General features: G+C 36.8%; 2 protein-coding genes across 2 annotated transcripts; one reads left to right on the top strand and one right to left on the bottom strand.

The window, feature by feature from the left end:
* Window positions 1-25,884: 25,884 nt before the first annotated feature.
* Window positions 25,885-119,838, bottom strand: syn3 (synapsin III). Its single transcript, XM_066724347.1, has 14 exons — window positions 119,758-119,838; window positions 109,052-109,388; window positions 103,259-103,316; window positions 89,124-89,215; window positions 81,571-81,727; window positions 80,835-80,924; window positions 42,407-42,469; window positions 39,569-39,711; window positions 37,120-37,194; window positions 36,439-36,541; window positions 28,006-28,143; window positions 27,830-27,887; window positions 27,282-27,471; window positions 25,885-26,336 (listed from the first exon to the last, which is right to left on the bottom strand). Exons 2-14 carry the CDS (start codon window positions 109,348-109,350, stop codon window positions 26,204-26,206), a joined length of 1,599 nt encoding a protein of 532 aa, XP_066580444.1. The 5' UTR covers window positions 109,351-109,388; window positions 119,758-119,838; the 3' UTR covers window positions 25,885-26,203.
* Window positions 60,993-78,786, top strand: LOC136771350 (metalloproteinase inhibitor 3). Its single transcript, XM_066723613.1, has 5 exons — window positions 60,993-61,265; window positions 71,215-71,297; window positions 71,902-72,013; window positions 72,961-73,082; window positions 75,649-78,786. Exons 1-5 carry the CDS (start codon window positions 61,136-61,138, stop codon window positions 75,844-75,846), a joined length of 645 nt encoding a protein of 214 aa, XP_066579710.1. The 5' UTR covers window positions 60,993-61,135; the 3' UTR covers window positions 75,847-78,786.
* Window positions 119,839-122,945: the final 3,107 nt, after the last annotated feature.

Genomic DNA, 122,945 nt, shown 5'->3' with positions numbered 1-122,945 from the left:
AGAAATTCACAATAACATTCAAGTTCTCCAAATTGGGCCAACTAACATTAAAAACACATACAGTATAACATATTCACATATTAAAATCTGCAGATAACTCAAGAGGATCACTTAAGAAAAATCTGCTTTATTTCCTTGTTTGGGATATCAAAGGAACAAAGTTTGATAAACATTAAAGGCACTGTTCTCAAACATTTCACAGGGGCATTTCAGGAGAATAAACGTGTGTTTTTGTTCTTTTGCATTTTAAAATAAATCCTCTGATTCATAATCCTGAAGAGAGAGACAGAAGTGCAAATGTTTAATTTACGAACCAATACTGGGAATGGCCAGTGTTGGAATGGTTCCAGGACAGAGCTGATGGAATATAAAATCTTACAGCATAATTTCATAAATGTCCTATAGTGAAGGCATCAGGTAACCTTGCAGTACTATACATCCTCAGGAATTCTTTGTTCCCCAATCCTTTCCTTACTTTTTCAGTAAGAAGAAAAGCCCTAGTTAATGTTTTTTTTTCATTAAAATAAATACTTTTACAGTCATAAACCCAAAGAGAGAAGATATCTTCCTTTCATTTTATTTGATGAAAGTATGAAAGCCTGTAAAGCTGCTCTTCCTTTCAATCCTCCATAAGGCATTCTTGTTTCCATGGTGACCAAGGTCTTTCCAAATTTAAACCTGATGTAACTCTTTCTCAGTGACCACAACAATATCCAGGCTTGTACGGTTTGTGTTTAAAAAGCAGCATTTTGTAAATGTTCTTGTAGGAGGATGACAAAACAAAGAAGAAAGGTTCCATTGATGTACAGGAAGTTATGACTGAAATAAATGTGGCTCATTCATGGGAATAGCTATAGCAACATTCACAAGGAAGGTTTGACACACAGCAGGGGTTTAACACATTGCACTCAACTGAAGTATTTAATTGATCGCTCCAAGACAAATATGAAAATACCGGCACTGAACAATATTTTTAATGTTGATCAAAACAGTAACATAAGGCCACAGTAACTTGTAGTAATTCAGTTGGATAATATTCTAACTAATATAGATATTGATGATTTGAATAGTCCTCCAGATTTCCTCAAGCATTATTTATTACTTTAGCTTTATACCTTGAATTGATCCTGCTATAAATATATTTATTTTGCTATAGAATAATAGGAAGCTAAGTTCATTTTAAGTGCAGGGCATAAACTAACCAGATTTAATTACTCACAACCACTTAAAATAGTCTTCTTGTGAGGAGCATATGGTGATCGTGATTATACACATTCCATTACTCACAAAACCCTGCTGATATATGGATCAGACCCTTGTGACTCAGATCTCTTTTCATTGAAAACACTCCCCCTGAACATACTTTCCCTTCACAACACAGCCATCTTTACACAACTCATTAAAAACAATAACCAGGCAAATATTGGCAGCAACATATGGTTAAATACTTCTCTACTCATAGAGCATAACATCACTTGGTAAAGTACATGTCTTTGATTTAAATTAAAAAAATAACAGAATACAGACAAGAATGAACTTTTTAAGCAAGTTACCACACTATGCTACAGTTTCACAAATTGAAACAGGACCAAGGATCTGCAAAGGAAATTATCTGTTGTTTTTTCCTTTGCCTTAAACCCTGTTTTTTAAATGAGTTTTTCTTTCCTCCAAAACCCCAGAACTCTGTATGAACGCTAACTCAGACATATAAAAAACTTGCATGACCAACATAATGAACCCTTGAATCGTGGGCCCTACATTTGCTGTTTTAAAAACCTATTCTTGTTTTCACAACTAAGACCGTTACAACTTTGTTTCCCAGATCTAAATGCCATTTACTATTTGTGGAATACTTTTGGAAAAGGATATTGTATTACAATAACAACTTCTTGGCCACTTCATAGCTGATCACAGGGAAGAAAACAGAATCCAAAAAGCATATTTTAATTCCTTCAGTTTGAGTATTCCTTTGTGTTGCCTGCTTTGTGCTGCAGCTCATTGTGACAATTTTCTGCAGGGTTCCTATAATTGCTTAGGAAGTAACTCTTTAGTCTGTGTTTCCCCCTTTTCGAGACATACACTTATGATGCCACCAAGAAAACAAACATGTATTATCCATCCACATACTCAATCAACCAATTAGTTTAATTTTAGTTTTACTTATCAGATTGGACACTCATAGTTTTCATGTTCAGATGGAATTTTTAATTGGAATTAAAACCATCACTCTGTCATGATAAAATTCAGGGTGAAAGATGAGATATTGCTAGAAAAATGCAGGTACATGACCACACTGGTCTAACAGGTGATAATTATCACAAATCCCAAGCTTCCCAAGCTTGAAGGAAAGAATGTAAAATTCATCCCTCCCTGCAACCAGGGCCATTGGTTGCTTTAGGCCTTTAATCCACGAGTTTCACTTTGGCCTTATTTTTCACAGCAGGCACATAGTAGTGGTTATTGAATGGTTTATGGGAGTTCCCACAACACTGTTGCAACCTTAAGTGTTAAAGGATTATGAACATTGTATCTTATACAGTCAAAGACAAACAAATGACTATATTTACCTCGTGTGGGTATTTTCAACTCCTTTCTGCTCAAAACACATTGACTAAGACTGACAGCACTACAGTTAGTATTTGTCCCATAGGTAAATTAAATTAATTTTGCAACTGGCATCCTGGAAATTCAAAGAGCATTTACACTGTCAAACAGTCAATTGAATGAACAGCAAAACCCAATTTATCATAATAAACAAAAAATCTGTGCAGTAAGAGTGGAATTAAATTCAACTGTAATCTGTCCATTGTACTCGAACTTCAAATCTTTTCTCAAAATAAATATTGAACACAAAGGAAATGTGTGAAATAAATGCATGCATAATGCATAATAAATATAAACGCAGAGTTTTGGTATGTCCCTTCAGGCATTGTTTTATGGAAGCTTTAACAAAAGGAAATACAAATAGAATATTTTATTTTAGTTTTGCAAGTGAAATTAAGGACAGCACTTCTTTTTATTGGTTTTACATTTTATTATGTACCTTTGATTTAAGTAGTGCAGACAGCAAGTGAAAAATATAAAAAATATTATACTTTGGAATCTGATATTTCTTCCAAGGTATCTAGATAAAACAAATGATTGCCAGCATGGTTCACAGGGATAAAAATTAAAAGTAGTTTTGAAAATTTAATTCGGTTCACAATCTCCTTTCCAAGGGTTTATATAAAATATATCCATATTCTGCATCTTTAATAGTATCTATTATTGGATTGGCTTAAATCCCTTGTTGTTTTGCCCTATTTGAAAGTCATGCTTCTTGTTTATTTTTTATATTGTAGGCACTGTGACATTAAAACATTGAAGAGAACTACCAAATAAGGCAATGGTTTAAACATGGTTATTAAAAACGGGAAATTATTGGAGAAAAATATTTCACTTCAAAATGGGTGATTGAGTATGTGCTGTGATATATATACTACATATATATTTAATTATAATGAAGAAACTAGGTCAATAAAACTCAGACGTTAAGCAAAATGAAGAAGCATTACTTCAGAAGAAGAATGGAAGCAAATCGAAATAAGACATATTTCCAGAGTTAGCTAATGGCAAAGTTAATGATGTTTCAAATTCTGTAAATATACACTATGCTCTATATCCCCTTTAAAAATAAAATAATATCTGGGAGAGGTGCTGAGAGCCTTCCCTGACATTGTGGGCTTTACTATGAAGGTGGAGGCTGCTGTACAGTGACTTGACAAATGTTTATGTAAAAGGAAAGGAAGGTAAACTATAATATAACTCAAAAGCGTTTAATATACAGAGATGGAGCTCTAATCACATTGTTAAAAACCCTGTACATTGCAGGTTTTCAATGCTATACAGTATGTATATTATACTTCTAACTTCCCACATTGCAAATTTTGCTTTCAAATCAATCTCTCCATCTAGCTGTTTCAGGTCTGGCAGCTGATGGCCACTGTAGGTGAGAAGCATTCAAGCAGTACTTTCCTGAACTGGTGATTTTAAACCTGTCCCAGATCCCTCGATGCAGGGCGGGCTGTGTCCTGAGCCGAACAGATGAATGATTGTTTGCCATTCTTCTTCACTCAACCATGACAGGTAGGAGTCTCTCCGAATGGGCAATACATATGGGCAATGGAAAAGTGCAATCCATTTAGAAGCGAATTAATGAAAAGATTAATTCGGACTTCAGCAGATATCTGATACGTATTCACTGACATTCTTCCCCTAATCAAATGTTCAGCCAAAACCTCAGCATAGTTTTCTTGTTTGCTGGTGGTTACAAATATTTTGTTTATATACTAACATGAGGCTAAAACTAGTTTAGCTTTGCAACAATAGCTCTCAGAAGAATGCACGTTTGTGCTGTGTATGGAATGAAAGTGTCAGGAAAACCAGTAAATAAATACACTGTTTAATTACAGCAATTACAATTTAATAAATATTCTGCCACAAGTATCAGCTTTAGATGAACGGTGGTGTCCAGATTAATTAATTACTTATGTAAACGATATGTCTGAGAAAGAAACTGCTGCTGCTGTTTACAAGAATTTGCTCTTTTTCAATTTGTTTGTAGCACCACTACAGGTGTACAGAGGTCATTCCCATTCACTTATTTCCCATACCTGTGTGTAGTGAAGGTGGAATGATGTTGTAGTATGTTCTTTAATTTATTTCAATCTGCATTATTATTATTATTAATAATTTCCTAACATTCTGGTTGTGTTTATTTTGTTATTATAATAATAATAATAATAATAATAATAATAATAATAATAATAATAATAACAAAATAAACACAACCAGAATGTGAAGACCTACCCCTGGTTGTGTTATTGGCTTTAACTGTGATTCCAGTGTAAGTTACCCTTTTAGAAATGTTGGTGACATCAGAAGTAAAGAGATCTTGGAAACACAAGCATGTTGTAAAACCCAGCTGCATGCCTCGTAAATTAGAATGTTGTCAACAGCACTTATTACAATAAGAAAAAAACCCATTTGATTTACTTTTATCCCTCCGAGAGATAGGAAATGTCTTAATTAGAATCTCTGCCTGTCTTTTGTTTCTTTTCATTACCCCACATTAGTATTTACATGGTAAATACATTCTGTACATTATTGCACAGGATTGGCATAGCCAGCCTATCAGGACGAATGATCTGTATCTATTAATGCTTTAGAACGAAGGGGTTGTTACTCAAACACAAAGGCATAGATTGTGTCTAAAGTGGATTTATTTTTGTCTTCAAATAGTGGGAGTTTGGGATTTTAGTCCACTGTTGCTTCCTGCGTCACTAACAGAATTAGTCTGTGAAAGCTTTTAGTGTTGAATACAAAGGTTCTCAGACGGAGAGGTAGTTTTCAACTAGGTGCAGAGGCAGCGTACTCAAGACCTTTGTGCTTTCTGCTTTTCAGACTCCTACATGTACCACTGAGGAGGTCAACTGATGCACCTGGAATTCTTGCTGTTAAATCTGCACATTTTTAGCTGAATGCCAGGACTATAACGTATTGTATTTGACTGATAATTGTGTTACATTTCTGCCTTGACCTGCAAAAAAGGAAAATACCACACACTAATCTGCTTCCATTATACAGTATCTTTTAGAGTAAGGTTAGAAATTGTATATGGGCAAAATAGTCATTCTGAAATTAAATGATTTTTTAAGTGACATGCTGACACAAAAAGGAAATACACACACACATACACGCACACATACACACACACACACACACACTGGTCATGTTTCTGTTTTTAACTGCCCACCCACATACATTTGTAAACCTGTAAAAGTGCTTCAAACGTCTTATGCTTCTTAGCTTGTTTAAATGGGTTAACTTTTCTTTCTTAAAAGTCTCTGATAACAGGATAAAGTTTGTCCTTGGAATCTGTCTTAATGAACAAGATTTATTTAACAAAGAATATCGCAGACCACACACAACCTCCTTCGTGCAGAAAGATGAAAGGGACCCGTGTAGGCTATAACTGGAATGTATAATGAAATGTATCACGACTGTCTCAAGACAAGCCTGTTTTTTGAGATTATGATAACAGCACATTTATTCTGAAATCCTTTTACTGATATGTTTCCTGGAATGTTTTCCATGATGTGTATTGATGGACTGGCATTTCTCACTCTTGCCAAAAGTGGTATTACTTTGGCCCTGAATTGAGATTTAAAGATCACACTATGTCTCTTAGCCAAAAGCATATGCTTACTATTACATTTCAGTTTCAGGATTATGGGAATTATTTTTCCCAAGGAATTCATTCCCAGTCCTTTTGAGTGAGGACTAAATTGCATTAGTGATGACATCTTATTGATGTAGAGTCAGCCGGACACACAGAAATGGGTTTTTACTTTGGAAGACTTTGAGAAACTAATAGTTAATAACAATAACAAATCTAACTTTAAGTGACAATACGAGTTAAGACCATTAGTTGGTCACACAAGTCTCTATATATAAACAGTCTACACAATTTCACTGTTAAAACAAAAGGAATATTGCTTCTACAATAAGACTGCCAGGCCAACATAAATGTTCTCAATAGTCTTTTGGTAAATTAGAAATCACAGTAACCCCAGAAAGATGTGCAGATCCCACAATGCACTCTGGTGGCAGGGATCAAGAAGTGCAACATGATTTTGAAGATAAACTGACTAATGTGTGACATGATGACACGTAATTCAGATTGACTAGGCAAACAAAATATACTACCACACTTGATTCCCACCTACTTAAGGTAACACTGAAACCTATTTGGATTCCACCACAAATCTCCTCCAAACCCCTGAACTGTCACGCTTATTTAAAATATAGCCTACATAATTTCCCCATGTCAGTTATATGAATGTACAATGATTAAAAACAAATTAAACGGATCAGAATGTTTTTAATTGTTTTGTTTCACTTTCCAATTGTTTAAATATTAGTAAACTTCGCAACTGTCACTGCCAAATCAGTAAACATTTCAAATTACTTCTCTTCTTAATCTCAGGTATATTTTATGACATTTAAGGTTCAACTGGATTATTTTTTGTATTTTATTTATTAGTTATTCCAAGTATTTTGTTGTTTTGCCCACATAGGCTTTTATTTGTTTCGCTTCTTGACTATTTTCCCCCTGCAATGACAAAAAAAAAAACAGGTATACAACATGAGTAATCAGAAGCATAGTGCTCAACTAGTGCTTCAAAATTGTTATTCTCAGAAAACCTTTGAACCTATCTGAAATTGGTCAGTTTATATAATTCAGTTGGAGTGTTGAGGTTTTTGTTTGTTTGCATGGTTTTATTTGTAACAGAGATTCAATACAAAAATAATGTACATTACTTGCATGTATCTGTTGAGGTTTTTATACTTTTGCTGTTATGTTATTGATAAAAGTTATGGACAGAAGTGTTATATTTATAAATGCTAATGTATGTGTTTCAATAGCCCTTCTTCCAGTGGAGTTGGGTCTGAAGGAGGTGCCAATCATTAGGGGACTATATATAAAGGCTAACAGTCGCAAACCAAAAGAGGACTGCTAGGATGTTAGCTGGGTCAGGGCTCCTGTCACGCTGCTGTGATTGGGACCTTGTTAATTATAGGAAACACATATAGACATGCACTGAAGCATATATATTGTCATTAATTTATATATATATATTTTTTTTTTTGGTATACTTTTTAGTGGCAGTTTTTTGTTTTTTGGTTGTTGGTTGCAATTAATATTTTATTTTTTGGCACTGCACCTCTTATTGACACCATATAACTGCCCACACTACATGACCTATCAACACAATGACCTCCCCACACAATGGCTTAACCACACAATGACCACCATGCAATGAGGCCAAACTGAGGTATAGTGTAAGGTTTTCATTGGCCTGAAAAAGTGGTGACGTATAGAACATGAAACAATGTTGCTCACAATAGGTTAGTAAATCAGGAAAAAATAAAATGCAGACACTAGAATATGGCAATACATATTTGGAGGACTTATGACAGTGTGTCTTTAAAGGCATGGTAAAATACCCTATTGCCTAAATTATAAGAAAAAGGAAAACAGCCCTCACAAGAAGCCAGATAGTGAGTTCATAGCATGTAACTCAACAAGTGCACCGTGTGAATAGAAATAGTTAAAATATCTCAGTGGTCTGAACTAACACTTGAAATATATCTGCTTTTTGTCTGAATATTCAGAGCTTTATGTCATAACTTTACTTAATCCCAATGAGCCCCTAATCTACCACCAGCTTTACATTAAGATCTGTCCTCAATTATTTCTTGGATTTCATTAAAAATATTATGCCAATAAAAGTACATAAATCTTTAAATGGTATTTATGGATATATTTAATAGATATAAAATAGCTATTTCTTATGTAGGCCTCTGTTTCTGTTCTTAAATTTTAGAGAGTTTTTTGTTTATTTAATGTTGATGAGATATTTTGTTATTTAGGTTAAGGGAAACCTCATCACAACCATGGTTTCATTAATATATTTTCATGATGCCAAAATACACTTTTCAAATAAACATACAAATATGTTGACACAGAAAATAGTTATAACAAATACATAAAAAATGTATCAATGATAGGGAATTCAGTAATACAGCCTTGCATGTTTTTGTGAAGATGTATTATTCCCTAGTCTCCTTTTTTTTCTCTTTAACTTACTTTCGCTCTGTTTTGTCAAAGTATCTGCTTTCTTGAGTTAGGCTTCAGGTTTAATACATCGTAAAAATTGAAATAAGCGTGTTCTGTCCCATTTGAGTTCATATACAATCTCTCTTTCTCTATCTATGTAATAGGCAGATGTTTTTTTCTCAGTAGTATAGTGTGGCTTATTACTTCGCAATTCATTCTTTAATGAATGTTTAATGAACATTGGTTACAGATACAGTAGTAGTTTCTCCGTGTTAATAACTGGTGTATGCGTACAATACATGGATTGGATAGTTTGAATATTTACAATACTAGTTTGACTATTAATTTGTATTGATCTTGTGTAGTTTGCAGTGTATTCTGATAACATGTATTGGATTATGAATAAATCAGTATATTTTGTTTATTCATTATAGGGTGAATCAATTACATATTGATATTTTTATTAGTAATGCATCTTAGCTAAAATGTTTACTTTATTTGTATGTTTGATTTCGCTATAATTGTTTATGTTTAGTACATGAAAGAATATTATTTTGCTTTCCTTGCAATAATCCTGTAGTGTGTTATTCACATTTGGTCTGAGCCTAGGTTTCTTGTTAAGTCTGTAAAAAATTGGAAAAAAATGTCCCTATATTGTTTTTCCCAGTGCACCTTACTAGAGTGAAGTCCACATTGAAAAAAAAACACAATTAGGATAATCATGTGACATGTCCTTTTATGGGGGTAGCATCACAATGTTGTAGATATACAATGAGGGAAAAAAGTATTTGATCCTCTGCTGATTTTGTACATTTGCCCACTGAGAAAGAAATTATCAGTCTATAATTTTAATGGTAGGTGAGAGACAGAATAACAACAAAAAAATCCAGAAAAACACATTTCAAAAAGTTATAAATTGATTTGCATGTTAATGAGGGAAATAAGTATTTGACCCCTTCGACTTAGTACTTGGTGGCAAAACCCTTGTTGGCAATCACAGAGGTCAGACGTTTCTTGTAGTTGGCCACCAGGTTTGCACACATCTCAGGAGGGATTTTGTCCCACTCCTCTTTGCACATCCTCTCCAAGTCATTAAGGTTTCGAGGCTGACGTTTGGCAACTCGAACCTTCAGCTCCCTCCACAGATTTTCTATGGGATTAAGGTCTGGAGACTGGCTAGGCCACTCCAGGACCTTAATGTGCTTCTTCTTGAGCCACTCCTTTGTTGCCTTGGCTGTGTGTTTTGGGTCATTGTCATGCTGGAATACCCATCCACGACCCATTTTCAATGCCCTGGCTGAGGGAAGGAGGTTCTCACCCAAGATTTGATGGCACATGGCCCCGTCCATCGTCCCTTTGATGCAGTTGTCCTGTTCCCTTAGCAGAAAAACACCCCCAGAGCATAATGTTTCCACCTCCATGTTTGACGATGGGGATGGTGTTCTTGGGGTCATTCCTCCTCCTCCAAACACGGCGAGTTGAATTGATGCCAAAGAGCTCGATTTTGGTCTCATCTGACCACAACACTTTCACCCAGTTCTCCTCTGAATCATTCAGATGTTCAGTGGCAAACTTCAGACGGGCCTGTACATGTGCTTTCTTGAGCAGGGGGACCTTGCGGGCGCTGCAGGATTTCAGTCCTTCACGGCGTAGTGTGTTACCAATTTTTTTCTTGGTGACTATGGTCCCAGCTGCCTTGAGATCATTAACAAGATCCTCCCGTGTAGTTCTGGGCTGATTCCTCACCGTTCTCATGATCATTGAAACTCCACGAGGTGAGATCTTTCATGGAGCCCCAGACCGAGGGAGACTGACAGTTATTTTGTGTTTCTTCCATTTGCGAATAATCGCACCAACTGTTGTCACCTTCTCACCAAGCTGCTTGGCGATGGTCTTGTAGCCCATTCCAGCCTTGTGTAGGTCTACAATCTTGTCCCTGACATCCTTGGACAGCTCTTTGGTCTTGGCCATGGTGGAGAGTTTGGAATCTGATTGATTGATTGCTTCTGTGGACAGGTGTCTTTTATACAGGTAACGAGCTGAGATTAGGAGCACTCCCTTTAAGAGAGTGCCCCTAATCTCAGCTCGTTACCTGTATAAAAGACACCTGGGAGCCAGAAATCTTGCTGATTGATAGGGGATCAAATACTTTTTTCCCTCATTAACATGCAAATCAATTTATAACTTTTTGAAATGCGTTTTTTCTGGATTTTTGTTGTTATTCTGTTTCTCACACCTACACCTAAAATACACCTACCATTAAAATTATAGACTGATCATTTCTTTGTCAGTGGGCAAACGTACAAAATCAGCAGGGGATCAAATACTTTTTTCCCTCACTGTAGTATGTCAACAAACTGAAACATTATAAAGTTCAGTAGAAAGTCACCAATTTATTTTAATCTAACACTTTATTTGAGATTGTAACAAAAAAACTGAGCTAAACCACACAACAACGGCATTATGCAGTCCCAGAAAAATACCTCATACATCAAACATAGTTATCCAATTTAAATTCAGTCACTGTATATAAATTCTACATATTATACTATTCAGTATTACAAATCACAATTTGTGTACTTTACCATTTCATTAAACTAATTTAGAATGGATTCTCAGCCTTTACCATGAACTCAAGACTAGAGGCAATACAACTAAAATTAGATTTGCAGTTTCAGCCAAGCACACTTAGAGACATGAGCCACAGTGATGTGGATTCAAAATAATCCTTGAAGATAAAGCCTGATGTGTTTTTTTTTTTTAATCAATACTATTGAATAGCAACTGAGAAGACAACATAGGCTAAATAGCCTGTATTATATTTATCATGTTCTTAGTCTCAAACTGCAGTCTCAGGTCACTGTACAATGTATAACCAGTACAGTGTCATTGAAAAATTTTAACTATTAAATATACTCTTATCATCCCTTTTCTTTAATGCTGACACTTACTATGCTATAATAGACATTTCCTCCTAACAAACAGCCCTTTACGAGAATGCTTCCAAACCCTTATTGGCTGACTGTTTTTCAACTCAGCGTAATGAATACTGACCTTTATATGACAACTCAATGAAATCCATGTGGGAAAGGATAATTAAAAAATTCGGGTCTTGGTTGGAATCCAAGGATTAAACCTGTACTTTTGAAGATTAAAGGATTTAAACTGGATGAGAAGAAAGACAAAGAGAAAGGACAGATTTCCCCCTTTCCTAATAACACTTGACAGCTTAACTCCATCAGTACATTGCTCTGACCAAGTGAGTTCCATGTTTGTATTAATATTATCAGAGAGAAGATATTATTCAACATGTACACATTAGATTCATTAGATGCCAGGGTTAATCTGTGGCCAAACAGATGCTACACTTAACAAATTGCTATAGAGTGTAAAAAAGAGCAACCTTTGAAATCCTGTGAGTAAAAATTCTCACTTGACAGAATACACCTGGAAGGAAAATTCCTTGAAAATGTTCTAAGGAATGAAACCGATATTCTAAATTTAGGATAGGTAGATATAGCTGGAATAATTTGGTGTATGCTTTTCACTGTCACCTGTTGACATCAGAAAGACACCTGTCAACTCACTGAATGAATTTAATGAATGCTGCAATTTTTAATTAAATGTCTAATTGGAAGCATGCACTACACACCAGGACGCCCAAAAGAGCTTTGAACCCCAACAGGCTGTCGGCACTGCAGATGCTATTTCTTTAAGATTACATCTTTGTAAGAACTGATAATGCAATGCAGATGTTATGTAAATCCCATTAATGGAATACATTTATCAAGTGCTTCAAGACATTTTCAATTATTCACTTCAGTTCTTCCAATTCAAAGTTAATTATGCGTCTTTGTGTTTTGTGTATACCTAAGATGCATTTCACTCTTCCAGATCGAGTCAATCACATGAGCAACTTTGTAAAATTTAAAATAAAATTTACTAAATAATAGCGAATGTCAAACTCCATGACCCTCTCCCTCTTGGGGTTTACATGGTTTAGTTCATAGCACTCAGGATGAGCTGCTGTTTACCCCACGCCATACAAATTAAGGGCAAAAAGAGTGAATTAATATGTAAATTAGGTATACGTACAGCTCTCGTGCAGTTTTTGCAAGAAAATCCCAGAAAGGGTGGTTTACATGCGAGAGATTAAATGAAATTATATTGCATCTAGTTGTTTAATACTGTAATGAATTCGGGCTCTCTTCGCATAACAGAAAATAATGGAGAGGACGCAGGATTCAACAAACAGGAACTTTATTTGGCACAGTGCTTATTCAGGCTGGAGCGACACTCCTCAAACACGCAATGGTCGCACGCCTGCCCTCACTTGCAAAATTAAGTTATCGTTCAAGTTAGATGCACTGCCCAAGGGGGAGGGTTTTTCAGCATGCATCGCTGGAACGTATTGAAGACATTTGTCATTTGCCATTGGCCCTTGTGCCCATCACTCAGACAGGACCCTTCCGCTTCCTGTTTGTATAAAAGGTGATGTCTGCACAAAGACTTCCTCTTTTTGCCCTTCACCTTGGTCCGTCAAGACTGGTGAGAGCCTCTGTGTTTGTCAATAAAAAACAGAAATTGCATTTTTCAGCTGGCTGGTAGTACAAATAGTACCATCCACCCACTGATTTGCTACAGTTGTGTGTGATTGCTATTTAAATGTATTTAAATTATCCATGCTGGTTTGTTCCGTCCACGCCATGGAAGTCTGTTGGCACCTCGGTTCATTTCGGCTTTTCACATACTTTTCATACAGTTTTTCAATAGTCGTTTAATATTATTATTATGTTGACTTTTTCCTCCACATCGCAGTGCACACACGCGGCACTGACGGGATGGAGAGACCCCATTCCTCCTCCTCCTGCTGCCGCGGCTGTACCATTTGTGGCCACCGCACGTTACCCGCTTGGAGCGGTGACGTGGTCTGAGGGGCAATCGCTGCATCATCAGGCGGTCCTCCTTTCCAAGCGGGGGCGAGGCTTCTGTGGATTCTTCCACCTGGCCCTCAGCACCCCTGTCTCCTCTGTCAGGCCAGTGACTGCTGAGGCACCTGCCCCATCGCAGGCCGTGACAATTAGAGGACAGAGATCGAGGCCTGCACAGAGGTGTCCTCGGGCCCCCTCCCCTCCTCTTCCTCACAGTCATCACTCCCATCTCCGCCGAGACCCTGGCGCAGGGGTCCAAGCTCTGGGGGAGAGATGCTGCCATCCTGGCTCTCAACACCAGGATCAGATCTGCGCACTACTTGCTGCACAGGCGGCCTGAGTCCCGGACGCAGACAGGACCCGGCTGATGGATGCTCCATCTTGCCCAGGTTCACATTTGGACTGTCCGTGGAGGGCATACTCCAGTAGAGGGAGCAGTCGCAACAGCTCGTCAGGGTGTACCCCCAAGCAGCACCTCTGGGCCAGGCCCACAGTCAACCTGCAGGGCCTAGAAGGCCAGCCCCCAGGCAGCAGCAGCCCCGCCCTCCTGCTGACCTTCGCCAGCGGCTCACCGGCAGGTAGGCGCCTACCCAGGCCTGCCGCGGCCAAATGCCAGGAACCACGGCAAGAGGATGGGCTGCGGACCCCCACCCCCACCTCCCGACCCGCAGCCCTGCAGCATTCCAGCAGCCTCTGGCCCACCCATACACCCCCCAGCAACTCTCCATTTCTTGGGTGCTCCAAATTATAACACTTGGCTACTGCCTACAGTTCCAGACCCATCCACCCCCTTCAGAGGCATGGTGTGGATATGAGTGAGGGGCCCATTGCAGTGTGTGGCACTTTGCGTTGAAATCACCATTCTCTTGGAGAAACGCGCTATCCACGAAGTGCCCCCTCCGGGGCTGCATGAGGCATTCTATTCCCCATACTTCCTAGAGCCCAAGAAAGATAGCGGTTTCCGCCCCATCTTGGATCTGAGGCACCTGAACCGCCACCTCAAGGTCCTGCGTTTCAAGATGCTAGCCCTGCGCGCCAGGTCTCAGGCTATCAAGCCTGGAGACTGGTTCACCTTAGTGGATTTGAAAGATGCCTACTTTTACATCTCCATTGCGCAGGTACACAGGAATTTTCTCTGCTTCACCTTTGAAGGCTGATCGTACGAGTTTGCTGTTCTCCCATTCGGCCTGTCTCTAACTCCTCGCACTTTCTCCACGTGCATGGACACAGTGTCTTCGTCCTCAATTATCTAGACGACTGGCTGGTCTTTTCAAACTCCAGGGAGCAGGTTCAGAGCCACACGAGCCTGATCCTCAACCGCCTCTCTGAGTTGGGACTTCGGGTCAACGGAGAGAAGAGATGTTTTGTGCCAACTAAGCAGGCGGACCAGTTCCTCGGACTGCGCCTCAATTTCATCGCCATACAGTCCACACTAGTGCCAGAGAGATTTGCCTCCATAAACGCATCTCTCCCTTTTCCGGTTGAGAGCCCCCGTCAGGGTGTCCCTTTGCCAGAGGCTGCTGGGCCTTCTAGCGGCTGCATCCCAAACCCTCCCCTTTGGCTTCCTTCATCTAAGGCCTCTGCAGTGGTGGTTCGGGTCCCATGGGGTGCATCCTCGCCGTGACAGAGCACGTCAAGTGACAGTCATTCAGACATGCTGGAAGGTGCTCCGTTGGTGGCGGGGCCCTTCGAATTTAACCCTCGGTGTGCCCTTGGGGCCAATCTGCCACCAAGTTGTTTTGACAACAGGCACCTGCAAGCAGGGTTGGGGAGCTGTCTGCAATGGACAGGGAGTCTGGGGCAGATGGATGGTGCCCATCAGGGCCTTCCATATCAACACCCTGGAATCACAAGCTGTGCTCCTTGGTCTCCGTCACTTCATGCTGGCCCTTCGGGGCAGTCATGTTCTAGTGCGGACAGACAACACAGCGGTGGTTCCCTATATCAACAGGCAGGGAGGTCTCCGGTCGCACACTATATCGGCTGGTGCGTCATCTGCTTCTATGGACACAGCCTCAGCTGCGCTACATCAGAGCAGCCCACCTCCCAGGCATCTCCAACACGGCGGTGGACCTCTTCTCTATGAGAGACCCCCCGGTGCTGGAATGACGCCTCCACCCGCTGGTGATTCAACAGCTTTGGAGCCACTATGGCAGGGCAGAGGTAGACCTCATTGCTTCAGCGAACTTTTCAAATTTGGTGTTTGAAGAAGTCTCATGACCCAGTTAATTGCCATATCTATAAAGGTTTATTTGGCCGCCAACTCCTCATGTCTTGTTAGGAATGATGACGAGCCTTCGGGCTTTCATTGTTTGGCGTTGCAATTTCTGAAAGGGCCTTCCCTCCCCGCGTGGTGCCTAGATGTAGTGCTAGACACGCTTTCCAAGGCCCCTTTTGAGCCCTTGCAATTAGTTGACCTCAGATTAGCAACACTGAAGATGGCGTTTTTGTTGATAATCACGTCTGCAAAACACGTGAGCGAGTTAGTCTGTTCACCCTGAGTGTGTCTATTTTGTGGGAGATGGTTCCAGGTTTATGCTTTGGCCTAATCCTGCATTCCTCCTGAAAGTGCTGTCTCCTTTCCATATCAACAGACCTATTGAGTTGATGGCTTTCCATCCTCCTCCCTTCTCTTCAGAGGAGGAGAGTAGGCTACTGTTGTGCACGGTGCGGGCTCTTAGGTGCTATTTGGAGTGCATTAAGGACATTCGGCACTCGGACCAATTGTTTGTGTCCTACGGAGCACTGACGTGGGGCCAGGTGCTTTCAAAGAATCGCCTCTCGCACTGGACTGTGGACACCATTACCATAGCCTACAAGTTGGCAGGAGCCTGGTGCCTGAACACCTGGCAGACATCTGTGCGGCTGCGAGTTGGGTCTCTCCACATACCTTTGTTTGGTTCTACAGGCTGGACTTGACGGGCCTGGATTCTTTTATTGGGAATCCGGTGTTGGCTTCAGTTGAGCCTTAGTTGCCACGTACTGGCTCCTGGCTTTTCTATCCCTGTCTGCCCCTGTTGAGCATGCTTGGGAAAACCAACACAGAACCGGTTTCCCTTCCTACCCGACTGTGACTTATGTATAGTTCATTCTGTGGGTGGGAGTGCATGTGTTTTTACACCTGTACCCCCCCAATGTACATAGTTCCTTTGTCAGCAGGTCTGTGGCCTCGCCCTAGCTATGCTAGCTGTGCAGTGGGCCGCTGCTGCTGTATTCAGCGGAAGGCCTTTGAGTTTCTCTTGTGCCCCGCTGTGTATATAGTTCATTTATTATCAACATCAGTAGAGCGTCTGTTGCCACTAGCTGCTGGTCGGCAGTGTGTAACTTGCTCCTGTGTCCTGTGTGTGGTTCATGAGCTGGCTCCTGCACCCCGCAGTGTATACAGTTCTTTGGAATAGACAGTTGAGCTTGTCCGCTCCTTATTTAAGTTGAGCATGGACGCCCGCTTCTGTTGTTAGCGAAGGCACGTTGTGCCTCGCTATGTATATAGCAGAGTTGTAGACTTGAGTCAAGTGACTTGGGACTTGAGTTAACTCGAGTCAGAATTTATGAGACTTGGGACTTGACTTGAAAAAAGCTGAAATGACCTGTAGGTACTATCATATGCAAATTAACTTCTGGTTCCTAACGCAAAAATCCCAAGTTACCCTCTTTCAATACATTCAACCATTGTAAGTCTTGAAGCACAAACTCACCGACAGCAAGGAAAAGCTCACAAAATGCTAACATTTGGAAGAGTGGGACTACAGCACAGGTGTATGCCTGTGATGTCTCCTCCACTAGCTAACGTGTATTCGCTGTCCCAAGCACGATCACCTAGCTAGTGTTCATTTTAGTCACTTAAAATATGTATCAAAATGTATCCCCTGCCCTCTCAGCTCAGCCAGTACCTCACAATGTGTGAAGGACAAAACAGCCTCCTGTTCTGGGCTTTGAATAGGAAAACTCTGCAATCACTCTTTAGTGTGGCAGTGAGGGCATTAGCTGTACCCGCAACAAGTGCACCTATTTGAGCGCATTTTCAGCCATGGTGGACTAATTCTATGACCACATCGTGCACAGGTGAGTGACAGGGTTCTGTCCAACTTGATATTTTGCAGGTGCAATCCTCTGTAGTACAAATACAATACTTAATTTATGCATGAAGACATCAAGCAACATGGTTGATGTTCTTCTATTTATGTTTGAAGTAAGGCTCAGTAGTAGGAGTGTGCATTTTCTGCTTTGGACCAAAAAGAAAACCCGTATTCATATTTTTCCCTTGGATTCCTTGGATTTCCTCCCATAATTCACCAATATATATAAGGAACCTAGTGTATATATATATATATATATATATATATATATATATATATATATATATATATATATATATATATATATGTATTTTATACTATCGCACATTATTTCGGTGATATATGGACAATACAAATGTTTTTTAAAATCTGATGAGCTATGTATTGTATTACTTAAAATATAAGTAATTAATTATAAAAGAGACTTGAAGACTCGAAGCTCAAAATTGAAGACTTGAGACTTGACTTGTAGCTCAATGACTTGGGACTTACTTGAGACTTGCTTAATACTGACTTGGGACTTAGTTGGACTTGAAGCAAAAAGACTTGGGACTTACTTGGACTTGCAAAAGAATGACTTGTTGACACCACTATTATATAGTTCCTTTGCCAGCAGTTTGTGGTCCTACCCTAGCTATGCTAGTTGTGCTGGGGGCCGCTGCTGCTGTGTCCAGCGGAAGGCAATTGAGTTGGCTCTTCTTGCCCCGCTGTTTATATAGTTCCATTATTATTAATTGAATTTTCCATCAGTGGCTATCCAGTTGGTTAGCCTGCTGTATGTTGAGCACAGGGTGTGAGACTGCACCCTGTGCTTATATGGTGTGGTCTTGGTATTGGCCCCATCTTGGCCCTGCAAGTAGAACAGGAGGTCTCTATTACTAGGCTTCACGGTAGGCATAAGGATGCTTGTTGCTCCATGGATACACCATTAATTATTTCTTCCCAGTTTAGCATGACTGCAGTCTTCATGTCTGGGCAGCCCGGATGTGGCCCCAAGGGGCCCCTGTGGCTTCTATCATAGTTATTATGGCTCCTAGTAGGTACGCCTCAGGGCAAGCTCTCTTACCAGCTCGCTGCCTCCTCCCTTGCAGCCATCACCTTTTATACAAACAGGAAGTGAAGGGTCCTGTTTGAGTGACGGGCAGAAGGACAAGGGCCAATGGCAGCTTTGATAGACAAATGTGTTCGATATGTTCCAGCGATGCGCGCTGAAACCCCCTCATTTACAACTGACTATTGGAGGAAAATACAAATATATATATATATATATATATATATGCTAAGAAAACTGAAATCAATTTGTTTATTTTTGAGAACTATATCTGGTCCTACTTGTTTCCTTCATCATAACATCTGACTCTGGGTCCGCAAAACACTATCTCAATGTGTACATGACCTCGTTGTGGTGACATCATCAATCTGTGAAATCAGTAGGGTGTATAACCTCCTCCCGCGTTGCAGTTTTATCCTCTAGTAGGTGGAGCTGTGTGGTGTGTGGGGCTCTGACCAGCACATGCTACAACTGCAAAATAATGTTTGCCTTATCATTTCAGGCCTTTGTCCTGATTTACATCATGTTCTTAATGTCATAACTCTCATTCAGTTTTATAACACATGTAATAGACATGTAGCAGCAGAAAATAATGAACAGTTTAGGATGGAACTCAACCAGTTGATTACGATTTCCTTAATCTGCAGCTGGGTTAGCGCCGGCATGATTAAACTACTTTGAGACTGAAGGAATTCAGGGATTACAACTAAATCTCCACTATTGCGAGCCATTGATTGTTTTAAAAAGAAACATAAAAGCCTAAGCTAAGGCCTTAAATGAAGAACTGTTTAATAAGACTTGAATGTCAGTGAGTAGCAGGGCATTCCCAAAAGAGTAAAATCACTTGATGATGATATTCAGTAATATGGTGCTGTTGATCTTGTTCCAACTGCGTGTCGAGGAGGGATACATTCTGGAGATTTGTTGGCCTTCAGTACTGGAAACGCTCCATTTTTAATATCCAATAAAGTGCCCTTTCCCATCTACCATATTTGTCAAATTGATCTCTTAAACCAACACATTTTAGAAGCTACGTCCTGGGTGTTCAGCTGTCCAATCTTTACTGGTTTATTTTATCCTGTCTAGTACGCTCTTTAGTTTTACTGCCCTGTCATCCTGCTGTTATAGATATATATAATAACTGTAATAACACTCACAATGGTTCACAGTATCTTAAACAATATATATTTTTAAAATAATTTAATTCAAAAACAATTCCACGTGAATATTTTCAGATTAACACAAGGGGTAAAACATTTAGCATCCAGTCTTTAAAAATAATATCACAGGCACAATAGGATTCAATATTCATGCCACATTTATATTAACACACACCTTGAAAAGCAATTGCCTACATTCTTTCCACTTCACCATAATTCAGATGCAGCATTTACTTGTGTTTCCCTCAATGCACCAACATTTTTATTTCTCATAGCACAGTTCAGAATGGCCCTACCTCTCTGACAACCCAATGTATTTTTGTTAACAATTTGTAGTAAAATAAAACAAACAAATAAACAAAAACATCCTCCTATGCTTGGTCAGAACAATCCCAGACAGACAGAACAAATGTCAGAGAAGTGATGTTTCAGACATCTAATGGAAGGTCACAGTAACTGAATCATTAGCACTAGCAGCACAGAAAGAAGGAGTACGAGATCAGCAGCTGTTTTTATTCCATATCCTGCAACCTAAACCCTGCTGTTGTCAGAAATAAAAGCAGTTCCCATTCTGCCTTTACAAAACAGACACTGGATGCTTATGTATTTTGCAGGTGTTGACAAGGCTAGTGTCTTCATGGCCCTTACAAATGCAGGATGAATTCAGGAAAGAAAATAGACTGTATTTTGGACAAACAAACCAGAACTAAGGATGGAATTATTGAATCCTGCAAGGACAAGGTTGTCCAAAGTTAGTCTTTGTATAAAAACTATTTTATTATGAGGAAATATAGAGACAGGCTGAGTAGATGGGGGTGCAAGTGTTAGTGCATCAAAAGATAATTATTAACTGCATCTATGGTAAACGCTTGTAAGAGCTTAATTCATTAGTGAAGCAGAAAAATGAACAACAAACATGTAGGCACAGCTAACAAGTAAACCTAACTCTTGCTGCATAACATTAAATAATTTGAAAAGTTTCAAACATAATTTGGTCCATTTCAATACAGGCTCATAAAGACAAATATACACCAAATAGTTGCAATTCATCATTGTAGGACTGTGTCAATACAAAACAAGTAACAAATAAATTGAATGTTTACACATTTAAATTCAAAACCAATGCTTGTGTTTAATAATACAATAACAGACTGAAAATGATATAATTTATTTGATGGCTCCCAAATCAAACAATGTAATTTACCTTGGTTTCAAACTATCCAGAAATAAGCTTATATATTTGAAGTAGTAGATGGATTTTAAGCTTCTGCTTTTCATACAGATTCAGTAAAACAGCAACAACAACAACAACAAATGTACTGAAAAGTTAATAATTTTGTACAGTATATACTAACGGAAGATCTTTTGTAAACATTTCTGTAGATTATTATGCCAGTTTACCACAAGATTAATTAAAATACTAGGAAACATTTCATATCAGTAGCTAAATAAATAAATAAATAAATAAATACATACATAAATATCCAGTGTAAATCCATAAAAACCAGTTACCAACTGCAAACACTACGCAACTTGCATCATATAATATTTTGCAAACTTCAGTATCTTCAAATATGTGACTTTGTCCAGTTTGTAGTCCTACATAGGTCATTCTATGATTAATTCATCTCTCATCCCATACAACAAATGAATACATTACTTTATTAATAAATAATGTATTGTAAATAGATGTCACAGAAATCGTATTTTGTTATGTCATGAAACAGGTGTATAGGGCACTTCATTTTGCTGGTGTGAGGTTAAGAAAAGGCAGACAAACAGCAAAACCGTAATAAAAAGTAGTAGCTGATGTTCTTGTTGGTTTGTTTACCATTTTCTGTTTAGAGCATTACTTCATACAGTGGGGGAAAAAAGTATTTGATCCCCTGCTGATTTTGTACGTTTGCCCACTGACAAAGAAATGATCAGTCTATAATTTTAATGGTAGGTGTATTTTAACAGTGAGAGACAGAATAACAACAAAAAAATCCAGAAAAACGCATTTCAAAAAAGTTATAAATTGATTTGCATGTTAATGAGGGAAATAAGTATTTGACCCCTTCGACTTAGTACTTGGTGGCAAAACCCTTGTTGGCAATCACAGAGGTCAGACGTTTCTTGTAGTTGGCCACCAGGTTTGCACACATCTCAGGAGGGATTTTGTCCCACTCCTCTTTGCAGATCCTCTCCAAGTCATTAAGGTTGCGAGGCTGACGTTTGGCAACTCGAACCTTCAGCTCCCTCCACAGATTTTCTATGGGATTAAGGTCTGGAGACTGGCTAGGCCACTCCAGGACCTTAATGTGCTTCTTCTTGAGTCACTCCTTTGTTGCCTTGGCTGTGTGTTTTGGGTCATTGTCATGCTGGAATACCCATCCACGACCCATTTTCAATGCCCTGGCTGAGGGAAGGAGGTTCTCACCCAAGATTTGACGGTACATGGCCCCGTCCATCGTCCCTTTGATGCGGTGCAGTTGTCCTGTCCCCTTAGCAGAAAAACACCCCCAAAGCATAATGTTTCCACCTCCATGTTTGACGGTGGGGATGGTGTTCTTGGGGTCATTCCTCCTCCTCCAAACACGGCGAGTTGAGTTGATGCCAAAGAGCTCGATTTTGGTCTCATCTGACCACAACACTTTCACCCAGTTCTCCTCTGAATCATTCAGATGTTCATTGGCAAACTTCAGACGGGCCTGTACATGTGCGTTCTTGAGCAGGGGGGCCTTGCGGGCCTTTAAGAGAGTGCTCCTAATCTCAGCTCGTTACCTGTATAAAAGACACCTGGGAGCCAGAAATCTTGCTGATTGATAGGGGATCAAATACTTATTTCCCTCATTAACATGCAAATCAATGTATAACTTTTTTGAAATGCGTTTTTCTGGATTTTTTTGTTGTTATTCTGTCTCTCACTGTTAAAATACACCTACCATTAAAATTATAGACTGATCATTTCTTTGTCAGTGGGCAAACGTACAAAATCAGCAGGGGATCAAATACTTTTTTCCCTCACTGTACCTCCATGTGAATAAAATAAATAATATGTAGAAAACAGGTCTAAGTGTTATTTATGACATAATTCACTGTATTCTACCATGCTTGGACATCTTGGATTTCATGCTAAGGAAGAGAGAGCTCTTGTGGCTCTGTGTATATGTCCCTGCTGTTCTATTTAAAAATGAAATTTATTTAATAGTTTCATTTATTTGCATGATGTAATAATGAATGGCTATATTATCATAGTTTTTATAATTGTGATTATTGTTATTATTAGTAATCATATATTTTTGGTATTATGACCATGTATAACAAAATAAAAGTCAATAATTGCTTAAATTAAATTGTTTATAAGTCACAGCTCATTGCTTAATTGTTCAGATAGTTATTAGCTATATATATATATATATAGCCTGGACTAATATGGTATAAGAATGCAATAATAGTTTTAGTTTTGTCAGGTGGCACTTCTCGAGTAAAACACCACACATGGACAGTCTACCAATGAGAGTGTTATATAGGTTAAGAAAATACTATTGTAAAATGTTATAATAAAAATAAAATAATGGGTAAAACCATTACTTGTGTAGTGAACACAAATATTAAAACTAATAATAATTATAACCAGAAATAATTAATTCAATTAATCTTAATAGACACTCTACTTAATGTTTTGCTAGTAGTTTTTTTAAAATGTTTATTTTGCTACGAAAGGCAGTTGATTGCATTGGAGAAAGTGGGTGAAGTTTGGATAAGATGAGTGAAAAAGTGTTTTCCTTCATGTTTTCAGGAAGGCGAAATATTATCGGAAGATGGTTTTTACTGACTTACTGTATCACAATTGTAAGGAAACCCAAGATTAAAGTGTATTATCCACACCCAACTCTTATGATGTAATCTGTACGATATCACAGACTAACACTTCTGTTACATTTTATTTTGGATATGGTGCTCACTTAATCTAACACATTCTATGATGAATCCCAGGGAAATGTGGAATATATGCTTTTTAAGGCAGCTTGAGGACTACAATAGATCAAACATATGTGGAATTTTAATTTAGTTTGTGTAGTTATACATTCTGCTTCACTAAAGCATGCAAGCTTAGCTCAACGACCACAAACATTAAACTGGTCTAGAAAAATATTTCTCTCTGGATATCATTATACAATTTTCTTAGAAATTAGCAAATAATTAGTGTTTCAGAATGTCAGGATCTACTATGGGGTTACAAAGGTAAACTGTATTGTGAAAAACTTGCCAAAACTAAACTGGCAGATAAAAACAGATTAAATCAGACTGCTTTGGCATTTTCTCATTTTGCTTGGAAGACTTGTCAAAGAAGCCACTATTAATAATTTCCATTACAAAATAAATCAAGCATTTGTGAAACAAAAGGAATTAATTATCTGTAGTAGGAAGCTCACTGTACTATGAGCAAAAGTATTTTACAGGTCTTGATAACAATTTAACATACAAAGTTTTTATGTTGGATTATTCTACAAAAATGCCAAATATAAAGTATTTTTGGACTGATTATTCTGAAAATTGTATTTGTGTTCTTTTAGTTTTATGAACAGAAATGAATGTACCTGTACCTTTCTGTACCCAACTTTTCCTTTGCTACCACTAATAAGTAAACATCAGAAGTAAAATACATCTGTTGCATTTGTTGGAAGAATCTCTCTTTGGTACAATTAAACAATGTTATATTACAATTTTTCTGTCTTGCTCCCAAGTTATTCATGTATCTTATGCCCCCCAAAAAAGGAGGCGGCACAGAAACAAAGTATATTATATATAGCGTACTAAATGCAAAACTGTGTTATTGTTTCTTTATATTAATTAAAATGCTGATCTAAAACTACAAATTACTTATGGAAGACCCTTCATTTCTTTTTCATATTCTTAGAAATAGTTTTTTAGTAGTTATATGGTATAAATACTATACTATAAATACATTAGCATTTATACTTCAAATAAAAAGCTATGCGTTTACATAGTCAGATGTGTTCATTTATTGTAAGCAATACAAGGTCTGAATAAGGTTTAACCACCAGATGTGTCTTTGGACTAAGGACTGTATGATTAGCATAATACCTATTAATACAATATTATTGCAGAATTCTTTTGCATAATATGTAGTTTTTTTTGCAAATCTGGAGGATGGTGCTGTAAGAAAATGGCCTTTACAACCAGAGTATGACTAATACTCCTACCTACCATTTACATTTTCTATGCCCACCTTGTACTGCAGTGCAAAAATAATCTCCTTCTGCTCTTTACAGTTTTAACATTCGAGGGCTCTTCTGAGTGGCGTTTCCGTCTGGAGAGCGAGGGGAATCGGTTCACCTGGACATTCCCAGTACAATTCCAAGTTATAGCAAATTTCCAATCATGGAATCAAATGTTTGGCAGAAATGCAATAAAATATATTGTTGTTATTGTATAATAACAAAACTCCACATAATTTCAATTTTGCATGCCTGAACTGGATTACTTTGATCTTGCCCTCAGTGTGAGCTGAATTATATTATTGACTCCTCTCCTCTGTCAGTGATAAAATCCAGCCTAGGTGTATGCACTGGTAATAGTAGTACTGACAACACTCGATATCTATACATAGCCTAGCCTTCCATGCAAGGCAGTTATGTACTTTCCTTCTCTTACAGCACGATGAACTTGCACTGTTTCCATTTACTCTGCAGCTCATTTGAATCATGGAGAATTACAAGGTGCAAAATTCAGAGATGCACACTTTCCTTAAGTCACGTTGATTCCATTCTAATTTGACATTTCAAGGTCCCTCAAGTTCTATAAAAGGCAGTTACTCCACTCTTCTCTGGGGGGATAGTGAATATTAAATGCTAACCAGAATGTAACAGAAGGCACACAATTGGATTTAATACATATTGAATTATAATGTTTTGAATATTAAATAAAAAAGCATTTTCACCTTTACTTTCTCTAGTGAATTGTCTTCAATAAACGGATTGAGAACACTGAAGAGTTGAACAGAATGGTATCAGGCTATTTATACAGAAATATTACACGTGGGTGTACTTAAATTTCAAGCTACAAATGGAAAAGAAAACAACAGCTAGGTGAAATAAGAAAGGCTCTGTGTTTGAAACCACTTAATAAGAACCATCGCAGTATCTCTTTTTTTCTTCCAATGGCTCGTGAAACTCTCAAAAACTCACCACCCCCCGCGCATCATTATTTGAAAGGCCGCAGAGTACAGAAAGCATCCTCTCCCCCTACCTGAGGAAGTGCGTTACAGGCTCACTATTCTTTTTCAAGGTTTAGCCTGAGAAATTGTTGTCAAATTAATCAGAAAAAAGACTGGCAAAAGATTTCCTCAAACTCCGTATGGTTTCTGCCTTAGCCTCGTCTTCAGTTGCGTTGCCACGCTGTGGGGTTTCGGAAACGCTGAAGGCGTTCGTCAGAGACTGGGATTTGCTGAAAGAACAAGAGAATCGAGAAGAGAGGGGTTTGTCAAGCGCTGGCTGCCTGAGGTGTGTTGTCAAGCTCTGATCAAGATGCAGATGGGAAAACAACATCTATCTACAATCGTGTCTCAGATTGATTTATTTCACCAATGGGGGCTGATCTTGCTTCCAAGGATTTCCTGTGGTGGAAAGCATGGAGTATAATTTAAAAATATGCATTCAGATGTAGTGCCGGTGACATTGACTTTTCTGTTATTTCTGTTATATACGCAAATATATCAAATGTACAGTGTTTGATTCACTGTTATTGATTTAAATTGAGAACAACTGGACATAAGAATGAATCACATAAATAGTTTTTGAAGACCAATCGGCAATAAGTGCAGAAGAAATCCAACAGAACTTTAATAAATAAATACTTAAAAAATAAAACTACAGGTGGAGTTTTGATCTTCCGCTCACACTAATTTGGGTGGCAATCAGGTCGGAGAAGCCCTTTCAAAATTCACTTGAATTGACTGCTTGTGTTAAATCATGAAAAATAAAAAAATAAACTAAATACACAAAGACACAATATATACAGCCGTAACTCACTACTTCTTAAACAAGACTGCTTATCAGACAAACACAGCTGTGAACAAAATGGCATCTCCTCATTGTGAAGTCAAAACTATTTTCAGTTTAGGATTTGTAGCCTATATTTCATCAAGTGGATTATAAATTCTGAAGGAAACATCCGATTCTAGTAGAGCAGGTAAAAGCTGACCCTCCAAGAGCATTCTGGGAAGGCTGAAGAGCTCTGAGCTGAGGACAAAGTTATCTCCACGCAGGCAGGTGTTGACACTCACAGTTGTGCCCTGTCAGCTGGCTTTAACCTGCTCTTCGGGATATTGTCAGCATTCACAGAGCCCTTGATGACATCCAGAATATGGCTTGGTATTGTAGAGAGACTTACTTTAACTGTGGAGGCTGCTTCTGTGCAGTTGTCCCCGTCTGGGAGTTGCCCTCTCCCTGAGACGCAGACTTGGACTGCTGTAACGGGCCGGGCTGGAAGGCCTGGTTTGGAGACGTACTGGCAGACCTGGCGCGCTGTGGGGACCCTTGAGTGGACGGAGCCGGCGAGCTGGACGTTGACCGGGGTCCACCTGCCACACACACACAGTATCACACGTCTGTCGCGTTCGAATGTCTCAAGAATACGACCGACTGAGTCATGATATTATATCAGAATGCAGTGTGGGATACCAATCTTAATTGTAGCGTGTATTTAAATGTTGACTTTGTAAAGAGATTCATATAAATGTCAATCCTGAAAAGAGAAAAACAATAACTTGTACAGAAAAGCTCGGCATCTTCCTGTGCACCTTCTACACGTTTTATCCAACCCTCTGCAAATGAAATGTGGCCCCTAGTATCTTATGTTTAATCAAAATTGGGCTCAAGGCCACTAATTGTATACAGTCAAGTGCTAATCGAGGGCATGCTGCTGGAGAGGGAACGCACCTTGCGTGGCAGGTCTGGGCTGGCTAGTCTGTACTCCGTGCTGAGGCTGTGACTGTGCCTGAAACAGAACATGGATGGGAAACAGATCTTACTGCAGCACAGGTATGATTTGATAGTAATGTTTTTATTCGGTACTCCAGTGTGCTTATTGATGGAGAAGACGACAGGGAACCAACCTGCGCTGAAGCGACTGGCCTCTGAGGCGAGAGTGTGCCTGTCACCATCTGACTCATTTTATTGATAACCAGGTCTGTGATCAGCTGTCTGTCCTCTTCCACATGCTCTCCAATCAAAGGCATCGAGCTGTCCATGACCTGAGGAGGGGGTGAAGTATTGATCAATTAACACTGAACTTATATTATCATACATATGGTAATAATGTAAACAACATTATTTGGATAGGCAGGCATGCATTCCCTGATCATATGAATGAAAAATGATTTATTCAGACTGCCATGTTGCATACTGTCCACTAGAGGGGGGTATAGAACATGTTATCTGCGTTTAAAAGATCTTCAATTGTTTTGTTTTCAGGTGTGAAAGGTGTCACACTTTACACTTTAAAAGCACACTACCATGTACAGTGGAATTAACAGGCAGGTTCATCTTGATAATTCCCATTAGACACTTTACTTATATACAGTATTTAAACATAAACACATCTGCAGGCTTTACACTGTGTAGCTGGCACTATACACTCACCTAAAGGATTATTAGGAACACCATACTAATACTGTGTTTGACCCCCTTTCGCCTTCAGAACTGCCTTAATTCTACGTGGCATTGATTCAACAAGGTGCTGAAAGCATTCTTTAGAAATGTTGGCCCATATTGATAGGATAGCATCTTGCAGTTGATGGAGATTTGTGGGATGCACATCCAGGGCACGAAGCTCCCGTTCCACCACATCCCAAAGATTCTCTATTGGGTTGAGATCTGGTGACTGTGGGGGCCAGTTTAGTACAGTGAAATCATTGTCATGTTCAAAAAACCAATTTGAAATGATTCGACCTTTGTGACATGGTGCATTATCCTGCTGGAAGTAGCCATCAGAGGATGGGTACATGGTGGTCATAAAGGGATGGACATGGTCAGAAACAATGCTCAGGTAGGCCGTGGCATTTAAACGATGCCCAATTGGCACTAAGGGGCCTAAAGTGTGCCAAGAAAACATCCCCCACACCATTACACCACCACCAGCAGCCTGCACAGTGGTAACAAGGCATGATGGATCCATGTTCTCATTCTGTTTACGCCAAATTCTGACTCTACCATCTGAATGTCTCAACAGAAATCGAGACTCATCAGACCAGGCAACATTTTTCCAGTCTTCAACTGTCCAATTTTGGTGAGCTTGTGCAAATTGTAGCCTCTTTTTCCTATTTGTAGTGGAGATGAGTGGTACCCGGTGGGGTCTTCTGCTGTTGTAGCCCATCCGCCTCAAGGTTGTACGTGTTGTGGCTTCACAAATGCTTTGCTGCATACCTCGGTTGTAACGAGTGGTTATTTCAGTCAAAGTTGCTCTTCTATCAGCTTGAATCAGTCGGCCCATTCTCCTCTGACCTCTAGCATCAACAAGGCATTTTCGCCCACAGGACTGCCGCATACTGGATGTTTTTCCCTTTTCAGACCATTCTTTGTAAACCCTAGAAATGGTTGTGTGTGAAAATCCCAGTAACTGAGCAGATTGTGAAATACTCAGACCGGCCCGTCTGGCACCAACAACCATGCCACGCTCAAAATTGCTTAAATCACCTTTCTTTCCCATTCAGACATTCAGTTTGGAGTTCAGGAGATTGTCTTGACCAGGACCACACCCCTAAATGCATTGAAGCAACTGCCATGGTGTTCCTAATAATCCTTTAGGTGAGTGTATATATATACATACACATACAAATAAATAGAGTAATGATTGTTTATTATACTCACAAAAGCATTACATTACAATATAAGGAACTATTCAATCTATTTTATTGAGTTAAAAAAGGAGAAGGGAAATTATATTCCTGTCACTTGGTGGCAGTATCTCACTGTAGTTCTCTTTTACTAGACAATGAAAATAATCTGTATGTGCTTTTACGGCCACACTCAGGTCAGACCTACATTGTATTGGGCCCTTTCAAATCAATCACTCATTTTAGCACTGACTGTAGTTGAATTAGCTACTGGTTTATGAACAATGAATTGCAGAAGACAAAACCTGACATTTTTAGACTTGTTTTGAGCTACTTGTTTCCTTGAACTGAATTTACTGTGGAAAAGGTACATTTAAAAAAATATTAATTTAAATTTTGTTTTTCTCTTTTACATAATTTATTATAAATAAAGCTCTTTTACACCCCAAGGGATCTCATAGTTTTTAACAAAAAAGGTTAAAATCTAAAGTCTTTTAAATCTTGCCTATGGAATTTACAAACTCCACAAACAATCGCACATCTTTCAGAATCTCATGTAAAATTGCAGTATTCGATCATACAGTATAATCTTAGGCAATGTAATGGAAGTGTATTAACTCTGCCTCTAGGCACTTTCCTTGTGGAAATCCCGTAGCAGGTACTGCCAGAGCTACATAAGAAACCTGCTGCAGCAAAATGTAGTGCACTTGTAATTGCAGTATTTTAGTTTCTAATAATTAATTGAATTGCTTAGTTCTCAGAATTACCAAAACTGTATTACCAAATGTATTGTGATAACAAAGCACAGCTGTTCACAATAAATATAGAAGGATGCACGCCAACTCCTAGCCTTAATGACAGCTGCAATCCTTCAAGGGACACGTTCCACCAGTTCTTGGGAGATGGCCAGAGCAATACAGCAGCGTTCATTCATCCCACAGCCTGAGTACTTGTGCAGCGAGATAATTTGCTCTCTGTGATCTCGTCTTAATTCACCTTTCTGTTAATGTCAGAGGTGAGCAATAATACTGAGGTCAGCCCTCTGAGCAGGACATGTTTTCAGCACTGTTTTCTTTTATACACTCCCAGCTTTGGTGCTTTATTAATCAGATGGTAAATGTACAGCGCCTGACCATTCAATTCTATTGATCCTGACAGTGAAAATGTAACCATGCATACTGGTGGCCACAAAAACCCACAACCCTGATCCTGACCACAAGAAACATTCCCACAACATCACACTGCCTCCTCCACAATAAGCTGTCAGAACAGTGCACCAGGCATGGACTGGCTCTCCTGGTGGCTGACACACCCATATTCTCCAGCTGTAAGGTTGCAGTTACTCCACAGGATGTGTCTCCGTTGGTCTGGACTTCTCTTTGCATAGGTTTGGGACCACCGTAGCCATTTCTGTCCATCCACATGTCTGATCATTGGCTTCTGGGTAGCTTTGCCCAAAAAAGCCTATAGCTTTAAGTTATAATGTGTGTACCGACCAGCATACTGTGTTGGTTTAATGTATAAGAATTGCTATAAAGTGGTGATTTTTAACTCTTCTCCCTCTCCAGATCTCTGACCCTTCAGAGTTCTAGCAAGTAATAAAATGCATTAAAGATGTGCTGTGTTGTCTCCACATCCACAGTTTATCAATCACTCAGAAGATGGGACTTCATTGATTCTGTTCTGGAAGGTGTCAATCGCTCCACCGCAACTCGCCATCAAAGACCACATGAGGTTGTAAATCCCCTGACAGATACCCAATGAATAGTCAATCAGCAGGTGATGTATCTATCCCATGTAGGATCCAGCAATGAGGAATGTACCATGAGGGACAGACCGAGGCCCACAGCTGGAAGTAAGCCAATCTGTGCTTGTATTACTTCTTAAAAGGCAGCGCCTGAAATGAATTCGCTGCTCTGCGTGCTGTCACAGAGACACCTGAGCCTGAGCCAAGTACTCATCTCCCTTCAAGATGCTCCCTTCGTGCTGCTTGAATCTCAGAAGCCAGCAGCCCAGTCATTGAACTTGAGTATTAGAAATATTGCAATTTAAATGACTAAGTGTTGCTGATATACAATACAATGTATAGTGACTATCATATAAGAGTGATTATCTAGCATAGATAGATAATATCTGTGTGTATTGAGAGACATTTTGACCATTCTGCCATTAGTTATGTGAGACCAAATTCAATATTAGGTAATAATATAGCTGATTGATATCTAGTCTATATTTAACGCAGTTGTGCCCAATCATACATCCCTATCGGTAACCTATGGGCATGAGCATCTCTCCCAAAACAATGTTTGAGACTGATAAAATAAACTATATAACTATGAAATAACTGATCAATATTAACCTATGAAGTTAGGGTTGGAGTAACAATTTGAATAATAACCTTCCTCTTAAGTAGGATATTGACACTATTATAATGATTATGAAAAGTAACTTTTATCCCTTTGTTGTACAAGTGATCTAGCACAGTCAGTGACCTTTGTTTTATAATAGAGTTGATGTACCTTTTGAACTTTTTTTTGTGTATTCTAATGAATCAAGCTCTACTGGTCAAACATCTTAAAAAGGTTACTTAACTGAGGAAAACCAACTCTAACTATAAAAAGCACTACATGTTCAAGTAAAGCCTTAACTGCCCAGCCATCTGCTTCTCTTCACACATCAAGCTCAGTGGACAAACAGGAAGGCCAGCAGAAGGTGTACAGAACTGACACAGCCATCAGTGTAAAGGTATTGCGTGTATCTGATGGGCAAAGATCCCCCCGTCAGCTTCAACACAACCAGATACAACTAATACGCAATGCATGTCCAGACTCGCAGTTCTTTTACCTTCCAGTGCTTCATGTTGATTGGAAGAACATCAGAGGGAAAAACAAAGGATCAATAAATCAATCAACCAATCAATTAATCAATTAACTGTTTTACTTTATGTAGTGCCCCATATGCTTGCCATATTTCAAAGTGCTTTACTATCAGCTGAAACTAAATTATAAACCTTCCTTAACAACAAAGTTGAACTATAAAGTTCTTGTTTGAACTACAGCATTTTCTTTCCTATTTCCTAGGCAAGAAGAAAATACTCCTGTTGTCTCCAGGGAGAGAGTTCCAAAATATAAGACATAAGCAGTAAAAAGCAAAGGCACTCAATGAAGCCATATGAGGTAGTAAACTAAGTAGGTCGGTGTCAGCGGAATGCAGAGTTCGACTGGCACATGTGAGTCACTTTACATCTGACAAGTGTCATATGCATAGAGGGGTTTCTAATCCTGAGGTTAAAGGTAGAATATAAAATGTGTACCCCGAGCACTTTCACTTTAAGAGACTTCAAAAACCAAGTGCTTTGATATTTAAAGCCACACTTTGAAATTAGAAAAGCAAGCCGGCTTTAAAATAGAAACAAAAATGGCCAATACACAGTTTCTGGTCACAGTTAAATGAATTTGCATCCAAAAGTATATGAGCAGAATGAGATTGGTCAACCATAACTACAGGCATAAAATAAAATGCTTTTTCTATCTGAGCCTCAGCCTTCAGTATTTCGTACAAACAACTTGAAGAACCCCCTCTTGGTAGGAATACTGTAAGACAGGGTGGTGTTACACATTAGTCATAACCAGAGTGACTGAGGTTTGGATACTGGAAACCACAGAGAGCGTGACTGCATATAAATGTGGCCTTGATCAGCCTGGGGGTACACCCTTCTGATTTAGAGGAAAATAAATTAATGTAACAGAAGACACATCTGTGTTGATCTTATACTGAGGAATATAGCTGCTTCTGTAGTTCTGAATGGAGTTTATAGTATTACATGAGAGGTTTGTCTTATTTAGAATAAAGTAAGCCTTTGTGATGCCCCCCTGTATACCACAGAGCTAAATATCACAACAGGAAACCCTTTCAAAACACAGAATAACACAAGTGCGTTTTTATTTTAACCTTAGTACTGACACTCATCCGAGAATGAGTTTCAAAACTTGTGGTTCTCCTTTTATTAATCAGTCTTTCACTTACAAATATGTGTGTGTGTGTGTGTGTGCATACCCCTGAACCTGAACTCCAGTTTTCTTTTTGTGAATTGCATGCACATTGGGCAGTGGTCATCCTGTAAGCAATGTCAGGACAGTGTTATGGTCTGAGAGTTTAAAATTGGTTTTGTCTAACATTCCGGAAACCTCACAGGGATGAGTCAGTGTAGTCCCTGTCTACCACTTACATAAAAAGAATGAGTGTGTCACGATCACTATCTCTTGAGATCAGTGATTTCCTGAGATGGATTTATTTTCAATATGAACGTTTAGGCTATGGGAAAGCCCTGTGGCCCTTCTTTGCAACTATATAAGGAACGTCAGTTTGTCATTCCCAAACTAAATAAGGAAATCTCAGGGCTTCTGCTGCTTATGTTGTAATGTATATCGGGGGAATACATTATTGTAAAAGTGAAAGACAAAAACTATTCATCCTCATGTAGTACAAATTAGGCAACATGTGGAAATATGCAGGATTGAGAAGATCAAAAATTACATTTACAAAGAGAGACCAATATTTCAGGGAAATAACATTAGTTTAGGTTATCAGAAACCCACTGACAGGTCACTGGCATCTCTGTGACCTTTTGATATTTCCAGTGGTGACCATTCACTGTTGTCTGAACCCATCTACTTCCGACAATATGTTCTGGAAAGCCTTTTTCAGGAAAGTCAGGGAAGGATACTATGGGATTAGCACTCATATCTGCACACAGACAGTTATGACGCTCTTATTTAAGAGATAGTTCACAGTTAAAAATAAAGCTGTTTCGTGGGATGAATGAATTGAGTTGCATTGTGTTTTACAACTGAAATCCAAATAGTAAGACTGTTTTAAAAGGAGTCTTAGTTCTAATTCTTAGTAATGAAGTTTATTATTTATTCAGCTTTCCAAATTACATCCTAGTCAATTTAAAGTGAGCTGAGATGACCTGACAGTCAGATTTTTAAGATTATCAGCTACTCTAACATACTTACATGATCATGAGCATTTATTTCATTGTCACAAAATACACATTCACATCATGGGCTGTGATCCCAAATAGCTTCTATGTATGTCAATCTATTGAACTGTTAAAGATGAAAATGACCCAAAAAATTACAAATATTTTACTGATGGGATAGAAAACTATTACGACAAATAAACACCATTGCTCCTATTCCTTATCCTGCATATCCTCATTTTAGCTATTTAGGCCGCCCACATCGAGATAAATCCTGACTGGTCTTGTCTAAAGGAAACAAGAAAGTTTGAACAGAACACAGTGATGAAGGGTTTCTTTATATCTTGTAAAAACAAGAAATTCACAAAGCATGTGTATATTTTTAGCTTATCACTAACTGAACATTTTTGGTTTGAACCACCATATAAACTACCTCATAAGAGCAACAGGAAATGCCTGGTTAACCCTCTTTTTTCTTCCAAACAAAGACTAACAAGTGTACCAAGCCATTATCAAACCCCGCTGGCACACTGTCATGTGAGGTTTGCCATAAAGTGCCCGTAAGAACAGATGCGCCTTTGATATTTAGAGCTCAGTTCTTTAAGTAGCATATTGTATTTTGTTTAGGCTACTTTACAGAGTTACACATGAGAGTTTGTTTTCTGAGCCCCATCAATTTTGTACTTAAACTAATAATAATATTAATTTAATATTAGTACTAATAAACAGCATGCAGACACAACCATCATTGTGTAATGCAATACATTTTACAAGAACAAGAATAATAATAATATAATCTAATAATAATATTATAATAAAAAGTTAAAGAAACTCGAGCATCTTTTGCACTGACTGAACCAAAAAGATTTTGTAAGTCTTATATTTCTTTGTTTCTTGGAAGTTTTCTCTTTCTGCTCTGAAGGGAAAATGTCTTATATAGTCGTGGTGCAGTTTAATGTTTAGTGCTTGTTTACTATTCATTAGGCAGGTTTACTGTCATGATATTTTAATTAAAATGACAGTAGCTGCCCTGTCAAAACAATCCCTTTTCTACATTGGCACAATGGAACCTGTAAATGTGAAGCTAGTTATTTCGAGTTGGGTGTGAGAAAAGACGCAGGGTGTTGACTCGATACACAAGCTTGGTAAAGATCTGGAAGGGGCAGTACAGGGCTAAACCACGTCATTCCAGCGTTGTACCCAAATGTTTACTGTCAGACCACATTGAGTTGTAAACTCCTTTCGAAGCATGCAATCACACACACAAGCATTTATGTTGGAGTTATAGTGTTTGTTTTGAAAGTACCTTGCTATGACTTCCATTTGTATGTTTATCCTGGTGTTTACCAAGAATAATTCTGAACTGTTTGGCCTTTTAGTTTTAAACTGTTTTAATATACAAAACAACTCTCTCTAGCCTCTTCCATCCTGACTTTTCTAAAACAGTTTTACCACTAATAAGAGTATGAATCTCCATCATTAGAGGTTAGCCAGACTTCTATGACATCATAGTTATACACATGATTTCCCATTCTAACATTGTTTTTAATACACTCATAGTTAGTTTTAGGTCTGGAAACACCCACCTTGTGTTTTCCTTTGCATTCCTGTAAAGAGCTCTCCTCATTTCCATTCAGTGTAACAGCTCAAACAGCTTAAATGGCTTTTCTCAGTTGAAACAAAACAAAGAAAGATCAAGTGTAAATGCAGAATTGATGGAAAATTCAAACCTCAATAATGTAGTCTTTTCCATCTTTTCCATGTACTGCTTTCACAGCACAGACATCGAGGCCTCCAAACATTTCAGCACAGGAGTCCACCCACAATCGATATCTAAACATAAATAATTTATAATAGTAAAATAAAAATACAGTTGAATCGCATTGTAAAGAGGCAGAATGTCAGGATCCTTTAAATCATGGTGAAGGCCTTTCTACCCCAATGTCCAGAATGCTAGGCTGAAGTAAGTGATCAGACACATGTAAATATAAATTGCCAATCATTCTATGTTGTCCATAACTAAAAATCTACTGAGCTGTTGCTTTCTGAAGTTTACCCCTTGCTCGTAATTGAGAGAGATATCTACCAAAATAAATTTGTTTGGTTATCACACCCAGTTCGAGGTAACAGAAGAAGATGCTCAAAGTACCAGTTTGGTCTGCTAAATCGGAGCAGTATTTATCCTTATGCATGCAAAGTTTACAAGCCAATGAATGAAACTGACGTCAATTATTTTTTTCAAAGTTTCTTTTGACAAGCTGTTTTTCTTCTTCTTGATGAAAGTCATACTGTTTAGGAAAGTAAATTATTCAGGCTGCATCAACATTTTTGAGCACAATTATTCAAAGTCACATTTAAGGCCAGTAAATGCACTTTATCTTCTTAAATCAATCAGACAACATGTAACATACCGATCTGTCATTGCAATCTGTTCCAGCATTGCTGAACCTGTGTTTGCTTTCCAGTTGCCAGAAATGGACGTTCTCCTGAAAAAGAGACAAATACAATTATGCTATTATTTAAAACTAGTCCTGTAGTCCTAACTACAACAGGTGCACAGTTTGTGGCACACGTGTATAGCATCAAAATCAGTGGTGTGGCAATCACGTTAACACGTCCCCTATCTGAACCCTGGAAGCTTCTCTGTGCTGATTCAGTTATCTACAACGTCTGAAAATGTATTATTGATAGAAAAGTGTAGTTTAGTGAATGATATTTATTACACTAAAGGAAACACTGAATAACATTTTTTTCAAATGAAGGGTGGTCACGCAATCTGCTAGTTCTACTAAGATGAATACTAATCATCCATCCTTCATGCAAATACAGAGCAGCAGAAATAGATGTTGTTTGCCTGTATCAGTTTTTTGGTTATTACCAGCTGTTTGTGCTGTGAATGTGTTCTAAGCAGTCTTAATGTGTCTATGCTGAATGCACATATCAATGTGGTAAAACAGCATCACAAAGGCTCAGGGCACTATATGACAAGCATTCGCCTCCCTATAAATGGTCTCAGCAGCCTTTGGAAAGTCTCGGCATTATCTTTTTTGACAAAATTGTCATTCTGTGAGACCAATACTAAGCAAAAAGGCTTTAAAGTACCACACACCACAGCCAGTAAGAAATTATAAAGAGACAATGCAATAAATATTTAAACATATCCCTTACTATATGGCTCCTCTGTATATATAACCAAATAAGGAAAACTCTATTTAAAAAAAAGAGAGAATTCAACAACCGTTGCAATCTGAACTCTACTCTGTTGCAGATGACTGAGCAAGATGCCAGACTCGCCTTGGCTACTCTTCAGTGGAAATCTAAACTGTCACGTTCAGATTCAGGTTTCTGACCCATAATTAACATTCTGGCATTCAAGGTTTTTCCACAGTTGTATTTTGGGAAAGGTGAGAAGTGGGGAAAAAATTCAGATACACAGCATCATTAATTCAATTTACTGATAGGTAGTTTGATTGGGTTCTTGTTCTATTATTTTCCAAGCCAATTAGGAAAATGAAAGTTTTCACCTTTCTTTATGAAGCAAAAAAAGTAAAGGGCATGTGAGATGGTAAGAGACACTATATGAATAAAACAATGTTCCATTATGCAAATTGTTTGCAGAAGCAACAGTGGTATTAAGTCAAATCATTCTTGTGGTGTTAATGGTATTAAAACAACAAATTGGGTGCAAAACAAGCTTCTTACAGCTTTTGTTTTGCTCACCAATGTCTTGACAATATGGTATGTTTTAAAACTAAAAATAACCAGCATGAAACAACCTGCTAACACTCTTGCAGCACCTGTTCATTTTTGTATACAACAACGTCAAAGCTGTTTCATTGAAGGTAAATAAAGTACTTCAGCACAAAAAGTACATTGAACAATCTAAATAAATGAATAAGAATTGCCATATGTATACTTCAACAGAAATAAACGTATGATTATAGTGTACTGTGAAAAAATGTCAGGCTAAAAACAGGCCCTCTGAAAATAACATGTACACTGTTAAGAAAAGGAAAACAATGTAATTGTGCGATCTTTGGCTCCCCATTTCAAAATTGAACTAAATGTGTGGGGAGGGAAGATTAAAATAGCTTTTTTGGATTCACTGTAAGATTTTTAATCAGATAAGTTGGATAACATTTCATACAATTTTGTGTAAATGACTGGCTAATATCAGTCTTGTAAACTCTCTGTACCTTGGTAAAACAACACATATTTCTTCCCAGATATTTACTTCTATAAACCATGAAATTGAGTATCACATATGTCTGCCAAAATAAACTACAGAGACACATTTATAAACTGTAAAACGCAGACCACTGCAAATATGAATATAGCAACCAGACCCCTTCACTGCAGCTGTACTGGAATAATACATGGACGTCCAGTTTGGACAAGCAGTATGTGAAAATGTAAGGTTCTGGGTGTTACAAGGAATACTACTCTTTACTTTAACACATGCTTAATAAATACTATTTACTTTCTTTGAATGTGTTAAGTTCAACCTATTGTGCAACTTTGATACATATTATCTACAAATGTTTACAAAAATCTGGTATTTATTGTAAGCTTAATGTTACATTTATATTAGAGGAAAATTATTAATAAAAATTACAATATTTCATAGAAGCTAATCATGTGTCCTACTACACCAAAACAAGTGTAAAACTATTTAAAAAAGAAAATGATCCTGGCATGCATTCAGATTAAGTAAAGCATATGTCAAAAGCTCTTTTATGTTCATAAAGTTGGAGTTCAGCAACTGAAAAAATGCATCTTTCATACTAGGAATTTAAAATACTCAAACTAAATTATTCTCCTGAGCAACTGCATTTAGTTCTTAAAATGGTAAACACTTACATGTAGGCCTTGTAATTGCTCCCAATTTTTTGGATCCTGATGTCATACTTGGAGTCAATGTAGGGCTCAGATGTAGCATAGGTTTTTGCCAGAGCAACCACACTGGTTATATCCTGAAAGTCATACTGGTTCTCAACTTTTATCTGGGAGAGAAGGAGCAGATGTACAACATTGAGAAAAATACTACTAAATGTGTCATAGTCCTAATAAAAGATAATTCCTAATTGTGTAATATTGGGGGGGGTAGATCGTTTGGGGATCTGAACCAGCCCTGTTATCGAGGGGAATTGTGGGGGATTCTGGGGGCACAGGTTATCCCCACGCAGGACCAGCGGGGGAGCAGTGATTGGGTATAGAGGCTCATGGGGGCAAAGGGGTATATAGGGGCGCCCCAGTCCCTGCAGCAGGGGTCTAAGAGTGAGTCTGAGAGGAGTGCTGTGTTGCTCTGGAACAGTAGACCTGTTGCACGAACCCCTGACTCACTTGTAGCCTGTGAATCTGGATAGCAAGCACAATATATGTATATTTTTTCTCAGATGGGATTAATAAAAAGAAACAGTACATATAATTTTTTTTTGTACACAATTGTTTACACACAGTAAACAATATATTACCAAAAGCAATTGGACAGCACAGAAAACAATACCAAGCAGAGATAAAGCTATTTGCAATGAATTAATGGGGTGCAGTCTCATCCTTGGCATTAATGACAGTCCCAGTAGGAAAGCTTTCTACCACTTTCTGATAAATGGCCAGAGGAATACTGCATCATTCCTCCAATAATGCTGTTTTTGATCTCTACAGTATTTCCTGTCACACTGCTCCAGGGATATACCAAACTCTTGTGGCCACTTTTTGGATCCTGTAAATGAGAATATTATAATGAATATCAAATGAATGGTGTTAAAGCAGCCAGATAGATGATCGGATGATAATTCCCACAGCTCCGTCTCCATGGGCACATTCATGGAAAAACAACGTGTTTGTCCCAAGGCACAATGGCAGTAGACACAGCCAAAAAAAAATTGAGGATTGGTTTATATTAGAACACAAATTTGAAATTTTAATCTATCCCATAACCTGCAGTCAGAAACATGAATATTAAACAAACAGTAGGCTATATACATAATAGTGCACTGGTGATATAACTGCACACCGTTCTTAAACATACTTATCAATAAATACAATGAAATGTCTCTTCCTCTAACTGACAGCCCAAATCAAAAGTAAAAACATTTACCAACCTGCCATTCATTCATTTATTCATTCCAGCCTTAGTAATGAAAGGATTTTTTCCATTGGATAGAATACAAGGTATTGAGAGTTTGAATGGCATTGCAGTTTTGATTTAATCTGGGCCCAATACTTTTTTTGAGGTTTTGGGGGAACTGTTGGAGATATGGCCATAACATTCATGTAGGATTAGAAAGGAAAGGTTAGTGGGACTAACATGATTAGATTATTATAATTTTTTTAAGTATCTTGAAAAACGTATTCATCCTGCAGTGCTCACTGGACAATGTAACAATGAACCTGACCTTAAATGAACCTGGTCTTGAATGTCAGTAGAATAATAATGCAGTGTAATTAACTAGTGAGATGAAAGAAGGAGGTAACACATTTTGATGCTCTGAAGGATACAATTCTCAGCTGATATAGTGATGTAATGTATTATATAAGGGAACACAATTTTGAGTACAGTTTTCACACACAGCTTCAGGAGAAATGCTCTCTTTTTGACACTGTATTTGCTGTAGCTTGTTACACTTGTCAATTATTGCATGTCATAGTAACAACAAACCTCATCAGTCATTACTATAGTCCCCAGTCCTGTCTCTAGGGTAGTTGGTTTATTGTTCCCTAATTGGACTTGTTTCAACATGAAAACTCTTACTGCAAACTTCAAGTTTCCCGGCAGGCAATTAAAAACAGAAAGGAACTCTTTAATGTTTATAACTTGGTGGTTAAGAACGATCACATGGTATTACTCAGATAGAAACGGCTTGATTCAGAAGCAAAAATAAACAATATATTTTTTCTGATGAGCACTTTGTTTGACAAGCCGAGCCCTCACAGCCCAAATAGAAACAGATTTTTCTGTGTTTTTTAACAACGGATTTATTGGCCAGCATGAGAATTTGATGAATGTTTGGCTGATCAACCAGTAATGAACCCCCTTCAGTTTATTATATCCAATAGGAAAGGCCTGCCAATCCCACTACTTTTAATTCAATTTTAAAAAGTGTGTATATAAACTCCATATGGAGAAATTTGGATAAGCGTGAAAATAAACGTAGGGATCTGGAACATGCCATTTGTTTTTTTGACACTGTGCTTGTTTGTTTAAATGTGGACACTACAGTTACCTCATAAGTCCTGAGGCTGAGAAAAATGCAATAAATAAATAATTTTAGCAGGACCTCAGGCAATGAGCAAGAGGTGAAGTCACAGACAGATAGACAGCTCAACTTTCCTGACCATCACTCCAGAAAACCCTTTTTGAGTCATTATCTTCTTGGCTCACCCTGAGTTCTTCAGGGAGGAGTCGTTTTGTCCCAGCATGCACTGCAGTAGTGAGGGCGTAGACTAACCACTGGAATTCCTCTTGGGCCGGTCACTTAATAACTCCAGTGCACACTGAACCATCCCAGAAAAGGCCACTTTTGTATAATAGCATGGGAAGGTTCAGTCTGTCTGACATTTTTTAAATAAAAACCTTGTTCAAGTGAATATCACCATCCCTTTCAATTATTTAAACTCTTTTATTCTGTTGAAATGATTAACTGTCGATATTGATATGTGATTGATAAAAACCATAATATCAGGAATAATCCTCACCTTTCCCATGCCAGAGTGTGCGTGTCCCATCTTCACCACGACAGGAAAGGTGGGCGATATGAGCTGAAACAGACAAGCAAAGCATGTGAGTGTAACATGAGTGTCTGAAGAGAGGTATAACCAAAATTTACATTAATTCGGTATACGTTTTCATACATTCAACTAGTTATACAGAGGCACAAAAGTGTAACCATATGAGAAGCAGCCAGTGGCAAATGTGGTGCGGGTGCCCGAATAAAGCCTATGGGTCTCAAAATTAAACAGAGATCCCAGGGTCCTGATTTTCCTTGGCTGGCAATGTCATGTATTGCTGATAACCACTGAGGGGCTGCAAAAGCAGTCCTTCTGTTCTTCCACAGGCTTGATGATATAGGCGACTCTTTGTACAAAGGGTCTGTCAGTTCTGACTCATTACCAAAGAATGCTTGGAGCTGTAACAGTACACTGACAATGATTCGAAAGTGAGATAATTGGACGGATGTTATCTGAGGGCCACGATGTAATAAGGCATTACATTAATCTGCTGTGGCTCTTATAAGCAGTACTTAGGTCTTAGAGATACAAGGTATCTAAATTATTGAAAGGACTTCAGGAACACCTGAGTCTCAAGTCTCAGGCCACACAAAAACAGCAGCAGGATTTGAGCTTCCTTCCAGAGTCAAACTACAGGATGAGTACATAGGCACTTGATTGAGCCTTGCAGGACACAGCTCGACTCTATGTTAACTTTTGACTACAGTGCAAGTGTAGGAATGATGCACATTATCAATTGTATTGCAACCACTGCAATTTATTTTCTGTATTTCAATACTTTTGCTCTTTGAAGTTCTTCTACTGCCATTTAAATGTATGTTATTGATTATTATCACTAAGTTATTTTTGCAGTCCCCGTTTATCTAAAGTGGCTCAACAATTGCTAATATACAAAGGCAACAGTCATGTGTAAGTTGGTGCGCTGTTATCAGTTATTGGTCATTCATTATGTGTCACACAAGAATGACCAATGTTGGAAAACACGTGCGATTTGAATGTCAGTTACATTATTTACCCAGGCCAGGTGGCTGTTTCTTGTGGTACTTGAAACCAACTTTTTTCAGGTACTGACTGACTATAGATTAATCTCACTGACTAATTAGAAGTCTAGGTGTCATTATGTCTGTTTCATTGTTTACTGAGTTGTCGTTACTTGTAGCTATATTAATGGTGACATGTTTGTTTAAGCTCAGTTGTCAAAATTCTCATTTTTTGCCATGGGCATGCTGCCAATGTTTAATGTATGACTTCACAATACAGTATACGAAGGTAAATATTAATCTCCATGTTACAGTGGAGATGTTAAATGATGTTAAACAGGGCTTGTGAAATGAATGTGGTTGAAAATGCATATGCCTTTTCCAATTCGGTATTTTATGACCTTAAAGCAGAATAAGCATATTTTAGTTCTCAGATTATATGAGTTCTATTAACATATAATATATATAAATGTCTATAAATTACAGCACACTGAATTGATTATTTTGTCCCTTACGTTGTTTTTGCATTACTAATACTTCTAAGAGGTACTAATTCATGCACTGAAGCACAGCTTAACTCCTCTCAACATAAAAAAGAAAGGTGACACTCTCTCTCTCCTTCACTGTGGAAACACCTACTGTCCTGACCACTAAACATCATTATTAAAGCCTTTAAAACCAGATTTCTGAGCTATCACAAATTGAACACACCCAGTCAAAGTTCTGATTTGGTCTAGTCCTCAGCTGAAAAGGACAGTAAATAAAAGGAAAACTGTAGAACTACTGATTGATAAGGTTTAACATTTCCAAATACAGATTCACAATTGGCTGAATGGCTGATCTTATGTGCAAATCGAAAATAACCAGTGTTATTTATGTAGCTGAATAAATGGCCTAAATATAAATGTTGCTGAATAGAACAGAAATTTTATTTTTTGTGCTCCTCCCCAACTAAAACCTATTCCCCGGATAGGAAAGAAATCACAAGCACAGTACCAACCACCAGGAGTTTTGTTTTGTTTCATCTGCGAGCCACAATTCCAGTCCACCCTTGGAAACAAACAAAGCCTGCATCTGATGCTGCAAGTGGCTGAGAATGTTAAAGGAAGTAAATCACTTGTGGGCCAAATCCATTGCGTTGCAGCCCATCCTCAAAAGCAGACGTTTAGACGTACTGCCCACTCTGTCTGCCAACTTTTCTCACAGGCTTTCATTACACCGCAGGATCACTGCGAACACTGTGTCCCAACAATTTGAAAAACAGCCACATCCCTTATCCTGGGCAGGGCTCGATCAAAATAATAATAATAATAATAATAATAATAATAATAACAATAATAATAATAAATAAATACATAAATAATCAAACAAACAAACAAACAAACCAAGACATTGTGCCAATTGATTTATTTATACACTGGTAGTTAGATAAATGAGCAGTGAAAATTTAGTTTAAAATAATACATATTATAGTCTTAATGTGGTGCTTAAATGGAATTACATGTTCTACACATAATTTAGGTATTATTTGATAGATGAGGTATATCAAAATCTGTTAAAGCCTTGTTCATTTAAGTTGGGAATGTTCTGGTACTAGTAATGGTCATCATTATTAGGGTACCTCCAAAAAGGGATGTAGCTATGTAAATATTATTATTATTAATTTCTAAGCAGACGCCCTTATCTAGGGCGACTTACAAAATATAAGAATAATGTTCTGTTGAGGTGTGATTGTTTTAAAACATAACTGACTAACAAAAAGATGATCTAATATTTCACCACACTTGCCATTTGCTTGCTCAGCTGTGTATGACTAAACTGGTATTTTTGGTGAAGTGGCTAATCAGACAAGAGATCATTTATCATGTGTTACTCTGGAGCCAATAGTGGACAAAGCACCTCTTAAGTGTAAGTGACGCTTAAGAAGTGATGGGAGGTCTCACTATCGCGCACAACTCCAAAAGTGACAAATTGGGAGAAGCACGTTTGACTGTTTAGAAAAAGCAAACAACTGAACTCTCACAATATAAAAAATGGACAAGCATCAGTAGAAAACAAAGAAAAAAAGTGATTTTAAAGTGAGCATTGATGTGGCATTAAGGCCCTTAAAGTAGCACATAGGTTTTCCATTTTCAAAGCTCAGATTTCTTGGTTGATTAAAATACCATGATGACAGTCTCATTCGTGATATTTAACCAGACATTTTAATATTTATTTCATCAAGGCCCCTCAAAACTAATTAACATTCTATTATTTTAATGTTGCTTTCCAATAGCGAGGGACGCATCCAGCTCTCCAGCGTGCATTACAAGCAGATATGGGCCCTGACTAAATGAACTCTGGGTTGGTTTGAGGGATTATTTGAACACTCACACATCGCCTCCTATACATGCCTTGGGGAAGCAGCTGTGAAAAGCTGATAATATCCGTTGTTGTTCTGAGTCCTGATTTCATATTAAAAATGCAGTAGACAATGATACAAATGTTACAGCGTGGCATAACAATTAGGTGAGAAAATAACGTATAAAAAACATTATCCTACAAAGTAATTCAATAAGTACCACAGAACTATAGTACATTGGGAACGATGTAGCTGTAACTGTTTTCAGAATCAATAACACAGAAGGCAAAAATGAAGAAGCCGGTGTGTTGAAATACTGAGTGTTAAATGGACAAATACTATAGAACAGCTACTCCATTAAACCTACCACAACTAGACACACAGATGCGTAGTCATGCAGCACAGAAACAAGGATGTCATTCACACATCAGTCTCACATATGGCGATGACTCAACTCTACTGTATCTCATAAGATGGCAGTGTGAAATTCCAAGTGTCTGAATAAAAGGATTTGGTAGCAGCTGAGAGGCGAAATGCGCATAGGTAAACTATTTTATTCACCAACCAGACATTTGTCTTGGCTTGGAAATATAAAAGGTCTTGCTAAGTCTGAATGCAAAATCTGTGAAGCCTTAACACAATACTTGTGACCAAGACTATTACTGAATAAGAAAGCTCGGTAAAACAAGCTAGATCTTTTTTCTTTGTATGATATGCTTAGTGAATGTTCATAGTTTAAAGTTTAAAAGTGAATAGTTTAGTGTTTCATAAATACTGCATTTAAACAAATCTAAGAGTGACATGAAACCATTGGAGTCCATTGCTTGTTTGGATGCCAGTTTCTTATTGGTCTAAGACAGGGGTTCCCAATGTCTTTTGATGGAGGGCCAATTTCCAGAGGTTGCATGGGATTGGGGGGTCCGTAGCAGAAAATGAATGAGGATATGTACCAAGGCAAACAAATACTGGACAAAGATCTTTCTCCAAACCATGATGCGATAAAAGAGCATAATATTAGGAAAATGTTCATAAAGTAGGTATACAATCTGTCTAGAGTGTTTACTTGTTTTGAAGAATTTTAATGATCTGGTTGAAGATACTTATGTAAGATACACATGTCTGGTATCTTGCAGTGTCTGCATACTTCAAAAGAAATTCTCTGGACTTACACCCAGACAGACTGTTTTGAATTATGCAAAACACTACATTTTTTCCTCCCTGAAGCATTTCCCTCATACCTGTATGCTGAACTGATGAAAGCAGTATTTATGGCAAGAACAAGAACATCTTATCACTTATTTCTAAGCAGGCACGCCCTTGCTTCACATTCATAAAAATATAGAATATGAATATCTCATGTTAATGCTGCACTTCATTAATTTATTAAACTGGTAGCAAGAGAGATCATTGCTTATGAATGAACAGGCAGGAAAGGTCATTTAGAGGCTACTAAAGCAGAATATATTAAATAGATTTTCTTTCCCAGTTCCCCAGGCACTGTAATTAATGATGACTGAATTTAGAAAATGACCATTAATAAAAAAAACTATGAATCATAGAATCAAACCAATTATGCCATATTGTGTTTGTTACATATTACATATTATATGTATCTCTTTACTCAAATTATACATTGAGTACTACAGGTCTAGAAAAATGAATGCCAGATTAAGGCTTACTCACACATAAACATAAGAGTAACATGTAAGAATGATGTAATTAAAACACCTTCTGTTGTGCTACTGAATACAATCTGAAACAGTTCAAGTCAGCAGGATATTGACGTAAATCTTGTTAATTTATTTAGAATTATACTGAGAAGAGTGAAAGTAGAATAAATTGTCCTTTTTATTAAGTCTTATTCACACAATATTCCAATACCCCAGTATACCAAAAATACATTGTAAATGGAGGTACCACATATCTATTAACAAAATAATAAATCTATTTAAAACTACTGGTAAGGATTATGTCCAAATAAATTAAACATGTTCAAATTTGCAAGCATAATTAATAGTGTTACCTGATGATGGTGTGGCATTTGTCAGACCAATAAAATGTCACTTCTACCATGCTGTGAAGTGATTGGTTAAAATCTGAGACAGCGCAATAAAGTTCTGTTGGCCTTTTCTTGAAATTGTCAATCTGTAAAATCCCCAAAAGTGGAAAAATGTGTAAAGTGTGAAAAGGAGTCTCCAATGAAATGGGATTTTTACAACTAACCCACTCATACTACCCAACAATTACAATAATTTGATCTGTTAGTGAAACCTGCATTACACTAAAATCAACACATAGACTGGTTTTACATTCCCCATTCAGAATATAATGAGTGTGAGAAAAGAACTAAAAATATAAGCTTTGCTGTGAGATTAATCAAAAATAATTAGCTATTCTTGCTGGGAAATATAGCCTGATGTGGTGATTTTCACTTGAGCATCAAGAAACATAGTACACTACAAAAACATCAACAGATTGTTGGTTACTTCCCTTTGCCAATCTCTAATGTGTTTTTCATTTAAAAATGCTAATGCTGAGATTAACAAATCGAAGTTTTCATCAGTCAATTTGTCATCCTAAACCACAAGCAGATGGTCGGGGTCCCTCGTTTGCTAGGGATCCGGCTGGCATTATTAGTTTGTTTACAACCACGCATTTTCTGTGATCAACATCTACTCATCCTGTGAGAAAATTAAAGTTGTAGAAAGTTTTCAAACACTCAGATCAAAATAGAGCATTGGAATTCACCCACACACAAAAAAACTCAAATGCAATTTCTCACTGAGCAAGAAACTTGTATTCATTATTTTGTCTCTAGTAATATGGAGTTCATACCTTGTACCTATCCAAGAAGAAATTCATTTCCACTGCTTTCATTTTAAGTGTAATTCAAACTATTTAGTAAATTCTAGAAATTGTCAGGTCAAAACTTTGTAAGATTTACCCCTGTTTGGCCATGTGTGAAACTGAAACAGACTGAATTGTAGTCCAAGCATACAGTCTGTGCTACTTATTCACTAGATGATTGGAAGTTAAAATGACAGCCCTATTTGGATTAATGGTGTAACACACATACCCCCTGGTTAAGCTTCAAGGATGTATGTAGCAGCTGACCATTGCCTTGCCAGGCTGTCCGGGAGTTTTGGCAGTGTGGTAACCATCTTGCTCGCTGTGCTGTTGATCAAGGTTCGGCCCAGACTGTTTTATCGCTCCAGCATTACACTGGAGCAGCATTACAGTGTGAGGAGCCTCGTGTTTGGCTCTGTGTGGTGCAGTGCAGGAAAAGCACTAGACAGACTAAAGGAAAGCAAGCAGCTTTAACATGAGACGAACGAACTAGTCCTTGCCACACAATAACAAATTTGATCTGATTTGAACTAAGCCCTTTTTCGTTTTTCCACCGATGTTTCTCAGAATTTAAAAATCCTCAAAACGCCTAATACAAACAAGAACACACAACAAAGCGATGCACAGAAATGTGGACCTCATTACCTACTAGAAAAATGGAATATAAAACCATCGTGGCTAGACCTTTAATTCAAGCACTCTGACATGAAAGCACAAACGCCACAGGTGAAATCAATTTACACCGGCAAATGGTGAGTTTAACAAGACAACTGCCCACCAGGTTTAAAAGCAAAAACTGGATGAGCTCGTAGACTTTGAAAGAATAAAACAGGTGCTAATTAGCCTGTGGCAAGTTGAACCTTTTCCTAGTTTTCTCACAGCAACAAAACATGAGACGGATCCAGTGAGTAGCGAACACACAAGTTCAGAGTATGCAGCTGATACAAGTCATTTTCTGTTGTAGAAATAGGAGCTCCACTGACATTGAACATATCCCTGCTGTTAATTTACAATGCGGTTATATTCAGAGACTGTCTACTGAAAGGTGGAAAGTTTGTAGTAAGAATCCATGATTAACCACTTACCCAAAATAATGTGCATGGCTGTGGAATTAACTTGTCATTTCCTGTTGTTAGGTTGATTATTATCTCATCTGTACATTCTTCTGATCTTTTCACCTCTTTTCAACGAGATGTAGAAGAAATCTCGAGCCAACATAACATAAACTAAAGAGAAGATATGTCAGCATTCTTGGGAACTAAAACTTAATTATTATGCTTTCAAAGACTTGCATAGGATACTATTAACAAGGGTTGTGAATTCTGCTGAAACAAGATTGATGCATGAAAATACAGTATACCGATTTTTGTAGAACACTTTTAGAACATTAAAAAATATAGGCTTGTTAGGGATGTATCCCCAATTATTGTGGTGTTAGGTCAAGATGACTATAATGAACAAAACAAACAATAAAAGTTGGGACTCTTACAATGCTCGCTGGGGTCACTATAATCAGTCAATGTCCCGTGGTGTCTGAGCCAATTAAAAAAACAATTTCCTCTGCTTCCACTGTGCATTTCACAGTGGAACTGTAATAACATTTTTAATTGGCTGACAACCATGGGAAACGAGGATTTTTTTGTTTGTTTGTTTTAATTAGTGCTGAATTAGTAGGCTTCTATTATGGATAAAACAGCATGAACAGAGTGGAAATCTTGTTTATAAACACAGATTCATATTTGACTTTCAGATGGGTTTTCTTTTTTGCGATGAATTAAATAATGGAATATTGTGTGAGGCAGTCAAATCCTAAACACCTGGCACTGAATTTAAACTTAAAAATTTTACATTATTCATGAGTAAGTCTTGCTCTAGCCTGAATTATATGTCTGTATGTGTAAGACATAGGTCAAACAACATCTAACATCTACTAGAAGTGCTTTGACTTAATTGTTTTCCCTTTTAAAATGCTTCATGTCAAAATGAAATCTTATGTTGCTGAAAGTCCAAGTTGTTAAGAACTTACTGTATAATGAATGAGGATGCCATAATATTTAATATTGCTCCTTTATAATACCATCAATCTCAATATCATCTCTCAATCCTGCAGCAGAAAACCATGTTTTATATATTTTGTTTGAAATCCAGGTCACACTTTATTATAAGGTGCTGTGATTTCTCATGAATTAATATATGAATACCACAGGATTACCACCATCAAGTTGGATGGGGACCTTTGGTGAACATCGATTTTCAACTCTTTCCACATATTCTCAATTGGACTGAGGTCCGGGCTTTGACTGGGCCACTCCAGGACATTGACCTTTTTAAGTTTTTAAGCCACTCCTTTGTGGCTTTGGCTGTATGTTTGGGGTCATTGTCCTACTGGAAGATGAATCTTCTACCAAGTCCCTGGTCTCTTGCAGACTTCAGCAGGTTTTCTTCCAGGATTTCTCTGTGCTTTGCTGCATCCATTTTGCCCTCTATCTTTACAAGGTTTCCAGGTCCTGACGCATAGAAGCATCCTCATAGCATGACACTGCCACCACCATGCTTCACGGTAGGGATGGTGTTCTCAAATGTAGCGCTTAGCATTGAGGCCAAAAAGCTCTATTCTGGTCTCATCAGAACATAGAATCTTCCTCCACTTGGTCTCAGAGTCTCCCACATGCCTTCTGGCAAACTCTAGCTGAGATTTGATGTGAGTTTTTTTTTATCTCCCATAAAGGCTACGTTTGTGAAGCACCCAGGCTATACAGTAGTTGCAGTAGCACAGTGTCTCCCAGCTCAGCCGTGGAAGACTGTAACTCATTTAGAGCTGCCATAGGCCTCTTGGTGGCCTCCCTGACTAGCGCCCTTCTCGCCCGGATACTCAGTTTCTGAGGACCTGCCTGATCTAGACAGATTCACAGTTGTGCCATATTTTCTCCATTTCTTAATAATGGTCTAGTCCTCTGGGGGATATTCAATGCCTTGGAAATGTTCTTATATCCTACCCGATTGGTGCTTTTGAAGAACCTTATTCCGGATTTGCTTTGAATGTTCCTTTGTCTTTATGATGTAGATTTTGTTAGGAATTATACTAACCAACTGTGGGACCTCTCAAGAGACGGGTGTATTTAACCTGAAATAATGTGACACAACTTAATTACACAGAGGTGGACTCCATTCAACTAATTGCGTGACTTCTAAAGACAATTGGTTTCACCACAGCTCAATCAAGTGTGTCACAGCAAAGGGGGTGATTACTTACGCATTCAATTATTTTATTTTGTATTTGTAATTAATTTAGAACAATTTGCAGATTATATTTTTCACTTTGACATGATGGACATTTTCTGTGTTGTTCAGTGGAGAAAACTCCTTATTAAATACATTCTGATTTCATGTTGTAACACATGAAATGTGGAAAAGTCCAAGGGGGGTGAATAATTTTGAGAGCCACTGCATAACAGGGTTAGGGTTAGAGTTCATGTGCTCAACATCAGAACTCAGATGATGTGCATGAGGTATTGATGTTTTAATCCTGTGGTTTTCATATATTCATACATGAGGAATCACAGCACCTGATTTTAAAGTGTTACTGAAATCCTTTCATGTATACCAGTATCTTCAGAATGCTAAAATGTATATAAAGGTCCAAATAGTCAGTTGAGTTTTCTGACAGTACAACATTATGCAATTGGTATAATGGAAAAAATTTACCTGCTTGCAGACAGAAATATTATGGAAGAAATCAAAAGAAGAGTGAAAATGGGATGGCATGCATTTGGAAGTAACAACACGCTGTTGAAAGGAAATCTACCCACTGAGAAGAAGTACTGAGATGTATTTGATCAATGCATACTACCAGTCCTCACTTATGGCTGTGAAACCTGGTCACTCAATTCAAAAATGATACAGAAACTGCGGACGGCACAAAGGAGCATGGAAAGATAGATAACAAGGAGATAGAAAAAGACATGAATGAATCCGAGAACAAGCTAAAATATCTGACATCATTGAAAGAGTGAAAATGTTAAAATGGCAAGGGGCCAGACACATTACAAAAACAAAAATGGGCGAAGGATGCTATTAAATGGATTCCAAGAAAATCCATGATCGTGTATTGTTGAGTGGAGGGAGGAGTGATTGCGTACTTGTTGAGCGTTGGGTGCTTAAGGATGGGGTTTAGCCATTGTGAATAAGAGCGGGGGCGGAGCTTGTGTGCTTGTGCTTTAAAGTTTCTTTTTGTTGTTGTTTTTATTTTGACGTTCACGCATTTGTTTGGCCAGGTAGCATTTTAAAACATATTTTATTTGTAACACTGGTGTTCCATGTCAAAGGCATGCAAACTTTCTCCTTCCCAGAACAATAAAAAGCTGAATGTACACTGACCACGTGAGTCATGATAAATGTGTTTTATCAGAAACCTGTGAAATTCTTTTCTGAGGGGAACCAGTGGTAATAAGGGAACTTGATATTGTGTGACACCCAGAGAATGCAATTGGAGACGAAATTTATAGACAGTATTAGTGCTGTGGAGGCAGGCATATAGCACCCTTGGGCTGAATATATCCCACTGTACGTGTGTTGTTCTGCAGGATTGCTTTCATGTTCCAAAACATACACCCTTTTGCGCTAAAGCCTGACACCAAGATCTGACATTTATTCTTTCCTTATCATCACATATCGGTGCACGTTGCTTTAAAAGTGGTAGGTGGTCTGTTTCTGAAAATGTATATTGGCTGGAACTCCATGATATTAAAATAAATAAACAAAAAAAGAAAAGAAAAAAGGAAAGTCCTTGGAACCTATTATATTTAATCATGTTTACATTATTGCAAGTTATATACTTGAAAGTAACACTTTACCCTTCATTTCCATCCATAATTGAATAGCATCAGTGCTTAAGACCAAACCTCTTGAAAATGTAATTACCCACTTTTGTAATAATATTGGTTACATTCTTTCTAATGATTAACTGACGGGAGACGGGAGGGGCTTCCTTTGGCTCTGATGAATTACAGTGATAGCTGTAATATCACATGCCATGGCTTCGACCAAATTCAAACGTTGACCCACAACCCAATCGCAAATTCCAATTCCAATATTTGATAGCAGCATTGAGTTTGACAGAGGACTTATCCTTCTACCTAAGGACAACTGCCATCAAGCACAGGGTTTTTTGCATGTGAGTGATGGATGTTTTGAGTGTGTCTGAGCCCAAGTTTGTTATACACAAAATGCAACCATAAGTTGTTTGGCAGTTACATGTCATTTTTCATTCTCAATAGAGGTGAAATAGAATCTTACAGTAAAAAACAAATCTGCTCGTACATGTTAGACACAGATAAAACTAAATCCCCTGAATAACATCTAATATCAAATTCACAAACAACATATTCCTGATTCTTTCTTGTTTGTTTGTCTGCCATTGTGTTTGCTTGTGTGAATATTTGGATATTTAATGTAGATTGTATTTCAGAAATCCCGAACAGGCGCAAAGAATAAGTAAATCCAACCATCTGCTAACAGAATAAGAGCACAAACAGAAACAATTTTACAGAGAGGTAGATATGCTTTGTGGTATGAGGTTTTCTGGGGACAGGCACCGTTGACAGCGCAGCACAGAGAAAGTTTATATGCCTAAGCCTTGGTAATTCAGCCTTTTGTGCACTGAAAGGATTGAAGAACTCAGTGCCAGGTTTCTGAGCTCAGTTCAAACTGCAGATATCAATCCTTAAACGTACAAAGAAAGGATTTACAGGCGAGTCATGTCCCTTTTTGAGTCAGGGGTTCTTGTTACTGCTGCAGTAACACTTTGCCTAAGTGTTAGGAGGCCATCTAATACACTGTGTATTCTGAGTAACTTCATTATTTATTATCATTCAAAAGCACTTTCTATGATAATTGTTTAAAAATAAACTTTTATTTCAGAAGGGATTCTTCATTATTTAACACCATGAAAAATAATCAAAAAGTATCAATGTGAAACATAACTGAGGGTGTATAGAAACTAATACTTCTCCATCCTCTTTTCAAAGTAAGATCAACAGGACATAACTCATACCATGCATTCTTTCATTTCATTTACTGAAATAAGGTGTATAATAACTACTCAGATTCTAAAGAACAACCATCCTTTTAAAATTGCACATAAATGAACACTAATATTCCCCCAGGCACAAAGTCAATGTTTTTAAAATCCTCCCTACAGTGCACCACTAAAGAGCCTCCTACAGGAAAATTCTATAAGTACGTCCCAAAAGCCAGGAGGCAGTTGCTGTCCACATGGGGTCACAGAGTTTTTCAAAAGTCATGTTTAATAACCTCTGTAAGAGTCATACTTTAAAGGGAACATTTTGTATCTGCCAAAAAAATTAAACTGTGTTAGTTTAAAAAGAACTGAAAAGTCTATTCTTCTTTGAAGGAGAGGCCTCTCTGTGGGACATGTCAGTTGGCACTGTATTCTGGACTTCACTTTTGTGGTCTAGCAACTTAGATATTCAATTCTGCCTTGCAAGTAACTACTACAATATTTGGTGATTCTGAAGTAAGAGGAAACTTTTGCTGGGCCAAAAAACAACAAAACAAAATTCAAAATATATAATAAATTAATGTTATATATAGAGAGAGACAGACAAATTCCTTTATTTAAATATCCAACACAAATCTGTCACACTTAACTGTTCACCTATGATTTTTTAATTGAATTACTGATTTTATATTTAATTATCAACATCATAAAATGCTAAATTAACAATCTGATATGCCCTAATAAAGCACATTTAATAATAATATTTATATTTTTTTAATATTTATTTTATATGAACTTCAAAAGGTGTAAATAGTATTACTCTCATTGTTTTATGAATTAATTAGTTTGACGTTACAATGATTATCCATCAGTCTAGAAATTAATTGGGAAAAACTAGGAGTTATTGAGAATGTCATGAGGAGTTCAAAGACAACCTTTTTAACAAAATGACAGTTTTTATGGATAGTCTGTAGTTGGTGTTCTTCAGACACATTTTTAAGGTTCTATGATTAGGAATAAATGTGATTTCACTGTTTTTGTGTTGTTGTTTTTTAAACCTAGATCACAGACTACTGGAACTAATTGCATTAGATTAAAGTATTTAATAGCTCCATGAGATGATTCACTACTTCACCTCCCCCTGTCTGTAATCAGTACATCCCAAATAACTTCCTCACACCCGCTCACACAGGACGTCACAGTGGGGACAGTGTACAGCCCACTCACAAGAAGAGAGGAATTCATCTGAGGTCAGACATTCATGCACATTCCCTCTAAACAGACAAAAAATAAACAATTTTTGGGCAGCAAAGATCTTTTAGACAATTGCTGTTGTTTTATTTATTTCTCGTATCCCAACAACCATATCATTAGTTTTCCCCCCATCAAACAGCATACTGCTGATGAAAAAAAGGAGAATGCATCGACTTCACATATTGCCTTTATTAATGTTAACAGGCACTGCAAATTACTAAACAACCTATTACATTAATGAATGTTTATTGCCTGCGGTAAACATTTAACCTATTAACATAATAGATGGGGGTCAAAAGAGTGTCATATGGGATGTTTGTGGAGAGGATTCAGTAGTAATGAGACTCAAAGGTGGTGTCTGAATGTTACGTCTAATTAATCTGGTTCGGCACATTCTACGGATGGACAGGTTTAATAGCTTTCACTTACTCTGCACCTGTAATACATAATATATTTAATCTTAATTGTAATAGTTAAACAATGTGAAAGACCCCATCAAGAAGCACATGGAGAGCAAGAACATATTGCACAACAGTACATAATGGACAGAAGACGTCTTGTTTCTGACACAAAGTTATAATACGTGGTTGACTATTTTAGCCCATCATCCTTGTAGGAAGTAGGTAATTAACCATAATTTAATATTCCCAGAACCTAAGGATCCGAAACACACTTCCAAGAAATACAGAACAATATTTTTAGTTTTGAAATACTGTCATGTAATGTACAAAAATATTTCCTAATTTCTGTAGTAAATGACAAAATATTTTGTGCATTGAAACGAATGAATAAATGGCAATTCATTTTTTTTTTTTTTTTTTGCGCAGTACTGTAATTCCAAATAAGAAAGTTGTGTTAAAATCCTCATGTAACCTGTTTATATTTTGTGTAAACGGTCATAGTAAAACTGGATTGTGATTGGCTGTTGGCATCCATTATTTTAGTACAGAATTATTTTGATAAAAATATTGCTGTTAATTTAATTTCCCAATATCTTTATGGTGGTTAAAAAATAATGAAATAATTTTGGCTGTGGGTGTGTGGGCGAAAATGCCAAGTAGGGGAAGGGGATTTGTTGAGTTTTTCTGAAAAAAGGATTAAATAAATTATGGGATGAGCAAGGTATGCCTTTGCGGTACGCCACATTTGATGCATAGCATTCTTGTGTTCATATCTCATTTTAAGGGTACTTACGATTTACCACAAGAAGAATATTTTTACCAGAACAAATGCACAATAAATTGAGCATGCAGTTCACTGGTGTGTAGGATTTGTTCCAACGAAGACCCTTAACTGAATATATGTATGTATGTGTTGGTTTAATGATCCCAAATGTAATTTTTATGTTTCAATACACAGCTGTCAAAAGCACAATTTGAGCTCTATGAGTCATTTTCCAGCAGGGTCCTTTACAAATCATCTTACTATGGTTATTGGTGAATGTAGAAAATCTTTTGTTTTGCTGTTCCTGTTTCTATTTAACAGGTTGTCATTTTAAGTGGATGAAAGGAATTTCCTCTGAGTCACTTCATTCTCCCTTTTGTCATCAGAGAGCAATGCAGCCTCAGACGACTCTTACTTATAACACAGTGCTATGGGCTGCAGGGATGGGAAGGACACAGTACTTTTGTTTTAATGGATTCCTATATTTAGATTTACATAAAACAATTATACAATTAACCATATACTCATTATATTAAATGTAAAAGTACTTCAGCAGTATTATTTTATATTAAACAATAAATATAACTATTACATATTTTCTATATATTACTTGCCTCATCTGTGTGACATAGTGTCTTTAATCCTTCCAAGGGTTGTTCTTGCAAAGACCTCAATATTTCCCTCACAAGATACTACTCATATGATACTTATGTATATATCGGCAGCAACAGCCTTTGATGATCCTCTGCTGGATTCATTGGATTTTATGTGGCTAAATAAAACATTTTAGAATTTTATACAAAATCACATCATATTCATTAGCCAAATAAGATTCTGCAATCTGTAAAAACTGTAATCCAGCTGTAATTCGAGTTTTAAGGAAACGTGAGTCATCTACCAGAATTATGATAACTTTGAAGGAAACAGAGGAAGTCCACCCTATCCTGTTTAGGAGCTCCTTGCTTGAATATGCTACAGACTAGTGTTATCCATCAGGACCATGATAAACTTGTAGGATACTACAGGCAAGCAAATATGTTTACTGGGATGTAAGCCTATACCATGTAAAACATTTGCCAATCACAAATAGAAAGGAAGTAAGTACTTGATAGTGGATATAGATTATTGAGAATGAAGAATCCTCAGTCAAACAAAATATTGTATCTGTGAATGGATCAATGTTTTCATTTGGTCCAGGCCTGAGTTTCATTTTATGTCATAGTCTAATCCTTGTCCTGTAGCTCACTTGCTTAAGTGCACATTTCTCTGACCTGAACATCCGTGGCATCTCACATGTATACAATTCTACGTACACTAAGCAACAAGTCTTAGATTAACTACTAATCTCCACCTTGTGAGTGTTCAAAACTGTATGCACATCGTATACGTATATAACTGTCTCATTATGAATGATAATTTTCCCAAACACACCTGCAGCCTGTCTTTCAAAGTCCTTCTGAATATACAGGCAAATCTGAAACCTAATAAATTAAAATTAAAAACCTGTTAACTTGCCTGAGATTACTGAAGGTCTGTTATATAACAAGACCAAGCCGAACAGAGCTTCTTAAATCTTACAAGATCAGGCTCCAAGCAGAAATCACTGCAGGATTTTGTACAGTTATATAAAAATGGATTAAGCTTAATTTGGCTTATTAAAGCATATACTAACACAATCACATTCTCAGATGCGTATTTTTTGTTACTTTTGCCTTCAAAATTTCTGCACCAACTTTCTTTATACAAAAATACTGTGCTTTTCTATAGTAGTCCGTTGTTGAGAGAAATGCAGATAACTGTAATAGTAAAAAGTTATATATTTGAAAAAGACTAAAACACTAACTTAGCCACTATAGCCAACAGCTATATATGGCTCTGCTCATTAGTATTCCTGCCATTTTGGGTTGTTAATTCATATCACATGTTTTTGAATGAATAAAAGACAAGAACATGGTGGGAGAACCCATTTTGACATATGGAGAATCTGAACAAAGAGCTGCAGCCATTTTGACATATAGACAGCTTATCACACTTTAACAATTGACGAGTAGGTGGGAGACTATATGTATAACGTAAATCCCAGACTCCCACCACTTCCATTACAGCAACCAATCTGCTTCCGTCAAAGTGTCTTGCATTGAAGACAGCAACAGTAAATACGTATGCACATATTTGCCATAAAAACTGCAAATGCTTCCAATTATGTAGGTCTAATTACACATCATCAGCTCTCCATGTAAAACGTCACTGAACAGATGCACATTCTTGTAGTATTATGGTTTACTGCACAAGATATGCAGTGTTATTCTTACCTGTTAAGTGCCTTTTCCTATCTGACTGCAATCCTTCCAAATGTTCATATAGGCAGCTGTATTATCTAACCCCTTTTACATTCACCAAAACAAACAAAAAAGTACTCAAAGATTAAATTATCCTGTTTTGTATTGGCAAGATTTCCTATTTATCTAAATATCATGGTGCATGTGTCTCACAACTGTCCTTTGCCTGAAACACTTGGGCTCTATAAACAGGTTTAGATATTGCCACGTTGTTTTTCATCATTCACTTTTCTTGCTAGACTAAATTTCAAATTCCTGTTGTGCATGATTGGTAGAGTTCTGAATATGCATACAAATACTTGAGACATAAGAAACCATGTTTGGATTTGATCTGACTGGGTAATCTTACGGCAATCTTTACAAGCAGTTAAGTATTATGGCTAATGGGAAACCTAGTTGTCACAGCTTGCATCGAACAATTGAGATACTGTACATGTATCCAAAGCTACAAAACAAGTTTGTATGCTTTAAAAAAGCAAAAGGACAGATTTAAGAATGTACATAGACTATATGAAAAGTTTTGTCAATGCACAATATGTTTGTGTTATGTAGATTTTTTATATAGTGTATGAAAAATAATATTATATTGTATTATTGTAAAGCAGAACTTTTATTTCAATATAAAACAATAATGTGATATTCATATTCATCTCACATTTCAATTTATTACACATATACATTTCTAAACCTAACAAAGGGACAGATGTCATTCATTTTCTACATGACGACAACAGAAATAATAAAAGGTGAGAAAATAAAGGTAATAACTCAAACAGACTAATATTAACGTTACCCCTAATTTGTTAGACAGTGTTTTACTTATTATGTCCCAAAATGGTAATCCAAAGTAATTAGTGAGACAAAAAGCTTTACTCCCTAGCTTGAACTTTGAGTGCTGTTTAAAATCCAGAAGCATGAATAACTGCATCCTGGTTTCTGGAAGCTTCTTTCCCTACTCACGCTGTGGAGAATAATATAAACTTTGTAACTCACTTTAAGAGTGGAAAACACTTGTAGCACATTTGTTCAGCATGGGTGTGTAAATGAATGTTAATCAATGACTTGGTATAACAATTTTACTCTTTTACTCAACTCAAAGAAATACATAGTTTCTTTACTGGCAATACCACTGCATTGTGTCTCAGACAGAAAGGTGGGCTTTAACTAAAAAAAGAAGACAAATTGGAAATGTTTCTGCATTCATAAAGGCAATGGAAAATTCCACAGCGACTTTTAGACACCACTTAAAAGCACATTCTTTAAAGGTCAACAGCTTTCATTAATGAAAATTTATTTTTGTATCACCTGAGGTTTCCAAGTTTTCCAGAATAATCCACCATAACACACACATTATATCATATCTTATTACCCTTACTGCTTTAACTACCAGGGGCTTCCTAAATTGTTGAGTCATCATGGAGACGATAAAAGTAAAGTTTTCCCGAGGAAAAAAAAAAAAAATGCCAAGCATTGTAAAGTGTTTCCCAGATCCCACACTGCTGTTATTTAAATGGCCTCACTTGTTCTCTCTGATTGGCCACTGCTTGGCTTGGATGGAGTGGGGTGGGTGGTGTTTGTGTCTGGAGCACTATATCTAATTTGTAATTCGCAGTAAGACTAGCAGTAAGACAGACAACGTCCCTGTAACTGTGAGCAGAGAGGAAACTACAGAGCAGGCACAACTTAAGCTCCTGGTTGACTTTTAATTTTGTTTTCCAAAAGGTGGGTTATAAAACCAAAACTTGAGCGAGAATGTCAATGTTTGTGCACCAGCTGCTCAGCCTGCTGTTTGTGCTCAGCAGCTTCCAGATGAATCAGTTTACAGAGGGCTGTTCATGCGCTCTGTCTCATCCACAGGATGCATACTGCAACTCTGATATTGGTAAGAAGCATGAACTTTACATATCTATTGATCTATGTGCATGTATATAGATATGATGTCTGTGTTATGCAATATGACCCTTATTGAGGGGTTTCAATTATGTGCTAATGTGAAGTGGTGTGATTATTTAAGGACTAATTTAATCTGAATAAATCTGCCTCTATGTGCTGGAAAGGGTTATGCATGGTGGTAAAATTGTTGGATCTATCATGCTTAGTCACAGATTGGTTACTTAAAATAAAAAGTAAAAATAAAAGTATTATTTTCAGTTGTTTACAGCATCTGACATATAATGCAAAAATCTTAATATAGCATACTGGGAAAATGAAAAAATATTCTAGAACAGACATAAAGAATCACATTTCTGATTACAATTGGTGTGATTTGTGAATTGTGTATTACACACTTGGTACAGGGTCTTTCTCGCACCCCTGTGAGCGAGTAGAAGAGTTAACAGTTTCCATGGAGACCATTCTCAATGTGTGTAATGTTTTTCAGTACAGATGACTACTTGCTTAGCAATAAAACAGTGCAGACAGAAGCAGTAGCTGGCAAAGTGTTTTACTGATGTTTAACTAGCACAAGTATCACATACATGTGCAGTGGTTAGAGAAGGCAGCCTTATAATGCAGCATAGTGGGAGATTTAAGACCAGTATGGAATACCTGGAAAGCATACAGTATAAGTCCATTCATATTGGAAAGTAAAACGAATTTGAGCTTAATGGGAGATTATTTTTAATGGATAATACTGCAATACGTAGAAGCTCTATTTGGGAGGGAGAGGAGAGAGAGAGAAAAAGAGAGTGTGAGTGAGTGAGTCAAGAGAGAGAGAGAGAGAGCGAGAGAGGAGAGTAAAATAAATCGACAGTAATGTATAACAAATATGTCATTTGGGGATTATTGACAGCCACAATGTCATGGTTCACATGTTATATTAACCACCTCAGTGTCTTTCCTTGAAATTCAGCAGCCTATGCATTGTATTTTTAATAATATTTTATTTTTAGTATTTATTTTTTTAGTACATGTATGGAAGTAACTAGTGCATTATTATATATGTTTTAATTCTATATAGCTACTGTTGATAATATATAGTTAACTCATCATGTACAATGTAGATTTTCTCAAATCATAATGAATGGTCAATAGAAGGCACTTTGTTCAGTTTAAATTTGGTCCAGGAGATTCTAATTTGTAAGACAAAATAAGAATAAATCAAACCACTACTTATCTGTCCTGTGGTTACATATATATTCATACATATATATTTTTTTTAGCTTTTCAAAAGAACAATGTCAGATTAAGACCAGCACTCCATTCAACTGAATTGTCACTGACACCAATGTGGTTATATTTTTCACCTTTTCAAGCATTTTACTGAACTTGAGCTTCTAATACCGGCAGACCCTGCAAATTGATGTACCCCAAACTGTACATATGAGAGAGCTTGGTTTAAATATTGATATGATCTGTAAGTATATTGGCAAGCAGACAAATGATATGGCATTTCAGTAATTAAGACTTGAGCGGAAGATTCTCAATGCCTGAAACTGGACTCAGCACCATGTTGCTCATTTATCAAACGCTTCCTTATGTGGTGGTCTCCTGGATGTGCAGTCATGTTGCAAATGCTATCCAGCTGAGAAATTTCCTTTAAAAAACAGTATAAATAAATGGTTAACCTGCCTACATTGACAGTTCACATGAACATTTAGGTTGAGCTGGGGATGTTTCTGCTGGGCACTTCTGTATCCAGATTCTGTGTGGATTATACTGACCAGCGGGCCAGGCCAGTGTCTAGGGACAATGCGCTGAATGCTCCGTGTCGTGTCGGGTTGCAGAACACCATGCATAGAGCGTTGACTGGAAGGTTCAGCCACTCCAGGACAGCTTCCTTACTGCTGCTGAGCATTTAGACCAGACCCTAACAATTTTGGTTGATGTCAAAGCCCATCCACATTGAGCAAGATTCCTCCCAGCTCCTCTAGAGGTGGATCAGGCAGTGATTATGGACTGGTCAGCAATATCTCCTTACCTGAACCCTATCAAGAAAGACTGCACTTTGTAGATAGAGCTGGTGTGGAAAGTATGTCTCAAATAGAGAAACCATCAATGCTATGTGTTTTAACTAATGATGTCCCAAAGGTAGATTGGGAAATATGGAAGGAATGATAGGCCTGGTTTCTGGGATGGAACCGAATAATTGTGTTCACTTTTGTCTGTTATGATTCCCATGACCCCTGGATGTGGAAAAAGTTTCAAAATTTGGCATTTAAATAGTCACAGCCTGTCAGTTAAAATCTCTCGTAGGAACAGGGATGTTGCCAATGGTGTCTAAGAGACTGTTATCTTAATTGTGATGGGATGCATACCAGTTCATTTAAACACTAATTGCCATTTTATGCTGTTTAAGTCCAAAAAGGAGGACAGGTATTGGCATTGGCATATCAGAAACAATGGCATATCTAGACTGTGTTTGACTGATATAATATAATGTATGACAAAAATAGTCTTGTTATATCTTGTTTGAACTTGAATTTGAATGTAAACTCACAGATTTATATAAAATAAAAACAATCACAATTGTGTTGCTAGGACAAAGGGATATAGTTCAGACCTGCTCAAAGGGATACTTTGACTGTTAATATTAGGCTGTATGCTGATCATTTTTTACATTCATATCATTATCGCTATCAAGCCATCAGAAATGGAAACTTCTGCTACAAGATCTACATAATACAATGCACTGCAGTTAACTGGAAACTTTTTCTTTGACCTTGTTCTACAAAAATCACATGAGGCCTTTTATGTTCTCTAATCCAGCTCATCTAATTGCTGAAGAATGGCACTCAGTACACCAAACTAGGAGTTTTTTCAGTGCATATAAATCCATTCCACAGATCCTCATGAAATCCCTATTTCAAGGTCACCTCTTATAGTGAAAATTCAGAAAACTTGCAAAGTGGATACTCAGTTTATTTTTTGTTCTACTGCCATAACTCATAGGGAGATCAGTCAGATGTCCAAAGCAGAACATACACATTTGATACATCTTAAAATCAGAAGACCCCAGAAAATAAATCATTAATAAATAATGCATATTTTCAATTACAACTCATTTTCACTTTTTAATTTCCAGAGAATCTATCATACCATTTAAAATATTTCATGATTATTGTAGAGGAATACGCTGATTGGTAGTCATAGTCACAAAAATGAAATTATCACTTTAAGGGGATAAGCACCAAATGACAGAAACACATTATAGCATGGTAAATCTGCAGGAGTGTCTTCAGTTATTTCAAGAGAAAGTATTTCAAAGAGAAATGTATAGAATGTATTTTGTATACATGTTTTGTAAGATGGACACTGGGTAACAGATTCATAAGGCACGGAAACTGGGAAATTGGTCAATTACAACACAGGTTTCTGTAGTTATATTGTAGTCAAACACAAGCACCTTAGGTTTTAAGATCACAATAACCCAAAATGAAGTCCTTCCGACAGAATTTCTACATGTCTCCAGCAAAAACAAATAGTGGTAAATGGTGCTTGCTTGTGAATATGTTATTCTGTTTCTATTAATATATTGTGTTGTATTTTTTCCATGAATGTGCTTATTTAAGGTGAAACAAAAAACACGTATTTGAAAAAAACATGCTGTTTTCATGTTAAAATGAAAGGTCAAATTATCTTATTTTCAATGCAAATGAGACGTGAAAAATATGCATGAATCTAGAAATGCTTTGATTCTATGCCAGTTCTGCACCACACAGAATTACACAAAAGTGTGCATAATTCAGTGTATTGCTGCGTACTGGTGCCAGCTTCTAATGTGTTATAAACATGAAGCATTTAAAAGAAAACCATGCTGTATGCAATGTCACAAAACAAGAAAAGACAACAAGGAATATTTTATTTAATCTTGCTGCATCATGCAAAAGACATTCAACTATGTACGTATATGTATTACATTAGAATGAGGAAATGAAATAAAACAAATATAAAACTTTGTAGATCAAAGATTTATAGTAAATAGTTAATAAGTCCCATAGATTGCCAACACTTCCAAGTGAATGGAGAGTCTAAGAATAAATCTGAGAAAGGACACAAAACTAAGACAATATATACAAAATAAAATCATAAGTTGTTCATGAGAAGAAAGTAATGCTGAACAAAAGCAGAATGAAAGGTACCCTTCTCGACTACAGTTATTCACATGTTGCTTATCCATTCAATCACTTTATGCCGCAGTTAAAAGACCGTGGCAAATTCTGACAAGCAGACCCATGTCTCAACTACCAGTATCAGCTCAAGAGATGTTAAACTGTAGCAACTGCGGCACAAATGGAACTTAATAAACAGTCTATTCATTTTGAAGGGGGAGTTGTTTTTCTAAAGATTTGCATGCACTGGATTAGTGTCAGCTTAGTGCTTTGGGTTTAATATCCCACCGACGGACAAGCCAGTGCCACCAGCGAGTGTAAGAGCATTGTCAAGGATCAAGAGCTCCTGGCACACATTTCTGTTTCAATGTTTATGATTTACAGAACCATATTCTTGTACCAAGCAGAAATGTCTCAGTACAGTTTCAATGGAGAGGCTTACAATCATTATTTGAGATAGCCAATGTAATGTACTGTTTCTGAGTTCAGATTAGTGCTCTAGAGAATCAGATCTTGTTTTCCACTTATTCGGCCAAACAGCTTTGTTAATGGAAGCGGATCCACAGATTGGCTAAGCAATGAGAAAGAGAGCAAGTACATTATCAAACTAAACATCAAACTAAATGGTATTAGATCTTAATCCAAGTTCTAATAATAGATAAGGATAACCTGGTTAAACAAATTACACAAAACAGTTATTTTCCACAAATTATTCAAAATGTAATGTCTCTGTGTACAAAAGTACCTTTAGATTCAGTAACTGGTGACACCCTCTTGAGCAGCAATTACTTCAACTAAGCGTTTCCAGTAACTGTTGGTCAGTCTGTCACATCGGTGTTGAGGAAGTCACATCGGTTCCTCTTCATAGAACTGCGTCAACTCAGTGACAATTGAGGGAACCTTGCAGGGACAGCTTATGTCAGGTCCTGCCATAACATTTCCATGGGATTTAGGTCAAGATTTTGACTTGGCCATTCTAAAACGTAGAGTTTCTTCGGCTGACATTTTTTTGTAGATCTGCTTCTATGTTTTGCATCGTTGTCTTTCTGCATGACCCACTTTTGTTTCAGCTTCAGTTCATGGACAGATGTCCTGACATTCTCCTCTAGAATCATCTGATACAATGTAGAATTCACAGTTGTGTCAATGATGGCAAGCCATCTAGGTATTGAGGCAACAAAGCAGCTCCCATAGATCACACTCCCACTACCATGCTTGATGGCTAGCATGAGGTTCTTTTGTTAGAATGCAGTGTTTGATTTTCGACAAACAAAGTTTCTCATTGAGGCCAAAAATTCAACCTTTGACTCGTCCGAGCAGAGAACATTGTTCCTTGTCTTTTAAACTTTTAGAGACCAGTGGTTTCCTTCTGGCTATCCTTCCTTAACACCAATCTTGTTCAGTCTTTTTCTGATAGTTGAGTCATAAACACTCACGTTAGCCAAGGCAAGAGTGGCCTGCAGATCCTAGGATGTTACCCTGAGGTTCTTTGTGACTTCCTGGATGATTTGCCGTTAGTGACTGCGATCATGATCTTTCTCTGTTTGTAGACTAACTAACTATATCTAATGGTGGATTGGTGGAGCCCAAAATCCTCAGAAATTGTTTTGAAACCCTTTCTAGACTGATGAGCATCAATAACTGCTATTCTGAGGTTCTCAGAGATTTTGATCAAGTCATGACATGTTTCTGTATGGTGAAGACAAAACTCACAATATTTCTGATAATTATATAGGGTGGGGCCTCAACCCAGAAGATGAATTAATTATTCAAGAACCTGATTCTAATTGAGTTGATTAAACCAGGAATCACTTACTTTTTCACATATTTCATATCTCATTGTCTAATTCATACATCATTTTGTTCTTAAAGACATGGAATTGGTTAATATAAACCCTACTGGATATTTAATAAAAGACTGGTTTTGATTTAAGAAGGCTATCATGGTAAAACTATGGCATTTCTGTAGTTATCTTTGAGATTCACAAACTTTTTCTTGCCACTGTAAATGGTAAAAGACCACAATGCAAGACTGCATTTTTGTCCCCATTGCTAGGAACTGCTGTATAAAATATGCTTGTAGGCTTGTTAAAGTGCAAACGAGGAGTAGAAGCGGAAGAATAAAAAAAGAGCCTTTCTTCTCTAAGCCTTACAGAAATTTTACTGAGTTTATTTGCAGACTAATCAGGTGATTATCCACAGTTCACAACATAGCATTTGAAGATATGTAAAAAAACTGGCAACAAAATCTGCAGGGTTTCTGAAATCTATCACAGGCCAATTGTAATGAGGTGTAAAAACTGCATGCAGGTTCAAATCTTCCGGTTTATATTGGATTTTCTTCTCTAAGTTCAATAAGAGCCCATCAGCAGGGTTTAGCACAGATGTTGGTAGCAATCAAATGAGCCATGCAAACTGTTTCTGGAGGAAGAAAACAATCCCTGCAGGGAGGTGGCAGGGTATCACCAAAAGCACACAAACAAGCTTTGAGAGGCATTTGAACCTTTAGTTAAGCCAAAAACAATCTGCTAATTTCTGCTGACCCAAACATTATATTTGCTCTTATATAATATATCACGAAAGTTGTTTTGACACAGATTCAGGATTTATGTCTTCAGTATGTTTGGAATCGGGTCAGGTTCCTAGGCTGCTGCAGCAACAGTCCCAGTTTCAGTTAAACTCCGTAAATGTCACGCTGGGGTCTTTTCTCCCACTTGCATCTGCATACCAGTCCAATGAGCTACATAACAATCTCTGATAATCTACACTCCCACCTCCTGGCACAACCCACCTTGCACTTTAAATACACTGATTTGTAGCCCAAAGCCAATAATTATCCTCACAAAAATATGTAAAGCTGGCTATGAGTAAGAGGCTGAAATAATCATAAGAAAAATGAAATCTTTGCATTCTTTCCTGACAGGAATTCAAATTAGGCCAATCAACTTGTTTTGAGAAGTTGTTAATTCGTTTAGAGCTGGGGATCTTAACCACGGGTGCGAGACTTTTAGAATAGTGTTTCTTAAACTGGGGATACAGGAAAGGAGTCTAGTCCAGCAGCAGCAACCCTCAAACCCATTGACAACTCTGCACAACCCTGTCTCAACCCAACTCAGCAGCACCATAGTGCACACATTGAAATGAAGTCCCAAACAGGATTCAGATTACCATTTTTATAGGAGAGTTCGGGAGGTTATTTAAATCAGTGCACTTAAGACATTGTTCAAACAATAAGGCATGGTGTTTCATTAATTTACACCCATTTCATCACAGTGGCACCACTATACCTGGGACTTTAATCCAACAGCAGTTAGAGCCAACACTTACCAATCTAAGACCGCAATTACATTTTATGATCAACTTACATACCCCGTGAGCCCAGCAGTTGACTAACACAATGTGAGTGCAGGCTAGAGTCAATATCCCTGAGCCAGCACAGAAACTCCTCTTTAACTCTTATTTGGAAAGTTATGACTCCGGTGGACAGAGTGTCAGGTAAAGTCACATCCATATTCAAAATACTGCTGCTTAAGAAATATATGTGACCAAAAAGGTCTTTCTGTTTTCTTTCACTGTGTAAGTGACAAGAGGTTCTTTCGATTCTGATGAGTTTTTAAAATGTTGTTTACCATATCGGTTATTAACTGATAAGATATTGCCTTGATCTGACTTGAAATGTCCCACCTAGACACTGTATTTTCATCCTAATCTTCACCATTTCCGCTCAACACTGCTCGAGGACGACACTAGGATCGTCCCTCTTGATACTCAAGCTTTAAGAAAGAATGCCTAAAATTCCACACATCGCTTCCTCAACTCTGTGGTTTCCGAACGGCTCAAAAATGTAATCCATGAAAGACTGCAAAAATACCTCCTGGAAGCAAATTCCACATTAATCACAAGGATCCAACTGTGGTTCCTACTACATCACTCTGCGGCTTTGAGGAGAGCAGGTGAAATTCACGCTCTGTCGCGTTTCTATAAATGAGAGCTCCCAATAGACAAGCACAGATACTGGTACTCCCGGACAAAAACAAAACAAAGAGAGCACATTCATGAGGCTTAATGAGGCTTACTTTCTACCCCAACCCTTATCATCGCACCCCCTTATCTCCACTCTGTGTGGATTTGGCGCCAATATGAAAATTAAAGAGAAAATATACAATCTGATGTCTTCCTGACCTCTTTTCATTGCGAGGGAAACAAGAAATTCAGCCACACCACATTTTTATAGATCAGAATTTTCTAATGTAATATATATATATATATATATATATATATATATATATATATATATATATGCCCTTTATGAAGGTAAAAACGGGTCTCATGCAAAACCGAGTCATAACCTGCAACTCCTTATCCACTGAAGTTCCAGAAGGACCACAGCCAGCTAGGCAGCCCAACAAGGGCACCAGAAGCAGGGATCAATGACTTGCTAAATAGCAGGCATTTTTTCAGCATGCATCTAATGACACTTTGTTATGGTTACTGGCTTGGCTGCAGGAGGAACAGCTTGTCGGAGACACACGTATGATCTAGTCTCCTCTGGAGCACTCATAAATGTCTGTTAAGTACCAGTTGTCTCTGGGAAGAAATGAATTATGATTCTCCTACATGACCTACACGTACTTTGCAAATGGAAAGATAGTAGGCACAGTCAGAGGTGATTTTTTTTGTGATGCAAGGTGTGACTTGAATATTATGGACACTGGAGAAGGAAAATAATAATAGCACAAATGCATAAGTACCTATTGAAAAAATAGAAAGGAAATTCAAGCAAAGTAATACTTACAAATCCATATTATTTGTCATGGCAGTAGCACAAGTATCAGCATATTGACACTGGGCTATCCTGCAAGGTGTTTCATGTAATGTTTGGCATGATTGGGAATCATCAAAGATGCATAAAACAAATGTCTGCAAACTAAACTGATATGTTTGCATCTTGATCACTGGAAAAATAAATATTGCTAATTGAGTAAACTCTGGCACCCATTGCTTTATGTCAGCACTTTAGTCCTCTAGGTAAATAAAAGAAGTGAAGTGCTCCATTGGTTAAACAAACAAGCTTATTACAGAGGGGGTTCCTGCGTCAAGCCCCAGGTCTGTCACTGCAGAGAGATACGCTCAGTTAACCTCCTCTGTCCTTCAGAGGAGAGAATTCACAAAAAGTGAGGTCCTGCTATAAATTACTTGGCAGCATCAGTTGTGAAGGCACATGTTAAGGCTGCATGTTTCTTTTAGAATCCGTTTTAAAATAGTCCTTTTGATCTTATTCCATGGAATACTGCCATCTTCTTTTTCTATCTGAATTTATTTCATTACCCATTCCCCCCACCACCACCACCAATGAACTTGTATACTGCACTATGCAGTATGGCATGTAACAGTTTTCTATAGTTAATTATGTAGTTCATGTCAATCTGGGTAATACTTGATTCTGCTGATAACGTCCACGGGGAAATTGGTTAGTATTAAGTTACAAGGGCGAGATTACAGATACAATTTTTGTCTTACTTTTAACACTGTGTAGAATAATTATGTTTATAATTGGCTTGATTAAAACTAAAAGGCAGACAAAGCACACAGTTAAATACAAATACTAGATTATACAAAGTAGTTCAGTGACATATAGAGGTGCACTGAGATGTTGAACATCCTTTGTTTTTCTGTTGTGTTTACCGTCTTAGCTTGCTATTTATTCAGATTTGGAACTGATGAAAATAACCAACAGAATTTATCAAAATGTCTGTATCTCTCTGTTCTGTGTTCCTACAGTGATCCGAGCAAAGGTGGTTGGAAAGAAGTTGTTGAAGGATGGACCCTTTGGGACCATGCGCTACACAGTCAAACAGATGAAAGTAAGCCACAGGATAACTAATGAATGTAGCTGTAGACTCATGCTCTCTCTTTAGTCCCTGACTTACTTCAAGACAAAAACATTTGCAATGACAGACACCTGCTGACCAAAGATAGAACATATACAATGCTTCCAAAAGGTACAATGCAGACAGACCCTTTATTTTGTTGTTGGAAATGAGAATTTTCACATTAAAAGAATAGAAAATAAACTGAGTAGTTTTGTAGACTGTTATTATGTTACCAGGTTTCCAGTTAGCTGGAAGCTCCTCTGTGTTTAAATACAGACAAATATACTTTATATATATATATATATATATATATATATATATGTATGTATGAATACTGGGGATAATGTAAGTCTAACAGCATAATTTTCAGGAAAACCTCAAATTCTTAATTAATTAAGAATAATGCTTTTTCTGAGCACTATTTCTACCCATGCATTTCCCATTGCTGATGTAATTAACTGTGTCAGTTTAAATGCCGTCTCAGTTCAGTAATTCCTGATAACCACTATTATTTTATTGTGCTAACCCTGTAATATACCCTGTACTTAAATAGTTCATGCTTTAATTTTAGCTATATTTTTACATTGTTTTACAGATGTATAAAGGTTTTAATAAGATGCAGCATGTTCAGTACATCTACACCGATGCTTCAGAGAGTTTATGCGGGGTCAAGTTCGATGTCAACAAGTACCAATACCTGATCACGGGTGAGTGCTTAAACTCAACAGAAAGTTTGCAGATTAATTTGAAAATGTACGGCGATCCTCAGAATACTCGGCCAAAGCAGCTCTTATAACAGTAGTGCATTTTTTTACATTCCCTAAAGGTTGTTTTATCTGTAGGGACACAAACTTCCCCACTATTAATAACCTTCTTGGAAGTCTGTGAGGTCAGCGTCTGTTTTCAATTGTAGCAGCAGGAGACCTTTAATGATGGCATTCCAGTTTGTGAAAAACAAAATCCTTCCTTTTGTTTATTTTGTTATTAATTTGGCTTACACGACAGTGCACAATACTAGTTGGAGGTGTGTGTTTCACTGATATTGCCGTCTTGTACCTCTCTAAACTTCTTGGTGTTTATCTCACCAAAACAAGTTCCAAGGAGAATGGAATATGTCAGGAAATTGTGCTTTTAAAACCATCCATTTTATTACAACACTCCTCTTTGCACATCATGGGCAACGCGGATAAATATGACAAACATCCTATAAAACAACATCTTGATTATCAATAATTTCATACCAATCATTAGGATATTCTCCAGAATGTGTGTTTCATAGCTTTCGGCATTGCCTGAATACAACAAACATTTCAATATAACTTCAAATACCCAGGAAGACAAAGCTGACATGCATTTCAAAGGTGACATGCCTGTTAAAAACACATTGATATATCCTGGCGAACTATGTTTAGAGAGGAACAGTGCACCTGTCAGTGGTTATGCTCATGCCTTATGTAAGAAGCCTAGCGTGCCCCAAGTATATAAATAGAAGTGAAATGACCTTTCAGTAACAAGACTGTGGATGCACTGCACTAAAAAGTGAATAACCGAAGTTGATATGTGTCCTGCTTAAGTCTGCACACAGATATATCATTCTTATATTTCCATCAACCAATTTATTTATCGAGGTACCCTTTTTATGACCCTCCTGCAGGCAGAGTATTTGATGGCAAAGTGTACACGGGACTCTGCAACTTCAACGAGAAGTGGGAACGACTGACACTGTCCCAGAGAAAAGGGATCAACCATCGCTACCAGCTGGGCTGTAACTGCAGGGTGAGTGGCCCACGGTGCACCAACAAAAACGGCAATCGCATCAATTACAACAGCAAGAGGACCCCAGGCAAAAACAATGAGCTGCTCAAGCAAATGTCCTATCTCTAAACAGTCGACGTCAGTTTAATTCAGAAGGAGAGGCAGATCTATACATATCAAAATAGGAGGGAAAATATAATACTTCTACACACACAGTGATGGAGATCTTTTGTGGCAGATATCATCCTGAACCTTGATCTATGGGTTGCCTCTCCAGAGTGTTTTCGTTTATTCTGTTCCCCCGTTTTTTTTTTTTTTATTGCTTTGGTTGTTTTATTTATCAGAAAATAAATGCCATGTGTTCTGTGAGAGATGTGACTCATAATGCAAGTTTGAAGGTAAACACATCTTAATCGACTTCTAAATTGGATTCAGTTGGGTTATAGTACAATAAGTTCTCCATTTCTGCAGAGTAGGGGAGAGGGGGGTGGAGGTGCATTTGGGAAGTATACAAGAATTTAGTTTGACAGGAGTTTTTATGCATTTTTTTCCACTCAACATTCCATTCTGAGGCATCAGGCAGCTGTCCTTCATGTGCACTGTGCTCCTGTAGACACTAATTGGCTTCTACACATATTTCACCTTACAGTGTAACTGCAAACATCTGTTCTGTACATCGGCTCTTGTATGAAAATAAGTACCTTAGCAGACAGGAGAGGTTCAACATGTCTGTGCCTTGGAACGATATCTGGAGAAAGTATTTTGAAAAGTCCACTTTGGAACAAGATTCAGTATTTAGACTTGGGGGTTGCATGGCAAGTTTAATAGTGGGTTATGTCTAAACCGAGAAGATAACATTAGAAGTAATGAAAGCCAAAACAAAAAGCCAATTCTCTGCAGTCAGAGAGATAAATATCTGAATGTTTTCATTTTTGAACACCTCCACTTCAATTTGGTTCCAATCAAATCAAGGCAATAAGCTTTTTTTTCCCCTTCCTTCAAGAAAGAACATTCCTGTCCTGCAGATGTTTCCAGTGCAGACTGTAAAATAAACACATGTGTGCATAAGGGCGTTTTACAATACACTATTGTCTATGCCCTTATGCAAGCTGTACTGCTAAGCAACATCTTTGAAAGCTAAGAATTTCAAAATGTAAGTTCAGATTCAGCTTTCATTTATTTGATATTAAAGGAGTTAATGATAGGTAAGGTCAAAATCTATGTCACTATACATATTGCATATACTTATTTTACTTTACTTTACTAAAATGTTCAACTCTAACTTAAAAATCACAAGACCTTATAACCTTGTAGTTAAAATCAACCCATAAAGTATATTTGCATGCTACTGATAACATATTTGAAACACTTGTGAAAATGATCAACACAACAGTTCTTCATAATTAAGTCTTATCAATTGCTCACCTAGAACAATATAGTCGATATGAAGCTAATATCGTGTGAAGCATTAACCGCTGTACATACAGTCAATTTAAAGACAAATAAACATGGGGGGGGGGGAGATTAATGAGTTATATGTTTACCTATCAATAACCACTTAAAATTAACATCTGCATGGCTTCAACCACTCTCTGTGACTGTAATGCACATTGTTAAATGACCTGAAATATTAGCATTTAAAGAGTATATTTTCATACTGTGATCTTACTTTGAAAAACAAAAAAATGCAAGTAATGATGATATATCTTTATAAAACATCTTACATATTTTCATCTAAATTCTCTGTTGATTCTTTCTACTCCAACTGGCACTTTCAATGCTTCTCAGTCGACAAGCATTAGTACCACACATCTGGGGGACTTGCAACTTTCAACAAAACATGCAGTTACTCTCACTTTTAGAGAGAACTATGTTAATGAAAAACATTTACATAAAAATATGTGTCCTCCAATGAATCCATTCATGCCTTAATGGGCACTGTGTTCCTCTTACACAAGGTCTGACTGTGCACCCAAATGTCTCAAATCTCATTCATACCACCAAATGAAAAAGATAATTTTAATTAAAACAATCATCTACCATCACTCAGTTTCTTTTTTGTTTGTTTGTTTATATATTTATTGATCAGGCACCTTCTGTAAAGCACTTGGATAAATGCAGGAATACACACTGACTTCAACTTTCTCTTTTAAAACCACATGCTGCACACTGCCTTCCGATTTTGAAGTAGATCGCATTGTAGATGATCAGAACAAATACCTTCACTAGCTAAGATTTTACACCTCAGAAATAAGACAATACATTATATTTATAACCACCATTTATCACTGCAGTTAACCAAATTAACAAAATTAAACAAATTCACTAATGACGGCACAAGGATTTAACTTGATGTGTGTTTATTAACAATAATATCTTTATTTCTAAGGACAAAATCTACTTCTTTGGCAAAATGTGCTGTTTCTTTTCCCACTTAGGGTTCGAAGAAAGTCCATCTAAAATGCATCGCTTCAGCACTGCTCAAAGCTCAAACTGCGCTACGTTAGAATACATTTGCTTCCCTTGTTTAATGTACTATGTTATTGTTGCTCGAAGCTTTATCTATAGTATGCTTATGTGTTTGTAGATTAAACCCTGCCACTACCTGCCCTGCTTTGTGACTTCAAAGAACGAATGCTTATGGACGGACATGCTTTCTTACTTTGGATACCCTGGGTACCAGTCCAGACACTATGCCTGTATCCAGCAAAAAGAGGGCTACTGCAGTTGGTACCGAGGATTGTCTTCCCGTGACAAAACCACCATCAATGCCACTGATCCCTGAGCTGCTACTCACCCACAGATAGAGCTTGATAGAACTCTTAATCCAATGTGATGACCATGCCATGACAAACTAGTGCCTGTTTCCTTGCAGTGTTAGCACTTCAGAACATAAGAAAAAAAAAAAAAACGTACGCCATGCTGTATATTTTATTTCTCAGATGTTATATTTTCTTCAACCTATTTTGCTTTGTTGCTCATTTGTATTCTCAAATCAAAAAGAAGCCTCCGATTTTGAATCATCTGGCCAGAGAAATTCAGACCTATCATATCATGAAGGACTGGCGCGCAAATAAGTATTTACTTTATGAATATAGACCGCTGTTCTTTGAAGGAAGCGAAGATGAATAACTGGTTTATATTCCATATGTAAAAAGCAATGCTAAGACCAAGTAACGATCTAGTTTGATGAATTTATCACACCCCTCTTTTAAATTTCCTCTTGAACTTAGGGAATGAAATAAGGACGAGGGTTTGGAAACATTTTCCAACTTTATACTCAGACCTAAAGCTTCTTTATTTTGTCCTCTTAATATTTAAAAGATTTACTGTCCCTTCAGATGACAAGTCTAATATTAAATGTGATTTATGCTTTTGTTGCTCTCACCCATTTATGTCAGAGTAATTGTATTTAACAAATGATTTTGAATGTTATTTGGGGACTATATATAGAGTATACATACTTCTTTTTTTACTGTATCCTATTTATTGCCATTTCCTTCTCCTTTACTTTTACAAGCAGTGCTACATTTATTTTACAAAACAGTATGCTGATTTAATGTAAGCTATTAAATAAGGACACAGTCCCTTACCCTCGTATGTTCTTTCCCATGATCCCATAGGGAATGATACAAAGATTATATACTTAAATTATATGAGATATTAGTCTACAGACATTGCAATGATATCTTTGAAACCTTCCTCATTCATCCATTTATTAACTTAACATATTTATTGTTGTCAATAATCTCACTTTACAAACATAAATACAAATACAGTTGCAGACATAAGTATTGGCACCCTAAATTATTCACAAATTTTCTTAGATGTCTTAAATATTCCTCTTAAAATATATCCTAGTAAGTGCCATTACATATTTTCTATTGATTAAGTAATTGGAGACACCAATTTGAATCTCTTCAACACTAGACATTACAAGTATTGCCACCTTATATCAAAGGTGAGCTTTCTTTACTTCCTAGTATGAAACTTACAAGAGGTACAGAAACATAATAATATACATCATTACGTTAAATTAGTGAATACATAAATTCTACATATAGCTTACCAATAATTTTGACTGCAACTGTGCTTACACAATACAGACACAAATGCACACTAAAACATAAGCTATGAACAGTATGGCATTAGAAAAGCGACCTTCTGATTAATGCACCCTGTAACCATTCAATGCATCAAACAATTTGTCTACTCTCAGTTAAGAGAATATGTATCTAAATCAGAAGTAATATTAATTGAAAGAATAAACGCACAAAGAAATAGCAGAAAAGTTAATGTGCAGGATCACCCTAAGGTGCTTGCCTCTCACCTATTTTCTAGAATGGATACAACTAAGCTCTTTGAAGACTTTATGTATGATTTTTGTTTTCATTTTAAATGTTTTGGGGGGTTGCTTTTGTTAAGAAACTATGATCAGTAATGTAAATCCTGCACTGATCTGCCTTTTGCTGATAATAAATGGTACTTCACAAATCTTGATTCATGCATTAGGTACTCAAGTAAGGACACTTTTGATGCTTTAGTGGAGTTTTCAGAAGACATATTTAGCATACACAGTGTATATGTCCTACTTGTTCAAAGTATTAAAAGGCTTCTGACAAAATGGGTGAAAATAATATATTCGTCACTAAATATTTATCTTTTTTTCTGAGGTTTTCCAAAAAATATCTTCAGTTCATTCCTATGTAGAAACAAAACTGTCATTCCTTAGGAGGGAGAAATGCAGCAATAGTGCTTGGGCCATGATAGAGAACTGATTTTGTCACTGACTGGGACAGGATTCGGGAATTTGTCATTTCATTGAGATTGATTTAAAACTCTACATTACCTACTCTAGAGATGAAGATTAACTATTATCATCCACTTTCATTTAGACTCCTTCAATGATTGACTTATGGATGTTCTGTACTTAATTTAAAAAAGGAATATCTATTATGAAGCCATCGGCTGTAAGTCCACTAAATTACTAATAATTTAAAAAATTTAATATTTTACTTGTGAATTAAGTTGAATTGTGTATATTTAATCTTTACAGAATTTGCCCCATCAAAGCGAAAGAATGTAAAAATGCCTAATACTTTACCTAGGGCCAGATTAAATCAAAACTTTGACCCACCCGCTAAAAGAAAACTACAAACCTGTAGATCACAGCAGTTACATGTATGATTAGAAGAAAGCGGCATCTTACTGAAAATGAAGCCGCAACTGAGTACAGTTCTGTAGTTTTCTAGTAGCGGGTGGTTCAAAGTTTTGATTTGATCCGGCCCCTGATCCGGTCATGATGTCCTTGTGGGACTGAATACAGATATATAACGCACACAATTATAATAATGTTTCATGGTATCAATACCTTTCTCAATCAAAGACTGTGTAGGTGAATGAGATATACTGCATAATGACCCTAATGCTTTGACAGTTTTGTTTCAGGATTTTGGTTCATTTGTAAATAGACTATCTGCTTAACACAGAAACTGCCTACTGTCAAACATATTCCATGTTAGATTAACAGTAACAAAAATTGTGCTTGAAAACAGTTTTCTTTGTTTGTTTGTTTGTTTGTTTTTTAAATGGGAGTTTATGAGGGCTTATGTATACACTGATTTCTGGGGCAGCCGTTTCCTGTAGAGGTGACAGAAATGTTTGTTGACTTTTAATCTCTGTTTTATATTTTTATAATAAAGATGTAATGAAAAACAAAAGCAAAGACTTTGTGTTGTGTGGTTCTTAACATCATAATAATAGATAATTTCATAACAGCCCATACTTCTCATCATATACAACAGTAGGTCACTCCTGCTGAACATATGTGTAGATACAGAACAATAATTACTAAGCTTTATATGGCTTACATTTTTGTTTGTCATGCATGTAATTCAGTTATATCACTCTTTTACATATTTTTATTTATGACTCAATTAATTATTTTTTCGTGAAGATATCTGAATATCAATAACTGCAAGAAAATATGCGTTTAGAAGCTTGGTAAAAAAATATAAATATAATAGACAACTATATCTACAAACTTGTGAATGTGACTATTGAAAGCAAAATCCATTGCATTGACACTGCATTGCATCTCTGCTGATCATTTGTCTGAACTTCATATTCGAAGTCCAGATGCCCTGAAGAGGACAGGACAACAGAAATTATTCAGATCCGGGGTTCGTTTGGAATGGGAGGAATGCCTATGACGAATGCGAGAAAATAAAATCCTTTGTGTCAGAACGATCACTTATAACCATAATTGCACTAAAAGATGTGCCAGTTAGTTGCAGTGCAGTCTTTGTTATAGAAATGAAATGTGGATCTGGGCTTCTCTCCTACGAATGGAAGTGTTTATACATTGAAATGGCATTGTTAATCACTTCCCTGTGACTGCCAAACGGAACAAGGGGTTGGTGTCGAAGATGGGTATAAAATAGACAATTACCATGCTTATACAGTACTCCATAAAAACTCTGGACCCCTGACTATAAAGAATATGTCAGTGGTATATTGCCAACCTGCAATGTGCTTATACAATTAACTTAAAATTAATTTTAAGATACTTTCAATACAGCTGTGGACCAAATTAATTAACAATTGCCCAATTAAATAATAATCCTCCATTGTAGGAAAAGTATGACAGCCAGAAACTACTCAAATATAGTATCAAATGCAGTATCAACTCAAATGCCTGAATTGAGGATTATTAATATAATTTAATAGCACGGTGATGACAGTAATTATTCTGCATCTCTGTGCCATTTGACAAATATCTCTGTCACAGAAGGTCGTACTCTATATATGATTATCTTTAGCAGATTTACTATAGACTCTCAACAATAATATATGGTGCAATACACATTTTAAAGGACTGTTAAAAGAGTGCCACACGCTAAAGGTGAAAGACATAATCTGTATTATATAAAAACAAAATGCTCTCATGTTTCGGTTTATATGATACAAATGTGTTGCACTTTTTCTAAAGAATATTGAAATTATGTCTTGGTTTTATTGCTAGATCTCATGGTGTTGTGTGGGTTGAGTAACAAACATGTTGGGATACAATATTAAATGCACTAGTCAAGAACAACGGCACATAACCTGAATTTGAGCATAAAACAGATTAATGATCACTTTCTTCACATGCCTTTGGTCAATTCAGATGTTTGTTTTTGTTGCATGAGTAGTGACTGCATGTCATTAAACCAATGAGCCCCATGGTACAATGGTATTGGAGCACTTGAATGGTAATGGCTGCATAGTATTTAGTGTCAGATTAAAATCTGCAGACCTACCTTTCACAGAGCAACAAGAATGCAGAAAACAATACTTCCCGTGGGGTTCTAGAACAACAGATCCCTCAATGGGAAACAAACTGCTTTCACACTGCACAATGCTCATCCTAAATCAACATTATCTGTCGTGCAATAAATCAGAAATACATTAGCAGAATTAATGAGATAGGGAAGGGGACAATACTTCTCTATTTTCTATTTCTTGAGAAGAAACACTCCAGGACTGGAGGTCTCAAGTTCCATTTCAAATCCAGTCAAATAATGTTTCTGACTAAAAAACCCAAAAAAACAATCGCTTGGCACAATTAATAAAAATGAGTGCTAGTGTGTATATGTTCACAGCTGTGAATAAGTAACATTATGTCTACACTGTCTTCAATTTTAAATAAATATGCAATTCAATTTGAAAAACAAAGTACTTCAAAACACAGTAACATTGTGAAATGCATGATTATGAGAGGAAAACACTCACCATCTCTTTATGATTAGGGTAAAATGTTTGTTCATTCAAAGGGAATTTCTCTGGACCCAGAGTATGGAAGATTTTTATCATCTGAGAAAACTGGGAGGAAAAAGATAAAAATATAAATAAACTTCCTTGAGTGAAGTTTTCTTAAACAGATTTTCAGTTTATGTTGAACTTAATTAAGGAGGAGGAAAAAAAAACATAGGGGAATACATTTTCATTTTCATTTTTTTTAAATCCAAAATTAATTATGCTTCCCGTGTTCAAAGAGCAACTCTTAAAGTTAAAAGATTACGATATTTTAATTAATTAAAAGTAATTTAACATTCACATTATATCAACAAAGATAAATTAATGATGGCATTATTAATTTGAGGCTCAAAATAACAATCATCAGGCTTAAGCAAAGACATAAATGGTATTAAGTACATTTTGTACCTCAAATAAAAACTATGCACATATATCTCTCTGTGGCTTATAACACCTGCCTTAAGGATTCTCCACTTTTTCAATTGGGGTTGAATAAGGCAACACAACTGGTTTTATTCAGAATCTGCTGCAAAATATTTATACTTTCACATGGCTTTGTGAATATTGGATACGTAATTAAGACAGGAGCCAGCTGTCACAGGACTTCCTGGCTCCTCCGGGACAGATATTACAACTCCCTCAGCTTGTATAAATAAATGAAATGAACCAAATTCAGGTTGGACATTGCGTTCTAGCTCTGGAGGCCACTTACCACCCAGGGTTTACTACAGAAGTTGTAGATGGAGAGGAGAGAGTTCACACCAGGGACACCCCCGTACTGCAGGCCAATCACAAGGCTGCGGAAGTCTTCTCCTTGGGTCATGCTGTAGGCATGCTGGCGAATCAGAACAAAGTCTGGTTTGAAAGACCTGATGCAGACAGGAATAAAAAAACAAGTTTTCATTTTAAGTGGCATCCTGCAAAACCATAACAATGTGTTTTAAATACCAACACCTAAAGATACAAAATAATTCAGTTTGCTGCTTTGAAATAGTCAGTCTCCTTGCAGTATTAGATGTGGGTGAGTTAACTGAAATCGACTGGCTTTAACTGAACAGGATTTTGTTCAGTAGTGCATCAGTATAATAATGGCCAACATGTTCTATGTACACTGTCTGCTACATTTCAGTTTATGAAAGATGCTGTGAAATGCTTATACAGGCATAAAGAAAGTCAGATTTAATTATGAGCTAATTAAGATGTCCAGTAACAGGTTGTAAAGACAAAACATGAGAGAAAGTCAGTGCCTTAAAGCATATTTGCAGAAGGAAGAAAGTAGCTGTGAATGTTAGTAAAAAATAATAAGGTCCCACAAGGAAATTATCCTTCTGTGAAATATGAGAGGGAGGGTGGTGGTGTGAGAGGCAGTAACAGGAGATGGTGGGAAGGAGCAGGGAATGAGTGTTGAAGAAAACGATCACATTAGTGACTACATATCTGAGTAACGCAGATGTGATGTTATTGTTGTAATTGAAACTGTCTTGGGGAAAGTGGGTGTTTTTGTATTGCTTTATTTTTTAAGAGCATATTCAAAAAATACAAATACAATGAGAAGCAAATTGCCCGTCTTTCATAACTTCAGAGCTCTTTGCTTGAAGGGGATTATGTAGCTGTCAGAAACGACAAATGTTTTCTTTATCAAAATATTTATAAATTGCAAAACCTGACCCTTTTGTCCAGATATTCTTACTCGTCCAATTTCTTTTTTCTCCAACAAAGCACTTTCCTTTCACCTCTGTACATCACGGCTAAGCAGCTGCTGCTTTTCAAACCATATAAATGATATCTGTCAGCACATTGACACATTGACATCTCAGTAGACTGTGTTTAAAGAAAAAGGCTAATTATTCAGGGGCAAAGGAAGAAAAAGAGCCTTGTTCAAAAACTAATCTTTTCAATGATCTATCTAATCAACGCAGTTTAATCCTTCTGTTTACAAAGCATTCTGGGAAAAAGGCCAAGTGAGACACCGCATTAATCCAGGAGGGATTATGGAAATGCTGTGATATAGCTACCCTTGATTAGAATCTAATCCACTGCAAGACAGGTATGTGCTGTAAAATAATTTTTTTGGGGGAACGACTTGAAGCATTTTTCATATAACAAATGTTGATGACAAATTGTAGTCTTTGCAGTTTTTGTTTCCCCACAAGTTTGTCATTTTGTATCCAAACTCCAAAACAAAATACAGTAACATGAGGTTGTGTATTTATTTTCCAGGCTCATGTTCTCAAGATTTGACATCAGGTACATTTTTAGTTAATCTGTTTTTTTAAATGTTAAAATGCATCTTTGAATAAATATAACATTAAATACATTATGGCAAGAGCTGACAATACAAAAAAAAAACATGTTCACTACAAGTCAGTGGGTTGCTAAAGATTAGCTAAGTAGTGTGGAGTTTTCTGGGCTGTTTCAGTACGTAAAATGCCCCTTAAACCAAAGTTGTTGAGTTTCAGAATAATCTTGATTTGTTTTTCCATCTAGGGTTATGAATGACTTACAAAAAACAAATTACAATAAACAACATTGGCCAAGTATCTTAACTTTGTCTCTGGCTTACATGGTATCATTGATAGACAGATGGTGATTTTTTCTCTTTTATACCATATTAAATAAATTGTTAAAGACAGAATGCAGTATTTTTGAAAAGTGCTCCCTTGATATTCGGTCACCCAGCCAAATTTGTCTGAGAATCATTGGTTAAGAGAAGTAACTGAAAGCTTGCCATAACAGAAGTGTTGCAGTCATTAGAGCTAAACTACCATTTGAGAAACGTATAAAGAAGATAACCTTGGATAAATCAGATCCAGTGTGTGTGTGTTTGTGAACTAGCCAACATTAAACCAACATTAAAACTCCCCCTCTAAAGACATTTCTTAAAAAATGTACCTTGCTTCCATAATTGCGGTTCACTTAACAAGTATAGCTGAGAATTTGATAAGTAGGGGCTAGGGCTCTGGACTCCTGAGTGAAGGGTTGTGGGTTCAATCCCAGGAGGGGGACACTGCTGTGGTACTCGAGCAAAGTACTTTATATAGATTACTCCAGTAAATGCCCAGCTGTATAAATGGGTAATTGTATGTAAAAAAATAATGTGATATACTGTAACAGTTGTGAGTTGCCCTGGATAAGGGCATCTGCTAAGAAATATAATAAGAAGAAGTATAAATGCTGCATGTACATGGGGGCAGGGCACAATATGCAAGAGGGCCCATATCAGAGGCCCATATCAGAGGTTTACCATGAGCTAGGGATCGGCACTTGCTTACTGCAGTACATCTGTACATGTTTGGGAGCGCCTACTTGTATTTGTAATGGCAGTTATTCAAAGCTATTACGATTATAAAAAAATGGGTTAAAGTGGTTAAGCACTTTAGTATGCAATCCTAAAACTATTTGCAGTTATGTAATGCGAAGTTATGCAAAGAAGTAAACAACTTAAAAAACAGACTAAAACAACAAGGACTTGGTTACAAATAAGCTGCAAACAGTTCCGCTGTAAACTAAATAATTATATAGTGCTGTGTTAGCTCTCCAGAAAAAGGAGACGCTGCATCTACAGGGGAGCCAAAGAAAAGCTTTACACAGAATTTGTTTTCATGCAGATCATGCAATCTGCTTATTCTATCAATTAAATGCAACATGTCTAACATATTGCTGCCAGATTTCACACTTCTTCTTAGTTCTTACAATATTTATATTTCATCCACAATATTTATTTTATATAGCCTAAACTGTCTGCAACAGTGAGGACTTCACAAGCTTATGAATCAGAGGGATGGATTAGTATCCAACAGTCATAGACTGAAAGATAGATGTAGTTGACTATGTAAGTTCCCAATTTATATAATACAACTGTGCAGTTTATTGTGCGTTTGCACATTATGATAAATCAGTATTTTGGACAATGATAATGGTATCTCAAAGAATCTTATTATAATGTGATTTAGTGACACAGAAATGTAATTGTTTCCTGTGTATCAGCCAGCAGAAATAAATAAATAATGCAATACTGCATTTTAAATCTTTTTCAATAACGGGGACATTTTTCAATGTAACCAGAAATAAAATACATATTATTATTATTATTATTATTATTATTATTATTATTGTTTACTTATTGGCAGGCGCCCTTATCCAGGGCGACTTCCAGGTTATACAAGCATTACCAAAAATAGTAAATAGTAATTAAGAAAGGAATATGTGTATCACTGCTTTCACATATCCAGGTACTAAATGGTACTTTTATATATAGGCAAAAAGAGGGTATTAGAGCCATCTGTTGACTGATGGAAGTGAACCTATTCTTAGCTCGAGGTAGTCAGTATAACCGCACAGGGGATGCTGTTGAGAGGAAGGCCTGGCTCCAATCCTAGTGAAATATAAACTGGGAGGTGTAAAATTGTTGACTGCCAGCAGAACATTGGCTTCAGGCCCAACTGTAAGTATACACTTTATAAGTGTTCAAAGAATACAACAACATAGTCCACTGCTAATCAAGCCCTCTCTCATCAGACACTAACAAATGCAGTGTTCAGCACAGGAATAACACATTTTAAAAAGTGCCCACAATTGCTCTATAAATACATATCCTTCAAGTTTTTAAGTTTAATTGTAAAAGTACAACGAAACACCTAATTTCAACATAAATTAGTATTGTCTTGAATACAATCTATGAAAAACATCCTGGATATTCTATCTGGATATCTTAAAACATATACTGCCACTTCGGTATAAGGTGACTAAGCCAGCGATATCCCTGGTATATTCCAATCCCAATAATTGCGCTCTAGCCGTAATTTGAGGAGCACATAATACCTAAGTTAGTTTAAAGAACCAGCAGCATGTCTGACCAAGTCTAGTCACTTGTGGGAAAAAATAATGTCAGTCAGCAATCTGCTTTTTCAATCTTCCCCCTCCATCTGTAGCCTGAAGTTTTATTATATTAAAAAAAAAAAAAAAGATAAACGATTCATTGATCCAAGTCTGGATCAGATTTTCCATTTTCTTTCTTGCTATTAGTTTTTCTCTCATGTAATGCCAGTATTAGCTTGCTTAATTTTATTATTCATACTTCATCTAAAAGAGCACTGAATCTGAGGCCCTTCATTGCCATTCATCCCGTCTGGCCCAGGTCTGGTCTGACTGTGTTAATGCCTTTCAAACTGCAAATTGCCGGCAACATTTGACTGCTTTTTTCCCGTTGCCCCCCATTCACACTGGGTGTGAATGCCGGAAAATTGCCGGCAAGGACCCATTCACACAGAACACAGAAACTGCTGGCCAGAGCACTGTAGACATGGGGACGAGATGCTACAGAAGCCCGTGGATCCAAAGAGCAGAGCCAGACCGGCACTCTGGACACGTCTGTACAAGTGCAATCATTTCCCCGTTTAAAGATATGGCAGAAGCAGTAAAATACTCCGAGATGGATATTTAGGAGACATCACACTACTGTGTTATTGTATATTTTTATATAGGCAAAACAATCACCATTCGGCAGTGCAACGCTGATTACAATATTCACAAATATAGTAGCCTATTGTTGTGTTCTGTATAACTGCTTACAGTGTGTTTAAATAGACAGCTTTACATAATAGACAAATTTACATAGGAAATATACAGTAAACAATACAATGTGGTCATATGTATTTGTTATGTACGCGTTATGCTGCCATTTCTTATATGCATTAATCATGTAAAATGTAAATATCCGGTGTTTTATTAATACAAAAGGAACCAAGCTCACTTTATTATTGCAATATGATCTGAGTCCTGAGAAAACATGGAGTGAATCACGAAAACGACCCTGAGTAGTGTGTATACAAGACAGTTAACAGCAGCGCAGTGATGGATACATTGTTTCACAGCAAATGAACTGAAACGAACCCAGTGTGAGGGGGTAACACGTTTGCCTGTATAGAGATAATATATTGTGTATGATTTATTGGTACATAACTTCTGACATGTGTGACAATAGTTAGCATTACATACTCCAACCTGTTCGTTCATCAGTAACACCCAGAATTGCTGCGACTATATTATTTTCAACCTCCGCCATTTCTAACAACCCACTGCGTTTCTCGTTACGGTCACAAGTTCTTGTTCAAAGGTGGTTTAACCTGGTCGTGTTGTGGTCGCAAAAATGAGCCCCTATTCTGATTGGTTGCGTCAGTTGTTTGTTTCAGTGTGAATGGGGTTTAACATACATGTTCATTATTCTGATAGCTCCACTCTGATATCAGGACTACTGATAGTCTAGACCAGGGGTTCCCAATGTCTGGTGATGGAGGGCCAATTTCCGGAGGTTGCATGACTTGGGGGCCACAATTTATGAACTTTAATTGTTGTTTTATTATTTTCCCCCAAATTACATTTGCAATTTGTAACAGAAAATGTTCATGAATTGTAAAAATATAGTAAGTGTTCAGAAAAGGGGTAGATGAAGGTTGGCTTTGGGGGTCACATTTGGCCCCCGGGCCGCATTTTGGGAACCCCTGGTCTAGATATGTTTTGCAGTTTGAGGCCAGAGCAGAACATCAAAATACTTATGGTATCTAATTTATTTTGCAATAATTTTGTACTTTTGTTTAGATTCAATGTTTACACAGTGATTCATAGTAATATTCAATTCTTGCTTAATTGACATGCAGTATATATTTAGATTGTTGTTCAAGGAGGCTCTCTCTCTCTCTCTCTCTCTCTCTCTCTCTCTCTCTCTCTCTCTCTCTCTCTTATACATTTCTGAAAATACTTAATGCCTTTTAGCCCTTTAGTAAAGTATCATATGTTCACAAGTAAAAAATGAAATACCAGGGGGAAAAAATGGATTTACACTAGTCTGTTGAGGCCAATTGCATTTTATTACAGTAATCACACATCTCTGCCAGACCACAACTCTGCTGTGTGTTGAGGAATTGGCATCCAGAAGTTTGAACAGCACCGTAGTAAAGATTAAAAAAATAGCTTAAAATATGGTTTATTAACAAAATGACACATACAATAACACAGACTACATACCAGAATGAATCGCACACCTAAGGATCAGACATTAGGAAAACAATTGATTAAACATTACAAAATTGAAAAATAGACCAAGCTGTCTAAATATTAAGTTTGAGTATAATGATGAGAGGATAAAAATATAAAACAAGATAAATCCTTTACATTTCCATGCACTAGGACTGCTATCAAGGTACAATAGTTGCAGTCAGGGGCGTTTCTAGACTTCAAGTTTTAGGGCGTCTTCGAAAAGGTGTCCAGGAATGGGGGGGGTTCAGGTGGAAGAGTGTGGGGGTGGTGATGGTGTTTTGCGGAGTTACTTCTTCATTCTTGGATTTTTTGGTTGTATTATATTTAGGGGGGCTGACAGAAAATACAAGGGTCAGCTGACAGTGTTTTGTCCAACTGTTTGACCACGCCGTTACGTCGTAATTGTATTATATTTAATGGAGCTGAGAGGAAATACAGGGGGGCTGCAGCCCCCCTGAATAGCCCCCCGAGGTTGCAGTTGAAAAGGACAACAATACATTCCCAAAAGGCATTTATACAATACAAAAGTCAAACTATTCTCAGCACCATTGTCAAAATGAAGTCAGATAACTTAATATTGAAAACACACATTTTCTGAGTGTAACAGACTTCCAGAATCCAATGCCTTTTCAAACGTCTAACAAAGTGCTTCTCCTTCTTAATACTATTTTAAAAAGCAAACTTTTCCTTGGACCAAAATAAACAAAGCAAACAGAATTCAGACATATAATAATAATAATAATAATAATAATAATAATAATAATAATAATAATAATAATATTATTATTAATATGTTGTGATTGTGACTGGTGTTAAACACAAACAATGTTAAGTCACATAAAGCATGGGTATTCTGTACAGTTAAATTATTGTCAAATAGTCTGCAGGTACATGGTTCTGGAAAAATGACAAGACAGTAAATCATGCTATACTTTTCTTATTTATTGAAGTTCCTGGTCACAAGTCTCCAAGCATTCACTGTATAATTGTGTAATTGCTCTAACACAGGACTACACAGTACCACATTACAAGATTTAATTTACTGATTACTGAATTCCTACATTGAAAATGAAGCAATAACACTGCAAAGGTCAGTATTCTGGGCATTAATAAAATGCCACATCAGTATTCCCTTTCACTGTGTTTAGTACACGTTCAATAATTGTAAGTAAGTCAGAGGAAATAATATGAACTTATAGCAAAACAGACCAACAGCAAGGAGTATCTTACCTGACTACTTTGGTGCCATTCCTTATGAGCTGCATGTCAATCATACATCCTCCATTTACATACGCTGCAAGGTTAATCTCTGAAAACTCCGCCTGTGTGAAAATAATTCATTTTAATAAATCATAATAATAAAAATAATAGTAATACTAATCTTACAAACATGCAAAAATATCCATGTTATTTTCCAACATGAATAGTTCACATTTAACAACAACAGCATCATACAGAATCAATAATAATAATGAAACAAAAAAAGGAGTAAATAATTAATTATTCCTAAAATATATATTTTTAATGACCTGTGGTGATTTTATGTGGTGAATGTGTGAAATGAGTGATTGATACATGCTCTGTCCACAAGCTCTACTGGACTACAGTATTCTGTAATCCTTAAAATTGCTAAGGAAACTACAGATTAAATATTCACAAACATAATCTGCATTTCTGCAGGTTTCTCCTGATTTGTACCTCTGTATATAGAGTTTAGTACATATTGTGTTCTCTCTTAGGAGCTGCACATTTGCCCAACCTGGTTCATGCAGAGTGAGTGGCTACTCTTTTGCATAATCCTGATGCGCTCTCTCTCTCTCTCTCTCTCTCTCTCTCTCTCTCTCTCTCTCTCTCATTTTACAGGCATTACATTTCTTAATAATCAATTCATTATTCCAATTACAATGATATATTTGATCAGGATAAAACAAAGATGGGATTACTGTTAGGATTTCACTTGTCTTATGGTAGTGTTTCCATAAGGAGAGTTGGGAAGAGGGTTGAGATACTACATAGAAGTCACAAACAAAAACCAAACAAACAAAACAAAAAGCCCCAAAAATGAAACTATGTTCTATTGACATTTCTGCCCATGTTAGTTAACCAAGTATAAAGACAACCTCAACCCTAATGGAAGCCTTTACTGGGAAATGTAATCCTAAATTTAGCCCAACACAAAGCTTTATAAATAGCAGTCATTTTGTAAATATGAAAACAGTATTGGTCACCGACCATGACAGCTGCCTGACATCTTCTGAGTTCAAGAGAGGGATATAGCTGAATAAGTGAGAGTTGAAAGAAGAAAAATACAAAGATACTTGTATACTGAACTGGTTCAAATATATATCAGAATCTTAAATTATGTGTATCCATTTGGACAATGTTGTAGAAATGGGCTGTTATTTCCATCACACTAAAGCTTTACAATTGTAATAATTCCTTCAGAATCACTCGTCTATCAGTTGTGGAGAAAAAAACTAGGTTGGTTGGTTTCAGATAGGTATTTGACAGGGAGAGGTCACCAGATATGATGAATGCTCAAGGCAGGAGTCAACAATTAACATTTAATTACAACAGAAGTCAAAGTGTCTGTGTTTTAACTTTCTTTAATATCACAGACAAAGTTGTGAAGGATGAGAAAAATAAAATCATAAAATGTATCTTTATAACCATGGGCTTCAGCTATTGTATTTAAAATACACAAACAAATCTGGGCAAGGGAGGTGGAGGTGGGGAATGCTAACCTCATTTATAGTACAACAGCACTCCTCTAAGATTTAAATCCTCTGCTGCTGTCTATTGAGCTTTCCTTGTTTCAAGGACACATCTTTGGACTAGTTTTCCAAGGATTCTCCACAGATACAAAGCACTGAATGAAACATCTGTGTCCTCACAATGATTGCCTGCCAAAAGTAGCTTGGGAGCACAGATGTAGAATCTGTGGCAAACATCCTTCATAACACAATCCAGCTCCATGTACACAATGCAGATTGCTGTGCCCAGATAAACCACAAGCCTTGCATGAAATAAAACCCCAAACAATTATTTGTTCATCTCTCTGACAGCCTTGGCTTAATCCTTGCTGCAGATACAGGGATGAGCAGTTGAATTCAGAGGTATACAAAACTGGTCTGTTTCAGACTTCCATGGTTACCATTATGATAATGTATTCTGCTTCTTGGATTAATTCCTACCCTGGGAAAGAAAATCAGGAAGCAGTCAGCAGAACAAACAATTGCACTAATTTAGTTTTTACCCCAATGCAATCTTTTTAATGGAGTATACAGAAAGATTTATTCGAATTTCAAGCCTTCATTTCTTGTTTGTTTGATTGGTTGTTTTCCAAGAAGTGTTTATGCAATCAGTTTGCATGTTTCTTGTTTTGTTTTTGTTTTTATAATAATCTATTTCTACTGGAGAAAGTATTACAGCATAACAATCCGATTCTTCAGAAAACATTCTGAAATGAAAAAAGCCTAAAGATAAATGACCTGCCACCATCAACACGATATTTGTTGCAACAATTGTACAGAAAGACTAAGCAAAGTAAATGCACATCAAATTATATACACAGATGAGTTATCTTAAGTGTTATTATGCTTTCCCATAGCAGAAGGTATTATCTTAAGATGTATCTGAAATAGAAATAATAATAATTATTATTATAAAAGGAAAAGAAATAAAATGGGACAAGGAGGGGTGTTTCTTTCTCTTCATGGTTAGGTCCCATACAGAACACCGTTTAGTCTCTTAATACACGGCTAATGAATGTGTTGTGTGCCAAAATCCAGGCTGCAAAAGACCACCCTTCCCAGAGCAATCCAACCACAGCAGCGGCTTCCAAATATGGTGCCAGTTTAGCAAAGTGCTCTTTTCCAGCAGCGACACACTGAGCTCATCTGAAACCCTTTCAGCTCGAAATATTTTCAGAACCTTAATAGATGTTGGGTAAGTTCAGCTGAGGCCAGGTTCAAAAGCTGCATTTGAAAGTCAAGTGTCAGTTTTCCAGCCGGGACTCAAATCCAGGTTAACATACACACAGACGGAGACAAGGTGCATTTCAAGGAATGCGAAAGGAGCTCTTAAACTCTCTGACGCTCATTGCACCTCTGCATCACACTAATATACCAATTTACCAACGTTTAGAGGTCTATCAGACACAGAGGAATACAAAGAGCACATGTAATAAGATGTGAGACATTAAATAAATTAACAAGGGACTGCAGTGTAACAGTACAATGTTAGTGTTTAGCAGACAGAGATTACACAATCATAATGGAAACTCTAAATATAAATAAATTAAAAAACAAGCTCAAGTTGCCTTCTTGAAAAACCTTAATATACTCCCAGTTTATTCTATAAATGATCCGTTCCCCCATTTCAGCTGTTTAAAGCATGTTTATATATAACCACATTTTATTTATTTTGCTTAATATTAATAGAAAATCTAATTTACATTTTTGTTGTGATAGTGTGTATATAGTCACCTACTGTATTTGTATTTTTGTTTTTTAATTTCTTTGAATATATTGGACTCCTGCCTTGGGAGTCTTATATTCCTATTATTTGGACAAGTAATTTTCCACTGGTCTCAGGAAGACTGGTCAGTATTCCCTTTAACCTACTGGTACTTATTCTTTGTGGCTTCGGGGCTTGTTTTTCTTCTTTGCTTTTTATAAGGAGAAATAAAAAAATAAGCGTACCATATAATAATAACTACAAGGACAAACACAGCAGTATTTATATAATAAAGAATATAAAACTAGTAAAACAACAAAAAGGAATTTTTCAGAAATGTAAACATGCAACTTTAAAGATGATCTTATTAATACTAATGCATGAAACATTACTCCATGTATGTGGTGAGATAGTCATGATAATTATCTTCAAATCTTCTTAAAAAGGAATATATTTAGGGAGATACAAAATAAAATAAAAATCTATTTATATTTCTCTGTTGTACTTGTGCCTCCATATGCACCATATGCCATTGTCCGCAGCCCCTAAAATATATATTTTGTAAAATTCTAAATAATGATAATAATTAAAATTGTAAATAATTTGTTTCAAGTGTTTGGAAAAGACAAAGCACAGTGTATGATGCTTTGTTGTGTAGAATCACTTATTGAAAATTGGTTTTGAGTTATAATTATTGCATCCCATTAGAAACATTTGACAAACACATATAAAATATTGGCAAAATGAAAATATCTGGAAATAAATTAAGCTCAAATCAACAAATTCTGAGTTAAGTAAGAACCAGATAATTGCTCAGTAGAGCTGTAATTTTTATTAATCTGTTTTTACTTGAGCCTGCACACTGATGCATTATTTCCAACTCATTTCAAATAGCACATCAAAATTGATGATGATTGTTATTACCATTATTCATCATTATAGTTAGCGTCATTATTATGCCTAAAATAATAAACACACCATAAAGATTAGTCATTTGTTAATGTAAATATGATTAACTTCATCCTGCTTTTTTCACACCATATACTTTGATGGAGGTCTGCAGCCCTGGGTCTCAACAAACACAATCATGGAAATTTAACCGTAACTATAAATGGACCAATTAAATAATATAAACCTCAGTATCAACAAAAACACAGAGCACTCTAAGGGTCCAGAGGAACAGGGTTACAGATCTCTGTATTAGAAAGTGAGCTGCCAGACACTTGTTTATGCTTAAAAGTATTCCAGTAACTTTTAATTTCTGATAATGTTTATAAAGAAAACTTCTAATTCAAATAAACCAGGCTGTATTTTTGGCATAATTGAATGTGCCATTTCACTGACTTTGATTTGATTACAGCTTTGAATTAGCTCGCATTAACACAACAATAAACTTCAAAGTACATCTTCTCTTAAGCCTGAGATTGACTAGACGCCTTATAGAGCATTCGCCAAAGACTTGCTATCCATTCCCTCACTATTTGAGTTGTTTCTGGCACTTGTTTCGATTCGACACTCTATTATTGGATGATATTTTTGGTCTGTAATCTTAATAAAATAAATACAATTTGTTCCCTGTGGATCATTTATTAAAATATGTTTGAATGTGAAATGTAAAAGGCATATTTTTGTGTGATGTCCTTCTGAATATAGCTCATTTGCCAAGATAATTATTTCCTGAAACTTTAATTTCAAAACTAATCTGGTCTCTTCAGAGACATTAAATTCTCCCAAGTGACTTCATGGTACACTACGTTAACACATTTCACAACCCCACAGAGACTAGCAAAGTAAGTGGACAGTCTGTTTATTGTTCTGGTTAGATAAGTTTATCAACCATTTCATGTGTTCAAATCTATGCTCTCCCAATGCACGCTGTAAAATCTATGATAACTTATGACTCAGTGTTGTTAAAGACATTTATCTTCAGGGATCACAAGTTCTCCATGTTCTGTGAATGACATCCAACAAATGTATTAAACACTCTGGGATTGATTTGTGCAATTCTTTCTCTCTATTTCCTTTGTTATACACAATGTAAAAATGACATTGAACTACAGATAAACAACCATAAAGGTCAGTTACAGGACTTTGAATATAATAATAAACTTTTAAAATGAGTTGTGTTACAGGTAATTAAGTATTCAACAAGCTTTAAAAAGTTAATTATATGCATTCCCAAGGTGAAAGATAATCAACATACGTCTTACAGACTAAAACGGAAATGACAGGTTCCTTAACATGAAAGATTAAATAATATTTTTTTCTCACAATAACAAAGATCTGCTATCACCAGAGGATAATGAACAATGTGCACAAATAGGACAATGGGAGAAGCTGTGAACACTAATGGGAAAGGACAGAAAAGATTAAGCTGGAGGAGTTAGACACAAGTGCCAATCAAGGGATTCTCATGACGTGTGTTTTTAGTCCAGGAAGACAAAAGTAATATAAAGTAAATACCGTATACACAAATATTTTCACGGGTAATAATTGCCGCAAAAATCGCCAAATCACTACAGTGAAAATACTCAAGAAATAATTTATAGTGACACTGAATATAATTAATTTAATTTAATTTAATGAAACCAGTCCAAACACAAAAAGACTATCTGGACTGTAAATCTTGAAGTGTTACATCATTAGAGAAATCTGCAGTTAAAAAAAAAAAGAGGGGATCTTTGTTTTCAATTATTTGGATTATTCTTCGCAAATCTGTGCATTATTTATTTTGTATGATTGTCTGCATAATCATTTATATTGTATCTGATGTTATGTTATAGTACTGCAGTTAGTATTTTTTAAATCAATATCTGATACAAATGTCTGGCAGTATATAATCAGGGTTAGCCAGTGTGGAATTAGGCATTGGAACACTCAAAAAATAGGAACATTCGCAAAAATGTGTCACGCATAAATATTTACGCATACAGTATAAAGTAATATTACCCAGAATCAAATCATTGTCCTCTCGTGCCTAGCAATTCTAACACTGTGTTGTGACAGTTCCTGATTTGAGGGGAGTTTGTGGACCTCCAGAATTGAAAGACAGACTGTCACTGCTTTGAAGTAGTAGTTTAGACAAATGTAGTGACCATAACTGACAGAGCATCTCAGAAGTACTGCCTGAGTAATTCAAAAGGACAACATCTACAAAGGCTTTAAAGAAAAAATAAAGCACATCTAAAATCATGGACTTCAAATTTCCTCACAATCAGAATCTATTGTCCATTAAGAGGAATGAATATAGAAAAGAATGATAGCAGTTAAACACAAATGGGTAAGTAACATTGCTGATGGGAAAAATCAATCTGAGAGATGCTTAGGAAATCCTACATATCCACATATCAGACCAAGAAAAAGTCTGCCTCAGGTCAGCATATTCTTAAATGTATTCTTAAATGTATTTCCCCACATGGTAAGAGTATTATACACATGACATTAATTAGAAACCACTGCAGTACTGTACAATTGTGATACCATATAGAATGCTGTATCCTGGTTAACCCCTATTGAGGAAGACAATTACTGCACTTTTGGGTGCCTTTTTTATTAGCAAAGAGGTAGCACTGTCTAGAGAACATGGTGCAAAGTAAATGAGATTAAACTAAAAGTCATAAACCATAAGGATAAACCTCATAGATAACTGCAAAACATATTTGTGGTAGATTTTTACTTTTTAAACCCTTATATTTTGATTCCACTTAATGGCCTCAGAAATATAGTTCATCCTATTAAGTCTCCACTGATTTGTTTTCAATTAATCCTTTTAGAATTCTTGTCTAAATCGAAGATGGGGAAAAAAAACAAGAACATTGTGGATTAAGTACTTAATTGGCACACAGTGGACCCTGATAAAATATGTAAATTACAAAAAGGGGACTGTGATATCTTATACCCCGTTTCCACTGGCCACGTTCAGCTGCACCTCAGCGTAGCCGTGCCGTAACTGTGCACCTAAACTCTACCCGCAGCATTTCCACTCAAGTGTCGTGGGTGCAGCTGCCCTAGGAAGAGACTGAGACACGGAAGGTCAAACCGCATCTGGGACGCTCGGCACTCTGGGATTTAGTGTTTTAAACTCGAGGCTGAAATACCGCTAACATTACAGTGCAATACACTTTGGGCTGAAATGTTTTTACGATATCTAACAGTCTTATAGTATAAGTTATACAAGATATTCAAAAGTAGAAACCGGGACTGCGTCAGGACGTCACAGTACGTGCCACAGACCAGTTTGGGACTCAGCCAATACTATATACGAAACTGTGCTCCTGAAACTAGTTCAGGCACAGGCGGAGGTGCAGCTGAGCCCTAGTGGAAACCTCCCAGCATGGCACAGCCACACCGAGGTGCAGCTAAACGTGGCTAGTGGAAACAGGGTATTAAAACTCATGAATAACCTGAGCTTATAAACTAAGAACTGATTTTATTTAACAGCTTCCAAACATTTTAGACACATTCGTTTATGGCCGGGGTTGTTGCGACTGACCAGGAAATCACAAACTGGATACATGCAAAGGGGTCAATATTTCACCATACAAACGACACGTATGCCATGGGAAAACCGTTAGTGGAAAGTGGAGAGAAATGTTTACTTGGCTGAAAGAACCACTGTTCTTAGTGGTGGGAGATAAAAAAGGGGGCTCCAGCGGTTTCAGCCTCTATGGACTTTTTCCAGGGTTCCTCCGACTGCCACTCTCCTGTTCCTGAACCGAGTGCCCGTCACAGAGATATCAGGCCTGGAACACTGGGCTCTGAGGTTTGTTATTGAAACAGCTCTAGCTGGTACCTTATATGGCAGCAGGAGCTATGGGCGAGAGGCTATGGCATGTGGGAAACAGTTGAGCAGACAAGGAGCTGAAAAAAGAAGTGCTAGGTTCAGTGGCTGGGATCACATGCCAATGCAGTTAAAACGACTTTTAAAACATTTTAATTGCAAAGTATTGCCAATATCTTGATTTAGACTTGTTAAGAGACTGATTGAATGAGCTGTTTTTCTCTCTATCCTACAGTAAATTAAACCACAAGGTGCAGATGCTTAGTGCTGTTAAAATATGGCACAGGTAATGGTATATGTTTTAATGTATTGAAAGAGTTGATATGGTATATACAATTTACTTTAATATTCAATATTCTGAATGACGGTAAAAAGGAGGTTTACAAATATGTTTCATCACTATAAAGTGATATGAGATTTAAATATTAAGCTACAATATTGCTAAACAAAAAGATAATTTCAGAATGCTTCTAAAGCAAGAACCTTCAAATGTAATAATGTATACAACTCAACACAAAAGAGCACCAGGTGGGTAACAAGGAAAAGTCTTAAACACCAAATTTATAATAGATACAAAAGTCTGAGAAACATCTAATATTTTGAAATTGCTATGTTTTCATCTTTTGTTAATAATCTTCTTTACTACTATTTAATTATATCATTAATTCTAATTCTAAGTTGTTTCTAAGCGTATTATCTAACTCTGTAATGTAATAATTCTGTTTTTGAGAGCTAAAAGGTCTATTTAACAATCATCATCAGAGCCTTATTGTTGCAGCCACAGTCTATCATTCATGGCATCCATATCTGTCCTAGCAGCTCAAATTTCTGTCAATCCCCTGTTCTTCAACTGGCTTTAAAACTGTAGAAGGCAGGCAAATGTTTTAGATATTTAAGCGGCCCAATAGATCAGAGACCTGGACACAATGAAACAGGACTCTTGTTCTCATTGTTACCATGGCAGTGCTTTTAGGTCACTTTGCTGTCTGTATTAACTGGCATTTATAACTTACAATGCAGATATATCAAACCTTCAGGCAGCTGGAATGAGCAAGCAAAATCACAAGGGCTGCATTCACAATAAAGCAAAATCTGCACGTGTTAGTAAATGGTCTTTTACAATGATGAAAAATGTGATGCCGAGGATCTTTTCTCCTAAATGTACGCTGCTGTAAACATTAAGCAGATGAATGGAGGAGATAGCACAATAACATCTGCCCAATACCATCGTTAATGGTATTCAAAACTGTTCCCCTAAAATACAAGCTACATTAATTAGCACATCAATATGGAATAATGTGTTCTGACTCTCACTGTGCAAATCTCAAGAGCTCCAATAATCAATCTGCAGAACGTGTCCAAACATTTAGTGAACTCCATTTAAGACAAATTTACCTATTATTCACACATTAATAGGTTTTTAAAACGGTCATTAAATTCATAATCATTAGGAAAAAGCATTTCTCCCCAGTCCCAGTATCTATTTAAAGTTGCTGACCAGTTTGTTAGAGAGAAAATTTGCATTCTTCAACTAGAAACTTTTATTTAACCCTTTTCAAATTAAAGACTTTTCCTAAAATGGATGCATTAATTATGTATTATTTTCATAAAAGCATCCAATTAAACTTTCCAAGCATTATACATGCAGTACCTGATTTACAAAATGTTTCCTTTCTACTTCATTGTAATTCTACATCATATGGCTATCTTTAGGCTTTCTGTTTCAGGCCTGCAATACACCTGCTCACTTGATTTTTTACACATACATTTAGTGCAACTATTTAAATCTATGCATATATAACAATGTATTTATTCTACACAATAACATGTATTCTTAAACAAATAACAAAAGTGCTAGTGGTTTTCACCTGATTGTGATGTGGTAATAACAATACAAAAAGAGGGAAATGGAACTGTTCATTTATGATTTGCATGGTCACATTTTGACTGGGATTTTCTAAAATTGCAGAAACAAAGGTCATTGTGAGACATAATCAGTATGAATGTTGTACAGGGAATATAGTAGCTACTTTACTAATCCAATGAGGAACATGTACCCTGTTTCTATAATTATAGTTTCACCAATCCACTAATCAGAAAACTATTTTAGAAAATACCTTTCTAATTAATTTCTAATGTGAAGTAAAACCACTTTCATGCTCCTCAGTGTCTTCATAAAGAATATGAAATGATCAAACAAAGAACATATATCAAAATGATAACATGAAGATAAACTGACATGATGTGTAACTATTTAATTGTTATATTATGTCAATGTTATATTATTATTACAAAAAGCCTTGTATATTTTAGAAAGCAAAAGATCTAAACTGAAGATATTTACTAGCAGTACAGCAGGAAGCACTTCTTGGCAGGGAGAACATTAGGAGAAGGCAGCTGACAGCACTTAAAGGCTATTGTATTGACCATGCAGAAAAATAAGTTTGCCATTTTGTGGTGAAAAAACGTGACCGCATGTGTTCGTCTATTAATCATGCACCCGTGTATTTTTCACATTAACATAAGTAATTGAAGTACAGATTACAATAATTTGAGCAGATGTTGAAAATACATCCACTCATATGAAAATATTAGTGGTCTGAGACCCCTTACTTTAAAAAACAACTCCTGGGGGAACCTGTGGAATGACTTTCAAGTTCCTGGTCTAGTCAGTACACGAAGAAGAAAAAAAGGACTATGGGGACCATTTACCAGATATCAGATATCAAGTTTAATGATTTGAAATAACACAAATAACAAAAGCCATGCCACAACTGTGTTGTTTTTGCTGCATTGTAAGTACTTTTAGTAATTGTAGTAAATGTTACTGTGGATGTAAAAAATTGTAAGATTAAAATGGTTTTAGATAGTTTTATATTAAATCACCACCAAACTAAGTGAGACAGATAAGCCTGTGTCAGTTTGAGAGCTTTACTGTCAGTGTGAGAACTTCATCTCTCAAAAAATACCTCTCACTGTAGTTTTCCCTAAAATTATATACATATCTTTTACAGTACACATCATATAATACTGGAATGTTTCTATTAAAACACAATATACAGTCATATCCATAAAACTTTTACTATCCTGCTAAGTTAACACCCGTTTTCACAAAAGAGTGGGTAAGTGTCATATACTATGTTTAAGTTGCTTATCTCAATAGAAGAATGAACAAAACCAAATTAAATGTTTATCATTTTGTTTATCATCATTATCAAATTTAACTTAACATTAGTTTTGTGAATGTGGCCAAGAGTAGTTAAACAATTCTATAGTAATACACAGTTTGCTTCCTCTTAACATGACAATACATATTTACACTAATGTACGAACAACGTGCTGAAGCCATGCCCTTGGCATGCAGTTTTCAGTACCAGATGCCTACAAGCATTACTAGGCATATGGTTTTACTCACAGACTTTCTTGTAATTCACTGCTCTGTGAATTACTGGATAGCATGATGCAACATTGAAAACCCTTTGAATAACTGGCTCTGCTTCTTAGAGTGGTTAAATATATGTTGGTGAAGCAGAAAGGTCTCCAACTCGCTTTCAAGTGTAATCCCCTCGGAAGGGGATGTCAACGCAAGGGAGGCATACCCTTCAAAACAATCAGTCTGCTCAAAAATGTACTCTGCAAAGAAAGAAAAATCTAGATATTTCCTGAAACATCCAAGCCCTTTATTTTGAAATCCTCCTGGTAGAACCCCCCCACAAAGAGAAAAACGTAAGGAAGCAGATGGTTTGTTTAAGCAGTAAGGTTTTTTTATCCTGCAGGCTTTCAAAGTAACATCTGCCCTCATAGACTGGACCAATAAAATCTACCTGTGCTACTTCTTCCACAAAAATCCCATGTGTGCAAATGAGGAATACAGTAGCTTCAAAGCATGGGTGTGTCTGGCAAAACAGCACAGAAGCAGATGTAATTTGGAGAAGTTTAGAAACTTGCACATGGATGCTTCAAAAGGAATGGAGCTTTTCTCACAAGTCATACTTGTTTCATTTCCAAACTGTGAAACCTTTAAAGTTGAACCATATTTCTTTACTATCACACAGTTGAATAGAAGACATTGATACTCATTCAATTGCTTAGAGGAGCAAAATATAACAAAACATTAAACAAGTATCACACCAGTCAATATGTAAATACAATGTCTGACATTCATGCCTTATTTTCATAATCATTATGGAACAGTACAAGATGAGGAATATATGCACAAACATGCAGTCATTTAGGCAACTGATGGCAGTCTGTGAACAACCTGAATCTATCCATCTTTTAGAAAAGCAGAATTATGGGATTGTTAATGCGGGTGTGGGTGTGGTATTGAGAATCCTGAAAGGCAGTTACAAATTTCAAATTCTCCATGGAGACAAGGCTAGATGTCGTGCAGTGCAATTAATTTGAAAAAAAAAATATATATATATATATACATATACATACACACATACACACACACACAGTACTGTGCAAAAGTTTTAGGCAGGTGTGAAGAACTGCTGTAAAGTAAGAATGCTTTCAAAAATAGATATGTTAATAGATTATATTTATCAATTAACTAAATGCAAAGTGAGTGAACAGAAGAAAAATCTACATCAAATCAATATGTGGTGAGACCACCCTTTGCCTTCAAAACAGCATCAGTTCTTCTAGGTACACTTACACACAGATTTTGAAGGAACTCAGCAGATAGGTTGGCCCAAACATCTTGGAGAACTAACCACAGCTCTTCTGTGGATTTAGGCAGCCTCATCCTAGACATGAAGATCAGGGCTCTGTGGGGGCCATACCATCACTTCCAGGACTCCTTGTTCTTCTTTACGCTGAAGATAGTTCTTAATGACTTTCACTGTATGTTTGGGGTCGTTGTCATGCTGCAGAATACATTTAGGGCCAATCAGATGCCTCACTGATGGTATTGCATGATGGATAAGTATCTGCCTGTACTTCTCAGCATTGAGGAGACCATTCATTCTGACCAAATCCCCAACTCCATTTGCAGAAATGCAGCCCCAAACTTGCAAGGAACCTCCACCATGCTTCACTGTTGCTGCAGACACTCATTCGTGTACCGCTCTCCAGCCCTTCAGCGAACAAACTGCCTTCTGCTTCAGCCAAATATTTCAGATTTTGACTCATGAGTCCAGAGCACCTGCTGCCATTTTTCTGCACCCCGGTTCCTGTGTTTTCGTGCATAGTTGAGTCGCTTGGCCTTGTTGTCACATCGGTGGTATGGCTTTTTGTCCGCAAGTCTTCCATGAGAGCCACTTCTGACCAGACTTCTCCGGACAGTAGATGGGTGTACCAGGGTCCCACTGTTTTCTGCCAATTCTGAGCTGATGGCACTGCTGGACATCTTCCGATTGTGAAGGGAAGTAAGCATGATGTGTCTTTCATCTGCTGCAGTAAGTTTCCTTGGCCGACCACTGCGTCTACGGTCCTCAATGTTGCCCGTTTCTTTGTGCTTCTTCAAAAGAGCTTGGACAGCACATCTGGAAACCCCTGTCTGCCTTGAAATGTCTGCCTGGGAGAGACCTTGCTGATGCAGTATAACTACCTTGTGTCTTGTTGCTGTGCTCAGTCTTGCCATGGTGTATGACTTTTGACAGTAAATTGTGTTCAGCAGCCTCACATTGTTAGCTGAGTTTGGCTGTTCCTCAGCCAGTTTTATTCCTCCTACACAGCTGTTTCAGTTTCAGTTAATGATTGTGTTTCAACCTACATATTGAATTGATGATCATTAGCACCTGTTTGGTATAATTGTTTAATCATACACCTGACTATATGCCTACAAAATCCCTGACTTGCAAGTCACACCAAATATGGATTTTATGTAGATTTTTCTTCTGTTCACTTACTTTGCATTTTGTTAATTGATAAATATAATCTATTAGCATGTGTATTTTTGAAAGCATTCTTACTATACAGCATTTTTTCACACCTGCCTAAAACTTTTGCACAGTACTGTGTGTATATATATATATATATATATATATATGTGTGTGTGTGTATGTGTGAGGTGGGTGCTGTCATAAACTGTCATAATCAAATGCTTATTGGTAAATCATATGGCATTAGAGTCAGACAGAGACATATAAATAAAATAATAATGATTAATGGGACCTACCTGCTCCACTCGAATCTCAAACTCCCCGTCAAGTTTCTTCCCACGAAAGTACTTGGCCCTGCAATACAAGGGGAAATTATGACATATCTGTATTTATAGTTTGGCAAAAGACAAAAAAAAACTAAAAAGTCTTAAATGTTTTTCTCTAAATGTGTTGTTATTTATACATAATTACCATTATCTTCGACACCCACAATTGTAAATGTTTCAACATATAATTGCTATATACATATACTGAAATTACTTAATTATTTCTTATTGAAAACAGTGCTGTCCATAATGCATCTGAAAAAGCACAAATTAGATTTTTGTTGAAAACTCAAATCACAAATCTGCTATTTGTCTTCATGTAAGCCTCTTTGAAAACAACACATGGAGGGGGGGCAATGATAAAAAGAGCATCTTTAGCTAGGAGCTTTACTCCCATTGTACTCAGGATTAACTTTTCTAAGGATAACAGACTTTGGATTATTTTTCATCTAACTTTCTGTCGATCCCAGTTTGTTTTTCACCCCTGCCGGGGCTGGCTGGATATCACTAACCGAAATAGATGCTTTATTGAGCTCCATCTCTAAATATTTATGGCCAGGCCAGTGAAATAGCTATAAACAGCTAGCCACACTGGAGACATAAATGGAACAATGCATCCGATTCTCTCTTCTCAAACTGCTCTGCTTCCCAGATGTTGAACTGAACATGTTCATTAGGTTCTTTCCCTCTGTTACTTTGTCAGATACACCATCTTGATTTAACAAATTCCAGCTGTGAAGCTATTTTAATAGGCCTGTGTTCACTTTCCCATGCCTGACCTGTGTGTGCACAGTATCAGCTTTTTACAAAGTGCAACGATGTGTTCCTATTGCTTCACCAAGCAACTAAATAAACCCTGGATAAACCATGGAGTAAGTGAGTATTAGACATCTGCATATAACTATCAAGAATCTTCTATTCTTAAGAAGAGTACAAAAACAATAATACATCAACAATGTCTGTATTTAATAAGATAATAAAGGATTAAAAGTTAAAAAGACAAGTGTATTATAATTGAATATTCCAAAGAATCACAAAGTCCTTTACAGGTTATACAAGGACTCCAGTAAAGTGCTGCATCTTGGCTGTAGTAGGGTGGAGGTGGACAGCATAAATTCGGAAGGCAAAGATTGACTTGGCATTTATCCCGGTCAATATCCTTGCCCTTGTGAATGGTGCCTTACAGTATCTTTGGCAAGCAATTTTGAAGCACTCCGGTTGAGACACATGAATGATTGAACCATCAGCTAAAGCTTCAGAACATGCATACAAGATACTCAAAATTACACATATAGTTTATATCTTACTGGTCATGTATGAAGTGGCCATCAGATATTCACAGTATCTTAATAACTTAATAAAAGGGGCACTAATATTCACACTAATGCCAGATAGAGAAAACACAAAAACATTTGTATTGAACAATCTTTACAAACATCAAAAGCACATAGTAATGTTACCCAATTAAATCTCACATTCAGATATTCATTTGTTTTGCTAATCAGTAAGGAGGCCTTCATTCCTGAAAGAGGCTCTTCCTTTGAATCCAGAATGTCCGTCTTTAGTCCAAAGGTAAACAAGTTCACACTGCTCCATTGATACCCTTAGTTTACACACTTACTTCGTACTGGGATGTCAAAACTGATTCTAATGCAGGAGAGAGTGAGGAAACGTAGAGGCAAAACTCCTCTCGCTCTGTCCACACACTCTGGCCCCGGATCATTGGCCAGATTAGACCTCACGTAGGAGAGGTCAAAGCTTTTAAAAATTCAGTGTCAGAATACCAGGGGAAAATGTCTTCACACAAGCCAAACTGTGTATCAGCATTGTGCCACTGATAAAGTGAGACTAACATAGGGCTATACGAAGCAAAAAGGCAAGGTTTCCCCAGATACACAGAAGACTCCCTGGGGAATGTGTTGGTGGGAATTTTAAAGACAAACTTTAGTTAAGATATCGTACGTGTCCTTTTTTTTTTGGTACCTTACATTCTCCTCCATCAAAGTGCCACACAGAGTATGCAAGTATCTCAGTTAATAGGCCGAAAGTTTCTGCCATGATGCAAAGTGCATTAAATGTCACTTTATCAATAGTTCCTTTATCTCCTTTATAATCACATGAGGAAATGTGGTGTATGGAGGATATTATTTCCAAGAAACTTAAAATATTTGGCATGATGTGGAAAGTTTAATTTATTTGTTTCTAACTAGTTTTACAGGAATAAATTAAATAAATAGATCTCAGATCTGTTCATGCAGTCACAGACCTACACTGTTGCCAACACGACCTTTTTGAGTTAATTATTTCCACACTACTTACAAAATCGGAGGGCACTTACCCAGGCCATTACTTTCAATGCCTCGACAAGATAAGGATTATTCTCTGGACTCTTTCATATTTAGTGGTACCCTCCCACACATCACACACATGGCTAGCGAACAGGGCATGCAAACAAATTACATAATACCTGCACACGGCCATAAATAGAAACAGGACAGTTTGCCAGATGGGCTGAGCGTAGGAAGAAACAGTGGAAACGGTTCTTTATTGTAGTTTTCCGTTGTTGTTGTTGTCGTCATCGTTTTATATTTATAAACCGAGTTGCTGGTTTGACAATCTGTTATAAATCTGAGTTCTCTGACAGTAAATTGAATCTATCAAAATGGCAGTGAGGCAATGTTGCAAAGGGTCTGGGTCCACCATCTTAGTAACATGCAGATAAACAGGATATGTCTTCTCTCTTATATCCCCTGACATTGCCTTGTTACGGAGAATGATTTGACATTTCACTTTCTTCAAGCAACAAATGGAGCTTGTCATATTTTCAAGTGAAAACACGTTATCCGTAAATGGAAAGGTGACTCACAAAGAAGATCAACAGTGAAAAGAAGTATAAATTAAGTATAAGTATACATTTTATTAAAGAATGTCTTCTTGTAAACCACTGTTATTGTACTTCTGTCAAGATAATGGAAGAAAAATTTGAATAATATTTTTGCTTTGAAAACTTAAACTACAATATATAAAACATCAATGCTATTTTCGCACCGCAGCAGGTAGGGCCAACTGATTTCCTATGAAGATATTTGATAAGACTATAAATCATACACTTCCACTGGGAGCCGGCCAGTGTATTGTTGCTTCAAGTTTCAATTGTTTACGACAGATGATTGATGCGTGGGTTTCTCCTCCGAAGCTATTTAAAAACTAGGAAAGTTGGAAAACAATCGTGCTTCGAAGTCCCAATGTGATACAAAAAGAAGCACTTAAATGTGAAAAGCTGCTCTTGCAATTGAAATGTCAGCCAAGTCCCAAATGCAACAAAAGAGAGTAGCCACGGGGTTTACAGATTACTAGAAAAACTAAAAAACTCAATAAAGCTCAAAAAGAAAAGGCCACAAGAGAGAAACAAACTGCTGGTGATTGCAAAAATAAATCTATAGGCTGGGTTTTCTAAAATGAGCATGTTACAGAAAACAAAGCAGCAACTTAAAGGGACCTTCATAGTGTCCAAATAACGTACATTACTAGAAACATGTATCACTGATAATTAACATTTTATCGTTTTTCTTTATTTTAGAACAGTTTGTCAAGGGGCATAAATTAATAGTAGTTTATTATCACAATTCTCAGAAATTTTAGAGGGGAAAAAGTAACAACCCCACACACACTAAATAAATAAATAGACAAAGTAGCACCATTGGGGCTTTCATCTTTTTACTGGTATGTTTCACTACAGTGTGGAATGCAATGCAAATATGTGTTCGTGTGTGTGTGTGTCCACCTAATGTATCTGGGTGAGTTTGTTTAATTATTTTCCTCCCGTTATACCCCATGTGCCAACGTCAACATCTTCCAAGATGGAGTACATAAAAGTGCAATGATTTGAACCAGAAAACAAGAGTGTCACACAAGTCACCAGAGTGTCATCAGCTGTTCCTTCCTTACTTCACACAGCAAAATCCCAAAAATCTTCTGGGGGTCTTATATAAAGTCATGGCACAAACGCAATATGACATGGGTTAAGATAATTTGCACTGTTGTAAAAAATACAAATATGTAAACAAAACCTGTCATGTATTAAAGTCATGAGTATAATAAAAATACTCTTTTAATCTAACAGCACCATCTGCTGTTGGTTTAGCTTTACTGAAGTGCAAACATACAATTTTAGTTATAAATGAATCAGATTTCCCCCCCCAATTATTTTCCAACTTAAGATAAAGTTTATTGGAAAATAAAATATGAATTAATAAATTTTAGTAGACAATTAGGAAATGCTCATATACACTCATTAGCTGATTTCAGTAGTAATAGTACCATTATTTGAGTAGTTATCACTGTAGAAATTAATACATTTTTTAAAGACAAAGAATACAATGAAATCAAATTGTTAAATATTAAGAGTATGAGGTAAATATTCAACTACAGAGGTTCCAGGGTCTACTGTGCTACATCATCTTTACATTTGATGATAGTGACATCTTGTGGTCAAGTGGTATTTTACATTCCGGTTTTCAAATGTTATGAGGTTCAATCAAGTGGAGAAGTCTAAAAATAGAGAAGTAATTTCTCTACAAGTATAGTAATAGATAGTTGTAAGAGCAAGGGTCTGAATATAAAACACAGGTGGTTTTATTTGAAGTGTTCGTGCTCTAGCTTATAGCAGAGTTTAGAGCAAATCTGTAATAATAATAATAATAATAATAATAATAATAATAATTATGCATATTTTTCAAATGATCTGTATATTAGAATGGTTGTGTCTGCACTAGAGGTCCTATGGTCACTTCCTATGATGCGTTTGTGATTTTCATGAAGACCACGTGTTGAGAGCCTCTGAAATGACATTTACATGTATAAATGGTTTTAAATTGCTCTCTGGAATGCAACATTTTGGAAACAATCAAGTAATAATAGTAATTTGTGGAACATAAGAAGTAAGTGATGGCATTTCATATTATATGCTTAAGTTTATGTGAACCCATAAGGTCAGGTTTTCTGCAATATACAGTTCACAGTTCCAAGTAAAAAAAAGGGCAGGTTTGATAATTAATTCAGTGCTTGTGGAAATCATTTTCTTAACTATCAAGCTGAGAGCACATCACACATAATTAATATCCTTACTTGAATACTCTCACTCATAACTCAATTGAAGCCACTGTCTCCACAGCCACACAACTCTATCTGTAGTCATCCTCAGGGCAGTAGATGACAAGCTGAGGAGTTGGCACTGAAGCAATGACTCTAAGAAGACTGTAAAGGGAACCAAAGCTACAGAAACCACCCCAACTAAAGTAACAGAAGACACTGAGATCTCACGGCTTGTAGTTTCCTTTGTAAATGAGACGTTTCTGGCAGTTTCATGTAACTGGCCGTCTGTTATCGGAGTCCACCTACCATTTCTCCCTTGGTGTTAAAGCCTGATTAGAACATTGGTCAAATCAGGACGCCATTTATTATTATTGATCTCTTAAAGCATACTTATGTAATATACATTAGACGGGCAAGGAACTACACAGGAAAAGCACATAGTCCTATACTGTTTAAATTGATAAAACCACATAGTGAGGCCCTATGTGTTCTGTGAAAACGTGAATTTGTGTACTAATAGTCTCACAAAGTTTGTATTTGTGTCATAAAATCCAACAAATAAATAAAGTCTCAGAGTGGATATTTAAAAGATTTCTGTTGCCATTCAAAGACTTCATACTTCTTGCAGTGTGTGAGAAGTTTTAATAATTTAAAATATATATAATTTACCAGTCAGTGTGTGCATCATCAATGACGAGCAAAATCTTTGGTTTTCGCACAACGGGAGTGGTCACAACTGGCGGCTCGGGCTGGCCACTCGTGTTGGGCTTGACAACGCTGGAGAAGGAGCTGAGGAAGCCGCTTCCTGTGGGGGGAGCTGCGGCCGGAGCCTGCGGCTGCTTTCTCTCAGTCGCCGGGGAAGCAGGAGAGCTGGTAGGAGTCTCAGGCCGCTGGAGGTCCATCATGTAGCCATTGGGCAGATTGGCTACGAAGCTGCTGTCAGAGAGACGTCTTCTAAGGAAGTTCATGATTGCAGTGGAGGACTTTGGAGTGGATTACTACGTTCCTGAAACAAAGACAAACAGAACATCACGATTTAGAATGAAGACCATTCTGCTTTAGAACACAAATCTACAGTTCTGAAATATATTTTACGGTCATATAACCATCATGTTTTAAACATAAATCCCTTCCTATACTTATCTGTTCTAAGCTTCCATGTTTTGTGGCTGCTCCGATAAGTGACACATGCCAGCCTCTTTAATAGAACAACCTCCTATATAGCAAGCAAACATTCATCTAATTGAAATCAACATCTTCAATAGAACAGTGGGCAACGCTGTCTAAACAGCCTTTGTCTGCTGAAGCAATGATGTATGTAAACAAGGGCTGAAATAAAAGAGAGTGCAGCACAACAAACCTGTTTGGAGATTAAAAGAACCAATGAGATGCTGCCCATGGTGAAGCTGTCAACTAATTTAGAAATATAGAATTACAGTATATACAAGGTCAATGTCATGCTGAGGTTAACCCCCCAGTTATACAAGTACCATTTCACAGTGCAATACCCTCATTTCTTTTACAGCTCCACCACAGTTGTATAAATAATGGATTTCCCCCCATTGCTTGACCCCTGACACCTGTGTTCGACACCTAATAATAAACTCTGTGTAGAAATGATCATGGCTCTGTCTGGTCAGGAGCACTCCCATCCCAAAAGCACAGCCTTGTTTTATCCATTTAGAGCAGTCAGATACATATAATATTGGATGACTAAAACACATTGGATAACCAAAATGTATTCTTCTTATTATTATATAAATAAATGTTACCAATGTGAGAACAGACTATAATGGGAGAAGGATGGGCCATGCGATTGACTGTAGTGTCTCCAGTGAACTTTCCCTGTTTGTTCATCTAGAAACACGATAATCGCCGTGTGCCGCCACATCGGTTGTTTTGAAGTGCTTAATTAACTGTAGCTGACATGTATCCACTTAGATGTAGTTCAAACACACATCAGACTGATTACTTGACGACATTATTAGATTTCACAGGGTTTTCGTGTCATTTCGGAGATCAAATTCTATCAAGCAGTGAAGGAGGTTTTTTGTGGACTCAAACCAATTATTATTGTGGTGATATAAACAAATATTTGTCACTTTCAGATACAATATTTACACTACCTTAGATACACAATAATATCATAAAAAATACTAGGCCGCACATTTAATTTCTGTTGAAACCTTAACTCTTTGAGATACATGTAATGCGCATTAATTAAAAGTTGTAATTTAAAAAAAACGTCCATTACGTCAATTGCTGGTATGGACTGGAGCAGGTAAGAACAACACAACTGAACACTAGATTACAACACAGTGTCAGGGATGTATTTAAATAGAGTAAGAACGAAACACCAAATATAGACTATGACTAATCATTTTCATTTTGAAAACAGAGCAAGAGTGTCACCCTCCCACCTGTGTATTCTCAGAAGCAGAACCCTTCCATTCACCGTCCTTGTATCTAAGGCAAGACCCTTAAAATGAACGATTAAATGGACAATAATAAATACAAGAAATTAAATCAAACCTACTGAAGCACCCTCTGCTAACTGTATTCTCTCACCATTCGTTTTGCGCTCACAAAAGCTATTTAAAAAAATACCGGTATTGTAACAAAAGACAACAGCTGATCACAAAAACAGTGGTTATTAATCAGGAGCAGAGATGACACTCATTTGTCTTTCTTCCAGACCTTTGCTCTGCCAGTGCCATCCTATCGCGAGTAACCGATAAATCCTCCCACTAGCTTCTTGCTCATCTGCTCCTATATAATTAACACCTACGCTTCCAATTTTTTCAGGGCCAGCTGCTCTTACCGTGCGTTACCCTCCCAAATATCAATTACCATGTCAACCTGAAGCTTGCAGAGCAGTGCATGTGGAGCACTGGCTGCTTTGTGTTTAGCCAAATAAATGTTATTCCAGAAAATAGCCATTCAAATCTTACATTCCCCAAAACATGTATCAGCCATGTCAAGTAAATTGGACTATTAATCTGAAAAACATGGGCTGATTTATACTTTCCTTTTGGTTTTTAGTTTTTTGAATCAAAGTTATAAATGCTGCTACTTTAAATAATATTCTACTGGGATTTTAAAACATTTTTCTTTCTAAATGTATACTGTACATCCATTAGTTGTAAGATAATTATGTGGTTGACACCTGGTATCTATCCAGCCCTTCATTACTGCACTTTTGTGGTGCAAAATATACAACTGATCAATAAGTGATTCACCAGGGATCCCCACATCCTGAGAACCCGGGTACATTATCGCCAAAAGCAGAGATAATGGATTCATGTGTAGAAACTTATTTTTTTTTACATCATTCAGCCTGACAGAAACAATGCCTCTGAATGCTGCACTTCTCAAATGTAAGAACCTAAAAGTATATTATAGAAATATATTGCAACACCTTAAACACAGAAATACAAGTCAACAAAGCCCTGGTAGATCTAAATATACATAAATATAATTAAACATCCTTAGCTCAACCTACAGGTTTTAAAATCGTGTCATTGTGCTTTCAATTTCTGCTTCCTTAACATTATCTGTATAGTATGATGTATTATCACACCCACTTTATATGTAAAATAATATTTTTCCCCTCAAGTAATAAAAACACTTTACTCTCATGTGTTCAGATCTCTAATGTTTCTCTAATTTTATGTTAAATAAAATTATCCAATCAGCCATATGAATCAAGGATAATATAACTGTACAACATAAAAATAGCTGTGATATTCCAGGATAAAATGACTCATAGTCCAGTTTAATGTTTAAAGCCCAACAAACAGACTCTTTTGGCATTTCAATAGGGCTTGTGTATTAAAGTCCTGAGGAGCCATGTTTGAGTCACACCTCGGACCTGGATCAGTGGACTTGTTACACAGTGCAGTCGGCATAACTTTTAATATGTTTTACCCTGATGAAGGTCAACCCTTGCCGTCTTGGAAGAAATTAAACTTTCCAGTAATGTTTGATAAACAGCCAGAGAAATTCCCTGCAGTTCTGTCTAAAGACCAGTTTCTAGTGATCGATTCCCTTATCCAGCTCATCACACAGGTGCTCCATGGGATTGAGATCAAAACTGAAGCACTGCGTTAATCTTTCATGTTTCTGACACAGCACATTATATAGTGTTAGTGCATGTAGAGGCCTTCACTGCACACATCTGCTGATGTTAGCAATAGAGATGTATTGACTGTCATGATATCCTTTCACAAAAGCCAACCATGTTTAATCTTTCAACTACACTACAGGTCTTCACATCCACCACACTAATACACAGCCATCAACAGCAAAGTGTGCAGTTTCATAGGACTTATCCATAGTAAGGCTACAGAGGAAGTGTCCACAATGTATTATAACACCCTTCTGGCCTTGGGACAGCTATAACCATCTCTGTGGATACGTGTGAACATTGGCTTGTCGATTGCTGCCATTCAATTTCCTATATGCAGTGGAAATCCTTGAAGACCTGCAGGGTCATTGATCTGCTTGATACCAAGATATCCAGTTTGTCTCCTCCCCCTCTTCACTCTTCACTAACATTTGGCCTGCAAGCAGTTTGTTCTGCCATCTTCCAATTTCAGACTGGTATTGCTCACATCAGACTATGGGAAAGGTACAGTCTTTAAAATCTTTCAGACATCTTACATGCAAGATTAAAATGACTACCATTTCATCATGTTAAAAGATATTTAGCTGCAATCCATGTTATAAACATGTCCACTGCAGGCCTGAAAAATGGTCAGAATGACAGGACAAAAAGGATTTTATTTTCAGTCTTTCTTCACTTGTCAAAGGGGACCCCATGAACCAGTCAGTAGCCATGGGTGACATAAAACCACAATTAAAAATTAAACTGAACATAAAACCTGTTTAAGAAATTATGTACATTTTCTAGTTTCTAGGGAAATTTTGAACTTAAATAATTGAGTATGGTGTCTGAGGTTTTTTGGTATAGAGAAAACTGACAACCCTAGGAACGGAGATCTTGATTTACATTGATGCATTTATCATTTTGAAATAATGCAATTACTTTCATGAAGGTTTAGTAAAGCATTCACTCACACCTCATAGCGAATATCTGGGTTCGTACCAGAGGGCCATGTAGGGTTTTTGTTTTGTGAGATTAAAGTTTAAATCAATCTGACATGTTTTTCCTTAGAAAAGGGCTATAACACCACACCTCTAGGCTAAGGGGAAAATAATCAAAAGCAAAGGTTTTAGGTTTGAAGTCACTTTTGAAAATAGGGTAATTTCCTTTCGAGCAAATACAAATTCTCCCAAGGAAAAACAGAGCGCAATGTACTACACATTTAACCTGATAAAATATAAAAAAGATGTAACAGAATCATGCAGTATAACCATAAATACACATTAAAGAGCAGAACTCATCCAAAACATGAATCATTCTGTTATTATTAATGAAGACGGAGAGGGCTGCATGTCAGAAATATCAATTACCGCTGGGATGAGGCTGGGTTGCATGAACACTATCAGTAATGTAATCCAAGTTGTTCTCCAAGCGTATTTGAAGCACATTGGTTAAGATCAATATTTGCATATGAATACATCTCTACTATTAAATGCTTGATATTCAGCTGATATATTAGTGAGCATATTTTAAAATATGAGTGAAAGTGGCCATAAGATCAAGACTAAAATCAACACTAAAAAGGTGTGAAATAGCAGAGATTCACAGTTTATTCTGCAGAAGCTGATTCTATATGATTCTATAAGTACATACATGTACCAGTAATATACATTAAGGGAATTTTCTAATAAAACAAGTTTGATTAAATATAAAAAAAGAAACCAGGCACTAAATTAAAACTTTGTTTGTGCCATCCTTGAAAGAGTAAAATTGTTCAAATGGCAATGGGCCGGACACATTGCAAGAAGAACAGACCAAATATGGACAAAAGAAGCTATTGAATGGATCCCAAGAGAAGACCACATAAAATTTGGGAAAATGTAATAAGAAGATTTGCTGGTGTGACCTGGAATAGAGACACCATACATCAAAACAAGTGGAAACATCTCGGGGAGGCCTTCATCTAACAGTGGATCGATAAAGGCTGCTGATAATGACGATTATATATACATTCACACATACCCTACTTAGCACTAGGCATTATAACGATATATGTCTCACAACAGCCCACTTGCTCTTTTATTTTGAAATACAAAAAAGACAGGAAATATTAGAATGATTATCTGTTTCAGAGCAAATGCACAAAGCTGTTACTGTCATGTTACTTTTTATTTGGAGCCAATCACATTTTTTGTTCTTGAGTTATGTATGACTTTTTTACAAGTCACCCCAAAACTTTGCTTTATGAGGGGCCCTCCCATGATGCCATTTTTCTGGAATTTGGTGACCAAACTTGGTGAACATTGATAAGAATTATGAAATTAAGAGATTACTAAATCAAATGAAACCTTATATGATCAATTTGCTTGGTATTTAAAAGCACTATTTTGTATTTGAAAATACAGATTTCATGAGTTTCCGGTGCGAGCGCGGGACACTGTCAGAGTGATGGTCACACAGATAGATACAGTAGATCAACAACAATTGAGAAAAACTGTTGATGACCATAGTAAATTAAAACCTTTTGAAGCGTCTTCAGATAAAACAATATTTAATGTCCTATCAATTATTATAATCTAAAAATGTAATTGTTTTTGTCAAATGGGCTTAAAAGGAACAGCGCCATTGAAAAGCATATTAGCACATGGCTTTAAAGCAGAATAATTATTAAATTTGTTCTACCAACAATAATAAACATGGTCTCAGTTGTAAAGAATACTGTATTTTATTTATTATTTAAACAACACAGTGTTTGGTGAAGACAAAAGTAAGGATGGACCAATATGAAAATTCTGGGGCGATACCGATATCTAATATCGGATATTTTCCTATTATTCATTGACCTAAAGAATGAGAGCAGGTTGAGGGGGAACTGTATTGCAGTGTGTGTGCGTCATTCATATTTTGTTAAAAGTACATGACTAGAATAGCAATAGGCCAATAGCCGATATAATAATTTTTTGCCATAACATCCCGATAACAATCGGTGGCCAATCAATCGGTGCATCCCTAGTCAAAATTTAATTGAGGAATGAACTGCACTGCCATTCCCATGTTAACAATGACAAAATTTGAAAGGAGGAATTCCCTGCAAAACTTGATGGGCTTTCCGCCGCTCTCAAGCCAGAGTACATCATCATCAGAGTACATGTGGCTCTGGGATATTCCCTGTGAGCCGGAGCCGGGTGGACAGACAAGCGTCCACAAATCATGCTCCTTTTTCTGAAGCACCTGTGCAGACTTCCACAGCCCGACAGCCCCGGCCCCAACCCCAACAACCAGCAGAGCAAACTGCCTCTACAAGTGCAACAATGCGATGTGATGGAAATTAGTCTCAGATCATATAAAAATACAATTTGAATTGGTTAGGTTGGTTGTTTGAGGTCTGAATTCAATAATCTATCAAATTTGAAGTGCTTAATCAATACATTTTGAAGTATTTACTGTAAAAAGTCGTTTAAGCTTATTTGGGACACGGGGGCTTAAAGGTACATATGTACCTTATAAGCCCACTCCGGACTTTACACTTTTGCAATTAAATAAATTAATTTATTTTAGTCAATTTAAGACAAAATCTGTTTAGATGAGAGATTCATATTTTATTTAATACCCACTTTATTGGGAAGAAATTCACATATTTATAATAAAACATGTAAAACTTTTGATGGGCTTGGGCACTTCCCCTATTACTGAGAAAGAACAAATGTTTGAAATATTTTTAGTTTTCCATCTAAATAACAACCCCAGTATAATTTACAGTTTGCTCAAAGCATGTCAGTTGCAGTTATTGTCAAAAACTTTTATTGCCCACCCACTGACAAAATACAGTGCAAACCAGGGTCTAAAGAGTGAAATATATCCCAGACACAAATGCAGCGCATAACAATGTTTAGTTCGTAGTTAACATGTCAGTTGCCAGGCAACTGGAATTTTTCTGTCTCTTTCTTGAAATACTACAAAACTCACCAGATCGGAGACTGAAGCACTGGCTATATTTATTGCTGGCAACTGACAACAAACTGAATCAAAACTTCAGTGTAATAATTACACATCGTTATGTAATGTGTTCATGACAAACGAGGAGGAAAAAAGGTTGCATCATTCCCTCAGAAAATATGGGACCACTTCTTAGCACTAGCTGTTTTGACAGTGTGTTTCTTGTGTAATCAGGCAGAAAAAATCTCAGTCTTTCTTGGTATTGCATTTCAAATGTCATATCTATCCTTCTTGACTGGTGATAACTATCCATCGCATCATGTCCCTCTTTAACACTGCTCAATGCACGCGACAGCAGATAAGGCTAATAACATCAAAGAGTAAAACTCAACGGATATGCAGCTACAAAGTTGTGTCGAGTGGCTAGACAGCTGATAATGCAGGAGACGTCATGTTAAGAGCATCAGCACGGCACTGGCCTGTATTAGTTAAGTTAATTTATCTGCAAAAGGGCTAAATACAACCCTTGCAATTCTTTTTGCTTGTGGAAAAGGTGTTTTATATAGTGATTAATGAGGTTTAGCCACTTTAAACTGATTGTTAAGGTTTGAATTATATGGTATTGACAATATATAATACATTTTGATAGCCTTTCTCTTTGTTTCATCTAGTGCTGTGAAGACAACTAAGCACAACATGCTAACATTGCTTCAACATTGAAAAAACATATTTTTGTACATGACTGAAGTATTAATTCCCCTAGACTAGATATACCATTTATTTAAGTTGTATTTTATATATATGGTAAGTGACATATATATAAGACTTGCTGAATAGCAATCTAGTGGGGTTTTATATGCCAACAGAGATAGTTATTTTTAAAGTTGATGTTCCTGGTGGTATAGCTGAAATCACACAGCACACATGTGTGGAAAAGAAACTCTCACTCTTCAAGTTAGGAGTGATTTCTCTCTATCGAAAGAAGGTGCAATGTCACACTGTGCTCTAGGAGTATATACAGCCAGGATTTTAAGACATACATAATATGATTTCACATTGCAGCTTAACAAACCATGTGATATTCACGATACAAAGATATTAAGTTATCCACAGATTGCTCCTTCTCAATCAGCAAAATTAAACAAAGTACTTATAGATGGTTTTCTACCGGACACATTCAGAGTTAACTGCAGAGTCTTATATCATTATAGTGAGATGAACTGGCATCATTTCTGTTCATTGTTCTCATTAACTATGCTACACGGTTACAGAATCTGGACATGTATATTAGGTTTTGCCAAACCCCATTCAAAAGCATCAAAGACTGACAGCTGAGATGTTTTGGTAATGCCCTTTAAAAAAATGAAAGATAATCTGCATGAAATGATCATTCAGTTTACTAGGCAGAGTAAAACAGTATTGATTTGGCAAAGAGTGTATAAATTGAGTTTCCTGTGAATTAGAGGTGAGATTATCTAAATTGTGCATTCTATTACATCTAAGTTGCATATTTTAATCAAAAATTGTTATATTATGAATAGGACAAAAAAAGATAGAGACCCTTATTTTGCTTTTGTTAGATTAACCAGTTTCTTGCCTTTCATCTCTCTGAGAGCTGAATATCAATGCAGAATGTATCCCTTGCCGTCACATTTCTGAGCACTGGCAGTGTCATCTTCCTCCAAGAACGACTATCAAAATACTCATGTTGTCACTGCATGCAGCTTCTGAAGTTTGTATATGGATTCTACAAAGTAAATCAAGGCTGATGTGTCATAGCTATACCTCCAAAGGCGTTGACAGAAGATTGTGACAGCAATCCAAATAAATTTCAATGGGACAACTCTAAAACGAGGGAGCTTTCTGTGTTTCTTTAAAATCTAGATTCACTGTGTATTCTTGTCTTTGATTAAGAGAATGCCATACATTTCTTAATTTGTAGTCATTGTCTTTGTTCACTAACCGGTGTACATTTTTTTAGATGTGAGGATTTAGTTTGTAAACAATAAAAGCCCCCAAATCACTCTGTGTTCTGTGCACTGAGCATTACAACCGCTGATGGACAAATTCCCCTCTTTTACTCAAGTGAGATGGGCGCATGTGAGTTGGAAATATGAAAACAAATCAATGTCATTATCATCTGCTTAGGTCCCACTATAAATGTAACAATTGCCTTTTCATTTTTTTTTTCATCCTGCAGATACCATTACAATACTACCATGGTCTTCACCTCAGCTGTTCCTAAGACTACTCTAAATTAAAAAAACAAAACAAACACATTATTACCCGATCTTATTAAAAAACAGTACAATCTAGAATCTAAAATTACTGACAGCATTGTCTTCCGCTGTTTCGCAAGGCATAGACAGCCACGGAAGAGACTACAATAAAAAAGAAACATCAAAAACCTGGAACAAGTCATATTGCTTCTTCTCTCAGCTGCTTATTCTGTATTCCCATTTGACCTGGGTGGGCCTGGGAGAAGGATGCACCCTGGATCTGTGCCAAACGCCAGTGCAAACTCCAGTCTCTCAATGCATCATGAATTTATAATTTGCTTTGAAGCAGGTAGAAAGTGCCTCTTATTATATGCAGTAACTGATACAGTGTTTCTGTCCAACACAGTGGTGCTTTGTTACCATTTGCAGGGAGTTCACTGCCCAATGCACAATGACCCCCTACTCCATCCACCTATAATAGCATTTATTATAGGTGGATGGTCATCTGTGCATTGGACTCCCTGCAGACCTCTGCGATTCCAACAAGTGCACAGTCCCATCCACCCATCCCTTTATGCCCACATCCCACAATTAAGGATCTTCTCCCCATACCATGGGACTGGTTTCCTAACTAAACAAATGCATTATAATAAAATAAGACACCAGTGTTTAAAAGCATATTGCACTGCAAATAAAGCACGGCTGAAGCGTAAAAGGCTAACATATTTGAGTTACTGTCTTAGCCACATTCATCAGCAATGGATTCCCCCACCTACTTTAAAATATACCAATAAATAAATGAGTGTTAGTACGCAATACAGTACCAAACTCGTTTGTTTTAAAACTACTGAAATTAGCTATTCACAGGTCTTGCGATGATGAAATGCATATAAAACCTAAAACTTAACTGCCACATTTCCTGCTTTCTTTCTTGTTATAATGTGCATCAGTGAACAATAACTTGCGTGGATTTTGCTCGTTGTGTGTGAGTGGGGAGAAGGATAATAAACCGCATCTTGAGGACCATTACATTAATGCATTGCAATTATAAACCTGCGACCTTCTGCTGTTTTATTGCACATCCTGACATGATAGCCTTTATGAAATTGCCATACCTGTTCCTGAAGCCGTTGCTCCGTGTCTATTTTGACGCAAGTGCAACTCCCAATATATTGCTATTGAAACGCAGCTCCTGCTTTATTCTTCTCTGCCTCGGTGCCTAACAAAGCATGCTGGGAGCGTGGATATAATAGTGCCTTCATTCTGCAATGCCCTGAACATCTCATTGGCCCAATCGCTAGTGAAATTAAACCAGGTCCCTCCTTTCACTCTTATGAACATAAATATTTTAAGAGAACAGCTGCCTAGGATTCTCAAATGTCACATCCAGAGCCCCGACACACGTAGCTTTTGCAGATAGGGCTTTTATTACTTATTTACGGTAAAACCGGGGCTCACAGCTGGACAAATAACCTGATGTGTGTGTGAGCCATATATCTGAGTGAATAAAAAGCATAAACTATTATTGCATTCAATGTAATAGTAATACACCTCAAATATGTGTCATGAATAAAGAGATCCTAACATCCTTCAGGGCAGTAATTAGGTAATTAATTAATTAGCATCTGAACTATCTCTGTTGTGTCAACATGCCATTCAGAACTTTCAATGCACATGGTACTGTTTTAGATCCAACAGTACAAGGTGTTCATATTTTTCCTTTTATCCACAATTTGTCTCAGGTTTTGAAGGAAATAATAAACCCCTTAGGTGATTTCCCTAAAAAGAATCCTCCCAAAGCATTTTATTGACCTTATCCTCAGATGGAATAAGACCCGGACGGTCGACCATCTTCTCCCCTTCCGGTCTTATTTGGCTAGATAACTTTTCTTGACCGTTGTAGTTTTAACCATTTTATCGAGAGGATTACTTCAGTCAGTTTCACACACAAAACTCACACACATACTTTTTGATGAATAACCTGGGACATATTTTGCTTTAGGGCCAAGAGTGTGCTAATTAAATAGCCTTTTCCCCTGGACTGGTTGTCATTCTAGGCCTTTTATGCAATGAAATACTGTTGTGCCTGATTGACATTAATTGGTTTAACTGGCAAAAATCCCAAAAATATTAATTTAACAGTATGAATACATTTACTTGTAAATCGGATGTGCTCTCACTCTATATATCATTCAATATTTTATTTTATATAACGTTGCATGTAAGAAATCAGAATCAAAATCAAAATGTTCCCTATATGACAATGCCTACAACAAAGTATACTTTCTTAAAAATAAATATGTACTTCAGAAGTATTTTAAATCATCTACTATTTTAGAACCTTTATTGTTTTATATATTTTTTTCTTATATTTGTACTTTCCAGGCTCCCTCACTATTGTAGCCAGAATGGGTTATTGAGAGATTTCTCAAAGCTAAATGGATGGAAAAGTGAAAGCTAAGCAGAGAATGGTGCAGCCTATTATACTCACAATTACACACATGTTTTTTTACCATTATGTTATTCCTGAAAAAGTTAAAATGGCACAAAAAACTAGAAACAGCCATCTCTAAGAAACACACATTAGTATGACAACCTTGCCCTAAGCCTTATCTTAACACTTTCTCTAAACCTAACCATAACATTTAATCTTTAATGTACCTTTGTACTGTACTTGTGCTGTACAGCATCATCAGTTTAGATAAGGTTGGTTTAATATGAAATAGGAAATAGGTCCCTTCTTCTGGGATGTTTATTTTTATAAAACGTCCCTATGTAACATATTCTGTCTCAAAGCTGCAGGATGCTGCTAAATGACATCTGCAGCACTTGGAATGATTATAATTGATATAATGTATGGCAATATACATTGACGATTTATGCTTGTGTTGAGAGAGAGAAATTACGTTTGTATTTATACATCCCAGAACCTGAGTGGGTTTGAAGGACTCTAATGGTTTTCAGCAGCAACAATGTCTTCATCATTGTTTGCATCTACTGCAGTGACTCAGAGTACAGCTCTCGGCAACCTATATTGCCTTTCGAGTTTCAGTCATGTTGTAAGGCTATGTCTGTATCTGGATTTATTAGAGTTAATTGACCATAGTTAGGCAGTATATATTCTCCGGGAAGCTGCATAGCTGGTTATACTATATTATCTGAAGAAGGACATGTCTGCTGAAGTAAGGAGCAATATTTCTGAGTGATATTGGTCTGGCAGTAGAAGTCAGAAAACCCTCTCGCATAGCAAAATCTCACTACAGAATTATACAAGTTTTACTCTATTGAATATAATTATACTTTTAAATATGTTGATTTATCACTTGGGTGCTTGTTGATTGATACTCATTCACCACTGATTATGCTTTGAGCAGAACTTGGATAATATGAAAGGAGATTCTTCATATTAATAAACATTATATTATAATGGATATTGTTTTCAGTACTCATTTCCTCTCAGGAAATATGTAATGCACAGTTTTATTCTTGGTATTTGTTGTTGCATTTATACCATAATACTTGTGGTATGTGAACCCCCTATTTCATCTACCTCCAAAACAATTGAAATAAACAACACAAAGAAATAGGTCATAGGTAGCTCTATTGTTAGAGTTTTGTACATGAGGATAATATCACAAAATCTGTTTTTGAGTACAGGCTTGACTGACAAGGTTTATTTCTGTCTCATGTGTTTAAGTCTATCCCAGGCAGCCCAATTGACTGATTGATCAGACAATCAAAAACTGCTCTCCAAGGATGCACAGTCAGTCAAATACGGTTCGATCTGACAGACTCCATTACTACAGAGCACATAGAAGCATTATACAATGCAAAGCCTATATGTCTAGCCTCTCAACAATTACAACCTAAAGCAAACCACGCAATGTTCAATATTCACACTAAGTATCATGGCATTCATTTAAATATTTTGTATTCTGTTTAGGTGAAAAGTGTGAGGAAAATAATTAAATCAATTAGAGAAATATATCAATTGAAGATACAAACCCTGAGGCTGTTCAAAATAAGCAAAACCATATCAAATCCCAAACAAACAGAAAAAAAAGGTTGAGTCACATTCCAAATTACCCATTATTTTAAATGTAGACTTGTAATTAGCTATTGCTATTTGCACTTTAGTACAATCCTCATTATTTGTATTACATATTTTTTTTAATTATATATATATAGTGATGTATCCACGGCTCCTCCTAAAAAAAAAGTGTTCATCCATTTCTAAGTTCAGAAATAACTGCATATATTCAAAGCCAGTTTGATCATAATAGGAATGAAACCCTTCTCTATG

Source organism: Amia ocellicauda, chromosome 15, assembly GCF_036373705.1.
Source record: "Amia ocellicauda isolate fAmiCal2 chromosome 15, fAmiCal2.hap1, whole genome shotgun sequence".
In the NCBI taxonomy this organism is placed as follows: domain Eukaryota; kingdom Metazoa; phylum Chordata; class Actinopteri; order Amiiformes; family Amiidae; genus Amia; species Amia ocellicauda.
The sequence above is the reverse complement of the archived record's forward strand: the minus strand, read 5'-3'. Positions and strand labels throughout refer to the sequence as shown.

Bases quoted from the DNA above. Each gene is read 5' to 3' on its own strand.
- LOC136771350 (XM_066723613.1), top strand. From the start codon at position 61,136: ATGTCAATGTTTGTGCACCAGCTGCTCAGCCTGCTGTTTGTGCTCAGC. The intron at 61,266-71,214 runs GTAAGAAGCATG...GTGTTCCTACAG, and splicing joins ATACTGCAACTCTGATATTG to TGATCCGAGCAAAGGTGGTT. The intron at 71,298-71,901 runs GTAAGCCACAGG...ATTGTTTTACAG, and splicing joins ACACAGTCAAACAGATGAAA to ATGTATAAAGGTTTTAATAA.
- syn3 (XM_066724347.1), bottom strand. From the start codon at position 109,350: ATGAACTTCCTTAGAAGACGTCTCTCTGACAGCAGCTTCGTAGCCAAT. The intron at 81,728-89,123 runs GTAAGATACTCC...TGTCTGCATCAG, and splicing joins AATGGCACCAAAGTAGTCAG to GTCTTTCAAACCAGACTTTG. The intron at 27,472-27,829 runs GTGCGTTCCCTC...TGTGTGTGGCAG, and splicing joins GCCCAGACCTGCCACGCAAG to GTGGACCCCGGTCAACGTCC.